At 34.6% G+C, this 144179-nt stretch overlaps 9 protein-coding genes across 11 annotated transcripts; 4 read left to right on the top strand and 5 right to left on the bottom strand.

Moving 5' to 3' along the window:
• Positions 1 to 7211: 7211 nt before the first annotated feature.
• Positions 7212 to 10755, bottom strand: LOC113116787 (free fatty acid receptor 2). Its single transcript, XM_026285110.1, has 2 exons — positions 10444 to 10755; positions 7212 to 8831 (listed from the first exon to the last, which is right to left on the bottom strand). The coding sequence occupies exon 2, from the start codon at positions 8766 to 8768 to the stop codon at positions 7797 to 7799; it is 972 nt and encodes a 323-aa protein (XP_026140895.1). The 5' UTR covers positions 8769 to 8831; positions 10444 to 10755; the 3' UTR covers positions 7212 to 7796.
• Positions 10756 to 13852: 3097 nt separating this feature from the next.
• Positions 13853 to 18617, bottom strand: LOC113115664 (free fatty acid receptor 3). 2 transcript variants are annotated; one of them, XM_026283199.1, is made up of 2 exons: positions 18506 to 18617; positions 13853 to 16080 (listed from the first exon to the last, which is right to left on the bottom strand). In XM_026283199.1, the coding sequence occupies exon 2, from the start codon at positions 16050 to 16052 to the stop codon at positions 15069 to 15071; it is 984 nt and encodes a 327-aa protein (XP_026138984.1). In that variant the 5' UTR covers positions 16053 to 16080; positions 18506 to 18617; the 3' UTR covers positions 13853 to 15068. The 2 variants fall into 2 exon arrangements, with proteins under 2 accessions (XP_026138984.1, XP_026138983.1); XM_026283198.1 differs by lacking the exon at positions 18506 to 18617 and adding an exon at positions 17494 to 17606.
• Positions 18618 to 24184: 5567 nt separating this feature from the next.
• On the bottom strand, positions 24185 to 29326 carry LOC113115663 (free fatty acid receptor 3-like). The gene is made up of 2 exons (XM_026283197.1): positions 27952 to 29326; positions 24185 to 25544 (listed from the first exon to the last, which is right to left on the bottom strand). Exon 2 carries the CDS (start codon positions 25519 to 25521, stop codon positions 24538 to 24540), a length of 984 nt encoding a protein of 327 aa, XP_026138982.1. The 5' UTR covers positions 25522 to 25544; positions 27952 to 29326; the 3' UTR covers positions 24185 to 24537.
• A 9522-nt stretch (positions 29327 to 38848) lies between these two features.
• On the top strand, positions 38849 to 44234 carry LOC113115662 (uncharacterized). The gene is made up of 6 exons (XM_026283196.1): positions 38849 to 38949; positions 39074 to 39127; positions 39845 to 40162; positions 40318 to 40557; positions 42351 to 42432; positions 43770 to 44234. The coding sequence occupies exons 2-6, from the start codon at positions 39079 to 39081 to the stop codon at positions 43810 to 43812; spliced, it is 732 nt and encodes a 243-aa protein (XP_026138981.1). The 5' UTR covers positions 38849 to 38949; positions 39074 to 39078; the 3' UTR covers positions 43813 to 44234.
• A 123-nt stretch (positions 44235 to 44357) lies between these two features.
• LOC113115661 (uncharacterized) lies at positions 44358 to 50007 on the top strand. Its single transcript, XM_026283195.1, has 6 exons — positions 44358 to 44542; positions 44625 to 44684; positions 45913 to 46251; positions 47912 to 48148; positions 48225 to 48324; positions 49648 to 50007. Exons 2-6 carry the CDS (start codon positions 44630 to 44632, stop codon positions 49709 to 49711), a joined length of 795 nt encoding a protein of 264 aa, XP_026138980.1. The 5' UTR covers positions 44358 to 44542; positions 44625 to 44629; the 3' UTR covers positions 49712 to 50007.
• An 8679-nt stretch (positions 50008 to 58686) lies between these two features.
• ago3a (argonaute RISC catalytic component 3a) lies at positions 58687 to 97754 on the bottom strand. Of its 2 annotated transcripts, none has more exons than XM_026283192.1 (19): positions 97037 to 97754; positions 85868 to 86039; positions 85670 to 85790; positions 84511 to 84719; positions 83743 to 83879; positions 80993 to 81127; positions 80808 to 80895; positions 79545 to 79692; positions 78469 to 78588; positions 76660 to 76803; positions 75018 to 75151; positions 71464 to 71648; positions 71230 to 71389; positions 70266 to 70356; positions 69679 to 69873; positions 69457 to 69591; positions 68356 to 68457; positions 67616 to 67815; positions 58687 to 64530 (listed from the first exon to the last, which is right to left on the bottom strand). In XM_026283192.1, the coding sequence occupies exons 1-19, from the start codon at positions 97053 to 97055 to the stop codon at positions 64422 to 64424; spliced, it is 2604 nt and encodes an 867-aa protein (XP_026138977.1). In that variant the 5' UTR covers positions 97056 to 97754; the 3' UTR covers positions 58687 to 64421. The 2 variants fall into 2 exon arrangements, with proteins under 2 accessions (XP_026138977.1, XP_026138978.1); XM_026283193.1 differs by having other exon boundaries at positions 76681 to 76803.
• A 4145-nt stretch (positions 97755 to 101899) lies between these two features.
• Positions 101900 to 127775, bottom strand: LOC113115660 (protein argonaute-1-like). The gene is made up of 19 exons (XM_026283194.1): positions 127371 to 127775; positions 122814 to 123000; positions 120049 to 120169; positions 119275 to 119456; positions 117798 to 117934; positions 117574 to 117708; positions 115826 to 115913; positions 114975 to 115122; positions 114763 to 114882; positions 112083 to 112205; positions 111041 to 111174; positions 109371 to 109555; positions 109132 to 109291; positions 108908 to 108998; positions 106216 to 106410; positions 105714 to 105848; positions 104644 to 104745; positions 104360 to 104559; positions 101900 to 102853 (listed from the first exon to the last, which is right to left on the bottom strand). Exons 1-19 carry the CDS (start codon positions 127393 to 127395, stop codon positions 102745 to 102747), a joined length of 2577 nt encoding a protein of 858 aa, XP_026138979.1. The 5' UTR covers positions 127396 to 127775; the 3' UTR covers positions 101900 to 102744.
• A 3523-nt stretch (positions 127776 to 131298) lies between these two features.
• On the top strand, positions 131299 to 137462 carry LOC113115658 (dehydrodolichyl diphosphate synthase complex subunit DHDDS). Its single transcript, XM_026283191.1, has 9 exons — positions 131299 to 131379; positions 132194 to 132267; positions 132356 to 132472; positions 133429 to 133571; positions 133658 to 133774; positions 134484 to 134585; positions 134673 to 134787; positions 135805 to 135912; positions 136660 to 137462. The coding sequence occupies exons 2-9, from the start codon at positions 132205 to 132207 to the stop codon at positions 136900 to 136902; spliced, it is 1008 nt and encodes a 335-aa protein (XP_026138976.1). The 5' UTR covers positions 131299 to 131379; positions 132194 to 132204; the 3' UTR covers positions 136903 to 137462.
• Positions 137463 to 137773: 311 nt separating this feature from the next.
• Positions 137774 to 140772, top strand: LOC113115656 (non-histone chromosomal protein HMG-17-like). The gene is made up of 6 exons (XM_026283190.1): positions 137774 to 138004; positions 139115 to 139150; positions 139549 to 139578; positions 139660 to 139710; positions 139854 to 139916; positions 140087 to 140772. Exons 1-6 carry the CDS (start codon positions 137990 to 137992, stop codon positions 140120 to 140122), a joined length of 231 nt encoding a protein of 76 aa, XP_026138975.1. The 5' UTR covers positions 137774 to 137989; the 3' UTR covers positions 140123 to 140772.
• The last annotated feature ends 3407 nt before the right edge of the window (positions 140773 to 144179 follow it).

Raw genomic sequence — 144179 nt, 5'->3', positions numbered from 1 at the left:
TTTCCCAAGAGGGTCCACGAGTTGATGAAATAATTGTACAAATTATATAATAATACATGTATTATTTATATTTAGTTAAACAATTATTTACACATAATAAGTATTTGTAATTACAATAATAAATAATCATAATCTAATATAATTTAATAATAAATTATTAAAAACAGTACAAATAAAAAACTACTGAATTTTGAAGTTATTATGCACACACTAATTAGCTAAACATTTTATTATAAATACAAACTAATAATAAAATTATTAATAAATATTTTTTATAAATATATTAAATATTAAAAGCAATCCTAATAAAACACTTGATTTGGTATCTTAATAGACATTAATAATAATAATTATAATAATAATAAAATATAATTCATTTAATATTCATATTTACTTAAATATTTATAATACATATTATTCAAATGAAAAACGAATAATATGAATATTAATAATAAATCATAAAAAACACCCTATTTGGATTTTAATAATCCATATAATAATAATAATAAATGTATTACTTGTATTTAATTTGATAAATATATACATATGGTAATTACAATGAATAATAATTAATAAAAAAATGATCATTTAAAAATAAGAACAATCCACATAAAATACTTAATTTGGATTGTTAATAATCCATATAATAAATAATTAAATATTTATATAATAATAAAAATAATAATAATGAATTTGTTTTGTGGCCCATCATGTGACAAATAACCAATATCAGACAACCATGGGAATGCAAATGTGTTATTAAATTAATAGTCAGAATTAATAGATTGTAAATATGTTGCACAAGCAGGAAGGCTGAACCTCACAGAAACCACCATCATAAATAAAAGCCACTAATATGCTTTTAGTTCTCTATTTTGACAGAAACTGAAGATCAGCCTGGAATAATCCGGACTGACTCAAGAAGGGAAGTGAAGTGACAGCAATAAAATACTGAAAGTGATGCTAATCTGATTTCTACATTCAGCCGAATCAGCAAAACCACAGCTCTTCTGCAAGACTCATTTACCGTCAGGTCAGTGATGCGACTCTGTGTGCTCTTGTGTTTGTGTCATATCAGGACACAACTCTGTATAATGACATGGGTATGACACAGGTATTACAAGGAGAGGGTGACTTATGAGGATATAATCAATGTCCCCATTTTTCAAAACACTTATAAATCATACAGAATGAGTTTTTTTGAGAAAGTAAAAATGCACAAAGTTTCCTGTGAGGGTTAGGGTTAGGTGTAGGGTTGGTGTAGGGCCATAGAATATACAGTTTGCACAGTATAAAAACCATTACGCCTATTGGATGAACACACTTTACACAAAAACAAACGTGTGTGTGTGTAGTCAAAGTAGCCAAAATATGTGAAATATTATTACAATTTAAAATTACTGTTTTCTGTTTGAATATATTGTAAAATGTAATTTATTTTTGTAAAGAGATGCTGAATTTTCAGCGCCATTGCTCCAGTCTTCAGTGTCATATGATCCTTTAGAAATCATTCTGCTGCTCAGGAAACATTCTGATTATTATCAATGTCCAAAGCAGTTTTAAATCATTTTTAAATAGTCAAAAATTTAGAAATATTATTAAAATTGTAAATAGTGTATTAATGTAATGTGCTAATGTGTATTCAGACCGAATGCATGCAAAATGGAAGTGATCCCAAACTTTTGATTCTGATTCTGCATTCATGTCAGAATGAGTTTCATGTGAACTTGTCTCATTAAAACAATGTTGTAGTTATGGGATTTTTCTTAAACTTGCTGCCTGTTAATTAGAAAATTACAGCAAATTGGTACAGACAGTGAAGGTGAATGCATTTTCTTTTGTGCACGGTTTGTATGTTTCCCATCATTCCCTGTGGCTGCGGGAGAATGATAAATACCCAGATGAAGCATTGATTACAATCTTAATATGCATCCTTTGCTCTTCTTTATACCGTGTGCTAAAAGCTTCCCGTGTTTGTCGGGAAGTTAAAGAACTTGTCCATTTTATTCCAAACAAAATCACTTGAATGCACATCACGCCCCGGAGACTTGATTGTGAGGGAAAATCTGCAAAATCAATTTAAATATAGTACAATGGATGCAAAAGCACTGCACTAGCTGAAAGCAACATCAAATTAGCCAATGATATTTAATCAGCAGTTACATAAGCGGCGGAGGATGCTCAACTTCTAGTTTTTCCCGCTGTGAGCGCGTTTGTGTTTATCTTAGGCTTGTTCTAGTTGACCCTTCAGAGCACATTTTTCTCCTACAGGTTCCCACTAATCCAAACACAGCTGAGAGGAGCCTGCAGTGTGTCATCCACCGAAATGTGTTTAAAGGAACAGTACACCCAAAAAAGAAAATCTGCTTGAATGTACTCACCTTGAGGCCATCTGATATGTAGATGAGTTTATTTCTTCATCAGATTTAGAGAAATGTAGCATTGCATCACTTGCTCACCAATGGATCCACTGCAGTGAATGGGTGCCGTCAGAATGAGAGTCCAAACAGCTGATAAAAACATAACAATGATCCACAAGTAATCCACAGCACTCCAGTCTATCAGTTAACATTTTGAAAAGAAAAAAGCCGCATGCTTTGAGGAAACAAATCTCTTATTAAGACATTTTTAAAATAGGAGTCCATAATATCACAAAAGTCCATCTACTCCTCAAAATCAAGCCACATTATTTGATTGGAGCTGTTTTAAACTGTTTTCACTTGTGCAGATTTCTCTCCTGATTCAGACCAGATTACTTTTTCACTGGAGGATTATGCTGTGTAATGGATTATTGGCTCGTGTTTTAGCAAAAAGCAACGTTTTGTAGTTTAATCGTCGTAATCATGGATTTTTTTTATTTCATCTTTTGTCTTCTCCAGATGTTAACTGATGGACGTCAAATGAAAAGAAATAAATAGCAGCAATGATTTCGGAAGGATCATGTGACACTGAACACTGGAGAAATGATGCTGAAAATACAGCTGCGCATCAGAAATGATAAATTATATTTGAGCATATATTCAAACAGAAAACAATTATTTAAACTTGCAAATATTATTTCACATTTTTATACTTATTTCTCTTCTCCAGATGTTAACTGATGGACTGGAGTGCTGTGGATTAATTGTGGATTATTGTGATGTTTTTATCAGCTGTTTGGACTCTCATTTTGACGGCACCCATTCACTGCAGTGGATCCATTGGTGAGCAAGTGATGCAATGCTATATTTCTCCAAATCTGAGGAAGAAACAAACTCATCTACATCTCAGATGACCTCAGGGTAAGTACATTTTCAACAAATTTTCATTTTTGGCTGAACTGTTTCTTTAAGGAGTTTAATTTATGTGCTCTAGGGTGGATGAGCAACAGATTACATCACAATTCACAGTAACAGGTTTTTTTGTTTTGTTTTTTGGCAGTTATTTCTGGTCTAATCTGAGATGATTCATTGAAACTCATTGTTCTGTAGGCATATTGGTATTAAGTCACCTTTTACTAAAATTAAACTCTTCAGCTCATGAAAGTCCTTCACACACTTTTTTAGAAGCAAAACCCACTGAGGTGACTGGATGCTTGGATATGCTCAAAATCTAAAGATATTTCCAGCCTGAGTGTATTTATTACTGCAGGTGGGCAGGTAATGGTGGTAGTTTTGAGAAAATGGAAAACGTTTATTTGATGTATAGCGGTTAGATCCTGAAATAAAGTTGACAGCATTATGAATCTTGTGCGGTGCAGAAACTTTAAAGAATATTAGATGTCTTCAACAGAACTGGTGTAAATGAGATCCCATATACTGTAAGTTCGGTTAAATCAGATGCTCATATACAGATAACATTCTGTGAAATTAGACTTTTTATAACTCCACAGTTTACACACTCATGCATTAATGTTCTGGAGATGGATTCGTTAGAAAAAATGGTGTAAACTTTATTTTGATGGTCCCTTTGACACATTCTGTTAACTATACGTAACGTTGCACCAACATGTCTTCTGACGCTCATTAGACTGTAAGCAGAGCATTAGTAGTCTGGTAGGGATAGAATAAGTTGAAATGAGTTACTTTTAGTCTGAATTATGTCTGTTGGGACACCATCACAATAAAGAGTTAGCAGATAAGACAGATTTCTAACACTCTAATGGGAGTTTGTTGACATGTAGGAGCAAAGTTACTGATTGTCAACAGACTGCATCAAAATAAAGCATTACTGAAAACTTTTAAGAAAGTTATTTTTTGCAGTTCTTGAAACTTATTTTAGGAAAAACTAATTAAAGATGTTGTCAGGCAGATGATGAACACTATTAACAGCAATTGTTATATGATGCAATCACACTTGTAGCTATATTTATTAGTTCTGTTGTTGATTCAGGGTTAGCATCATCTGAGGTCCTCTGAGGGTCAGCATCATCTCTTCTCAGGTGTTCTGGATCCAGACTGGAGCTTGTGTGAATCCTAGTTACACAAAACATAGAAACACACAGAGACATCATTAGCATAGCTGCTGATCCAACAAAGTAAAATGAATTAGTTTAACCCAAGCTGAAGAATAATAATACACATTTGATCAGATGCAACTACACTCAGATACATTATTTGAATGCTTGCCGAAAGAGATGCGTTTTTAATCTAGATTTAAACAGAGAGAGTGTGTCTGAACCCCGAACATTATCAGGAAGGCTATTCCAGAGTTTGGGAGCCAAATGTGAAAAAGCTCTACCTCCTTTAGTGGACTTTGCTATCCTAGGAACGACCAAAAGTCCAGCGTTTCGTGACCTTAGGGAGCGTGATGGGTTGTAGCGTGGTAGAAGGCTAGTTAGGTACGCAGGAGCTAAACCATTTAGGGCCTTATAGGTAAGTAATGATCATTTGTAACTGATACTGAACCTTATTAAGTAGCCAGTGCAGAGACTGTTAAATTGGGGTAATATGATCATATTTTCTTGACCTCGTAAGGACTCTAGCTGCTGTATTTTGGACTACCTGTAGCTTGTTTATTGAAGAAGCAGGACAATAACCTAGAAGTGCATTACAATAGTCCAGTCTAGAGGTCATGAATGCATGAACTAGCTTTTCTGCATCAGAAACAGATAACATGTTTCGTAGCTTGGCAATGTTTCTAAGATGGAAGAATAATGTTTTTGTAATATGGGTTTTCAAAAGACAAGTTGCTTTCTAATAAAAAACCCAGATTTCTAACTGTAGAGGAAGTGACAGTACATCCATCTAGTTGCAAACTGTAATCTAAGAGATTCTTTCTACTGTTTTTGGCCCAATGAGTAATATCTCTGTCTTATCCAAATTTTATAGGAGAAAATTATTTGTCATCCAATCTTTTACATTTTTAACACACTCTGTTATCTTAGATAATTTAGAAGTTTAATCTGGTCTCGTTGAGATATATAGCTGAGCATCATCAGCATAACAGTGCAAACTAATCCCGTATTTTCTAATAATATTACCAAGGGGCAACATGTATGTTGAAAATAGAAGGGGACCTAGGACGGATCCTAGTGGCACTCCATATTTTACTGGTGATAAATGAGATGACTCCCCATTTAAATAAACAAAGTTGTAGTTACCAGACTGGTAAGATCTAAACCATACATACCTGTATAGTTTTGTAACTGTTATCATATGTTTACATTATTTATAATGATGTTTAGGATCCCTTTTTTCAGTTAGAAAATGTAATGTAATGTAATAAATGTAATAAATAAAAGGTGGGATTGGATAAGAACTGTATTAAGAATGTTTTTTTAATTGAATTCATGTTGTATAATAATAATAATAATGATAATACAAATATTAATAAAGACTGAATAAGAATTATATTTAAGAAAGTTCTGAATCCCCTTCCTTGAGTAAAAGGAAACGAAATTAAGTTAAATAAAAAAAATTATAATAATAATGAAAAAACAAACAAATAAGAAATAAATAATACATTTATTAAAAAAAAAAAGTTTTTTTCTTCAGATATGTATATATATATATATATATATAATGTTCTGTTTTTTTGTGGTATTTAGGAGGACATAAACTATGAGTATATTCCACTTTAATCAGAATTTATGTCTGTCAAAGTGTAATAAGTACTTATTATTCCACCCACAGAAGTACACACATATTTCCATTGCTTTGTATGTAAATATGTTCATGGAGACTGACATGTTCTGATTGAGTTTGCTCATATAAGCTCTAATATGGACCAGAATGTATGCTGGCAGTCAAACGTCTGACTATTGTGAAACTAGCTGAAGTAAAATGAGAGGAAAAAAACACCAGATCACTTCTGTATATGTGGTGAGTCAAACGTCCCTCCAACTCGCTCTTTATTACAGAATTCGCCTCCAGACTGGAGCAATAACTGTGTATATCAATGTGTTTCCTGAATGATGCTCTAGAAGGAACTAAGCCAAACATTCAAGTGTTTTCCCGTCTCCACACGTGCTCCTGAATCTGTATGTACACTCCTTCTCGGCTCGGTAGTCAAAAACAATAACCCTTTGCAAATATTTGTCGCGTTTATAACAGAGACACGAGATTAGTGGTTAATGGTTATTATGAACTGATAAGAAATATGCTATAAACATTTTATAACCCAGGATGAAGAAAGACACCAGATGATTTAAACATTTGGCACAGTCTTGCTGTAATATTATAATACAGTTAATGTTTTATTGAATGACACTTTCTTTGGAACAGTTTCTTTGGAACAATATATACAATAATAATACAGTCACATTTTCATTATTTACATATATATAAATAAGGCATTTAAAGGTGGAGTTTGTGCTACTAGTGACAAAATGAGGTTAAAGTTTTCAAACACACATGGACACGAAGTCCTGAAAGTGTCAAAAAGTCAATTGGTTAATTGACTTAATTGCTATTTTTGCAGTTTTGATATTAAGATCATTTGTTTTCAAACAACTTTTACAAAACACTCAGAATGCAATGTTTTCGCCACTCAATATTAATTTTTTCTGGCCAAAATATGCTAAATATATGTGAAGGTAGAGACAAAAAATTCTACATGCACACACACAAACACACACACACACACACACACACACACACACACACACACACACACACACACACACACACATATATATATATATATATATATATATATATATATATATATATATATATATATACATGGATTTTAACACTTCAAGGGAATCAGTCTAAATATTGGCTTACTTATTTTAACATTTTAATTTTCTTCATTTCGTTCACCATTACTGTCTGTGGTGCAAGTTTGGCCATTTCCTGGACATTTCAAGAGAAGTCTCTATCACGCACCCTCCATCAAACACGCACACAAACCATCAGAAAACCACACTGTCAGCTTCTAGATAAGCATCGGCCTTTAGAAAGGAAACATTTCAAATATTTACGTGACATGCTTGAGAGCGGCGCTTCTGTTGACCTTCATACGGCCGACGGCTGTGGTTCATTTATCTCGGTGATCAATGTCCTCAAACTGCTGTCTGTTTATATTCAATAAAGTGAATGATGACCAGTTTGTTATAAAGATGAGCTCACACCACGGATGAATAAACACTCTATACAAAAGGAAGTTAATCCTGTTTTTGCCCACGTCTCTCTGTGCACAGGTTTGGTTACAGTGTTTTCCTTTTCGTACTACACGTGAGTTGTGCTGGTAATGTTTTGGCGTTGCCTGCCGCCTCCGTCTTACAAGGAAGTTGAGTAATGTTTACCATGCTGCATTTGTGTACAAAAAAATAATTGCATGGTCGTTCCCTGTCCTAAATGATAAAACACTGGTCAAAGTGCGTTGGTGATCTCCTGTGGCTTTGGGAGACTGTTTTTCTCAGTTTCAGTAGGTTCCTTCCTGGAGCTCCATAGGACTCGTGGACACCAACATCTACCCCAAATGCCCCTCATCATCGCCCCAAGTGTGTTTCTAACAGCCGCCGAGGTGAAGTAAAAAATAATCGGGTCCAAACAAGCATTGAACGTGCTGAGAAGAAGAGCTTTGTCTCTCCAAGCAGGGCTTGACTTGGTTATGAAGCCAACAACATGGGAAACATTGTAAGGTCCAAAACAGAGCACGAACACCAATAACGTTCCCAAAGCCAATCCAATCGCCCGCAGCTTTCTCCGTCGGCCGATGTTTGGCAGCTTGGAAAGAATCCGGATGAAGTTTATATAGCAGAAGCTGCAGATAAATAAGGGAATGCAGAAGAGGACAATGCATAACTCCAAGCGTACGGGCAAGAGGATCTCGAGTTGAGCATCTGTGAATCCCTCGTAGCAAACGTTTCTAGATGGTGGGACCATCCCGGATGGGTTATAGTAGGGCACGATGTAGACAATGCTGAGATGGAGGATGGAAAGCAACCAAATGAAGATGCTGGCGAACACGGCGTAGATGGGTCTTCTCCACAGGGAGTGCTGGATTGGGAACGCCACGCCGAGGTAGCGCTCCACGCTCACCGCGGTCAAGAAGAAGGTGCTGTTGTAGATGGTCATGTAGAAGACAAAACCAGACAGCGGACACAGAAAGTAGTCAATATTCCACACCATATTATTGGCCACTTCTTGCATCTTAAAGGGGAGGAAGATGAGGAAGAGCAAGTCTGAGATGATCAGGTTGAGGAGGAGGATGTCGATGGGTGCCGGCTTTCTCCAGACCTTGCGGCTGACCGTGTAGAAGGCCAAGACGTTGGCCGGGAAGCCGGTGATGAAGGTGACGATGTAGACGGTGAGGCACAGATAATAATCACAGTGTTGCATGGTTGCTGTCTTCCATAAAGTCCACAGAAGAAGGAGGCCTCAGTAGAGCTGGACGTTTCAGTCCTGGAAATTTAATGCAGTGTTAAAATCATGAAAAATGTCAGTAAAATAGATCAAGGGTGTCCAAACCTGCTCCTATAGCACCGGACGCCCAACACACATGTCTGGACGTTTCTAGTAATCCATAACAATGACATAACAATTAACAGATTTGTGAACAAATCTGACCAATATTTAAATCTCTAAACGTAACGAAACTGACCGATCCTTGGGTTTCTTAACAGAACAAAACGACCAATATTGAATTATCTTGATATAACAAAAACAAATAATATTACATCTAAAAACAGAACAAAACTGACCAATATTTACATTTGTTAATTTAAAAAAAAATTACAATATTTTAACATTTTAATAGAACAAATCTGACCAATATTTAAATCTCTATACAGAACAAAACGACCAATATTTAAATCTCTTAATATAACAAAAAATAATAATATTACACCTAAAAAATGAACAAAACCGACCAATACTTACATTTATTAATTTATAAAAATGTAACAATATTTTAACATATTAATAGAACAAAACTGACCAATGTTTAAATCTCTTAATATCACAAAACTGACCAATATTTAAATGATGAAACCAAACCATAAAATATTTAAATCTTTCAATAGAACAAAAACAACCATTATTTAAAATCTCAGTATGAAAAAAAAAAAAAATCTGTACAATATTTATATCTTTAAAAATAGAACAAAACAACCAATATTTAAATCTCTTAATGGAACAAAATCAACTAATATATAATATTTAAATATCAAAAATTTAAATTACTTATTTGCCTTTGAATGCTCAGAAGTGAAGCTCAGAAGAAGTGAGCACTTTAACATATAGTGAACACTATAAATACAATATAGCTAGATCTAAACTCTGGAGGATCACTTGTATAATCGTTTTATACTGTCATGTCGCCCATGCAGCCCTAAAAACTTACATTATTGCAAAGCGCTGAAGAATTATAGACATCACGCTACTACTTTCTGTAAAGCTGTTTTGACATGATGCATATTGTGAAAAGCATTATACAAATACATTTGACTTGACAAATTGTAAATGTTTAATAAGGACTGCAGAACAGTGGACATATAGGAGCAAAATCTGACACCCTTAATGTAGATTTAAAAGAGCTCACGGTGATGGTATACAAACTATAAAACAATACTAGATTCTATGAAACTATTGTATATGATGACCAGGCCTATAATCTGCGCCCACAAAAAACTCAAACTCAAAAGAGCAACACATCCCCAACTCCTTGAGTAAATATTTGACAAATACGATGAATTAAAAGTGTAGAACTCTTTGCTGCGTTCAACATGTTTTACTTTGTTGCATTGCATTGCATTGCATTGCATTGCACATAATTCATAAAAAAAAAAAATCCTCCAAATTAAGCATATAATGGCCTGATGATGACACATCGTGACCAGAATCAGCAGTTATTACATAGATACGTCTAAGGAAGTTTAAACAATCTACGAAGAAGGAAAAACAGAGTTGTGCAAGCATCAAAAAGTGACAATAACGCAATAAGGGAACTCTATTACAGCTCTCGTAAACGTAAAACCATCCCTTCTCTAATATTGAGACAAAAAGACGAACTCACCGCAAAGCACACTGGACCTCTCAGCTGTGCTTCTCTATTGACCCGCTCTTGTTTTTCAATAGAGACTAAGGTCTATCTGCTGACAGCATCCGCACCAGCTGTTTGCTTTCCATTTTCAATATTGAACACTGATAAGGGAAAATTAATAAATGTGGACTGGATCCAACCTGGCGTGCTCCTCACACACAGTCTCTGGTGCTGTACATGTGTGCTAGTCTATTCCGTCTTATCGGGATTTATACTCCTTCAGGGTGTGTGGGAGATGTGTTTAAAGATGATGGGTGTGCACTTGCATATGTGAGTGTGAGTGTGAATGGGAGGGCAATAAATCAGTCTGGTCTCTCCTTCACTGGGTCTCAAGACCACAACCTCTCAAAACGAATCATGTGACTACATTTACCATCCCAGAATCGAAATTGTATTCAAAAAGAGGATAATCATTGGGAATAATGCTGTGTTTCATTCAGAGTTTGATGTTTTGGATGTCCTGCTGGGAATCTCTAACCTTAAAGTTGAAATGGCAACTCTCTTAAAAATAAAGGTTCCACAAACAACCGTTAGAATCTTTGCATTCCTTATATTGGATAAAAAGAATGTTTACATTCTTAAGAATTAAGGTTCTAAAAGAAGGTTGCCATAGAAGAACCTTTCAGCGAACAGTTCTTCCCTTACGAAAGGAAAATATATTTACCAATATATTTCTTAAAATATATTGTGATATATTGTAATATATTATTTTCCCTTTTTATTTTCTAATATATTATATATTTGAATACATTTAATAATATATTGATGATTCATATATTATATAATATAATGCAGAATATACAAATGATTTCTGCTTTCAAAATATTGCAATATATTGGAAAAAAATAAATCCCATATATAAGAATATATGCCTAATATATTACATGATATTTTCCAATATACTGAAACATGGTTTTGTTCATTAGGGTTAAAAGAATTTTTTTTTTACAATCTATAGTACCCTTTTATCCTGAAAAGATTGCTTTGGGGAACCAAAAATGGATCTTCAACCCCCTTTTGGAGCCTAAGAGTGTACCATAATTTGTATGTATTTTTATACATGTTGCTTCAATTCACCACAACAGGCAGCGTTAACTTTGCAGGTGTCCAATTGTTAACTATCAACTAAATGTTATACAACATTTCCTAGCAACCAAACTGTGGCTTATAAACGATGCTGTCCAATGCAAACATTATTTATTCTACAGGTATACGATTATCACCTGAGGATCATTGACAGTGTTTTACACTCCTGTCTCCGCAAACTTTTGCTAAACCGCTTTTATTATCACAGGCTTTGGTGGATTGGTGCATTTGATTTGATTGAAAGTGCATGGGCTATGTCGGTCTCTGTTTGCAAGATGTCATGCTTTGCCATCTTGGCCAAATCAGCATTTTCTGCAAGTTCAGTTCCACTTTTCCAAGTCAGAGTTTGAAAATTTCAACTTTCCATGTTGAATGTAATACTTTTTTGGGGTTTTCATTCAGTATCTTAAATCACGGAAAATCCCTGACGCTCAGCACAGAACCCCCTGAAAGAAGGAAATTCATCCCTTTCACAATGATGTGCAATACACTTTACTACACATGACAATGCTGTGTTTCATAGCTAAAACTTTGATTGTGAAATGGCTGATCCATCGGAAAAAAAATACCTCCCCAGTTCTGTCATTTATTATTAGATATGCTGGAAAGAAATGAGCAAATCTGAGTCACTAATAGCTCATCCCAGCTGCTCAGATCATAGACAGAAAAGAGATGACCATGAGCATAACATCATCATCATTATCATCCATCCCTAAAAAAGTAACAAAGCAATCAAAAGCATTTGAGCAGACACATAAATGTTGTCTTTCTCATAATGTGAATTCCCCACTACACTAAAATATGAAATCCTTGAAAGCCTGAAACAGATGCATTGCTAAAAATCAATGTCTGTGTAATCTAAAAAACACAGAAAAAGACAAGGATTTGTTCTTTTGTAAACGTACCTTTGTAAACTCCAAGTCGACTCGGCCGTTGCCTCATAAGTGCTCCACATTTTCTCATATGCATGCCAAAAAATAGAGAGAGATGGATGATAATTTCACCATGCAGCACAAATCAAGTTAATCACATATTAAGAAAACTCTCTCTCGTCATCAGAGAGAGACGAGGAATGTTTCATAATGAAGGAAGCCCACTAAAGCCGACTGACTCTTGTGAATTATAGCGACGGCCCTGCACAGGTCTAATATACACATCCGCTGACAATGACATATACAGCGAGCGGCCGAGTGTGACAGTCTCTTTTGTATTTATAGATTAAGATGTGTGATTCTGTAATCCATCATTTATTGAGGGACATAAATATTGCTGAAGGTTTAGCATGATATAAGGTCACGCATATGCGTGTCTAACAATGCCTTGAATCTTTCCGGAATGATTTAAACACAGCATGCATGGATTTTTAAAACTAGTTTTCTTTAAATAATTCCAGAGTTAGTACGTACATCTTCTCAGACTTAAAAAAAAAATGGTTCAGCCATGTGACTTGAAGATTTGGTTGAAGGTGCTATAAGCAGTTTCGGGGGAAAGTGACTTTTAAAAGTAATGCATTATAATATTGCGTTATTCCCTAAAAAAGTAACTAATTACGTTACTTAGGTACTTTTTATGGACAGTAATGTGTTACAGTATGTTACTTTTGTGTTACTTTCTCATTACTTTTTTAAATATGAGCAGGGTTTGATTGTTTTTTTATAAATTAAGTTCTATTTATAGCAAATGTAAACACCCTTTCACACCTAAGAGTGTAATGAATAAACCTCAGGCTGACGGAAAAGTAAATTCACGTCTGTAAACACAAGAGAAGAAGGTTCAACACTCTTCAGCAATAAAAAACAAACAAACAATGAAGCACAATTGTTCATTTATCTAAAGTCATTTTTGCTTATTATGGTTGATCTTGATCATCAAAGGTCAGCAGCAAAGACACTGGTTAATAAAATGGGATTAGATGCATTTGTGTTATTTAACATATTTAATTATTGCAGGTTTGCGTCACATTTTATTTCATTTTGATTAATACTAAATCAGTTTTTTTGCAAGTGGGATGAATTAATGCACTTTCACACTTAGTCTAGAACTATCATGTTCACACACAATACAAAAAGTCATTTATATTGTTGTTTGCGTATTTTTATTTAGTAGAAATGACACATCAAGCCACTTTATAACCGTGAGAAAAAAAATGTCTAGCGTCTCCGAATAAAGATATCTTGTTTGCTCTTGCATAAAATTAGCCACAATTTAATTATTACTTACTTACATCCAAAAAACTGTAATATAAACTTAGATATGAAATATATTTAATAAAAGAAAACACATTTAAATGCAAATAAAGGGTAACATTTAATTTATTCACGGTACAAACATAAAGTGAAAATTAGCAATCAATAAAACGTTACAGGAAAAAAGCAAAATAAAAGTACTTAAAAGTTCATATAATAATTTTATTTATGCTGTGAAGTTAATGCAGCAGCAGAACTGATTTACAAAAAGATGACTATTAAGAGAAATGTAAAAACATTCAGTTGGTTTACAATCTGCTTGTTTGAGGATATAATATTGGATCAACCAATAGTATGAATTTGAGGAAGTCATTATTTTATTTGGTGCTGCTAGAGCTGCACACATTGAATGCCCAGTCCAAAGAAGCTTCCTGAAGGTGCATAATGTTACTGATCCTGCCAGAAAACACCCAATAAACCTGCTTGAGCATTTTCCATTACAATCAATATCAGACAGTGCATTGAAAAACGTGCCCGCCTTAGGCTGCTTCACCAGGAAGACAACCAAAGTCAACTAGCTTTACCAGAAAGTCTAAGTTGACGGCAAGTTGAACCCCAATAGATGCAAAATTAATAGCAGGCAATAGTTGGGTTCAAGTAAAATAATTAGTTTTTTTTGTTCTGCATAGAAAAACTTATTTTGAATGACACCTTATAAACCTTTAAAGACAGAACTACTGTGAGATACAAAGGTTGGTTAATCGATGGTACAGTATATGCATTTTTAAAATAATGTAACAGATGAATTTGTGGCAAAAAAAACAATAGTACCCATAATGCTGTACAGGAAAAATTCCACCAATCAGCGAGTCACAGTGAACAAATCTCATCATGGCAACCCTGTATATGTATATATAACATTAAATTAATAGTTTTATACATCTCCATCATTTTGAATTTCACTATGTAATTCGCAATGCTTCATGGTAGTTCTCCCTCTATAAAGTCGTTAAATCTTGTACCTTTTTGTCCGATTTGTAAGTTTCAAATTAAAGTTCGTAATGCTGTTTGTAATCGCCCTCATAGCTGGTTGGTTTGATTGACAGCTTATAGTGCTTCAACAAAGACAAATGAATGGAAATAAAAAATACTGGAACCTTCCTAGTAATAGTGGCCCATTATACAGGTCCATTAAGCTGCGCATCAGAATTATGTTCATTTGCTTTGGACTCAGTCAGAAGAAAACACAGAAAAATACTGGCCCATGTGGTGCTCTTCTGATACTTCTCAGATCGAGTCACGTTTCACAAGTCCCGGCTTGTGAAGTTACAGAGAGCTGTCGGTCGTGCTCTGAGTTTTCTCCTCTGTACTCGAACAGTTCAACAGAGGACAATAGTACGGCGAGCGGCAGCAAGGCATGACCAGCCTCCTCGACAGCTCCTGGAAGACGTTCTTAAATGTTCCTCTAAGTGCTGAAGAAGAGAAGTAGAATATGAAAGGATCGAGGCATGCATTGAACGTGCTGGTGAGCAGCGCGTACACACGCCAGTCAGGGCTGTATTTGCCTACATATCCAACCACGTGTGAGATGTTATAGGGCATGAAGCAGATAATGAAGACGAGTAGCGTGCCCAACGCCATCCCGATGGCTCTATACCGCTTCTTGGCATTGATGCTGGGCAGATTGGAGAGGATGTGGATGAACTTGATGTAGCAGAAGAAGCAGATGAGGAACGGCGTTACGAAAAGCACCGCGAAAAGCTCCAGGCGAACCGGAAGGAGGATCTTGAGCTGTTCCTCAGAGAATTCCTCATAGCAGGTGTTACGTGTGGAGGGATCGGTAAAGTTGGGGTTGGAATGATCGTGGTATTGCATGATGTAGACGATACTGCAGTGTGCCATGGAGATCACCCAGAATATGACGCTGGCTATCACGGCGTTTCGAGGGTTGCGTTTGAGCTTGTATTTAATGGGGAAAGCCACTCCCAGGTAGCGCTCCACGCTGATGGCCGTCAGGTGGAAGGTGCTGTTGTAGATGGTGGAGTAGAAGATGAATCCCGACAGCGGGCAGAGGAAGTAAGGAAGAGTCCATTGCATGCTTGCTGCCTCCACCATGCGAAACGGCAGGAAAAGGAGGAAGATCAGGTCAGAGATGGTTAAACTGAGTAACAGCACGTCCATCGGGGTGGAGCGCTGGCGGACCTTCTTAAAGAAGGTGTAGAAAGCCAAGATGTTGGAGGGAAGGCCTGTGATCAGTGTGAATCCGTAGACCGCTAACACAAGGTTACTCAGACCCACTGTCCACGCCATCGTCGATGTAGATGTGAATGATGCAAACCTGTAAAAAAATTAAATTTTAATTAAAGATAAACATCCAGAAGATTACAAGAGAACCTGTGCACATTTGAACCGCGCATAGCATACCGTGCACATTTTCTGGAAGATGCTATTAAGAACCTTAATCTTTTTTAAAGATCGAGGTCAAAATATAGCCGTAATAAGCATGCTTAGAAATTATTCTGTTGTGTAAAAGATTATATTTCCTATTAAGTTTAACAAAATTGCATTCTGACATGACTGACATGACATGAGAGATGACTGACAACATATACACCTTCCCATCATTTTGCACCGATTTGCAGAAAATGTTATAAGACAAGTTTTAAATTGCTGTAAAGTACTGTTTTTGAAAAAGCCTGCTTTTTTTTACCTGTCCTGTAAATCTGACCAAGGGAACTTGAAGGTGGTTAAAAAATTAGGTCATTTGATTAATAACAATACAAATGCATCACAAAACATACAGTATGAGTCTTACTAAACCACACACAGTTGAATGTGACACATTCAGGATTGCAGTACGTCTGGGTGATGGTCGAATTCTAACACAGCACAGGAAATGAATCATGGAAACTTTCGAGATAAGATGTTTCTAATAAATCAATCTGAAAAACACTTAAAGCGATGTGAGTAACGAGGTTTGTATGGTTATCCTCTGTCAATAAATTAGCTTTAGAGTACATTTTTGGTGAATATCTCTTTTTAAACCAAAAAAAAATAAATATTAAATAAATATCAAACAGTCATACATATTAAATCTAAAACATTTACAATGCCTTAATAAATCGTGGTTTAACGTCTGAATTGAGATGCAAATATTAACATTGTAATTTTACAGTTATAATAAAAAAAATATATATTTTATTTCAATCAAATATAATTTTGTTGTTGAATACTCAATTTTTTATTATTTTTTATTACAAGTATAATTACAATATATTTTTATATTTTAATCTAATAAAAAAAAATCACAATACATAAAATCTGGAAAAAAAAAATTATAATAATTTCTATCCAAAATGGATGGTTGAAAGATATTTTTCTTTTCTTTCTTTTTTCAATTTTGTTAAAATTCTGTTTAATTTATGGTTCAGTTCAAGTCTTCTCATATAAATCTCCATCTGATCATAAACTGGTTTAATCTTCAGTTCACAGTACTTTTTATGATCCGTCAGCTACTAGGGGCATTTTTAAGGGGTGTTTTCAGCTCCTTGAAGCCCCCCTCTGTGATCTCTTACTCTAGATATGAGTTAACATACCTTTGAACATTAAAAAAAATGCTCGGGTTAGCCTTATAAAATGATCTCTGTTAAATAAACTCCCAAAGCATCATGTACCATTTTAAAGTTAGTGAAAGAATGACACACTACAGTCATGAACAAAACGAAACGAAAGTAGCAGAATGGTTTCATACCTTAATTAAGAAAGTCAGTCCACTACCACAGACTCAGAAGTGACAATATGCTCCGACACATAAACCTTCTTATAATGAGCTCCCAGTGACACACACACACACACACACACACCTATAATGGCACAACAGGAAAGAAGCAATACTTACTTCCCTTTAACAACGACGAAATTAATCATTAAACACACACACACACTCACACACACGTACACAGACAATAAAAATTTAGACAATACTACAATATATACATTTTTATTTACTAATATTTCACAGTTGAAAATTAATTCAGCTTACATGCATTTATTTCATACATTTATATACATAATAATAAGATATTTAATTCAAAACAGCTGAAAATGCATTCAGCTGTATTTATTTCACTAATAACATTTATTTCAATAATAATAATAATAATACATATTAATTTATTTCAGTCTAGACAAGCTGACATTAAAAAAAAAATGCATGCACACAATAAAAACAAGAACTATTTTAATACATAAATATCAAACTGATATATATTTCACTTATTTATTCTAGACTGCTGAAAATCAGTTCATCTTGAATTTATTTATTTCTCAAGACTCTGTTGTTTTGACTGTTGTTATGCAGTTGTGCAAATAAATAAGTATCTATATGATACATCAACGTTTAATATTACAGAGACGGTGTTATTAGTAATCTATGATAATAATATCTATAATTGTATTGTAAGGAGACTGTAAGGAGAAAGTGTTTGAGACGTGATGGGACGCACATTTCCTCTTTTGCTAAACTCAAGATTGTACAACAGAGGGCAATTCAGGATTGTGCAACACTGTAAAATGAAACATTTCACACACATTTCAATCGTACTTTCACTTCTAACTAGATGTTGTTTTAAGATAAATGTGTTTACGTTCAAGTTTAGAACTAAGACATTTTATTTTCAGACCTCGAAGAGATTATGGGTTAAGTGAGTTTAGAGTCAAAAGACAAATTCAGGAAATAGTTTGACAGATCATCATCTACTCACCTTGATGTTATTCCAGACACATATAACTATTGTTCATTGTTCATCCGTGTAAACCCAAAGTCAGGCTGAATGTTTACACTCCTTCATACCAGGACAGTGAATGAGGACTGAAGCTGTGGAGTATCAACACCATAAATGAGCCATAAAACTAGATCATATGACTTGTGAATGAGGAACAGACCTTAATTTAGGTTAATATTCAATTAAAATAATTCCTTCCGTCTGATCTCATTTATGGTTGCACATATTGAAAGGTGTTGTTGTTAATTAAAACAAATCTAATAATATATTAAAATGTTTAATTATCAATTAGTTTAATATTTTAGTGATTATTAATATTTAGAATTAGATTTTAATTTTATATTTTGAGCTTTCATTTTATTTTCAGCAATTGGGTTGCTACTTTAGATTACAGTAAAGATGCTAAAAATATAAAAATAGACATTAAAATAGTACAATTATTAAATAAATGTATTATTATATAAATGTATTACTTGTACTATTTAAGTATTTCTTATACTTTTAATTATTTTTTATTTTTTGTGATCATTTTCATTTTATTTTCAGCTATTGTGTTGCTACTTTATTACAGTAAAGATGCTAAAAATATAAAAATAGACATTAAAATAGTACATTTATTAAATAAATGTATTATTATATAAATGTATTACTTGTACTATTTAAGTATTTCTTATACTTTTAATTATTTTTTTATTTTTTATGATCATTTTCATTTTATTTTCAGCTTTTGTGTTGCTACTTTACAGTAAAGATGCTAAAAATATCAACATTCAAAATATTAATAAACATTAAAATAGTACATTTATTAAATAAATGCATTATTATATAAATGTATTACTTCTCCTATTTAAGTATTTCTTATACTTTTAATTTTATTTTTAATTTTATTTATTTTTTTAGCAATTTTACTAGTACTTTACAATTAATCTAACTATGAAATGCATTTATTAATCATGTTGTTCATTTCATAATTATATCTTGTATCTGTTTATATTATTTAATGAAGCTAACATGAACTAGCATTGAATTGTTGTATTTTATTACAAAGGGTTTACAAAAATGTATAAACTCTGTAAGAAATGTAATGCATACTGGTAGCCGTAATGTTGTTGGTTAAAGGGATAGTTCACCCAAAAATGAAACTTCTGTCATTAATTACTCACTCTCGTGTCGTTCCAAACCTGTAAGACCTTCGCTCATCTTCAGAACACATATTAAGATATTTTGATCCAATCTGAGAGCTCCCATAGACAGCAAGGTAACCACCATGATCAAGGTCCAGAAACAAAGCAAGGACATCTGTAAAATAATCCACATAACATCAGGGGTTCAACAGTAATTTTACAAAGCTACAAGAATAGTTTTATGCTCAAAGAAAACAAAAATAATGACTTTATTCAACAGTTTTCTCCTCTTCATCCCGTCTGCAGCGGTGCACCAATCTGTGGAGAGTATCACGACGAATGCACTTGTTTTCGGTTCATGTAAACAATGCATGCACATAGCGCTGCTGCTTACATTAAGATGCACATGCATTGTTACATGAAGCAGAAGCAAATGCATTCATCATAATACTTTTTCTAAATGCAATTTTAGTAAAATTTTGGTGCATTTCCCCAAACTACAAACAAATAAAAATACTACCTTTTCTTGAAAGCCATTGTCACTAGGTTTTCATTGCACCAGAAAGAAGATGTCTTCAAAATTTCTCCTTTTGTGATCCACAGAAGACAGAAATAAATAAAAAATCACACAGGTTTGAAATGTCAAATATTTTTTTTCATTACAGGATGAAGCAACCCTGCTAAAAAAGCCCACAGAAGTTTTCTAACGGTGTATGGATTTGTGACAGAAGCACTTCGTGTCACGCTGACAAGCAAAAGCCGCTGAGAGCCTCTTCAGAAGCGAAGGTGAAGGTGAGAGGAAGTTAAATGTGACAGACTCATCATGTCACAATGAATCGCTGCCTGCCGTTTAATCAGAGGCTGTGACAATCAGCACCGCCTCCTCTGACATTTCAGCGGATACAGTCTGTCCCGCATGCTAAAAGATGAATCTGTGTGATAATTAGACTGCCCTGTTCTTTATCTCGCCCTGTAATTACCCAGAAATCTGCAGCGTGTGTGAGTCTGTGAATGGGCAGGAAAATGTTTATCAAAACACGGCTGAAAGCCATTTACCTGAACATAGCAAGGACTTCTGATTGATCTGATGATTGTGCATCAGCAAAACCTTCTCATTAAGATCAGGACATCACCAATACTGAGCGACCACCATGTCATTAGGCATGTCGGTATTTTTAGTCATGTTTGCTAAAGTTTAGAATTAGGGGAATTAGCATAATGATATAAATAAGCACATTGCACAACAGAAACAGAAAGAAATCTGCTATTACTTACTGCAAAAAATCGGACTAAAGGTGCGTTCACATCAAGAACGATAACTATAACAATAGCTATGTTGGCTGTTTGCAATCACGTGATTCTGATGATGCACCAAATGCAGCTGGAGAACAGGAAGTGATTTTTCTCCATTCACTAGCCGAAACTCTAAATGCCAGTGTTTTGAGTACTTTATGGTTGCTCAAATCGGTCAACCCGAGAAACCACAACTACAATAATGCTTGTGCATGCAAATTGTTAATAAAAGATGTAATTGCATATTAATAAATAAATATTTAAATAGGTGAGACAGAATTCACTCAATGCTAAACGCCACACATTATATTTCCAGTTTAGAGAACTTCCTTGATCATAACGGAACATTGTGAGATTTCGATAAACTGAAATGAGTGACAGATTTGAGTGATTAAATGGAAGTTACATAATCAAGACAAAATCATTACTATTTCCTTCATCTGGTGATGAGTAGATAACACACTGAGCGTTTAAACAGAGCTGAGCACATTTGCTCATACAGTGGCTTTTTTATCACATTTTATGTTGCTGCCTTATGGTAAACTGCTTTAAATTACTTTTTTTCCACATTAATCTACTCTCCATACACCATAATGGTAAATAATGAAAAAAAACTGTTTTTTAACATCTTTGCAAATTCATAAAAAAAACTAAAAAAAAAACTTAAATGATTCCATTGCATAAGTATTCATACCCTTATCTGGGACAGTTGAAATTGAGCTTAGGAGCATTCATAATTGCTTGTAGATGTTATTACACGTCAAGTGAAGTTAACATGTGACAAATTCAATTGAATGGATTTGAAAAGGCACACAGGTCTTAATATAAGATCTAACAGCTGATGATGCATCTCAGAGCACAAATCAATCCACTGAGGTCAAGAGAACTGCCTGCAGAGCTCAGAAACAGGTTTGCATCTAGCCACATGTTTGGGGAGTTCAGAGAGAAATTCTGCTTCATTGAAGGTTCACAGAAGCATGTCGTCTCTGTTAGCCTTAATGGAAGAAGTTTGAAACAGCCAGAACTGTCTCTGAAAATGTACATCTACCCCATAAAACCTAAAAGAGCTTGAGAGGTGAACAGGTGAGGAGAAGAATCGCTGATAATTGCCATATGCTGATGAGAAAGCTTGTTGCATCAAACAAACAAAAAAATGTTGAGACTGTAAAGGTGCTTCAGCTAAATATGGGTATGAATACTTATGCAATGTACTATTTGTAAGAAATTTAGTTTTTTCTGTAACCATATGGTGTATGGAGTGTAGATTGATGTGGGGAAAAAGTTAGTTAAAGAGGTTTGACTTAAGGCAGCAACATAAAACGTGAAAAAAAATGAAGGGGTATGAATACTTTTGCAAGGCACTGTATATTGCTGCTATGAAACATGTTTGTGGTTTTAACATGAAAAAGATATACATTAACATCTGAAAACCAACTTTAAAAACTTTATCTGATCTGTGTGGTTACTTTAAAGGTTTCTTCCTCAACGATGACTCATATACAGCACCATCTTGTGGTCGCATTTTTATATAAAAGGAGGAAAAAAACTGCAGACAAAAAGATTATAAAAAATGAGATGAAAAAGATAAATGCACATTTTGATTAAAATAAATAATCAAATATATATTATAATAAGTTAACAATTATAGAAACAACTAAAATATATATTTACACAGTTTTTAAATAATATATATTTTTTATATACATGAAAATATATAGCTGTGTCTGATTATAAGGCTTTTTTGTTTTTAATTCTGTACTATGTTGACTCATGTATCAGGTAAAACCATGCAAATTTGCTCTTAAAGGTATAGTTCACCTAAAAATATAGATTGTATCATGATTTACACTCCTGGAATTTTGTGATATGTGTTTGAAGAGGCATTCAAGTTTAATATTGCCTTTTTATCTGTATTGTGCAGTGGATTATATCTTTATCACGATCTTTGTTTTTATGCCTTTGGAACATATAAAAGCCAATTAAAAATGATCAGAAAGTGTCCCACTTTACCTGGATTCCCTCTGCATCATGCAACAGGAAAGTGTGTGTTGTTTCACACGCTTCTGCCACAGAAAAGAGAGATAAGCTTTTTATAGATGCTGTCACAAGGCTAAAGAGAGATGCAGCTTTTGCTTAAGAAGAAGTAGGGCAGAGAAGAAACAAACTCACGTTTAAAGTGGACAGCATTGCTCAGAATAATACAGTAGCAGCAATAAATAGATGTGTCGTTTATGGCTGTTTTCTAGGAAGCCTGCAGGGTACGATGGCAATGCACTGAAGAATGCAAATCTGCATGCAATGCAATGCACAATAAGTATTTAAGCAAAACTGTACAAAACTCACATGCAATGCAATATAATGCACAAAAAGGTATTTAAGCAAAACTCTATAACACTCACATGCAATGCAATATAATGCACAAAAAGGTATTTAATAAAAGCAGTATGATATTTGAACCGGTTTATTTAAAGAATGCACATCTATTCGTTTGCAATTCCATTCATCTTAATAGCAATTGAGCCTTGTAAGTAAGCAATGTGCAACCTACAATCTTTGCTCATGGAAAAACATACCTGTAGGAGCCACTCATTTGAGTTGCTAATACAACTAAACCACATCCAGTTCAACCGTCCTCCCACTTGCACTAAAAAGTATACACAGACAAAGTGTAGTTGCTAGGTGAATAACACAACTGTGTGTGTAATAACAGACAGAGATAGGAAACTAGATATGACTGTTTAAAATCTGCTTCAGTGACAGAGCGTTTTCAAATTAAAAATATAAATTCGATTCATTATTAACCGTTTTAAACCGAACTGACAAAATAAGAGACTCAAAATCCAACCTGTACCTCCAAATGCTGTACCAGGAAGTGGAAGTGACATCACAGGAACAGGTTTGTGTTGGTCTAGCTAAAGAGATGGCAGGTTAAAAACTAGCAGTGCATTTTAAAGGGGTCATATGATGCAATTTCATCAGTGTTACAAGCTCTTGGTGCATAAAGAAGATCTGTAAAGTTGCAAAAACTAAAGTCTCAAGTCTTTTCTCACAGTATGTGGGAAATGATGTGTTTTTTGTAACATTAGACCACATAAACACATTGCATCACACCAAATACACAATAATTTTATTTTTAGAAATGTCGTATGGCACCTTTAAGTGCTGTGTAGAAAATAAATGGCACTCGTGCATAATGGGTGAGTAGTTCAGGATGGAGGAATGAAGAAGGAATGCTTAATTTTGAGTTTCTTTTATTAAAATATAAGTATTGTTTTACAAAGTTGTTTTGATTATATTTATAGCATTGCTGTTAGTCAGTGCTGCATATTAGTTCGGATACAATTGCTTTTTGCACTGCAAATTTGTACACTCATGCTCTTCATTTCATTGTGTGCGAAACAGCTGCTGCAAAGGTGTAGGTTAAATAGTCATGCAATAATGCTGGAAGCATTTCTATGCTGGTCGTCTATCCATAAAGCATAGGGTCATGGTGGTGCATCAGAATTATTATTATCAATCGGCTTTGGGCTGAATCATATGTATTGATGATGCACATGCAGGCAGATTATTCAATGCAAAAACTGACTTGAAATGTTAGCGGATGCTGTCATCAGTGCTCTGCGTTCGCTCGTCTGGTTTGCCACGGTTGAATAATGGGCAGTAGAGAGCTGAGCGGCAGCAAGGAAGGAGAAAACGCGCTGCCAGTCCCTGCAAAACCTTCTTGAAAGTCCCTCTGAGTGCGGAAGAAGAGAAGTAGAAAATGAAAGGGTCGAGACATGCATTCAGCGTGCTGGTGAGTAAAGCAGGTTGTCTCCATTTAGAGCTTTGGCCGCTTATGAATCCCTCCCAATGTGAGATGTTGAAGGGCATGAAACAGATAATGAAGACCAGAAGTGTGCCCAACGCCATCCCGATGGCTCTATACCGCTTCTTGACGTTAACATTGGATAGCCGGGAAAGTATGCGGATGCATTGGATGTAGCAGAAGCAGCAGATGATGAAAGGGATGAGGAAGAAGACAACAGAAAGCTCCAGTCGAAACGGTAGGAGGATCTTCAGTTGTTCATCAGTGAATTCTTCATAGCAGGTGTTACGTTTGGATGGATCACTGATGTTGGGGTTGAAATGGTTGTGGTATTGCATGATGTAGATGATACTGCAGTGTCCCATTGACACCACCGAGAATATGATGCAGGCAATCCCTGCACTTCTGGGGTTGCGTTTGAGCTTGTATTTAATGGGGAAAGCCACACCCAGGAAGCGCTCCACGCTGATGGCCGTCAGGTGAAGGACGCTGTTGGCGATGACCGAGTAAAAGATGAATCCCGACAGCGGGCAGAGGAAGTAAGGAAGAGTCCATTTCATGTTGGCCACCTCCACCATGCGAAACGGCAGAAAAAGGAGGAAGATCAGGTCAGAGATGGTTAAACTGAGTAACAGCACATCCATCGGGGTGGAGCGCTGGCGGACCTTCTTAAAGAAGGTGTAGAAAGCCAAAATGTTGGCAGGAAGGCCTGTGATCAGTGTGAATCCGTAGACCACTAACACAACTTTACTGAGACCCACTGTCAACGTCATGGTCACTAGATGCAATGAACACTCTGTAAGAAAAAAACAGAGAAAATTAGAAAAACTGCAAGCATTTTACTATTGAAGTCCATTTCTTGCATGCAAAAAAATAAAATAAATAAATTTATAAATGCATGTTGAAAATCTATTTATGAAAAATCAGTCATGAGATAAAAGTCCAAATTATGACAAAAAAATAATGAACTAAAATGTCCTAATTATGCAATAAAAAGTCAATTATGAAGGAAAAATCTAAATTATGACATTATGACTTATGTCATAATTATGAGATAAAATCTTGACACAAGAAGTCAGTTGCGAGATACAAAATAATGACAAACCAAGATAAGTCGTGATTACGACAAAAGTTCAAAAGTCAATGTCTCCAGAGATGAAATGGATCTGCTCATGCACAAACAAATGTAGCCTAATTCTGATACATGCAATCACTATCCATTATGACCTGTAGGCTTTTTTATAATCATGTAACCTATGCACAATAATAATATTTTTCATTTTAATCTTTTATTGTTTCATATTTAAAATGTTAGTGTGTTGCTGCCCTGTGTGTAATAAGTGAACGTGTTTTGTGGACCCGCCCAGAGTCGGACTTTCTACTAACACACTCTTTAAATAACAACAATTTTTTACGCCCTTGACTTTAGACTAAGTTTGAATTGGTCTTTGGCACAGTCTATTTTCAAAATAGCAACGCTCATGGGCGTACGAATGGGCGCAAATACATTTGCTATTTAAACAACTCAAACAGTCCAAATAATTACAGACTAAATCATAATTATGCGATAGTCTTATAACATAAATTATGAGATAAAAAGTCTAAATTATCACATTCTAGAGCAAATCATAATCATGAAAAAAAGTCTAAATTGTGAGACAAAATGTCAAAATGACATACGATGACATAGTTTTGCGATAAAAAAACTATGACTATTATGAGTCAATTATGATATAAAAAGTTAAATTATGATACAGTTATACTTATGAAAGTCATAATTGACAACATGTTGATTCATAGCTTACATCCTAATTCACAGGCATTTCTGATCATTTTGCACTGATATCTGGACATTTTAAATGAGGTGGTGGCACACTAATTACTCATTGCAGTCCTTACAAACCAAATGTTTGGTTAAATATATGCTTTTTATCCGAGCTGAATGAGAGTCAATATCTGATGGTCCTCCAGCAAGAGCAATACATGCAATACTCTTATTAAACATGGTTACATTTAAATAGTAATGGATGACAAAGTTCTGTCAACCTTTGTCTCTTAAGAAAAAAAAAAACACCATTATTTATAAACAACAGGAAGCTGCTGATACTCATCTCCTCAATACTAAAAACAGGCATGGTTTTATTGTCTTTAGTTCAGTGTGATATTGCTTGACGAGGAGTTTTTCTCATAAATGTAATTGTCCTCTACAGTAACTAATCCAGTATCTTGATCACACAATGGAGCTTTAGGGTAATAAATAATGTTTTTGGTAAGTAGGTCACTTATTAATGGCATTAAAAAGAGTTCAATACAGATGCGGGACAACTGTGTTAAATATACATCCACTGTATCTTTGGAATAATAATTAAAAGCATGCAGCACTGTATGTTTAGAATAGGCTCAGATAAACTCTAAATATATTGCATCTCAGGAAATGCATGTTGAAACTTGTCACAGGATCAGGTGTTATAACTGTGAAAAAAATTATTCCACAACACACACAGACAGAGAGAGAGATCAGAATGCATGATTATTAGGGTTTTAGTAATATAAATGCAGCAACTGAGTCATCCTTTTGATAGAGAACTTAAAATTACTACACGCTACTAAAAATACTCAAAATGCATTTCCTTGAATACAAATTTAGTTGCACCTATTTAGTCTATACGTGGATATATATATGAATGTGAGATGTGAAACTAGTTGGAAATTCCTGCAATAAAAAAGTAGGTTATACGCGCTAATGTGAAAAAAACAACAACACTGCTTGTAGATCTAGCTACTTCTCAAAAAAATAAATAATAATAATTTATGATAGAATTCAATATATATTATAGATGAGCATCCAATTAACTAGCAACATCCAACCTGCAACATCTATGTTTCAGAAAAATATCATTATTAGATATGAAAATGTACAAATACAAATAAATACATTTTTAAGATCAACATAAAAATAAGCCTTCAAAATAATTTAAGCATTCCATGCATAGTTTTTTCTGTAAATATTAAAATGCATGTTATCTCATATATATATATATATATATATATATATATATATATGTTTTCTCAGTTGCCTATAGATCAGAGAAAATGTTCTGATCAAAACTGAAAAAGGTTACCCATTAAAGCATGAGTCGTCAGAGAAATCATCACAATTTAAAATCTTAAAAACAAAATAGTAGTAGCAAAATATTTGATACCTTAAAGAATCAGTCCACACCACAGATTCAGACGTGATGTGACGCTCCTGGAGCCTTTAAAGCTTTTTCTCATTATGTCACTTTGACACATGCTGCACCTACGATGACAAAACAGGAAAGCGAGACATTTTTCATTTTCTCAAGGAAGTGAATTTATTTCCCCAACATTAAGGTGCACTTTTTTGTAGAATGCACGTATATAAATACATGCACACTATCATTTAATCTGTGTTTGAGGTTAAGTCAACGAGGGAAGTTTCGTCTTCTACAAACATCTTCAGTAGTGCTCTATTACTTCTGTGTCTAACTTTGAGAAACCTTGTATTAAAGATGTGATGAAGAACAAAGCGATGCAAAGTGGGAGGAGAATTGATTTGTAAAAACCTCCAGTTTGCTCACATAAAGCACCTGACCAAACATTTGCTTTTCATCATATTTTTGCAAGGCCTGTCAGCAACCGATTTTACTTAAACTCATTAGCATTTTCCACATCATTAACATAAAAATTAAAGAGCTTAATTAATTACACATCCGTTAGGTGGGCCTCCTTCATACTCAAATGCGCAATCCATCCACAAAAGCACCGTAGCGGATCGCAGTAATTGAGCAGCGCTACAAGAAGCATCTGTGAGCAGAAAGCTGAATAAATAGTTGAGAGGACAAACAGCGGCAGTCCATTATTTATCATTTAGTAGTTCAGCTCTGCCAGCCATCCTAATTCATTTGGATTTTGTTCAAGCCTTCCTGTCTGTGGAAAAACACTGCATTGTGTTTTATTTCCAGACACTTGAGCGCAAGAAAAATCCCAGAGCTGCATTGTTCAGATGGATGAAATTCACACAGTGTCCTGTTCAACAGACACAGCTTTCGCATGTCTACGTGACAGCTGTGCTGGAGAAACAAAAAGATCAGTCTTTTTATCAATAATGCCGTCTCTCTCTGACCAAACACAAAGATTTGTATGGCACAATAAGCCGAGGGCCGGAGGAATGGCTGAGCGTTCGTTTCGAATGGTGTCGAGTCAGACGAGCGCTGCATTTTCTCAACGTCTGGGTCTGCCTCTGTGGACCTTCTGGAGAGAAGGAGGAGAAAAGAAAGAACAAAATGTTTCATTTGATATAAAGCACGTCTTAAGGCCCTTTCACATTACTCGAGTCAGTGTTGCCCAATGAATTTTAACTTTAACCCCATTCACAGACCTTTGTTAATGATTTTGAAAGCCAATGATTAGCAGACGATTTGCATGACGTATAAAAAGTCTGCCTGTATTCAAGTTAATCATTCAGAAAAGTTATTTTAACTGTCAAACTTAAGAGATCTCGAATGCATCACAATGCATTATAAATGTTTCCACTTTCACATCTTGTACTGCTTGTTAAAATCATGAATAGATACTTATTTGGTAACACTTTGCAATAAGGTCTCCTTTGTAAGCATGCAACAATACTTACTTACGTATCTTACTGTTATCTTATTCAACACTTGTTAACACATATAATCAAAAGTTGTATCTGGTAACATTAATGCACTAATACAAACAATGATTCATTTTAATTAACTAACATACAAACAGAAATGCATTAACTAATATAATCAACTGACCTAATTTAAAACATCAACAGCATCTAGAGACAAAACTGTATTTTTTTCTTTCTACAATTCACACACATTACTAGCAACCTCTTAATATTGTTTTTCTTTGATACCGACTGCAGGGCGTTTCACATGGAGCGCTGAAGTCTTGATGCGAGATATGAAAGAGCCTTAACATATTTGTATATTCATTAGTGACTGATTTAGAAACGGTGAAACATAGAGTGTGAGCTAATTTTACATCAGCCTGCTGCTGAGCTGACAATGCGGTATTCTTATAAGAATAAACATATACTCTTAAGCATAAAGGCTAAAGGGAGATTTCGCAGAAATACCACAGAGAAACCATTTCAGGTCCCTGTCACTAAAGCATGGATATAAATACTGCACTAAAATATTCCACTCAATTCAACTACTCCAGTCCATCAGTTAACATTTATCCAATGATAGATCCGTCCTCTATCCATAATATTGCTTTGTCAAGTGAAAAAGTGGTCTGGTCTGAATCAGGAGAGAAATCTGCACAGAAAACAGTTCAAAACAGCTCTAAACAAATATGTTGGTGGATTCAGATGTGAGAGACAACAGGGAATGAACAATCATTACTGATTATGGACTCATTTTTTGGGCTCAAAGCAACAGTTTAAAAGTTTAAACATCGTAATGATGGATTTGTTTCTTACAAACAAACAGCTTTTCACTTTTCAAGACATTAACTGATAGATTAGAGGATTATTGTGGTGTTTTAATCAGCTATTTTGACTCTCATTCTGACGGCACCCATTCACTGCAGAGGATCCACAGGTGAGCAAGTGATTGAATGTCTCCAAATCATAAAAAAAAACAGGCTTAACTTCCTTGGTAGGCCTGAGGATGAGGACATTTTCAGCCAATTTAAATTTTTGGGTGAACTATTCTTTTCCATTTTTAATTCTAATCAAATTGGCTGTACAAAACATTTTAAAATCTTGCCTAGTTGAAACTCGTACAACTTAAAAATTAAGTTGAAATTTCATCAGCCACAAAATGTGAGGATGCATTTCACTCATTTAAAGTAGTGTCAGGAGGTCATGCACCTGTCGCATATGGGTTGGGTGTCCATGCATGGTTAAAAATTGGGATTGGTCTTGGTAGACCAATGGGTATTGGATTCTGATCCTAAGAGGTTTGGGTTTGAGGTATTGGAGTCTGGATTTGAGATTGGACTTACGGTTGTGTGCTTAAGTTCTGTTGTATTTATAGTCTTTGCTCATTTGGGTGTATTTGGGAGTTGTTAAGCATGGTTGGTCTCTGGAGGTCTCTTCTTTGGGGGTCAACCTTCCTGAAGATTCAGTTTCCTGGTGTCTCTGTGTATCTCGTTGTGACCAATCTGAAGATCCACTACTGTCTGAACTATAGACTTCAGGGTTGGGATATAGAGGTGTTCCCTGCAAATGATCCCAATGCATCTGTTGGAGGTGCATTCTGGAGTGACTGTGGGTCTGAACGGGGATTGAACGTCGAGTTCGGTCTTCAGCTGATGATCTTGAGTTGGCAGTGCGGCGGTTTGCATTGGTTTGATTGGTAGGGCGAGAGTATCTATTCTGAATGAGGCCATGGGGTTGGCGAGAAGCATTTGTTGAAGCATTGTTGAGCACTGTTTGTGTCTGATTACTTAATGTCAAAGGGTCAGAGTTCAGCAAGCCATTCTGAGTATGATTTTGATGGTTGCTGTTAATATGTTGACTCTGTAGTGCACTTTATGCATGTTACTGGACCATCTGATTTGTTTTGCTTTGGCACATGCGCACCAGGCTGAAAATCGCCCATTTGTATGAGAATATTGGGACTGTGTTGGACAAACTGTGGGAACGATCTCTGAGGGTCATTGTTTGGATACGAATTGTTTTGATGCCTATTGTCTGGGACTGTACTGAAGTTGCAATGGAATACATCAGTGTTCAAATGGCTATTATGATGGAGTGGGTTGATGTTGATGTTCCCATTGTTGTTATTGGGAATGGCGGTGAAGTTTTGTGGGAGTGAGTTGTGTTATGTGGGATTAGGGTGGTTTCCATCAAAAAATAAATAAAAATAAATCTCACTATCTCTGTGTGAAACTGTTTATGTAAGCAAATGTTGCTGATTATTACTTTGTGTTGATATACTGATTTTTTTTCTTGTAAAGTTTAGTAAAAAACTGAAAAAATACTTTATTTTTTAAATTACATTGCTACTATATTTTACTTGTATGTAATTTTAAATAATATACAAAATTCATTGTATAATATCTAAAATAGTATTTTTATTATCAGTGTAATTAATATACAAAATATGAATATTATATAATGAATATATATATTATATTATATTATATATATATATATATATATATATATATATATATATATATATATATATATACATATATATATATATATATATATATATATATATTTTTTATTTATTTTTTTTAGCCATATTGTCCAGGCTTCAGAGATATTATTTTACATTACACTACATTTATTTATTTGTTTTACTTTTTTTTTTTTTTTACTGTTACTGTGAGGAGTCAAACAATAATAATAATCAAAATAAAAATAAAAAATTAGTTTTATAGATAATTACTATTTTTAATACCAATAATAATACTAAATATTTTTATTTTTACAAAATATATTATTATTATTATTATTATTATTATTATTATTATATTATAATTAATATATTATATTATCATCATTTATCATTATCATTATCTGTACTAATAAAAAATATATTTTTTAAATATTTAGATTTTTTTTAGCTTTATTGTCCATCACTGTCTTATTGTCATTCCTTCATTCTGGTTTGTTTTCTGAAGTCCAAGAGTATCTTTAAGCCTCCAATCAACTGTAAATATGAGCAACTAATCATGTCAGACTTCTTAGCATCATAAAACATAACAACTAACTGAAGCATTTAGAAGGGACGTACTGTTTCTTTGTCGCATGCAGACGCAAAATAATCACAAGGATAATTATGATGAGTGTAACAACACTCCCTGCTGAGCCACGTATCTTTAAACTTGATTTTTATATTTTACATATGAAGAACTAGATTAACAAGCACTGCTAATATCATCAGACAGAAATGGAGTCAGGGCACAAAGGGCAGAGAAAAAACACAACACAGAAACATCAATAATGGAGCCAGCAAATAGAAGAAAGTATCCTGCAAAGGAAAACCATTAAAGGCGAAAGAAAATTATGACTCCTTCTAGAGAGGTGACACGTGAATTTATCAATCCTGTGGTTGATTACTCCCTCTCCGGTCAAGAAAATGAATGTCAGGCCGAAGAATGAACTGACAGATGCATCTATCACCAAAGTGCCACAGAGAGCCATTAACTCTCCCACAAAGGCCAGGTCTATCTACTGCTTCGATGTCCCTCCTGTGACGTCATCCCGTGCGATGCAGGCGTAACGGACACTCTGATTGGTGGAGAAGATCTGCAGCCTCAGCATGCCACTCCCTGATTGGTCGACATCTGGACCATCTGAAGAACCAACAAAATTATAAAATGAAAAATCTTCATTACAATATACACTGTAAGGTTGGTCAGTATGATCAAAACCTTAAATAAATAAAGAAAAATATAAATAGTAAAAAAGGTAAAATATTTATATATATTTTTTAGCCATATTGTCCAGCCATTGTCTAATCTTGTATGATTAATTATATAATTCTTATTATTTTACAGAATATTCAGTGAAATAATGCTAGAATGTGTGTGTGTATATATATATATATATATATATATATATATATATATATATATATATATATATATATATATATATATATATATATATATATAAAACAATGCATACAGTTTCAAAGATGCTTCACAGAAACATTAATTATTATTAACAGTAGTATTAAGAATAAAATGTAATTATAATAATAAATTATTTGTATTGTTTGTAAAAAAATAAAATAAAAAAAAAAGTTATATATTTTGACTTTTTTTTTTTTTTTTTTGGTATTATTCTGTTTCTGTCTTACTATGTATTAAAGTCTATTTTTGATAACCCTGCAATTAAATAATTGTGCTTCATTTCAGTTCATTATTTAGTTTTTTATCTGAAACTTACAACGCATGAGTAATTCTGGCATCAGTGCAAAAATGGCTTCACGTTATGAATCACTTGAGTTCAAAACAAAACACTCAAAACAATAAAACTAAATCACAGAACAGAATTACAAAAACACTCTTTGTTTCCTCATCTGCCAGTTTGAGCCACTGTTGTCATGTCCCTCAAACAGATTGCAATTAGTCACTGGAGCAGAAATTAATCCAAAATATGTATGGTATTGTATGTTATTGTTATGTTTGTCCAGCAAACCAGAACATTACAAGCTCTTTAGTCATGCTGCTGTCATAAAACATGCTCAAGAGATGTTGACGTGCAAATAATATAAACTTGAGGTCTTATTAATGAAATTAAACTTTGTTTGTTTCAAGAGGGGCTTATTAATGACTTAAAATATCCCAAAAACAATAAACAAACAATTCAAAAATATATATATTTTTTATAATGGCTTTTTTATTTTCCACAGTCATGAAAAACCAGTTATTGTAGTATAACTGTAATATTATTATAGTTTTTTATAATTAATGACAGAATTTTCATTTTTGGGTGAACTATCCCTTTAACCTTTCTAATGCATTATGGTCCTATTGCTTGAAACACTGGCTAAACAAATTATTATTTTTGACATTTTGTGAATTATTTACATTGAGAGTCATGAATGTGCATGCAAAGTTTTGACCAATACAGTAGATGTGTTTTGGAAAGGCCAAACAAATCAGGGTTATTATAGCTAAAAAAGACTAAAGCTGAATCCAAAACCTTTTTTTACTTGGAAAAAAAAAAAAACTTTAACTGAAATTAAAAATATAAATGAAATACTTATTAAAAAAAAAAAGTCATTTTATTTGCAGCATAATTTCATATTTTCATTTAGTTTACCTAAAAATATTATCTTACTGAAATATCTAAAATTAAAAATGAAGTGTAAAAAAATTTAACAATATAGACATATTTAATTAAAAGAAATAATGACAACAAAATTACTAAAACAAAAAAATTAAAATAGTAATTAAAAAAAAATCATAAACCTAAAATTGTATTTCAATGATACTAAAATAACCCTTGTATTAATTTTGTTTTCCGACTTTTATCTTTGGTTCAAATTGGTCTTCCAATTGGTTTACATGCAATTTGTCAGGAATCAGCTCTTTGAAAAACAACAAAAACAATTTGAAGTATTGTAGCTTGTCAATCACTAAAACACAAAATATGTGAAAACGTGAAAACAGAAGACTTGTCTTCTGAATCATCCAAGGATGATTTATATCTAGCTGAGTTTCAATCAGAAATTGTTTGACTGACATTACAAATAGGTAGAGGAAGCACAAATAGCAATAAATACATTTTGCACTAAGTACAAATAAGGTTAATAGCCTACTACACAAGTCATAACAAAAATATATGCTTTTCAAATTTTTTTTAAATGTTGGGGAGCAGGGGCGGATCTATCGAGTTGGCAAATGCCACCCTAAAAGAAAGCCTTGCCCCCCCTGCTGCCACCCCAGTTGGCAGAAACGAATTAAAGGTTATGGCCAATTTAAAAATTTACGAGCGCGAATCCCGCTCTGAACTCCCAAACTGACTTAAATGATTCGCGATCCCCATAATTGACTCAAATGCTTCGAGATTCCACTATGAACTCCCGAACTGATTCAAATGATTTGCGATCCCCAAACTGACTCAAATGATTCGCGATCCCGCTCCGAACTCCCAAACTGACTCAAATGATTCGCGATCCCCATAATTGACTCAAATGATTCGCGAATCCGCTCCGAACTCCCGAACTGATTCAAATGATTTGCGATCCCCAAACTGACTCAAATGATTCGCGATCCCGCTCCGAACTCCCAAACTGACTCAAATGATTCGCGATCCCCATAATTGACTCAAATGCTTCGAGATTCCACTACGAACTCCCGAACTGATTCAAATGGTTTGCGATCCCCAAACTCACTCAAATGATTCGCGAACCCACTTTGAACTCCCGAACTGACTCAAATGATTCGCGATCCCCATAACTGACTCAAATGATTCGCGAATCCGCTTTGAACTCCCGAACCGACTCAAATGTAGGCATAATACAAAATAACATCTACATAATGTAGGCAAATACAAAATAAACTATTTAAGTACATGTTATTACAAATGTCATGTGATTGCTGATGTTACACTTACAGGACAATTAATTCCTTGTTTAGGCTTCTGACCAAACATTTCATTCAAATATTCACTTAATCTTTCATTCACCTTTTTGCTATAGATGACACAGGCTTTATAGTTTCTTCAACAAAAAACGTGAATATCACAACCCTTACAAAAATAAACCATGGTTTTGTCATAGTAAAACTGCTTAATTTCCTTTTGCATGATTTCTGAATGCTTGAGACTATAAAATAAATTAGAGTCATAATAAAGTTATAGCCACAGATAAATGTCGAGAGCTACAATTGTGATTTGTAAATAATACAATTTATTCATTTAGTTTTTTATTTGATTAAAGTACTTTTTCACCCCCATAGTAGGGTTTATTTCCATCATCATATTTGAGGAAGGGGGGCACAACAATAAATCCTGCTTATGGGAACCCTTAAGGTGTTGTTATACACGTCTCTGGGAATGTGTGCTCTACCACACACACACACACACACACACACACACACACTGAAGCACACGTGGTGTTTTCAGCTCTTCACTATATTGACACATGATGTAGGCTACACATGTGCACGTCAGCGCGCTATGGGAGGATTTCACCATTTCATTTGATAAAACTATCGTCATTCATTCGTATCATACACAGACAGAAACGGCAATGTCTTTACGGCAACCTGTCAAAATAAAATTTCGGTATAACTTGAAATTCAAACAGAAATCAATATTTTTCTAGATCCGCCCCTGTTGGGGAGTAACTAGTAAATGTAACTAAATTACGTAATTTACTTAAAAAATAACTGTAATCAAACTGTAAAGTGTAATTAAATTACAGTTACTGCTGAAACATAGTAAGGGTCAAAAGTAACAAATTGCTATTGAGGGTCACTTCACTCACTTTATTCAATAATTGTTTTATTTACTATTTGGATTCATGCATATGATTTATTTTTTAAGGATAAAAAAGATAAGAAAAACAATAGCTACTAAACTATTTCTTGTTTTCTGGTTTTAAATCTGTATTTAACCTCATAATGATCTCAAAGCTAGTCTTATTTTGTGGTAGCTGTGCTTTAAAATTAAATTATTATAATCTTAATTCAAGTGATGGAGGATTTTGAAAATGACTGTAATCAGTGTTGAGTACTGCAAGGTTAACCCTGCCTGGTTTATGAGTTTTGAAAATGATTAAAACATTTGAAAACATTAGAAATTGATACAAGTAATCAAATGTAATCAGTTTAGTTATTCATCAGTCATCTGATGAGGGAAACATCAGACTCCGGTGTCTTCTCGAACTGAACTGGAGATGGATCCAGACACACAATGACTAAACGCAAACCTATGGAGAGCTGCATGTAAAGAAAGCCAAAGCTGCTTCTGCTGTTTGTTTAGTTACATTGATATTTCTAAATGTATTTGCATTCAATAAGAGCAACAAAAATATCAAAGCAAGGGTTATTCGATGCTATTCAAATGCTTCATCTTTTCTTTATTACATATTTGCTCAGTGATTTACGCAGTACATTGAAACCCCATTTAAAACCACACAATACAAACACAAAGAAATAAAGATTAAATGTGAATGCATCTTCTGAATGGGAGAAATGAATGTTGTATTCACATGTAGCATGAAGAGGCACACAAATGATGCACATAAAAGAGCTTGAAATAAAACAGGAATGCTGGGTCTACTGTACACACTTACAACAAAAAGTTTTTTTTTTTTTTTTTTTTTTTTTTGCCATGTGTTTTGAACTCAAGTTCAATAAAGTGTTTTGTTTTTTTTTTATATGAAAATGGAATTTGTACTAACGCCTCTATTTTCACAAAAGGGTAAAAATTACTATGCATTGCATTAGTTATGTGTCGCATGTTGCATTTATTTAGCCTTAAGTTTTAGATTTAGGAAGAAAGTATCCTGATAAAACATGCATCATGTAAACGTCTATCTGATTGATCCTTTTCATCTTAAAGATGTATTTTCCTCACATTTCTTTTCATGTAATAATAAAATATGTTTATCATTTTGAATACACATAAAACTAGTTTGTCAGGTGCAGCATGCTTATTTACATTAACATGTTACATTCAAATGTATGTTAAATGACAAATGTGCTCTACAAATGAAGCACTGTTGCTTTAATCTCATTTAGACCTGTGACTGTAAAATCCACCTGTATTTCCTCTTCATAACATTAACAGGTTGAGGAGTAAAATCTCTCTTGAAACTGAGAAAACCACAACAGGATGCATCAGTGTGTTCATGTCAGTCTGGAGGGCCTGAGCAACACATTTAATTAGTTTCCAGATGTTTAATTCTATCACATATTAAAGCATATTAATCATTATAAGAGACATTCTGTCAAAAATAAAAGCAATACTAACATCAATCACTGTCTAATAGGAGCGCATATTAACAAGAGGCTACAATTAACACAGACAACTATAGAGCCTACAAAAGATTGATTAATTAATTAATTAGACCGTATTAAAATGAGAAATAAAAGCTATTATATACAGTATACACACTTACTAAGCAGTCTTCTTCTGTGTCCTACTTTGGTTTGCATTCACTTTCAGATTGACCTGTCTCTCCTCACCTCAACACCACAGCAAAGAAGGAACAAAATAATGTATTTCGCTAAAGTAGAAATCGAAGTATTGTAGAAAAAAAACAAACAAACAATCACGTGTAAGGTAACCACGCCCACTTCGAGCATCACTAGAAGAAAATGAAGTCATTAGAAATGTGTTAATAACACGAAATAAAAATATTATTTTATAGTCTGATTATATTTTGAATTTGTATGTATTTTAACATATTCTAAAATTAACGTTTATTTATTCCAAAATTAACTTTTGAATGACTTGTTTGCCACTTACTAGTTAACAAAAACAAAACTTTATTGCTTCATTATTAATACAGTGTTTTTTTACAAGTATAATAACCATTAAAATTAAACTACTTTTATACAGGAAATCATAAATTTAAATATTTGTCATTTGTCACGTCACTCACGTACGTCACGCAAGCGCGTAAGCTCAGGTGAGAAGAGGCTGGACTGTTATTATTTACCTGAAATTAATGCGATACTACAGAGAGAGAGAACACGGGTTTTAAGCTTTGAAAGGCGAGGTAAGATCCTTTATTTCGACCTGAAGGGCATTTATTAACGTATGTCACGAAAGTGCATCCAGTCGGTTTTTCAAGTGAACGAATTAATCAGAAATAGTTTCTCTAATGATGATTAATTTGTCAGGTGTCATGGGGTCATGGATGCTGATTTGGATTCTGTGTGCCACCGTCACTCTGAGTGAGTCTGCTGTTATGAACGATGTCATGTAATATTATTTTAAAGACGAAGGTAAGCTCTTTTGTTGTTGATGTTGTTTTCGTTTTTCTGGGTAGTCGAAGAAAACCTTTGTTCAAGCAAACATGGAAATTATTTCTACACAAAAAATACTCTCTCAGAAGATACAAAAGTTGTCATTGGGGCGCTACCTTTTCAAAGGGTTTAATATGTAGACTTTACTTACTAATATGTGCACTTAATGGTACCAAAATAAACCCTTTAGAAAAGGTAGCCTACTGTTCCAGTGACAGCTTTTGTACCTTTATTTCTGAAAGTGAATGTATAAACAATGCAGTACAGAAAACAATGAAAATCCAAATGCTATTGAAATATTTAAATATTTAACGATTATATTATTTAATATTATTTAATAATTATTTAATAATTATTTATATAATATTTAATTTAATATATAAAATATATTTTACATAAAAAAATGGATATTTTTCACCAATATTCAGTTCTTGGATTGACAAACTCCTATAAATCTGAGAAAATTAGAAATATCAGCCCAACAAAAAAATAAATAAACAAGGGGTTTTCATGTACTTTAAGTTTTACCTCCTAAAACTACTCTAATTTTTAATTAAAATGGAAACGTGACATAATAAGTAACTGGATTCGCACTCAAGCCTTAGTCACTAAAATCATAATATTTTTTTCAATAACTTTCATCAGTGCCTGTGTGTCTTCATGGAGCAATATCGGTCCGTTTTAAAACCGGACGGCCTCTGTATGTTGCGCTCGGCCAAACACTTGTTCTGGAAGCCATATTAAAGACGGATCCAGGCGACAAGATAGACATGGTGACGTGGGACCGCGAGAGAGGAACAGACAATGTCCGACTGTCACAAGGAAACAGAATATCTTTGGAGAATGGAGATGCACTTCTGCGGCTCACTGATGTTGCAGAAGAGGACTTTGCGATCTATAAGGTCACCGTTACGGACAGTAATGGATACCAGCAGCACGACTCCATAGAAGTGCGAAAGATTGGTAAATAAGTTATATTTTAACTATGCCAGTGTTGTTTTACGTCTGACGTGTGCACCGGCTGTTTTGAATATTTTCTTCACATGCAAAGCTATTTAAATATGTAAAACCAGTTGGACTGGTCTTCTTTTCTTACATACTTTTTCTTTTCTTTTCAGTGGAACCTCTAAAGACGTCAATTATGCACGTGCTGGAGTGTGTTGTAGATAATCATGGCATGACGCAGTGGGACAGTCCTATGTTTTCTTGGCTGGTTGATGGTGTTACAGTAACCAATCAAACCGCTCTGTTAGCAGATGGAAGTAGACTAGTCATCTCTGAAGTGAAGGGCGTTAACTACACCTGCATCATCAAGAGCAGCCTGGGGGTAGTGACTTCACATTATCAAATACCAGAAGGTATTGTTTAATGACAAGAATTTACGGTCATGTTTTTAATTTTTAGAGGTAATTGTCCCATGTTGATGTGATTTTTCTCCCTAAAATGTTCACCACACCATGCAAAAAACATCAAGAGAAAAAAAAAAAATAGGAAAGACTTGTCCCATTAATACATTAACCAAAATTAAATACCAATTAGCAATTCATTTGTTACAGAGTTTATTAATTAAGTAACAGTGTTGGGGAAATTTATTTTTAAAAGTAATGCATTACAATATTGCAAAAGTTACTAATTATGTAACATTTGTGGAAATTAAATACCTTTTCATGGAAGGTACTGTAATGCATTATATTACATTTTTGTTACTTTGTCTTATTTGTATTTAATTTAAAATTATGTAAAACCACTTTCATACCAGAAAAGAAATGCATAAGCCTCACGCTGAATGAAATGTAAATTAGTGCACACAGATCAAACAAACCTCTGATTTTAAAAAGTAATGCATTGCTTTACTTGTTACTTGAAAAAAATCTGATTGCGTATTTGAAATGCGTGACTAATGATACAACGGTTCATTTTTCGTATATTTGTTTTTGTTCAGGTCCATTACTGTAAATAATATGAACAAATAACTTTTTGTTTTTAACGCTGATGTTATGTTCTGGTCATTTTGACCTGAGAGGATCATGCAATGTTATTGATTAGGACTAAAATCTTTTTTTTTTTTCCTGATTTTCTTTTTCTCATTTAAATGGATATTGCCAAAATGATCAAAAACATTTTTTTTACACTGATACAGTAGTAAATTATGTTAATAAAGAGTTGACAATTTAAAAGTGACAATTTTCAAAGGCTTTTCATCAAAACTTTTGCACATATTTGTGCACAACCCATTTCATATTCATGAGAAAAGCCTTTGTTGTTGATTAATCATAACTAGCTCATCTATGCAACTATGCACTTTTTAATAGCGTAGAACAGTTTTACTTTGTAAACTTTCCTCAAATCTTCCTCAGATTGTTTGGTGTTGACGAGCAAAAGTTATTAAACATTTTCAATATGCCAAACTATTCACATGTACCAATTTGGAAACCATACTGGTAAAAAATAAAAATAAAAAAGGGGTTAAATCTTCTTATAACCTCAGACCTGCTTGGCATTAAATCACAGTTCTGCTGTTCAATCATTTTTAAAGGGGTCATGAGGATTTTTTGTTAATATATCATTTTTTATATGTTCCTTGAGGTTTATTTATAATGTTAATAATGTTTTTGCACGATAAATAAGCAAATCTGTTGAATAAATGACTATTTTCAACCCTCAATCTGAACCTCTCTCAGAAACTGGCTTTTTTAAAGGGGCGGGTCCTTTAAGGCTTCTTAGTATTTGCCACCGTTATGATTGGCTAACGTCATAGCATAGGAAACCGTATCAGTGCCGCCTCACCATTGCATGTTTTGATTGCTTTGACAAAATAATCAATATAAAACCAATGCATTACGTACAGTTTGTGATTGAGCTGTTTAATGACGAAGACATTTTAGGTTCTGAAACTTGTGGGATGTAATAGCTACAAAGACCTCTTCTATATCAAAAGATCACAGGTAATTTGGTTTCCCGTGTCATGGCTCCTTTAAATAATGCTAAACGCAGTGCACATGAAATCACTGCTGTGTTTGAGGCTATAATTGTTGCTTGGGCTATGTCTCGAGATGTAAATGGTTTCTTTAAGTGTCTGTAAGTGGATTTCTAAAGTAATGTAAGCCAGCATGTTTACAGCTGCTTTTAATGTGTTTTGTGTTTGACTCAGATTCGTCAGAGTCTCCGTGCTTTTGTGCAGGAAAGATTGCAGCTTCAGTCATAACAGCAATACTAATAACACTTGTGGCTGGGTAAGACCTCTCTTCTACAGTATATCTCTCATTTAGGACTATAATATATAAGCTGAATTAATAAGCTTTCCACTGATGTATGGTTTGTTATGATAGGACAATATTTGACTGAGATGCAACTATTTGAAAAATCTGGAATCTGATAGTACAGAAAAAAAAAAAATTAAATATTGAGAAAACATCTTTTAAGTTGTCCAAATGAATTCTTAGCAATGCATATTACTATTTAAAAATAATGTTTTTATATATTTACGGTATGAAATTTACTAAATATCTTCTCGGAACATGATCTTTACTCAATATCCTAATGATTTTTGGCATAAAAGAAAAATCTATAATTTTGACCCATACAAATGTATTTTTGGCATATACCTTTTATCATATATTTAAATGCAGCTTTTATTTTTCCACTCAAGTTTCTTAAATCTATTAGATTACTTTCATGATAGCTTTGTTTGATTTAATATCATCTCTGATGCAGACTTCAGTAGCAAACTGTGTTAAAGTTGGCAACTTTGATCTTTGATTGAACTTGTTTAATATGTTAAAAAGTAGCAGAACATTTGCGTATAAATCAGAATATTTATGTATGAGGGTCAAAGACGTTAAGATGTCCACATCAAAAGAAATGTACAAAAGTGATTTTGTGTCCACAGAAAGCACATTAAATGTAAGTAAAATGTCTACTTTTAAGGTTTCAAATAGGTTTTTGGAGAATAAAATTTCAAATTTTGGTTGAAATAATGTTACATTGTCATTCAGTGTAACACAATATTTATGCACAAATTCAAACAACATGCTTATTCTGACGTGTACATATTAAAATATGTAAAGAATAATGGAGCATAATAAATTTGATTGTGTTTTAAATTAGTTAAAATTCTTACTGACAAATGGGCAAAACCTAGGATAGTGGTAAATGTTAAAAATGTAAAGTTACAACTCATTAGTTTTTGGGGTAAAAGTAATTAGTCTGTTAAGATGTCATAAATTGATTTTTGTTGTAAATATGACAAACTTGTTACACTGAATGACATTTTACTGGGTGTCTTCTGTAAATCAGGGCAAAATGTATGATATTTATTTTTTGCTCAGAAAAACAAAAACAAAATTGCGATTAAATAAAACAGAAAACTTTTTGCATTTTTTTTTTTGGGGGGGGGGGACTACAACAGTTTAAAGCAGTATTACACTTTTTTTTTTATATGCTTAAACACTTTTTCGTCTTTGACCCATGAATGTTGAGATGCATCAATATTTGTTTAGATACAATATTTCGGCTGTATCCCCCAATCTTAGTCTATTGACAAACTTTTTTTTTTTTTTTTTTTTTACAGGTTCATTGTGATGAAGAAATGCAAGAACAGTCCCCTCCTTTAGCCAACACTGTACACTCACAACTTTTTCACAAATTTAGTTTTTTTATTTATTTTACTTAAGTACTGTTTGACATCACATTATAAGCTTTTCCCTCTTTTTTATGACGTTTATTAGAATAGCAGAAATATTGTTTCCGGCACAAATACTGTACGTGTCTCACGAACAGATTTCAGCTTCCAGGTTTAAATGTTTTCTCTCTTTTTTTTTAGCTGTTTCTCTGCAGTTTGTTCTTGTTCTATGTCAAAAGAATGTTCTTGTGTTCATCGTAAAAAATTTGGTTAAACGTTAAAAATGTGAGTGGTTAAAATGTTTACTATGGTTTGTAAAGATACAAGCTGTTTTGTTTACAAAAAAATTATGTAAGTGCAATTAAGTAGCTTTCTACCTCAATTGTTCTAAAAATAAATCTACTTTTGGAGCACACAAGCAGTGATGTTTAAGTTTGTTCAGAGAATAAAAGAGTCCAGACGGATCTGGAGGGTGGAGTGTGACGTGAGGGTTTTACTGGATGGAAGATCTGTTTGTCTGGACAGAGAATAGTGGCCTTTACGCCACAGGAAAGGGAAAAGGGAAACGCCTAAAGACCTTTAACTCTGTGAACGGAGCACACGAGTTCAGACTACAGCAGTCCTGCAGAGACACAAACATGTTTGCTGTGGGAGCGTCGCTCTAGTGTTTTATGGGACAGGAATTTCTGGATACAACAGTCTCTTTCAGGAAGTTACGAGAGGTGAGTTTCGAAAAGCGTGTAGTAATCTCTCTCAAAAAGTGAAAGTATCTGAACTTTGGTCATGTTTTTTTTTTCTTTCTAGGTGACATGGACCTAGGACTACAGCGATTCATCAGGACTGTCCTGCTTCTGCACGTCTGCTGTGAGTTATTCTGCATGTCTTCGTATGTTTATGAGTTATTTTGTGTTTCATGGCTCTCTGGAATACTTGATGCTGATTGGCCGCTTGCAGTATTCTGCAGCCGAAGTGTACTTTTAGTTTTATTTCTCAGTTTCTCAGTTCTCAGTTATTTCTCAGTAAATGCTGTTCTTTTGAACATTGTGTTCATCAGTGTTTCCACGAAAATATTAAGCTGGACCGCTTTATTCAAAACTTATCATAATAGAAATGATTCTTGCTCAGCAAATTTAGATAAAGCTGCCAATATTTAGATTACGTTCCTATTATTGTTATTCACTTTTTTTACATTTACATTTCTTGGCGAGTATAAACAGTCTACGGTTGAATGAACTATATTGTTTAACTTAAAGATGTAACTTTCATTGAACATTGGTGTTTTTTTTTCTACTTCAGATAAATGCATTTAATCATGGTTTCCACAAAAAAAAAATATATATATATATATTATTACTATTAATTATTAAATCTTATTTATTGATAAATAACTATATTTCTTTCTTCTTTAACATTTAGATATTAGAGCCTGATACATTAATTAATTAACTTTATTATTTAAATACAGTATTTGTTTTTTTTTACTTTCTATTCATTAAAGAAACCAGAAAAAACAATAATAATAATAATAAATACACAGTACAGCTTTATATATAATTTAAAAATAATACTTTTAAATTTTTTTAAACATTTCTCAGCAACCATAAACAGTCTACGATTAGATTGAGCGTTATTGTTTAAATAATTATTATATTAAAAAGTAACATTTATTGAATGTTGGTGTCTTTATCTTTCCTTTCTTTTTATAAATCTACAAAATGTTGTTCTTTTGTGCTTTCTATTGTTTAAAGATCCCTCAGACTATATTGCAGTTTCCATAAAATACAAAACTATTTCCAACATTTAAAATAATAAGAATTGTCTCATTTGTTGTTGTTGTTTTAAATAATTATGTAAGTAATTAAATAAAGATGACTTTTTTTTTCAACACTTTAATTTCTTTGCAATCATCATGAACTGTATGAAATTAGATAAATTAACTATATATTATATAAAAAAAACTTTTAATGAATGTGCTTCATATTGCAGGTGACAGGTTTATAAAAGCAACTCAAAGCCATGTGATTGTGATTCTACAGTTAAATGTAATTATAATTGGAGATATGACTATATGTGATGTATTTTGTGTCGGCAGGGCTCTGGAGCGGCCAGTGTTTGTCCGTCTACTTCACAAACCAGCAGTCTCTGTATGTGATCGAAGGCCAGAATCTGATCCTACAGGCACAAATCCAGCTGCTGGATGGGGAACACGTTGCTAAAGTGACATGGGACCACGTCGCAAAGACTTCTGGGATGAGTTCAACATTGGCCGAGTTTCCTCGTAAAGTCAAAGATGGGAGAGTGACTCTGGAACAACAGGGAGCCACGCTGAAGATCAGAGATTATCAAGCGGCAGACGCCGGCGTCTACACGGTCACAGTTACAGAGCAGTCAGGACAGAGACGATCCGCACAGAAAACCGTTCAAGAATATCGTAAGATCCACTCGAGCGCTATACTGTTAGCCCCTTGAACGTTATGCTATTGTTCTTCAATAGCAGAATGTTATATTAACTCACCCTCAGCGCAGCCAAGATGTAGAAGAGTTTCTTTCTTCATCAGGTTTGGAGAAATGTAGCATTGCATTACTTGTTCATCAAAGGATGCTCTGCAGTGAATGGGTGCCGTCAGAATGAGAGTCCAAACAGTTTATAAAAACAACAGCATAATCCACAGCACTCCAGTCCATCAATAAATGAAGTATAAAGTTACGTGTTTATAGGAAACAAATCCATCATTAAGATGTTTTAACCTAAAACCATCGCTTCCAGATAAAATCCATAAAAAGTGCATAAATAAAATAGATCAAAGTTCATAATCCATAATACTGTGTCCTCCAGTGAACATGTAATCTTGTCTGAATCAGGAGAGAAATCTGCACAGAATTTAAGTACTGTTTAAACAGCTCTAAACAAATATGTGGGTGTGTTTTGATGTGAGAGAAAACAGATGATGTTTTTTTGTTTTTTTTTGACTGGAGGAAGATTTATTATGGATTTATATCTTGACCAGAAGACACAGATTGAAATTAAAAACATCTTGATGGATTGGTTTCAGATTTTGTCTTCTCCAGATGTTAACTGCTGGACTGGAGCGGTGTGGATTATTGTGTTGTTTTTATCAGCTGTTTGGACTCTCATTCTGACGGCACCCATTCACTGCAGAGCATCCATTGGTGAGCAAGTGATGCAGTGCTACATTTCTCCAAACCTGTTGAAGAAACAAACTCATCTACATCTACTCTTTGTAGTGTTTTGTAAATCATACAGTCTCCGAGTGCTATTTTGGTTTTTTAACCCTAGAATGCACACCTGAAAAACTCCACTTTTCATACAAACTTTGTTTTAATGTGAAATAATGCAAACAAAATGTGTAAAAAAAAAAAAAATTCTCACCTGAAAAGATTATTTCATGCAAAACATACAAAAAGAACAAATAATGTCACCCATGCAGTGATGTAGTGTTAAAACAAAAAAATTTTTTTTAGAAAAAAATACACTTTTATAGCAACACCTAAACAGCATCACAAACATTTTCAGTTAGATTACATGTGGATGCCATCTATAAGTTCATAATTTTGAACCATTTCTTGAACCGATTTGTGTGATTTAATCAAACAGAATAATGTTTTACAGAAACACAAACCAAATAACATCACTGATAATTGATATCACTGATAATACATACTATTACATACTTGATGTTGGTTTCCCTCCAAAATGATGTCACTTCCTAGACGATGATGTCATGTTGGGCATATAAGAACTGAAATTATTTAAAATTTACTTATGTTGTTAGGACACAGAAAGCTATTTTAGCTTTTACACACTTAAAAGGTAAAAATGCATGCATAAAGAATATTAAGTTTAAGTTTATTAAGTCAATAATAATGTAGATTATTTCGAACAAAATGTGAGAAAAATAAAATGCACTCCGTAATAGCAGTGACCCATTTTTTACTTTATTATGCCCTTGTGCATTTCTCCAGTAATTGTGCTCTCTCTGTGTGTGTGTGTGTGTGTGTGTGTGTGTGTGTGTGTGTGTGTGTGTGTGTGTGTGTGTGTGTGTGTGTGTGCGTGTGTGTGTGTGTTTCAGTGGCGGTGCATCACGTGTCTGTGATGGTGAATGTGTCTCACTGGGTTCTTCACTGTATGGAGGCCTGGGGAACTGAGCCCACCTTCACTTGGCTGCATGAGAAAGTGGTTGTAACGGAGAAGGTGGGTCGTGTTTCGGCAGATGGGACGTCTCTGTATGTCTCCGGCATCTTCTGTGGACACTTCACCTGCGTTGTGAGCAACAAACTGGGACACAGTTCAGCCACATACACCGCAGGTGCAGCTCTCACGAAGCACAGGAACATGAGGTGCAGTGACCGTATGTTGACCGTGTGTGTGTGTGTGTGTTTCAGAGGCGTGTGAAAGCTCAAACGGGAGCATGACTGCGGTCGTTGTGTTTCTGCTGCTGATACTGACGCTCGCAGCCGCATCTCTGGCCTTTATACTGTGGAGGTGCGTTTAAACACAAGTCCCTATTTTAATTCATATTTTTATTGAAAATTTGAAATTTTTGATGTTTTTTCTTCCCAACAGAAATGTTGCAACTAGATAAAGTAGAATAAAAAATAATATATATTATTACATTTTATTTTATTATAAGCAATGCATGTTTTTAGTTTTAGTGAACTATAATAACCCTGGATTTGAGGTATTTTAGTGCATTGCATTAAACTAAATAAGTAGTCTTGGTATCTACCTAAAACAAGGATAACTTTTTAATAATTGATGTAAATTTATGTTCTGTTTCCACTGTAAATGCTTTATTGCAAATGTAAAAAAAAAAAAGCATACAGGCACAGTTCAGTTCAGTGATCAAGTTGACCCTCTTTAATTTTAGAGCCCACTCTCATGAAAGTGCATATAAATAGTATGCCAAATTAAAACAACAACTTTTGGTATTGATACGCAAAAATTAACTTTAAGGGCATATTATACTAATTTGTTGGCATGCATATGTAAAGCAATTTTCGTGTGCGTATGATACGCATCTACCCCACAACCCTAATCCCACCCCTTGCACAATTTTTGCGTATCAATGAGTTTTTGTTCTTATTTGGCGTACTATTTGATTTGCTAATCATTTCAATAATTTGTGATACACGCTTCAAAGTCCCAAACTGAAATGATGGTTCACAATCGTGCATCATTTGATTCAGATTGGAAATGCAATATATTTCAAAAATATTTTTTCTGATTTATTAAACCGTGCAAAACATCAAACTATTAAGGCAGTACAGTAAAACAAAGAACGAATATACATAGGCCTATACAAATCCCATGAGAGCATTAACCATTGTGTTATTACAGTAAAAGTCTAATTATTATTATTGTTTTTTTTTTGTGGCTACCACGATTTAGTAACCTTGTTTTTTTACACCCTTGCTAATCAGTGTTATGCGAAGTATAGACTATAAATAGTTTTGAACCTGAAGGATTCCCGTCACACCTGATGGGTGGAGATCTTGTGTGAAATACTGACGTCTAAACAGGTTTAGTGCGTCACCTTCAGTGTACCGTGATTAACCCCATCTTCTTTTATCACGCAACATGACTGTAGTGAAATCACTAATGCATGACCTCCAGTAACTTCAAATGATGCATGCAATAAATAGTTAATTAATTAAAAAAAAAAAAAAAAAATCTTCCTTCAGTTCATTCTACTTGGTTCCATGAACTAATCACAAACTACACATTTAACGCAATAAATTTTTTTCACTTGATTGCACAAGAAAATGCATGCACTTCTTGATTTATTCCCTGTTTGGTCCACTGCAGGAGACACAGGCTTGGATATAACAGAAGGGAGAGACTGAGAGAGCCGTGTGAAGAGTCTCTGTGATCCTGTGACACTGACGAGAGATGATGGACTGCCAGCCGCTTGACGCTCTCAGCACACCTTTTTATACGTGACTGATCAATGCATTATTGACTTTTGGTATGATATTAGACTCCCTGGAAAGATATTTATGCATATTTATTTAACCAAGTTAGACTAGCATCATCAGGAGGTTTAGTTAATGCAATCCTTTCTGAAATACTTGATTCTGATTGGTCAGTTATGACATTAACATGATGGGCACTTAACTATTAATTGACCATTGTCCCGTATCAATAAATTACTATTTGACTAAGTAATTTTTTGTGGTTTATTTTTTTTTATTATCTTATCAAATTGATATGTCTTCATAATTTTTGGGGCAAAAAGCCATTTAAAAATGGAAAAACTCATGATCAAGGAGTATACACATAATTAATAAATTTCAATTAAATTAATTTTTTGCCCCCAATTTATTTTTTATTATGTTTATTAACATATAACAGTGACTGGTCACTTTTTGTCAATTAGACTATCTACTCCGCTCTTAAGTTTTCAGTTTTGACCACGATAATAAAATTACTTTTATTCAAGAATAAATGAAAACTAAATAATATAAAATTACTAAAACTTAAATATAAAATATAAATAAAAACTAAATTCAAAATCGCAATAGATACAAAAACACATTTCTGATAAATCCACCCTTAAACAGCGCAACAGTGCCTGATTACTTTAATAATACAGAAATTCAAACACTTAATATAAAAAAAATAAAAAATGGCTAAATAAAAATATTTCAGAAAAGCATAACTTTTCTAATGCATCATATAGAAAGACTTTGAGAGAAGTGTTAGAAATGTTTCTCTGGCATCGAACTCCATTACAAGGAGTTCAAAAACTGAATGTATTTATATAGATTTTCATCTCTGATATCACTTTGTCAATTAGAGCACAAGTTTTGACCACAATAACCTGTGGTCTAGACTTCATGCCAACTCTTTTAACCGTGATATTTCATTACAGATGACAAGTGTGTGAGCTCTTCTGGACAGTAATCAGTCTAAACTCCATCAGCATGACATTAGCATAATGAGCTCTTTTGTATTCCATTATTACGGAGTCAAAATACGGCATGTTCACAAATGGAGAAGACGTGCAAAGAATGGGGTCTTCTCTAGCATTCCTTCGTTCCCGCTCTTAATAATCCGCTTTATCTCATCTCTTGTTCTTGTCCTGTATCACTATAGTTTATGTTCTTCATATGGAAAGCTGTAGAACATTCCCGCTCTTTTCTCAGCGCACAGTAGCTTATTGCCAACATGAAGAGCGTGAAATGTCAGAGTCCCGGAGGAGCATTAATCTAGCTTTGATATTCTTCCAGAAAGACAAGAGAGCTTCCTAAGTTTGCATTCAGCTAATTAGAAATCACCTAAATTCAGCCCGATGTGGCTTTCATGAGGTGAGATGAGAAAGAGAGTGTCACGGTTCATCACAGCACATATTACAGGCAAAATATGAATAACCCACTTCTTCAGAAGACTCTGGGTCACTTTATCCATCACTACGACAGGGTTTTAATATCTGCTGCTGTCTTGTGTGATATGGGCTTCATTTTCATCAATCTTTAAAAAATTATTAAAAATATTCTGTTAAAATGTGAAAATAAACAACAATTTTAAATTGTGGCTTGGCAACTGACTCCAGTACAATAAGATGAAGTGCTAAAATGACTAAAACTGAAAATATAAGCATTTCTATACTACATGTAGCTGCAGTAAAATTAAAAGAACAATTTAGATTTTTTTTTTTTCTAATTAGAAACCAAACTCAGAAATGCTGCATAGGCAACAAGCTCAAAACAAGTTAAAAAAAATGCTACAATATTACTATTTAAAAAAAAAAAAGCTATTATATACACGTCACATAAAAAAAAAACAACAAAGACAAATGAAATTACTAAAAGTTTAAGTAACAAAAAAAAATGTAGATTTATATTATGGCTGTCAAAAATAGCGCGTTAACGGTGTTAATTAGTTGGTTGTCGTTAATTACGTCAAATTTTTTTAACGCATTTCACGCATGCGCAGTGTGACAAATTATTCAGGTTAGGAAAAGTCTCGTCGATCTCTGAACATAGACAGTAAAAGAATAATAATGATCCTAAAGACACTGATTAGCAAACTCATGCGTGTTTGATTAGGGTTAGAGCTAAACTTCGCAGGAAAGTGGATCTCGCGAGCCAGATTTGAGGATCACTGTGTTATAGCGTCCTGTTTCACACTGCGCATGCGCAGAACGCCTACATGCAATGCAGCAAAAATTACAGCTGTTTGGAAAAGCATGTGCATTTTTACTTGGTTTTACTGGCACTTGAAGCCTTCAGAACGTGAAAATATCGATCCTAAAGTATTGTGGCAGAGCAAATGAACACCTCCCAAAAACAAGAGTGCCCAGAGTGCTGCTTATGTGAGAAGGGTATTCCTGCACAAGCGGAGGCTACAGTTACAGGACCGCAATTCTGTGACCGCAGCTTTAGGACCCTAGTATTTTTGTGACAGCGCCACCTACTGTACTGAATCAACACTAATTAAAGATGGACGACGTGGACAGCAACCAGACGGTGAGTATCGATATTTAATTAAGTTTTATTTTATAACGTTTAAACGGTGCAAAGTTTACATAGTGAGAACGTTACCTATGAATTAATAATTAATTCCCACCAAATTAAGAATTTGTGAGCTAGTTTTATTAATTACTACGACGTTGATTCGTGGCTATGATTTCATAAATTATAATTGTGTTTTAATGACGAAGTATTATAAGTGAATCTAGCCTGCACATTAATTAAACTTATCAGATGACAAGAGCATGGTTGTTGTAAGGTTTGTTAGATTTACCTGCAGCTTAATGTATTAGTGTGGATACTGGCTTAATAGTCGTTGTTTTACCATATTTAGGTATAAAATATATTTCATAATTAAACTGCACTGACTGCCTAGTTGCAGTATGTGTTAGCCTGTTGTTTTGGCATTGTTTTGCAATGATAAATTAGGCATTTGGCAATTTTAATAGTTTGTTACAATTTGGCCTAATCTGCAGGTCTACTCCACATACAGTTATACATTGCTATCATGTGTTAGTTTCTGTCATGTTTTGCATGGCCAATATGAAGTGATTTTATGGATTCGATTAGGCTCATTGTAGGACAGATGATTAAAAAAGGCACTAGGGATATTTTCATGATCTCAAAATATTCTAACAAGTACACTCTCACTTTTTCAAGATACATATAACAATCAAAAAGGGAGATCCCTGCCCGAATTGAAGAGATGCACCACATGCTGCAAGGACTTTCACTTTTCATATATATATTCCAGTTGAATATGTTAAAGAAATGTTTCTTATTTATTTCTCTCTGTCTCTCGCTCTCTCTTTCTCTAGAGTTGAAGCCTACAGCCATTCTATCGATGCAGCACCTGATGGAAAAGGGGTTCACTTTGGTGCTGTTCTGATGTTGTCACAAAAATGACATGTATATACTGTACAGACCAAGAGTTTGGACACACCTTCTCATTCAAAGAGTTTTCTTTATTTTCACGACTATGAAAATTGTAGATTCACACTGAAGGCTTCAAAACAATGAATGAACATATGTGGAATAATATATGGAATTATATACATAACAAAAAAGTGTGAAACAACTGAAAATATGTCATATTGTAGGTTCTTCAAAGTAGCCACCTTTAGCTTTGATTACTGCTTTGCACACTCTTGGCATTCTCTTGATGAGCTTCAAGAGGTAGTCACCTGAAATGGTCTTCCAACAATTTTCATAGTAATGAAAATAAAGAAAACTCTTTGAATGAGAAGGTGTGTCCAAACTTTTGGTCTGAACTATAATATATATATATATATTATATGTATATATGTATATAAATAAACATTCTTGAATCATTCTTGTGTCTTGTCTTGCCTCTCACCAACTTTTAAAATATTGGCAGTAATTTAGTGACTCCATACACTGATTCCAACTTTAACTTACCTGATAATGAGCTAATTCACCTTAAGGAAGTGAATCAATATACTGTATAATTCAAGAGACAATTCAAGACTTTTAAGGTTCTTCATTTTTTACAATTGTTTTAACATTGATATACATCAATTTTACAAAATTGATATTACATTTATATTTTGTGTAAATTCATGTTTAAATTTAAAATTGTGACTCAAAGCACACTTAGTAATTTAACTCTGCTGCATTTTGAATCAAAAATCACATTTAAAAACATGCTACTGAGATTAATATATTGATGCTATATACAAAGTAACGTGACTGCAAACCAGGGCCGTCGCCAGAACAAACCAAATGGGGGGGCATTTAATTTTCATAGGGGGGCACACTTTTTTTTAATGATCTGAGACAGACCATAACATAAACCCATATTAGGCTATAACTAAAATAGACCACAATAGTCTTGTTTTGTTCAATTATTCAAATAAAATACTTCACCGTTTGATCTCAACGTCTCTGTTTATTGTCTCTTAACATTTCCAAAACCGCCAAAAATTTATTCTGAGATCCATGCAACGCGCAGCTCAGCTGCGCAAAGGAATTGCGTATAAACAATACAATACTGTATGCTTAACTAAATTAATTGCATGATTTATATATACATATACTTACACACAAACTGCATATTGTAATTTGAATTAATAAAACTACTAACACAAAAATAACATATTGAAAGGTCTGCTGCTGGAGACTTGCCATTGGCTGTTGTATTTGAATAATTAATGAGGTAGGTCTTTGCAAGGTTTGGGTGCTGTTTTGGGATGTTTTAACAGTCATTTGTGAATATAATTATATTTAAAATTATGTTCTGTGTACTAATGCGTTGAATAATGAATCGTCTGAATCATTTCTGAAGGTAATGTGTTATGCATTTCTAGTGTTACCGTTGTAGTGATTACTGTTCATGTGAGTCAAGTTCTGCTGAAACAACATTATTCGTGCAATGATCTAAAATCAATAACATTCATTATAATACGTCTAACTGCGCGTTCACACCGGCGGCGTCGGGAGCGTCATAAATCGCCCTTGCTGTTCTGTTCACAAACTTATTTTGTATTAAAAGTGGCCGCAAAGCAAACAGACTTGTTGATCTTATGCAGACTAACCACAAGGAGGTTAACGTTGTAAGTTGATCTCATTAAATGTTGTTGTGGACGAAATAAGATCCTTTACTTAAAATGAACGATCTCAGACACCTTGGTCCACGTATCACTTTTAATTATTTTTTATATGTCCCTGTACGCAAACAGGGACACATCATAGACTACTGCAAACGCGAAACAGCAATAATCAACCTGTCCTCTATTTTGCTTGGGGAACTAATGTGATCGGAGCTGCGTCCTCTGGAATCCTCTCAAGCGGTTGACTTCTACGTTCCGATTGGTTCCTGCCCAACCGCGTCATAGCTCATTACCATAAAGTTGCCTTGATTTAAACTCTGCTCGACGCTCTCAGGCCAAGTCGCGCCGCGCCGTTCCTCGCCGCTGGTTTACATTGAAAATTAATGACTTCCGGCCACTTTGATGCTCTCGACGCCGGCGGTGTGAATGCACAGTAATGCAAGTTTGGTTAATTGTTCTGTGCGTTACGTTTAGGGGGGCACAAAAAGTCATTTGGGGGGGCAATGCCCCCCCTTGACGACGGGCCTGCTGCAAACTAAACCAACAGGATACTAGAACTGCGTTCCTGAAACTGCAGCCATCGCTATATCGTCCAGTACGGTAGGTGGCGCTGTCAGGAAAAACTAGGGTCCTAGAACTGCGGCCCAGATCTGCGGCATAGACAGTAAAAGAAATGGACACAGCGACCCCATTGCAACTCAATTGAGACAAATGAAGCCCAGTTTTAGCGTTTTTTAGCACTTCCGTTTCTGACGCGCAGACTCAAACGAAGCTTGACGACGTCAGCAACCTGTCTGCCCAGATGTAAATCTTCTAGTAGCTGTGCGTGCAAACTGCCATCGTTAATCTTGCAGAGACGGTGAGCTTGAGCGGGGAGTTCTTTGTCGTGAGTGAGCAGGAGTAAGTATTCTGATTAATTATTTTGTATAGTTTTTAAAATGTAACGCCAGTACGCCATATTAAGTTAATTGCCTGCGAGCTTCTCCACCTGTCTGTACGGTAATGCGACAGAGAGCCGAGTGGTTATGACGCAATCGTTAGCCTATTTTTTACAAAAACTGTTTATACGGGGCCATAATGTAACATAGAAGGTAATGGAGCCCTTTATACATTGTTGTGTATCTTTAGAAATAAATAATGGACAAACAGAGTCTTTAAACGCCTCAGATGTAAAGTTATTCGCTGTCAAAGTGACACCAAAATGAATGGGAGTCAATGGGAATGCTAACGCAAGTGAAGTTCTGCTAAAAGATGGCAGCCCACACCCGACTTCAACTTCCGGTCGAGTTCCTTGCCCCTTGATCTGCGGTCCTGAATCTGCAGCCTCCGGTTGTGCAGGAACATACTATTGGCTTATGTGATTGTGGCGCATGTTTGTGTTTCTGAGTTCATTGAGTTTCTCTATGCATAATTTCATAGATATGTGGCTATATTTAACCACTGGTTCACCTAAAACTCTTACAGTATCTGTAGTTAAATGGCATGGTTTTATATAGTGCTCAGGTAAATTTGATCTAAGTAAATGTTAAACTTTTGAAATTCAGAAAAAAAGAACTACATATTGATGAATCAATACATGAAAATTATGTTTCTGTGTCCTGTTATTTATCTTTTGGTATGCATTTCAGAAAAAAAATGGTTAGGATTCAGGTGTAGTTGCAAATAGTGATTAATCCACTGAAAATTCTGATTAATTTGATTAAAAATTTTAATCATTGGACAGCCCTAATATATATATATATATATATATATATATATATATATATATATATATATATATATATATAAAATGAATAAAACTAAATTGAATTCTGGTTATAACCACTGGCGGCGCCAGGGGGGGTCTTGGGGGGTCTCAAGACCCTGCCAAAAAATGCCTTGACCCCCCATTTGACCCCCCAGCCTCTTCCTGATTAAAAAAAATATATATTCGGGATAAAGATCCAAAAATGTTTCTCTTCAAACTACGCAGAACAATAATAAATAATTATTTCTATATTTATTCATACACTGAACCGAGAACCGTTTCTGTCGGACGCGTCCGATTCGAGAACCGATGAGCTGATGATAACTGCGCATGCGTGATTCAGCGCGAAGCAGACTGACACAGAGCGCATCTGAACCGACCTGATTCTTTTGGTGATTGATTCTGAACTGATTCTGTGCTAATGTTATAAGCGTGGGTAAACCAAAGGCTTGAATGAAGGGCAATCATCGCCAATGACGGCATTACATCGAGCGCAAAAGAACCGGTGAACCATTTTTTTTCAACTGGTTTATTTGATCAAATTGTCCGAAAGAACCGGTTCACTTGAGCACCTGCTCCTTTGCCCCTTAAGTGCCCTTTTGTCAAAGCAAAATTTCAATTTTTTTTTGTAATAACATAAACATTTGTGAATGCCTGCCCACGCCCAATCATAATATTAGTACAATTTATTAATAATAATTTAGCCGTAAATAAAATGACCAACATGATGACCGTTCACCTGACTACGACCTCATCCAACCGGGAAGATTCCTTATGCTGCACGCGCATTTTTTAATTGCTAGAGGATATTTTCAACATCGTGGCAGCTGGTAAGTGGTGTTTCATTCTCAGCGAAGTGATTTTGATGTTTATTTACTTATTATTATTTTACAAGAACGATGTGATGTGAGAACATGCAGATACGTTGTTTATATTGCTGTGTGTAGCCTGTACTGTAGAAGTAACACTAGCGTGCTGTTTGAGGGAGAAAAGTTTCACAGGCATCGAGGGGTCTGGTCTTTTTTATGTTATTTGAATAAACTTTTATTATATTACAGTACTTATTTATTTTTAACACGTAAAAATAATTATCACAGCACTGGTAAGGCTTATTCAGATTTTCTCATTCTCTGAATTATCATTATAGAAATAAAAACAATTCAGAAATGAATTAAAATATAATTATATTTTAAATGTGATGCAAATATTTTTTCTACAATAGCAACAGTGTTTACAACAGCAAGACCACTTTAGCCTGTAAACTCAATAATATCTATCTGGAAATAAATGTAAAAATATCAATGTCAATAAAAATGCATAATATACCTGACATGAAAGTGCAGTGTGCAGGATATGAATAACAAATGTAGCCTGTCATTTGTTTACATTGCAAAGGTGTTTTTGTTGTTTAGTAGCAGTAATATGCAGTTATTAGCCATGTCCACTGTATTTTTTGTTGGTTTTCATGAGACCCCCCTTGAAAAGACCAGGACCCCCCATTGCCCCCCCAATCAAAATTGTCTGGAGCCGCCACTGGTTATAACAGTGAATGCACTGATTATTTACTCAAATAAATTCTCCATGCAATGCACTCGAGCTGACCTTGCTTTTATTTTAATGTATTATTGGATTCATTATTTGATGCAGCCGAAAAAGATAAAAATGACAGAACACAAAATTGGATAAAATATGAAGAAAAAAAATAACTGAATGACAAACTGAATTTGACATGCACAAAGTGAGGTAAATGTTTTTTTTTTTTGTTGCTTTAAAAAAAAATTAAAATAAAATAAAAAGTAGAATGTATGTGTACTTGTGCTCTATTCTGGCCACAGCCATTCTTTGATCAAGCAGCCAAAAGTGAAGACATTTACACTCAATAACATTAAGAAACAAACAAAAAACTGACATTAAAGAAATGCCTGTTAAGAGTTTGATTCAGCCCATTCTGTAGATGTAGAAGAGGTTGTACATCCAAACCATGACACAAAATCAATGCAGTGATTCAATCGGCAATGTGCCGGACGAAACAGAAAGAGCCAATAAACGCCAGGTCTGAGTTTCAAAAGCAAAGCTTTTTATTGCAAGTATTAGTGAAAGATACACTCCAGACTGAAGCAAAGCAACACTAAAAGGCCATTGATCTACAAAGAGAGGATTATTAAACAAAGAAAGACATTTCAAAGGAAAAGAAACATCCCTTGGTACATTAGAGAGACTCGTTGCGAACACGGAGAGAGAGAGAGATGAGAGGACAGAGCCACGGAGATCGCAATGGCTCAACTTTGGCTCTTTCGTTAAGCAAGGACGAGCGCACGATAAGACGCGAGCGACAGAAACCGAGGATGGACAGACTCGCCGTACGCTTGCATCGGATGCTTCACAGTCCGTTTGTGGAATGCTGGAGCTTTGCGTTGCAGTAAACCGTTTTGTAAACATTTTTAGGAATCGACTCGGTCGCCGATTTGGGTGCAACTTCGTCCGGCGCTCGATGCCTCTGTCCTCCTGGAAAACGACGACATGACCGTTTGAGATACAGACAGCGGCCTCGTCTCCGAATCTCCGAGCGGCTCGTGAAAGTTAGTGGTTTAAAAGAGAAGCGAGATGCCACACGGGGAGTTAGCGAGTATGCTTCTCTACGCACGACGAAGGCCTTTTGACAGACGTCTCAAGTCCAATCGGAAAAACAAGAGTACAGTTAAGGCTGAGGCTCATTTATGTATATATATATATATTATATCTGAGTGGAATGGGACCCTCTCTGGCACCAAGACAATTGAACTCAAGCAAATGATGAAGGACAAATACTATGATCTGCTTCTCGACTCCATTTGTAAAATCCTTCCTGAAAAAAAAAAAAAAAACGTGTATGGCTAAGCGTTTAGCAGCTCTGGATGAAAACAATCAGCTTTTTATCTCTTCTTTTTGGAATAACAAAGTCAGTGTTGGTTCTCTGTCCCGTAACGAGATGAGCCTCTTCGCTGCAGAGGTGGACCATCTCGACAGACAACTAGTCAAAGGTCAAAGGTCAAGGAGGAAGTGACGTCATCGAACACTTCAGCCCACTCTGTGGTTGTGCTTGTGTGTGTGTGTGTGTGTGTGAGGATGTCGAGGGCTTCCGTTCGACCCCCAAACTTGCCCCCCGTAACTCTGCGGAGACTCCAGCCGCGTAAGCACTCCCTCAATAAATACACCGTTAAATATATCCCATATATATTTCCAATATATTAAAAAAAAAAAAAAGGAAAAAGAAAAAACTAAAAACATTTAAATAGGACAACAAAATACAAGTTGGCTCAATAAAAGAAGAAAAAGATACGTGTTATGATTTAAAAACAACTTTTTTTTCTCTCTCTCTTACAATTAGACTTCTTAATCTAACATTGTTAAGGATATTGTTGTCAGGCATTAGTCAAGCATTATACTGTAATCAAATTAATATCCGGGCGAACCTCAAGAAAACATATCCACCTCCAAAATCAAAAGAACAAATAAGAAATGATATTTTGCATGAGGAAAATGAAGCCTTTTTTAACAACCAATCTGTTTTGGCATTATTTGAATGATAGTTAAGCATGTTTTCCCTACAGTTTTGAGCGATGAATGTTATTTTATTGTTGCATTACAACAATGAGAATTTAGAGAGTGTGATTAGTTGTCATTAAAATATGGTCACAATGCCTAAAAATAAAATAAAGAACATAATGCGTCATAATGGTCAGAAAACAAGCATTGTTTTCTTGATGCAAAATATAATTTCTTATTTCTGTCTTGTGTTGTTGGTGTGTAGGACACTAAAAAAAAATTATTTTGCATGACGAAAATTAAGCCAATTTTTTTTTTACAACCAATACAATTATTCCATTATTTGCATTACTTTCATAATTAAGCACAGCCTTTTTTTGATGTGTTGAATGTGTTAAATTGTCATAAAAAGTCAGAAAAAAAGGCTTCATTTTCTACATGCAAAATATAATAGCTTATTTCTGTCGTCTTGTTGAAGAGTAGTACAACTAGAAATTATATTTTGCATGAGAAAAATTAAGCCTATTATTTTTTTAATTTTCACCAAAATTTTAGTTTTGAGCTATCTTGTAATTCCCAAAAGTGACAGAATTAAATTTACTTTATTATAAAAATGATCAATTGAGCATAAATGAAAGCAATGCAACTAATATTAATACATTATATTTTGCATTACAATAATGAGAATTTGGGGCAGGGAACGAATTTCATTATCACAATGCAAAAAAAAAAAAAAAACGTCATTATTTGCTTCATTTTCATTATGCAAAATCGAACGCGTCTTGTGATGTTGGTGTTAAATGTGAACACGTTCTTCTGCGAGATTCACCCATTTGCAGTTTCTTTCACTAGAACATATGCAGCATACCAAGGTAAGTGAGGTGCAGTGTTTTGAGATCTCTCGTCGAGGTATATCCTCCTGGACAAACGGGCACCCATGTGACAAAACACAGGCCACGGGGGTCAAATCACATACTGTATGCGTCTCGGTTTCTACGGGCCATTGCACATTGACTGGGATCAAACAGCCACTGCAACACAAACAATACCATAGTGAAGTCTTTAAAAACGACGTCACCGGGGCCCCGTGTAAACCTTCAAAATGCAAATAACCTTCCCTCAGCAAAGATTTCAAGCACTAGAGACCGTCTTTTGTTGGAGTGCATGAAAAAAGGGGCGAAAAAAAGGAGATCAAAGCACTGTGACTTTGTTTCCTTGTTTGGGTGGCAGTCTTTAAAGTGCTAGGCGTTCCTGTCCAGGGTCAGGCCGTGTCATATGAGTGTCCGCTCTGTCCCTATCTAAAGATAGCACATTCACCTATTGCATTGGTCCGGACTCCTAATACAGTATCTCAACCGTTTGCTCGTATACTTGGCATATATTGTCGTCATTATAGTATCTGAATATACAAAGATTGAGATAAAAACGTGTGTGTGTGTGTGTTTGCATGTGTGCAACACCTTCTTCAAGGTAAGAGTAAGACTAATATGCTCTTTGATTTCTCACTTTAGTCTCGGATTATTCAGCACCATCATGAGGAAAGGCACTTTCTATGAACTTTGAACTCGTGTTACGTTTTAGACCCTAAAAGAAGACCCACCCAAAAGCTCTAAAATAAAAAGACGAGACGAGAGGGGAAGAGAAAATGCATCGACTCTTTTGCATCTAGCTTTCTGAATAACGGAAGCCACGTCAGGCGACTAACGAAGTGTGCTACGAACCCACAACATCTGCTACCACAGTTACTTGCGAATACAAGACAAACACTCTTTACAATCTGCGGTTAAAACGTACGGAGGATAAACCAGTTGCAGCTTTAAAGGAATCGTTGGGAGTGAAAAATTAAAATTGTGTAATGTTTTCTCACCCTCGTGTTGTGCAACAAAAATGGACTGATTTTTACTACCAAGCTCCAAAATGAATCTATATCCCAAGCTTTCAAGCCATTTCTTAACTTTAATATCGGTTCATTAAATATCGGTCATTAGATATCGGTTTTTAAAACTGACTAAAATCTCTTGTGCAGCAAAAAAAGTCATGCAAGTTTGGGTAAAGTGAGTAAAAATGACATTTATAACCAAACTATTCCTTTAAAGAGGCATTTCCTGCCACAATAAGAGGCAAGGGTTAGTAAAATATATATATGTATATTAGAAGTTAAAACTACACAAAAAATATAATTGCATGACACCTCATCAAGATCGCTTCTGAAACCGACAGCTGTTTGGCATCCACACACAGGCTCTGAAGCACCGAGAAGCCGTTTCATTTGGGGAAGGTGAAATAAAGTCGCAATTTTAGTAGCTGCTGTATCGATGCTCACTTAAACCAACTTTGATGGGCATAAAACACGGTGTACCTTCTTTAACAAGTCCGACCTCTAATGCACGCTTTATAAAAAAACTAAAAACACAGAAAACCCATCACAACAGCCTACTGCACTCCTTTCATTCTATTAGACTTTAGAATTTATTTGATTGCATTAACTGCATTCTGGATTTTAAAAGGGACTAAACTTGTAATTTGAATAAAAATTGAAATCTTCCACTTTATAGCGCTTCGTGCAGTAATCGTATTCTGACTGGCCACAGTTCTGTACCTTTCTACGCAATATAATCAAATGCAAATCTAACAAACATACAAAACGACCAAAAAACTTCTCCTCAGAGTGAGAGAAATGCATGCAACCAGCACCATTTATGCATCCCATGTTCCATCTTACACATTAAGTCTTTGCCAGTTGCTGATGCCGCCACGGGCCGCACCTAATAGCACCATGCGTTACGCATTATTTAGTGCAGATTATCACTTTTAAACAGCGGGACATGCTTCAGATGGCGCACGGAGAGACGGTAAGGCACCTGACACTCACAGCACCCTTCAAGTAAAACGCTATACTGACCCCTAGTGGCCCTCCAGTGAACGAGCACGAATCAGGTGCTTCTCTTTGAACTCATGGCCCAGTCGGTCCCTCGTGTCTAGGCGAACTGAAGCATGAACCCGCCAGTCAGACTCGAACAAGTACAACAGCAGCAGAATCCTTTGAAACAGGCAGGGCAGTGAAAATCGAGACATTGAAACCGCGTGATTTTTTTTGATAAGGCCGTACAGTCGGACGTGGTCACAACTGTGCCATTGGTTGGACTAAATGAGGTGCGACTGCTGCGCTTCCGACCTCCCAACATCAAGCATTTCACGCAGGCACTTGTTAACACACTACAGTCAATCGTCAGGAAACGCTGCTGTACTTTCACCAAAAATAAACTATGAAAGTGCCATCCATGTTAAAAACCAACCGAAATGCCCATCGCGTGCTTTCGGGTGCCTGTTTTGAACCCCCCAATCGCGCACGGAGTCTTTGCACAGGAGGTATTCTCATCCCACTAATGGATTATTGCACTAAACTATGTATGATCTGTCACATAACATGGACTATACATTTTAAACCGAGGCAAAGTGCAGGAGGGAAGCGAACGAGACAATCTGCTATGAGCTGCGTTTGATCGAAACACAATATATTGGAGGGAATTTGGGTATTAAAAACAAGAAAAAGCATCAAAACATGATCACTTTGCACTGTAGGACATGAAAGCTAGAGCGTCAATTTGCTTCAAAAACATCATAAAGGATTTGTACGCTCTGCAATGGCACTTCTCTAACAATAAAAGCTTGTTTTCGGTTTTAAAACGCTAACGATTTTTCACAATTGGTTCTTCACGACTGACACTTTAACACGTAGTTAAGTCACCATTGGCTACAAAAATAATTGAGAACGGGAGGAAAACACATTGCTAGTGTGAGCAACTCTATCCGCAGGCGTTCCCCAAAACTTCCTTTCTTGTCTTTCCATCCAATCTATTTCAATCTCATTTTGGGGGAAGGACAATGAGGGGCAAAAGTGCTTTTAGAAAACGTTGAGGTACAAGGCGTGACAGGCAGGGAAAGTTATTAAACGTTAGGAACTACAGACAGGAAGAGGAGCGGGGACATAGACGCGCTTCCCTTTTGGTTTGGGTTTTGGAGGGGATATGACAGAACGGCCTCAGTTGGCTGGTTTAATATTGCATAATAGTGCTGAGGTCCATGTGTGGAATTAAAGCAGGCCTTTCTTATCCTGCTGCACAGTGTCGGGGCGGGCCGCGCTTCCATCGCCACAGAGATCGACCCACAGGGACGCACAGGCTTTTGAGAGGTGTGATGGAGTGTGTATGCGGTTGTCGGGATCGTGTGCGTGACTAGTCGAACATGGGATGGACAAGAGCTGGCTTAGGCAAAGTACATGGTCCTCAGGGTGTCGTGGTGAATCTGCACAGCTTTGGCCAGCGCCTGGGGATCCCGGCCGTTACTCTGTCCCGAGACGTGGCTGCCCTCGGCACTGAGAGAGAAGAGAGCGAGCAGGGTTATAAATACATTTCACTTGCTTACAAAAAAAAGGGAATTTTTTTTTAAATATATTCAAAAAAAAAAAAAAGAAAGCTTAAACTATCTATATAAAAACAACAACTACTAAAAATGACTAAGCACACAAAGTTACTAAAACAAAGTAAATTTAAAATGGCTATGAGAAATATAAAAAAAAAAATTTTTTTTTTTTTTTGTGAAAACTATAATGGTATCCCAGTGATACCAAAATAACAGGACATAACTCAAAAACAGCAATATATATATATTTTTTTGTTCTTGCATTATTTGCAATTTAGGACAAAAACAATTGCAAAATTTGTTATAAATTTAAATAAATTTATGCATTTAGCAGACGCTTTTATCCAAAGTGACTTACATCGCATTGAGGCTAACAATTTTCTCCTAACATGTGTTCCCTGGCAGTGTTAATTTTGACACGAAATTTTAATTTAGTTTTAGTCTTAGTCTTTTGACTATAATTCTTTTTAGTTTTAGTCAAGTTTTAGTCATCTGATTTGTTTTAATTTTAGTCTTATTTTAGTCGACTAAAATTGCTTGGTATTTTAGTCGACTAAAATTGCTTGGTATTTTAGTCGACTAAAATTGCTTGGTATTTTAGTCGACTAAAATAAGACTAAAATCAATAACAGATTTACTAGACAATTTTTTACAGCTGGTATAGGAAACAAACTTAACCAAAATATATAAAACACAAATTCAACTTTATTTCAACACAACTGTGTCTTTATTTTGATTCAAAAGCTTTTATGCAGCAACAAACACTGTCATGATAATGTAAACAATAACTAGCTGCCAATTGACCATCAATAAAAGAAAAATAAAGTTAGGTCCAGGACCTTAAAGCTTACAGCTGAGCTGAACAATAAGTGCATACATTTAAAGTAAATATTTAATAAGTTGGGTGGATAAAAAAAGTAACAAGATTTTATAAGGTATTCATTTGTCTAGCAATATTGTATGTTTTAAATACTACAATATTGCTAGATTTGTATGTATAATGATAGGATGTGAACATTCATGTTTCACATGACTAATATAGAAATATTTGTGATATTGTCAACAAGTAGAACATTATAAAATATACTAAACATTAGTATTAATCAAATGTATTTATCATGATATTACGTATTAGTATTGTGCTCGCATCTAATTTGAAGAAGGGGCTATTTTACAGTACTTTTCAGTTCGTAATATTTAATGCTACAACATCTACGTACTGCACTATTCCAATTTTGCTTAGCTCAATAAACAAAAGAACATCGTTGTGAAATTACATTTGAGAAAATGTCCGGGTGGCTCGTCTGTAAATGTCTTTTCAAATTGGTTGTGTTCTTGCCACGAATGAGCGCTCTGCGTGCTTTACACTTTGTTTTGTTTTGTTCGTCGTCAAACGTGAAGTGAGCTGTGGACATTTTGTCGCTCTTTTAGACAGTAGGGACTTTAAGCAACAGCTGCGAATGGAACGGCTACAGCGACCGGAAGTTTGCCGTCACACCGCTGTAGCCAAGAACGTAAAAGTCACTAAGCAACGGTCAAACAGAACAGCGCAACGCAGCATTAATTCATTTATTGAGATCCCAAAAAATATATAATTTAAAAAAGCAAGAGAAGGATTGCTTTTGGCGTTAAATGACAATCTTTTGTCAGAAGAGGAGTTTTTAATATTGTATGATGTAAATAAGTCTAAAAACATAACATTTATTTACCTAACCTCTCACGTTGTAGCGACTCCGGCAAATCAGCTGTTCTCCCGTAGTAGACCGTTAAATTAGAACGTCACAAAGTAGCAGTTAAATTCGCGCAGGCGCAATACAACGCCAGAATGGCGTTGCCGTTCCACCAGAGGCTGTTGCTTAAAGTCCCTATCACCTCTTCGAATGCCGACTTCCCGGGAGCTCATAAAAACAGAAAACCTTCGCTTCACGTCTCAATAAGTCAGGCTCTGATTGGTTCTCTTCTCTCATGCAGTCTGTTCTGTTTTGCCGGTTCTTTTGCTCATTCCTCGCATCTCTCCCGTCTGCTGATTTGATTTTCGTCACAGTCTATTTTCGTCTCGTCCTTTATTCGTTGACGATAATGTCAATCAATTTAGTCATAGTTTTAGTCTCCATCAGTGCCTTCTATTTTAGTTTTCGTTTCGTTTTCGTCGGCAAAAATATATTCGTGACGAAAATAATGACGAAAATATTTAGTCAACGAAATTAACACTGTTCCCTGGGATATATATATATATATATATATATATATATGTTATATTAAAACACTAAAAATTACTAAATGTTTTTAGGCAAGTGGCTACAAAAAATTAAAGTTATCTTTATTTTAAAATAGGGTTTTTAGAGTTAACTAAAACTGTAGTTAAAATGAAAACCATAAAAATCTATTTCATTACTTAATTGATAAACTCAAAAATAAATATTAACTGAAAAACAAAAAAACAAAAACATTTCAGCTAGATGACAAGGCAAAATTTCCCATTTTAATTTAGTTTAGCTCAACATACTAAAATAACTATTGATTCATTTATTTATTTATTCCCATGTTAACGCAATGCCAGCAACAAGGCTATTTTCGTGGCGATCTAAAACAACTAATACTGAAATAAAAATAATAATACAAAAACTACATAGACATAAAAACATATAAACCTTTTTTTTAAATTGGATGCAAACAGAAAATACGAAACAATTAAAAAATATATTTTTTAAGTACTTAAAGTTCTAATTTATTTTTTTAGTTATTTGATTCTAGTTACACTGAGTGGATTCAAATATATTAAATTCAATTACCAATGATAACCAAAAAAACTTCAACATAACTCATTAAACATTGACGGGTCTTTTTCATAACCCAAGACTTTAAATAACACTTAAATTCAGCATTTCCTCTCCCGATCCAGCAGTATGCAAATCATACTGGGATTTAGCAACCTGTGGTCTAATTCACCGAACAATACATCCCTTTTGAGCTGTATCATCAGTAACAGTGCTAATTCTAGGACCATGCCACAGATTTGGGTCTTGGCACACACACACCTGTCGTGCTCTTTGTCCACCAGGTGGTATCGCGCACGGAAGGCCACCAGGTGGGCGTAGTAGGCAGGCGCAGGGATGGAGACGGAGCGGGTGCAGCGCACATACGTGTGGCACAACTGGTAAGTGAGCAGCTGGAACTCATCCGCAGTGAAGCAGTTGTCGTCCCACAGGACGTGATAGTGGGAGGGTCGGCTAGTGCCCTGAGAAGAGAGGAAGAGGAGGAGTCAAACTCAAGGTACGCTCTCAAAAACAACGTATGAAACTGTAGCTTGATCGGACTGACAGGGCTGTCGCATTAGGATGCTTTTCAGGGAATATCACAAACACAAGACATATTAAATGTTATTTAATTAAAATATATATTTAAAAAAACATGCATTGTTTTCAGAATTGTGACTAACTCAGAATTATGAACTAAGTCTGAAAAGTGAAATACGAACTCAGCATTATGAGATAAAAAGTTGCAATTAGCTTCCATACATGTAGACACATTTTTCTTCTCAAATTCATATTATAATGTGTACATCCTTTTTTTTGGGGGGGGGGTTTATTTTTTTTGTGCCATTCACTAAAATATACTCAAGATTGGATGCCTGTGCAAGATTACATAACTGTTCTTCACGCTGCTAAATCTAAATCTGCGTGCAAAATCATTTGTCGAGTGAACAAGGAGGTGTTTAACACACATAAAAGTCAGGAGGAAGTGACATTTGGGGCCATGGAAATGTGTTTGTCTGTACCTGTATTCCAGCATGACTGCAGAGGTAAAAGTCAAACTCGTAGGGGTGTGTGATATCGGTGTCGACGGTCGTACCAGCAGGAATGTTTCCGCTGCGACCCACCTGTGCAGGAAACAAACAGAGTCATTTAAAGATGCAATCAATGCCGAAATTATGTTTTCAAAAAAGATGCAGCCTCACAGTCTGGAAACAATTCACCTGATGACATTCCATAGTTCTTAATAAACGTGCCTTAATCTGACCGAGCAGTGTTATGATTAGTTAATAATAATTTTTGTTGACTGAAATAGAGCTTTAATATAAAAACACATATATTAGACTGAAAACTTAAACATAAAATGTTGCACTGGCACCCTAACTGAAATAAAATACATTTCTAAATTTACTAAAATAAAATGACTAAAATAAAAATATAATTAAGATATATACACATATATACATAAAATAAAACCTTTAAAAAAAAAGTTAACCAAAATAACAACATTAACAAAAAAAAAAAATATATATATATATATATATAATATACATATGTATATATGTATAAAACTTGAAATTGTTTTTTTTTTTTTTTTTCAGCTAATTGCCAAGGTAACATTTCTCTTTTTCATTCAGTTTAAAATAAGCTAAAAATGAAATAAATACATATTTAAAACAAAAACACTTTAACCAAAATAAAAATGAAAAAAAAAAACAGATCAAAATCAAAAACGGATTCAAAATATTAATAAATACTATAAAAGTCTCTCAATGATACAAAAAAGTAAATAAAAAAAACAGGAAAAAAAAAACAACCATAGTAAAAATGACAAACGCACACAAAATTACCATGACTAAAGTTCATGAAAACTGAGCAAATAAAAACAAATGCTAATTCAAAATATTAATAAATGCCACACAAACAATACTAAAATAACACTGTTAAGTAGAAATCCCCTTTATGGCACACTTTTTAGGGTGTTCACGCATCCTTCATTGTTTTGACAACTGATGCTTCCCGTCACTTCTGTGAACTCCAGTGCACCATGCATCTGAAGCCTTCTCTCATCATTACTGTAGAGTAGTATGACTCTCCAGAGGTGCTTAAACAGCTGGCACGCTCACCCTCTCGTTGCGATCGGCACAGAAGAGACGCGTGTGGTGGCGTTTCTGCACCACGATGTAGGTGATGCCGGGCTGGTACTCCTTCTCCAGACTGATACAGGCCTCTCGAATGGCCAGCAGCTCATAATACAACACCTGCGCGCAGAAACAGGATCAGGATTTATATTCTAATGAACAGAAAATGATTCTGCTAGTGATGGGAGAAGACAGACGAGTCCACACCTGTCTAAACTGGCCCTCAGACACGCCGTCCCTGTAAAAGATGATTCTGGTGGGTTTGTAGCGAGTGGACTTGTAGAACTGGATGAGTAACTCTCGAACCATCGAGGCCAGGTCCTGAATCACTTCCTGTCTGGGTCTCTGGACACGCACCGTGGCACAGTACCTGCTGGGATGAGCGTCCATGCTGCCCACCACCTGCACACACACACACACACACACACGTCATGATGTTACTTAATGTTATAATATATACAGTCAAACCAAAAAATTATTCAGACACTTGACCAAGTGTTTTTTCTTTAATTGCTAATGCAAACAAAATTAAGCATTGCTGGGTAACTGGTGTGGTTTTATCGAATTTTGCACTTAAATTTAACAGCTATTCAATCGAATTCATTACATACCTTTCTATCAAAGTTATCTGATATTTTCAGGAACAATTTGTTCTGGCAGTTTAACTCCGTGTTTTTGTCATCATTTCCTAAACTACAGTGATAATGTGAGCAATCTTGAAGGTGTCTGAAAACGTATAGGTTTGACTGTACATAATGTCTCTGTTATATAATTGGGCTCAAAGTGACACCGACCGCTGCAATGGAGGGTTTCTTCCCGTCTCCTGCAGGAGGATGCGTCACATCCGCCCCCAGAAAGATGACTGGCTGCTGAAACACTGACGGCCTGAGAAACAACACACACACACTACATTAGTTAAGAGTGCATGAGCCATATTTAACACCATCACAAACCAGCAATGTTGTACAATACTGCGTTGGATAGTCTCTACAAACCAGCTTTGTCTATATATAACAATAAATAAATCAGGGTTTCCCAAAAGTAGGGTTTGAGTGAACTGCAGGGGTCTCAGGATTTGATCAAGCAAATTATTAATCAAACAGAATGTAAAATGAAACCAGTGCTGCACCAAAATAAAAGCTAGAGGATTTTGAATTGTTAAAAGATTAAATGTTTGACAGTTTAAACTTGTAGTCTAAAATAAAATTAAAATGATCAAATATTTATTTTTCAACAGTAATAGGCTACATTATTGTAAAGTAAATGTTACTACTAATTTAGTATGAAGCAAAAATGTTCACTGACAAGCTTTTCCCCCCCATGACTAAGACGAGACGACAATAAGGAAAATAAACGATAACTAAGACTGTTAACATGCAACTTAGTTGACGAAATAAGACGAGTCTAAAATGCATTCAAAAAGACAAAAACTACAGTAACCAGTATTTCACCAAAATAACAGTTAGAGGATTTAAAATGTGTAGTCTAAAACAAATTATTATAATTATCAAACAATCTTTATTTATGTATTTTCTTCATCAAAAACTTGCAACAATTATATCCACTAATCATTAACTGACCCTGAACATGCAAACGTGATCAATTATTGAAATATTAACTTCAATCTAATATTTACTTGATGTTTGAGGTTTCATGTTAATAATGTTTGAGAATCCATGCAATAAATGATAAAGATTACTGTTATCAGCTGAGCAGATCTGTGTGTGTTGTGTCAGTCAAAGCAAAGCAGCTACAAACCGTTGATGCGGCACCAGGATGTTGTTGATGCCGCCGAGTTTGACGTTGATCTTGAGGCAGAGGTTGGAGAGCGTCTGAGGAGAGGTTTTCACCACGTTCTTCACCTGAACACACTGAGTGGCCATTCCTAGAAGAGTGTCTCCCACACGCTTGACCTCGGCTGCACAGATCACACGTGTGTGTGTTATTAGTCTGAGGACGGGACGGGACGCTCCGTGTGTGTGACCCTCTTACCGTAGACGGGGGTTTTTCCGGGCAGGATGACGATGATGAGCTGCAGGCCGGAGTAAGTGTTCTTCAGGTGTCTGAACATGGGCTCCACGCTGTCGGCTCCCTGTGCGTACTTACAGAAACACGGCTGACCCTGGATCGGCATCCCAGCGTCCTTCGAGATCTTACGCAGCTGGTCCGTGAAGCCCCTGTGGTAGAAGAAGTAGTGTATTTTTATTTAATGCCATGTAAGCATCTAAAAAAAATGTATGGGAAAATGATACTAAATAACCCTTTTTTGTGAATTCTCTTCATAAAGGAGTTTTCTACATGAATTAAAAGCTGGACAATTTTATAAAATAAGTTTGACAGAAACGGGAATCTTGCCAAACATGCACTGAGTAGGGTATTCACCTTTAAACAAAAATGGCTTGTTTGATTACGTATTATGCAACTATAGACCTATGCAACATCTGGTCCATCAAATATATTTAAAAAAACGGATGCATTTCATGTCATTTGTGAGTGTTGAATGAACTGAACTGGTGATAAAATCTAAACCACAATATTGCTTAATGCAATTATCAAATCACAAAATTTGCAACTTAATAACCATACTGGTTTTAGAATTAAAAAGGCATGTGTTCATACCTCCTTATGGTTTTGCATAAAAAAAATAAAACAATTTAATTAAAATAAAATTACACTTTTTCTGAATGCTCCTTTTTTATTTTACAGTTAAGTATTGTTACTTGTTATTTATTTAGTATTTTTACTTTTTATTTAGTGTATCCTTGAAATACTATTTTATTATTGTTTAATAAATTGTCCCATATCTACAAACTGTTACATTTATATTATCATTATATTATTCTTACTCAATTTGTTTGTAGTACAGTAAAATATTACAGCAGTAATATTTTTTTTAATTTAGTAATTTAATATACATTTAGTATTTTTACTGATTTTGTATAATATTAAATACATTTTCATATTGTCTTATTTACATTATTATAAGTGCTGTCAAACAAGTAATCACAATCACATCCAAAATAAAAGTTTTTGTTTACATAATGTGTACTGTATGTATGTGTGTGTATATATATTTATATATATATATATATATATATATATATATATATATATATATATATATAAATAAATATAAATATAAATACACACACATGAATGTATATTTTCAGATAAAAAAAATATTTTTAGATATTATATTTGTTTGTGTGTGTGTATATACATAAATATACACAGAACACACGCATAATATTATGCAAAAAAATATATATATTTTGGATAATTCCTACTATTTATTGAGAATAATTCAGAATATTAATTTTACTATTATTATTAGAATCATTATTATATTTTCTTAAATAGTGTATTTTTATTTTACAGTGAACTATACCTATAGTAACATTTCCTATTGAGTAATTAACTACAAAAGTAAAGTTTTTATGTAGTATTTTTCATATATATATATATATATATATTTTTTTTTTTTTTTTTTTTGCTATTAATTCTACTATTAATATTACTTCTACTACTATTAATACTACTAACAACAATTATTTTATAGTCATGCTGGTATTTGTTTGTTTCTGGAAATTTTGGCCAAATTATGCAGTCCTACATACCAGTGTTAATTTTGACACAAAATTTTAATTTAGTTTTAGTCTTAGTCTTTTGACTATAATTCTTTTTAGTTTTAGTCAAGTTTTAGTCATCTGATTTGTTTTAATTTTAGTCTTATTTTAGTCGACTAAAATTGCTTGGTATTTTAGTCGACTAAAATTGCTTGGTATTTTAGTCGACTAAAATAAGACTAAAATCAATAACAGATTTACTAGACAATTTTTTACAGCTGGTATAGGAAACAAACTTAACCAAAATATATAAAACACAAATTCAACTTTATTTCAACACAACTGTGTCTTTATTTCGATTCAAAAGCTTTTATGCAGCAACAAACACTGTCATGATAATGTAAACAATAACTAGCTGCCAATTGACCATCAATAAAAGAAAAATAAAGTTAGGTCCAGGACCTTAAAGCTTACAGCTGAGCTGAACAATAAGTGCATACATTTAAAGTAAATATTTAATAAGTTGGCAGCTAGGTGGATAAAAAAAGTAACAAGATTTTATAAGGTATTCATTTGTCTAGCAATATTGTATGTTTTAAATACTACAATATTGCTAGATTAGTATGTATAATGATAGGATGTGAACATTCATGTTTCACATGACTAATATAGAAATATTTGTGATATTGTCAACAAGTAGAACATTATAAAATATACTAAACATTAGTATTAATCAAATGTATTTATCATGGTATTACGTATTAGTATTGTGCTCGCATCTAATTTGAAGAAGGGGCTATTTTACAGTACTTTTCAGTTCGTAATATTTAATGCTACAACATCTACGCACTGCACTATTCCAATTTTGCTTAGCTCAATAAACAAAAGAACATCGTTGTAAAATTACATTTGAGAAAATGTCCGGGTGGCTCGTCTGTAAATGTCTTTTCAAATTGGTGGTGTTCTTGCCACGAATGAGCGCTCTGCGTGCTTTACACTTTGTTTTGTTTTGTTCGTCGTCAAACGTGAAGTGAGCTGTGGACATTTTGTCGCTCTTTTAGACAGTAGGGACTTTAAGCAACAGCTGCGAATGGAACGGCTACAGCGACCGGAAGTTTGCCGTCACACCGCTGTAGCCAAGAACGTAAAAGTCACTAAGCAACGGTCAAACAGAACAGCGCAACGCAGCATTAATTCATTTATTGAGATCCAAAAAAATATATAATTTAAAAAAGCAAGAGAAGGATTGCTTTTGGCGTTAAATGACAATCTTTTGTCAGAAGAGGAGTTTTTAATATTGTATGATGTAAATAAGTCTAAAAACATAACATTTATTTACCTAACCTCTCACGTTGTAGCGACTCTGGCAAATCAGCTGTTCTCCCGTAGTAGACCGTTAAATTAGAACGTCACAAAGTAGCAGTTAAATTCGCGCAGGCGCAATACAACGCCAGAATGGCGTTGCCGTTCCACCAGAGGCTGTTGCTTAAAGTCCCCATCACCTCTTCGAATGCCGACTTCCCGGGAGCTCATAAAAACTGAAAACCTTCGCTTCACGTCTCAATAAGTCAGGCTCTGATTGGTTCTCTTCTCTCATGCAGTCTGTTCTGTTTTGCCGGTTCTTTTGCTCATTCCTCTCATCTCTCCCGTCTGCTGATTTGATTTTCGTCACAGTCTATTTTCGTCTCGTCCTTTATTCGTTGACGATAATGTCAATCAATTTAGTCATAGTTTTAGTCTCCATCAGTGCCTTCTATTTTAGTTTTCGTTTCGTTTTCGTCAGCAAAAATATATTCGTGACGAAAATAATGACGAAAATATTTAGTCAACGAAATTAACACTGCTACATACAGTAGCAAACCTGGATTTTTTTTCAAAATCACAATTGCTAATTTTATTTGAAAAAATGCAATGCAAATCCTGACAGCTTTATTCAGGAAGTAAGGCAGTGTTGACGGTCCGTATGTTGTGGAGTCTTACTTGAGGATCTCTTCTCTGCACTGTCTCTGCGTGGCAAAGCAGGCGATGGCCCACATCTTGATCTCCACGCCGGTGTGGAACTGTTTCCCTCTCATGTCCCAGACTCCGTGGCTGGGGGTGGCTACAGTGCGGTTCTGTAACGACAGCTCACGGTTGATCTGCTGCACAGGACGTGTGAGAGCACAAACACAACGGCACACATCTGACACTGAACACGAGAGAAACTCATGAAGCGGCCAGTGACTGAACTCAAACAACTACATCTGACAAAACAAGCCTTTATATAGAGAAGACCGGAGACCATTATATCACACATCAGAATCAGAAGCTGGCATGATTACTAGATTGTTTAAATCTATTACTTGAGCTCACAATTATGTAAACACCAACATTTTTATATATTATGTGCACCACATATTTATCATCATTTTATATCATTATACATGAACAATTTTGTGAAAATCACTCCAAGTCTTAAACTGAACCTAAAGATTTTAAAGATTGTTACTTAAACATAATAAAATAGAAGATTTTAATAAATTACTTTTTGTATCTCAGAAAAGGGTCACCAAAACGGTAAAAACTGCAATCAATCAATCAGTTATATATATATCTGTGTGTGTGTGTGTGTGTGTGTGTGTACCTCCTCTGCAGTAATAAATTATAATATATAAAAGGGTTATTATTCTCCCATTTTAATTGAGTTTAACTTAATGTACTAAAATAGCTACAACTAAAATTAAAATGAACAAAAACTATACAGGCAAAAACTAAAATTGATAAGAAAACAAAAAAATCATCAAAATAAAATATAACTATATAAAATATAACTATGGATAACTATTTTATATAATATAAATAATATATGTTCAAAAATAACACTGATGTCTATAATATAAAATAAATACATTAAACATTTTCATAAAAAAATAGATATAAAACAATAAATGACGTTGTATTGATATGGGCCTTTATCTGACAGAGTAGTTAGTGCTTGCAACACCAAGATCAAGGGTTTGATTCCCATGATCTCGGTTATTATGTGGAAGCACAAACATATAAAATGCATACCTTTGATGCAATACTTTGGATAAGTGTCTGCTAAATACATAAAAGTGTAAATATTCATGAACCGCCTCCACCCACTGAGTTAACATAGCCTCTGATTTACTGCCAATTAAAAGCATGGAAATAAAAACAAAAACGAAATCACACGAAACCAAAATTCAATCTTACACTATACAGAAAGACTACCTCTAGGAAAATATACATGCTTTTATTTTTAAATGGTGCACACAAGTAACTAGAGAAAAATCACTGCAACTGGTTTATTAAGGGAGTTATTCACACTCTCACACACACACACACACAGCAGTTAACTGTTAGTTCCTCCTGGAGAGGGCCGTTCACTCATTATGGCCTTTTGCACCGCTTTAGTTCCAGAACTAAATGTATAGTACTAAAGTACTGGTTCAATTTTGCGCGAAATATTTCCTAGTAGCATTTAAAGGGTTGTATTCGCACTAGGACGTGACGTAGCTCCACAGTTAGTTCTGGTTCTATGAACAGGTTCCTGCGGTGCGAAAGGCCCTATTCAGACAGACAGACACAGAGAGATGTGGGTGATTGAAAGGAAGGGTACCATAAAGTGCTCTGTGCTCACCCTGCCCCCGTACTGCAGCATGGGCGCAGGCAACACACGCCCCGTCACGTGGGCCATCTCGTCTCGCACCTTAAACTGGAACTCCTGCACGAACGGGTCTGCTTCATAGTTAGCACTGCGCACCTGCACACACACACACACACACACACCTGCTGACACTTCTGCAGGAACAGGAGACTCACAAGCAATGCAAATGAGTTTTCTGTAGCTAACATGATTTCATTTGCTCAAAATATTTGATCTAAATAAAATAAAAAAGCATGCAATTTCTTTTGAAAATCATCATTCACTTTTAACAGATATTCGTTCAAATACCTAAACCAATTTCTAAAGTAGTAAGAGAAACACATACTTACCTTTACCAATAATTAGGTTTATAATTAGCTAAACAGTTGACAAAAATGTATAAATATCACATTTAAATTATAAATATCAGATTCATTTTTTTTTTTTTTTATAAAATGTTATCTTGGCAACTAACAAATATAAAATAAGTACTAAAATGACTAAATCTGATATAAAAATAAAGCTTAACGATATAGCTAAAAAGCTTTAACATTAAAACATAATAAAAAATAAACAGACAAGCACAAACTAAAATTAAATCTAAAAATATACAAGCGGATTAAAAATACTGATAAATACCATAAGCTGAAGTACTAAAATAACTAAACTGAAATAACTACAAACTTAAAATATTAAATTATAATAAAATGACAAAAGGACAGTACTAAAACTAAAATGAAAACAAAAGCTAATTAAAAATTTATAAAAATAAAAAAGTTGAAGTACTAAAATTACAAAATAAAATGTAATTTCAACAAAACAAATATTTAAATTAAATTTAAATTTAAATATATATATATATATATATATATATATATATATATATATATATATATATATATATATATATATATATATATTTTTAGCTGGAATTTATTTATACAATTTCTATATTTATTCCGTTTTGATTGTAGTTTTAGCAAGTTTGTGCTTTTGACATACATACATATATATATATATATATATATATATATATATATATATAAATATAAAAAACAAACTTACTATAAATAAAATGAAAACAGAAAATATAAAAAAGCCTAATAATACTATAAGCTCTAATATTACACTACTAATATTGAATATGGAAATAATTCTGTCTGAACCAGTTTTAACATGCAGATATTTTAAATCAATAAAACTACTCAAATGTTAACACTTTAACTCCTGCAGTCCTGATAACAGGTGAAACCGTGGCTTTTATTAGCCAGAATTCAGATGAAATGAGTCTGAAATAAAGAAACTCTCCTGCTCCGATCCTGCTCTACTTCAGTGTAAAAATACTCTCAACCGTGGTATTTTTAGCTCCGTCTCAAAGCGAGACTTTTTCTTTTTGGTTGATTTCATTGGCCTGGTCAGATGCTTTCCACCCACGCTTCCTCTCCACTCCTGTTTGGAGATTCTCCATCGAAATGAACCCAGCCACAGTTTCACAGATTCAGGGCCTGATTGGCTCTCATTTTAATAAGGTATAAAGAGCAGCAGGGCTTCAGTCATGAGTTATCAGCTCAGAACTGACGGCTGGAAGACTGTAACTCTGCAGGGAACGGGGTAAAGAGTTCATGAAGTGCCCTCGTGGAGAGTCTGCAGCTAATCAGCTCACAATAAAGTCATGACTGACCTCCATTAACACAGAGAGCAACCTCGAGCAGGAACATGAGAGGACAGGTTTAAACAAAGATGAATTATTATGCATCTTATTGATGTGTGAAAGCCACTCACCAGTCTGCTGATCTCCTCCTGTCGGTCTGGAGCTGATCGAGCTGTGGCTTTGATCATGGTGGACGTCTGATTATCTGTCAGTTTCTTGATGCACCGCTGCCCTGCTACAATATTACACACCTGGAGAACAGCAGCAAGTAAAAGAGGCTTATTATAGTTAACTTGTTATATATTTTTTAAAATAATAATAACTTATTTTATTTCAGGTAGTGCCAAGGCAGCATTTATAAAACCGCAATTTATACTAATATAACTCGAACTAAATCTAAAGCCAATAGAAATGACTAATAGAAACACATACACAAACAATTGCTAAAACTTCTACTAAAATTAAAAACTGGAAATAGAAAATGTAATTTAAAACATTAACAAAATCCATTTATATAAAGTAAAAGGTAGGCCATAAATTTATTACTTAATTACTTAAAAATATGGCAACATACTTACTTTCATTTAGTTTAACTCTAAGCATTCAATTAACTAAAACTAATAAAACAAATACATATAAAAAAAAAAAAAAATTAATAAAACATTTTAATTAAAAATAAAGTAAAAACTGAAAATATTAAAATAAAATCTAATTCATGATATTAAAAAAAAATTACCAAAGTTGTTCACTAAAACCATAAAACAGTGCCAAGGCAACACTTCTAGCTAGCATGATTATTAAAAGTTATTATTAAGAGATTAATTAAAGTTATTCCATTTACCATAACTTAAAATATTAAAAATAACTAAAAGTAAATAAACTACAAAAGAAAAATAGAAGAAAAAAAAAAATCTATAAAACGACAAACAGAAATACAAACAAATAATGACTAAAACGCTACTGAAATACTGGAATAAAAATTAAAACGGTCTATATATAAAAAACTAAATATTCAATAACAATCACTTGAAATAAACCAAACATATAACCGAAATAAAGACAAAATTAAATAAACATTTTATTATAAACATTCTCATTTTGATTAATCTAAATATTAACAGAAACTATAAATACACTAAAATGAGGCTGGTCTCAAGAAGAGTGCGTGTGTCTGTGTGTGTGTGTGTGTGTGTGCGACAGCACTGACCTCCAGGGGCAGGTAGGTGTGTTTCTGCTCCTGGCCCACCTGGAGACAGGGCAGGTGAGGATACTTGAGCTGCAGGCTGTACTTCTCTCGGAAATACTGAGCTACGGTTCGTTCTACAGTTTGGCCGTTCTCCAACTGCAAAGGGAACCTGGAAGGAATCAAGAAACATGACTGAACTACAAACCACCACTAGAGGGCATCAACGAGCAGAGCTAAACTGCTTCCTCAAGTGTGCAATGCATAGGAGCACACTACTCTTACTATTTCTGCAGCATGAACTGTGCATACTGACTGAAGTGTGCAATATACCGCATGCAACACAACGCAACATACTACAGCTACGGTACATGAAGCATTGTTGTTTCACATACTACTTTTTTTTATGATAAAATAGCAAAAAGCAGCTATATTTTAAATAAGGACAGTAAAAATTGTATTTAATAAAATAGATTTCGCTTTAATTTATTCAAATAAATAAATAGTATTCTGACCATACCATTCAGAAAGTTGTTAGTCTACTATTCAGAACCTATTCTTACTTCTTACTAATTAAAAATGAAAACTGTAATTAAAAAATAAGCCAATTAAAATACAAACAAATACTATATTTAAGATTATAGATTTTAAATTATAATAGTATATTAATAACACACAAAAAAAAAAAAAAAAAAGTTAGTCCCAAAATGAATTAATTTTAAAACACACAAACATTTTAAATCAATAAAACTTCTCATACGTTAAGGCTTTAACTTTTGCAGTTTTATTAACTAGTAAAAACTGGCCAGAAAAATTATTATAAAGATTATGAGACTTTTAAAAACGTACAGGATGTTAGAATGAACGAACTGATATAAAATATGAAACGAATACATACATAAACAGTATTCTGAATATACCAGTCATAAAGTTTATAGTACACCATTCAGAACATTGTTTTATAGGTGCACTTTAATAATTAACCCAAACACAAAAGTTTCAGGTTAAAGCCATTGCAGAAACTTACTCATAAAACATTTTTTATGATACTAGGGTGATCATATGAGGAGCAAAATGCTCCATGTAAAATAAAACCGCTTCTATTAGACCAATGATATGACTTATGTTGTCTCACAAGAGCACAATATCAAAAACATTTCATTTTAGGTATAAAACTTTTCCCTCTGCTGAGTGCACCTTTAAAATCAAGCAATGTGACTTCACCCTCCGCAATTAATACCATGTATGGTCATACCACGCTTCACTTCCTCTGACGGTTTAACTCACGTTTGGTGGCTGGCGGGCCGGCGGGTCACATTACAGACCCTGTACTTCCTCCGCATGGTCCCGCAGTGTGTCACCTCCACCTTCAGACCTGCACACACACACACACACACACACACACACACACAAGCCGATGAGAGCAGGACGAGCACAGATGAACACAGGCAAGCACACAAACACACACGCACCTTTGATTTCTTTGGTGAATTTGACTCGGTGGGAGTCTGTGAGGGGCCGAGGCTGCTCGTCGATGTTGTGGATGTCCAGTACCTCACACATGAACTGAATAACTGGCTGTGCTTTGTAGAAAGCCGTGGCTGACACTGCAAGACAGAAGAGATGAGAACCCATTAAACCAGTCACAATTATCAGCAAAAATATACCTTGACTTTTAAAACCTCCTCTGCAGTTAAAAAAGAAAGAAAGAAAAAAACATTTATTAGTAGTGTACCTTCATGATCTGCAGTGTGGCCTAAAGATATATTTAATTTTATTCAAATAAATATATCGCATTCTGAATATACCATTCAGAAAGGAGTTAGTATTCTATTTAAACACATCCTTACTACTTACAAACAGTTCTTAAAGTCACATTTAAAAGACATTTTAATTGGTTTACGAACTAATGTTATCTATATACAAATTAGATGTTGACCGATATTGGATATTGCTGATATTATGATAATATGTTTAAAGAAAGGCAATGAAGACAAAAGATTGTGCTGACATTAATAAACATGTCTTTTTAATAAAATGATAAAAGTTTTTAGTCTTTCTTTCCTTTGATGGGCAGTAAAATGTTTTGTTTAATTCAATGCCTGATGGATTATATTGTGTAAGCGAAATACCAAATATATATATATATATATATATATAAAAAAAAATTATGCATAATGCAGGACTTCTGTTATAAACAAGCCTAAAATAACTGGGACTCTTATTTTGAAAGGTCCACACATCAATAATGCCAGAGCCTCATAAAGAAAAAAAATGTAAAGAGGAAAATAAAATAACAGCAACATATTGACAATATAAAAACCATAAAAGTAAATATTGTCATAATCAGGACTTGTATTTTTTGTTTTTGTTTTCCCCAAGGAGCGCATATGCCCATACATTTAAAAATTAGCTTATGAACAATTTAGAGGCGCAATGAAAATTCATAAAATTATTTTATTAGACTGCAAAAAGTATACTAGGTTTTTAAATATTTAGTAAAAAAATGGATCAAATAATGTAATTATTTATAAGATTAATTATATAAGATTAAGGATATTTTATAACCTTACATTTGATTGAAAACGATATTTCAAAACTTTTAAGTCACTGTAATGCAGGGGTTTTCAAAGTCTAAGACAGAGGGCCTCCCTTTTGACACAGCTTACCCAGTGGCGCCCCCCCCCCCCCCCCCAAAACACACACACACACACACACACACAAAGATAAACACACAATGACAGACTGTTTACTCGCTTTTATTATTATTTGTGTTAACATTGCACATGTGCAGTTATTTTTAGAGTAATAACAAGTAGGTTAATATAACGTTTTTAAAACTAGGAAATGAATCAAAAACCACGATGGATATTTTTTTAGCAATTTAAAATTGCAATAACTGTCCACCCCAGTCAAAACAGTCAGATTACCTGTAACAGAGTGTGGAAAGAACTTTAAACAACGCCAAAATGTAAACATCTCTACTACTGATGAATATTCTTACATAATTATATCCCTACCTTAGTGAGCGGTATGTATTAGTTTCCTTGCTGCCCAGAGAAGACTAATTCGTGGTTGCAGTGACGTCAGAAACAGACCGAAGGTCATCCTCCACTTGAAGACGTGAACGATATTTGTTCTTGATGAATGTCAGAACAGAAAATCCTGATTCGCACAAATACGTTGAAACGAATGGTAAAATTTTCCTCAGTGCCCTTTGTGTAAGTTCAGGATATTCATTTTGAATAGAGAGCCAGAAATGTCCAATCATTTGCTCCAGTAATGATTACTAGTCAGATCAATCAAAGCCTCTTCATCTTGTATAGACAGTGCGTCACTTTCTGCTGGCTTGAATTTGAATGTATCACTCGTGCTGGATTCCTGGATTGTCTCGTTGGAAAAATAGTGTATGAATTGCAAATTCAAAGCTACGGCCTTCTGGGTGAAAAATGTTTCTCATATTTTTTATTTTTTTAGTATCATTTAAGTAAAAACATTCAAATATAATAAATAATACTTATAATAATTAAACTCAATTATATTTTTAATTTATTATAATTTTTCCCGCGCCTCCCCTGACATGCTCTGGCGCCCCCCAGGGGAGGCGCGCCCCACACTTTGAAAACCCCTGCTGTAATGTAAAACATAAAAATCAACTTAAAACAAAGATGAAAAGTGGCTTGCTTTTAACAGGCGAGCAGATTGTCCACTTTTACAAGTTAATGTGCTTACTGTGTGTTCAGATGTACGTCATCTTTATCTTTTATTCCCCGTTTCTTATTGGACTTTACAAAACTTTTATCATGCTGAAATATCTAGAAGTCGCTCTTTATTAGTCCTGTGAGAAAACATCTACACAAATGTTGACGTGAACTCAAAGCCAATGCGTTCGCGCTCTTTCTGAGCCCATTCACTCCATTATAAGTGTTACAATGAGCCAGTGAAAGGAGAGACGATCTCAGACGTTTGGGGAGGGGACGGAGCAGCCGACGCAACCAATTGAAATTTGGGAGTCTGAGAGAGCGGGAAAACACAGACAGAGGAACACAGAACTTGCTCAGAGAGAAAGAGAGACTGATTTAACACCCAGCCCTTCAATCAAACAAACCCCCATCCGCTATCTTTCAGCCCTTCATCTCCCCAGCAACAGTGTGAGCGGTTCCCACACTCTCTGCTAACACACACACACACACACACACACACACACTCAAACAGTGCACACCATCAATGTTGAGCATCATCTTCCACATGGCCGGCCGAACAGACTGATGGAAGCCGAACCAGACCTCTCTTCCTCCACCCAGAGGATGGTCGTAGCCCTCCGGGGCAGAGAAGAAAGAGCGGCCCACGGGTGTGTACCTGGGAGAAACAACACACACAGCAGAATTAGGTTTAAAATCCTGTATATTATTAGGGATTCAGTGATACTTGAGGGGAACTGACAAAAAAGGCATCCACTTAAACCACCAGATGGAAAGCTATGTCTAAGAAAACTCAACAGTTGGCATTAAATCACAGCTGAATATTAAAAAACTAAATCTAAAAGAAAAGAAAAACACTTCTTTTCTTAATTGTATGAATGGATCACTGAAGCATTTATTTATCCAAACGTTTTTGTTGTAGTGAAGCTGGTCTACTCAGAAATACTCACTACTTCAAAAGAAAGCTATTATGCTGCCCAAGGCTGCATTTATTTCATTAAAAATACAGTAAAAACTGAAAAACTGTAAGATAATATTACAGTTTAAATGAACTGTTTTCTATTTGAATATACAGTAAATTTAAATTTATTTCTGTGATGCAAAGCTGAATTTTCAGCATCATTACTCCAGTTTTCAGAAATCAATCTAATATGCTGATTTGCTGCTAAAAAGACATCTCTGTTCACTACTGCTTCATATTTTTGTGGAAACTGTGATGCATTTCTGAATTCTCTAATGAATAGAAAGCTTAGCAAGCGGTCACAGGCTGAGGTTTATCTGCGACTCACTTCATGGAGGGTAGATGGCGTAGCACCACGTCCACAGCGTGAACTGGGTTGGTGCTGATTGGCTTGTCCAGCTCCAGCGGCTCTGGCATACTGCGACCGGTTAGTACCTCATGCAACAGGTGCCAGCTCACCAGGGACACAAACTTAATACTGACTTTAAAGGGTCGGTCTTTACCCCCCTCCCCTGGCAGCGTAACGTCCAGATCCACCTGTGGACACACAACAAGGAGTAGTGCAAAAATACACCATGTTCATTTGAAAAACTTGATGATGCGGAGTCCAATTATAAGTTATATACATGTGTCAGTTTTAATATACTTTTTAAAATAACAACGCAGTCAAATCTAAAGTTTCAGCAGGTGAAAATCAAGATTTGACGAAGAATAACAACTTTAGAATCATTCACAAATAGTCATTGAAAGCAAAAATACGATAAAACACCATATTTTGGGAGAAAGTGTGACATGCTCAAGCAAAACAGACACTATTTTAACTAAATACAAGTATTGGACTTCATTCAGAAAATATTCATCAAGGTGTTGTTATAATTAACTAAAAATATATTTTAAAAAGTTTGAATTGAAATTAAAATTAACTAACAAAAAAATAATAATAATTAAAGCAAGAAACTTCTCGTTTTTATTTGGTTTAACTTTAGTTCAATATCTATCATAACTAAAAATAAACTAAAACCTAAATCAAAACTACAGACATAAAGCAACAAAACATTAAAAAAAGGAAATAAATAAAAAAATATATATACACACACACACACACACACACACACACCTAAAGAAATAGAATAACTCTATAAGTTAAATATACTGAACCTTAATAAAAACAATACAGGCATATAAAAAAATGGCAAAGAATAATTTAAAATTAAGATGAAAACAGAAAACAAAAATAAGATCTAATTAAAAATATATATCAAAAATATATAACTATACATCAATGATACTGAAGCAAAACCATAAAGTTTGTCAACTAAAAAAAAAATTTTAATAAAAAAAAAAACATCTTAATATTTTGATGATAAGATGCAATTGAGGAACTTTGTGAATATCACGATGCTTTATTGTGCAATCTTTCTACAGAATGTGTAACTGGGTAACAATTTTTGCAACTAAACTGTATCCTGTGTGTTTAGTTGGCTTACCCCCGCAGCCGCCACAGGCAGAGGGTTGGCGGTGTAGAGGCTTTTCTTCCCATCATAAACTGGCCTTCGGTCCCCAAAGATGGTGACTTTAAAGTGCTGCACCATGGAGTCCACAACCTCCCTGCAGACACAACACTCATCAGGAGGAGACTTACTGAGTCGGTCGTCAGCTTTGAGTGATTCTCCCACACAGCCTACCTGTTCACACGGCGTGGACACTTCTCAGGCTTGATGTCCACCTCATACAGGTAGACGTCCATCTTTGGGATCTCCACCTGGAAGCAGTTGGCCAGCAGCTTGATGGGTTTCCCCACAGTGCCATAGCCAGGCCTCCGAGGCACGGAGAACAGGGCCTGGGCCCCAACGGCTCCTGAGAGCGAAAGAATAACAAAATGTTACATACTCTTTCATTTGCACCAAACAGTTAGATCACTGGCGAAGCGAGGTTCAAAACAACAACAGCACAAAATAAAACTAGATGGTTCAATCACTCCCACTACACAATGAATGAATGTGTCAACACTTCCAGCAGCTGACGCAACACACATTCAGCTAACGGACATCCCGTTTCTATTCTTGTATCATTGCTACTAAAACTTTATATATATATATATATATATATATATATATATATATATATGTCAATGTGTGTGGATTGACTAATGCTATTTTTAAATTAGTTATTTAAATATTAAAATAATTTAACATATCAATATGATACAATAATAATAATAATAATAATAATAATAATAATAAATACATTATTATTATTATTATTAAAGTTATTATTATTACTAACATCACTACTACTAAACAAAATATAAATCTTAAAAAACAAAGACAAAAGAAGAAACATCACTATTGTAATATTTCATTGTAAATTTAAAAAGAAAATGACTCGTGAATAGCTTTTATTGTTAATAACAAAAATTTTATTTTTTATAATAAATGTAATGATTTTTTATATTTTAAAAATTATATAAATACAATATATATATATATATATATATATATATATATATATATATATATATATATATATATATATATATATATATATATATATATATATATATATATATATATATATTTTTTTTTTTTTTTACGGGCATTAAAAAAAAAAAAAAAAAAAAAAAAAAGTGATTCTCAAATTACATTCATACAGTTTTAAAGTAAAGTGATGAAGACCTGTAAAAAAAAGTCTGTGTCAGTTCTGAAGTCAGTGCCAGCTGGCCAGTTCTGAGATTCAGCAGAAAACATTAAAGAGACGATGTCTGAAGAGGCTGTGTGCATGGGGCAAAGATGAAGCAATGCTCTGAACAGATGGTGCCTACAGAGAGATGCTGAAAATTTAATACCAACTTCATGAGTGAGTTTGACAGTGATTGCAGTTAATGATTCCCTGACTGCGAGACACCCAGGGCACACTAGCAGATTCATCGCAGACAACTTCCACTCATAGTTCTCGTGAAAAGAAAAACATCAGCAACTTAGTGGAGGAGGACCGGGAAAGAAAACAACAAACAGAAGTGATGGTGATGTTCATTGAATCGAATGTTGCCACCCTCAGAAATAGGATTTCTTACCCATGAGTCACTTCAGTCCATGCACAAGAATTGTATAAAGGTGCACCTCATGGCCCACAATATTACATCTGGCCTACATGTTTCTGTTTCAGTGGACATGTCTCATCTCACACATTCAGTAATGGGCAGAGGCTACATTGGCCTGGGATTTCATCATTCATTTAGAGTCATTAAAAAGGATGCATGCAACTGGTACCTCAATACTAAATCAATACCTTGATACAAACAGACTCATCTGTCATGTCATTAAATGTAGCATTCAATTACTCGCCCAGCAATGAATGCTATGCAGTGAATGGGTGCCGTCAGAATGAGAGTCCAAACAGCTGAGAAAAACATTGCAATAATTCACAGCACTCAAGACCATCAGTTAAAGTTGTTTGAAGCCAAACGCTGCATGTTCGTAAGAAACAAATCCATCAAGATGTAATTTTAAACCATCACTTCTGACCAAAATATAGCCCATAACTCATAATATTGCTTTATGATGTAATGCTAAATTTCTCCAAATCTGTTCAGATGAAGAAAGAGACTCATCTAGATCTTGGATGGCCTAAGAGGGAGTCAATTTTCATCAAATTTTCATTTCCGGGTGAACTAATCCTTTAGTTACAGTGCATTTCCAACTATATTCTCAAAATTCCTGAATACAAACAAACATAACACAAGAAAATAATGAGGATTCGTATTCAAATAGATATATAGATGGATAGAAAATATTTTCATTAACTGATAAATGTAAATGTTTTTTACAATTGAAAAAATACAAATAAAACTTCAAAATAATTTTTTATGTATTTATGAATTAAAAAGTAATAATAAAGAGAGTAATAAAGGGAACAAAATAAAAACGACAATAAAAAAAGCAATAAAAACTTAGAGTAAGAGGTAATGAAAAAAGCAATAAAAAACCCTCAAAATGGTAATTATAATAAGCATCTATTACACTGTGTGTTTGCTTAAACTGTCCAACATGTTCTGGTTCAACCAGAACCAACTTTTAATCCAAAAAATTGCAGTTTTTGGTAAACATAATCATTAATTTTGCAATTGCATTTGATACTAGCAGAAATGACACGCTTCGCCTTTAAGATGACAACCTAATGTGTCAAAGCACAAGCTGTCGGTCTTCTGCATCACCGTCTAACAAGATTCTCGTAACAAGACGGCAAAAGTTTACAGAAGGTTCAGTCCAGTGTTCCCCAGCAAACGGCCAGAGATCTGTCTGAGCTAAACGAATGTCAGGCTGAGAGTGATTCATCCCGTTTGACTCATAACCGCTGCCGAAGAGGCCAGTCTTCAAAGCCGAAGAGAGCAGAGTCACGGCTAAAAAAAGCTAGAAAAACAGGAATCATTCAGAGAACCTGGCGAGGGTCAGACTGAATCATTAGCTGCTGCGTTTAATAAAGCACAACCACCGGCTTCCAGGAGTTCAAACCCAATAGAGAAATTGATTTTAGCGATAACGTATAAACCCTTCAAGACAAACCTAACGTGAAGAGGCTGCGCTACAAAATAATCATTATTCATCTTCCTTTATGTAAAAAACGAAATCTTTATTATTATACAGAACTGTGTATTTTTCTTCCTTTTTTTTTTTTAAAGAAATGAATGGTTTTTTTTCAGCAAGGACACATTATATTGATCAAAAGTGACAGCAAAGACATTTATGATGTTACATTTCAATAACTGCTGTTCTTTTTAACTTTTTATTCATTAGAATCCTGAAAAATTACTTTCCACAAAAATATGAAGCAGTAATTCTATTTACTTTAGTCACTAAAAAAAAAAGTTACTTAATATATAAAAAAGAATAAAGAATAAGAATAAAGACGGATTTAAAACATTACAAGGAATACGAGATTGAGCCCAAATTAAATATTTTATAAAACAATAAAAATCTAGAACAACAGCTTCAACATTGATAATATGAAATATTTCTTGAGCAGCAAATCATCATATTAAAATGATTTCTGAAGGAACATAAATGAAATAAATTGCAACCAGAAACAAAATATTAAAAGAAAATAGTAAAATACAAAATTTAAAATTTTAATATTTCACAATATAGAATGACACTCTATATGTAATACTTCAATACTGCAATCAATAAAATCATATAGTGAAGGTTTATATTGCACCTTTGCTTATGATTCAATTCTATAATTGTCTAATAAACCTGGAATCGTGTATTACAACTATTGCTGGTTCTTTGATAAGTGCTTTAGATATAGTGAAATACTGAAATCTAAATAACTGAAAATGCTTTGAAGTACATGAACATGTGCCTTTTTAGCTTTGAATTAAAAGTGATTTGTCTCAGCCCTGGTTGGTTGAAGTGCCCTTAAAAAAAACGAATAGGAAAAATACTTCCGGAAGCAAGTCAGCTGCAAATGTGAGCGCTCTCTGTTGCCTGGCTGCACTGTCAGGAAGCTGAATCCCTTTTTACCTGGTGGGCCTCATACAGCAGACACAGACATAGTCTGAGACCCCAGCCTTTCACACGCAGACAGACGAACAGGGGGGTCTGAAACCCCAGACGACTGCATCTTTGTCATGGAAATCTCCCCGCCTCACGCAGACCGATAACACTTGGATTTTATGCCCAACGCAGACCCGCGGATGTCTGCCGAACACATTTGGATTCACACCCAGGCTTAAGGGAGTGACGGGGATCTTGGGAAATTTGTGAGCCGTGCTCAGAGGGGGTGGAAGAGGAGGCAGCGAGGACAGAGGACGCCGCTTTTCATCCTCCGCACATGCAACCACACTCTGTACTCTACGAATGAGTCAGTATGCCACACTTCCTTGACTCTGTCTCGGGGCAGAGCTTACTCTCTCCCACTGCCGCCCACTCGTGAGCATACGTGCAACCCGCGCTCGCTCACTACAGCGTCATCTCTGTTGAGAGGGAAACGTAGCCGAGCGCCAAGGCCATGCAGATAAAGGAGGGAGAGGAAACAAGAATGAAATGTGCAGAGATCAGGCCTGTCGTAAGAAATCTTTTGTGCACACTGGACGTCAAACACACCAGTATTCTGATACGAAAAAACACAAGACTAGTAGGAGTAGAACCAACTCAATAAATCAACGTTTCTTTTGAACTACCAACTTGATAAGAAACTTAAACATCTTACACTTCTCATAATAACAAAATATCAATATTTAATACAATATTTATATTAGAAAATATTTATGACATAATTATGCAATTTTTAATTTTACAGTGCAAGGATATTACAGTAGCAATATAATATAATACAAAAAAACTTGAATAATTGTTATACTTGTATTTATTTACAAAGATTAGTTATTAATATAATATTTATACTAGAAAATAATGTATATAATTATGATGGAATATATATATATATATATATATATATATATATATATATATATATATATTTTTTTTTTTTTTAACCGTGCAGGGCTATTATTGTAGTAACATTTTTATTTCCTCAAGTTTTAACAATAACCTTAATAATAATAGTCAATAATAATAATAATAATAAAATACACTTGCACTGAAAAAAATAAATGAATATTTCATAACACAAATTAATTATAATATTAATATTACATTAATAATTTAATATGATTAGTTCGCATTACATTGACTTTTAAAATTAACAATAATAAAAATAAAAAATAAAAGTCACCATCATCAATCTGTTAATAATTAGACCAAAATGTTTAATATTCTTTCTTTTTTGTATTCCAATTGTTTGGCTTGGTCTCTGAAAAGGGGCTGATGCGCTTACTTTTTTTTTTTTCTAAAAGTGCTACAGATTTATGCATTTAACTTTTTTAAATGCACAAAATGTTAAAAAAATTTTAATGTTACATTTATATTTATTTAGAATTTTGAATGTTAACCTGAACAGTTGCCATATTCAAATCTCCAATAACACAATATCAGCCTTATCTTCGTATTTGCCTACATATCACTAGGTCACAGCTAGAGGTCACTTTGTTCTGAAAACATCAGTTCGTCGGAAATTGCTCAGTAATTTCAACATCCCGTCATCAAAATGCTTGTAAAATTTGGGCAGAGATAGTCTGCTTCTGGCATGCTGTGAACCCAATTGTATGCCTACAAATAAGACAAAAAACGCTTCTACAAAAATAAAAAACCCACAACATCATAAGAGCGGAGAGAGTTGCCTGGGAGAGGTGGGCCATGGAGCGATTAGATTACTCCAATCTCTGCTCCTTACTGCTGCCAAAAGCATCGCTGTCCTCAGGTGACCCATAAACAGGGATTAAAGCGGGCAAGAAATGAGCACGTGGTGACCAGTCATTACAGCATCAAGATGCAGCCTGTAATTTTAGAAGGACAACGATAAACCAAGAAATAAATGAAAAAAATATTAATATCCCTAAAAGGTGAGTGTGATTAAGAGCAATTCATCATTCAGCTGAGCTGCTCTGAATCATTAATGCAAGAGCTCATTCACACGCTGCTGAAAGCTGCAAGCTCCTACAGCAACAGCAGCGGCTGGATGTTTGCACAGAAACTAAACGACCGGCAGCGCTGGAAGCACGTCATCTCTACAACAAATAACCAGATGAATCAGCTGAGAGCTCAGGGATAAGATTCAACATCAGTAAAATGCAAAAAATAAATTGACTGCGTTTTCTGCACAAGTACTCTACAAATGATGCTACTGCTAAACCTCTAACTTTTATTAATGGTTCATTTAAAAATAATATTAACAAGAAAGAAAGAAAGAAAGAAACTATTAAAATAAAACTAAAACAACACTAACCCTTAGCATGAGAAATTTGAACTGTTTTGCTTATGATATAAAAACACACATACACTGTGCAAAGATTGCCAGGAGAAATTCACAACTTACTACACTGACCGCTGAGCAGCCGATCTGGTCAGTCTCCAGACATCCAGCGATAAATGCAGTACTGTATTCTGAGCTCTCTACCAAACTACAGCAAACACACACACACACACACACACACACACACACACACACAATACAGCTGTTGTGAGTCTAATCCACTGAGGCTTGAGCTGTGGGAACGGGCAGAGAGCTCGGGGGACTACACAATGGCGTCAGTCACAGCACCGGGTTCAGACGAACTGACTGACAGAACAGCATGGGAAGCTGAAGCGTGTGTGTGTGTGTGTGTGTGTGTGTGTGTGTGTGTCCATGCGTGTGTACAGTTGGCAAACCGGCCAACACCGTAACTCCGGTTCCAGCCAGTAAACAGCTCCTGCTAAGGTAAAGATGTAATCTTTGAAAGATACAGTAATCCGGAGATTAGGATATGAAGATAAGAAGGAAAGAAGAGGAGAGTTTCCAGACCTGCACAGCTGTAGGGCTGGGCACTATAATATTATTCTCATTATCTGCAGAAAGGCTTAAAATGTTGATTTAAGTGATTGCTTTCAAGCAACATTTTGTCCAATTCTAGTTCTAGAAACAATTATAGTTCATTTCTCTTTTTAAGATGGAAGATTATTTTAGGACAGTTGGGAAAAATGCTATGCTTAATGCATTGCCAAATAATGAGATCATGTAAGATTGCAACAAACAGACACAACAAATAAGAAATAAATGTAATACAATCCCTCCGATTCAAAAAGACTTTCAGTGTCTTTTATTGGTTGCATAAAAACACAAGGTTAAATGTGTTGGATATTTCAACCAGTCGTATAAAATACCTCAGATTACTCAAAATGTGCATCTTTAACTACACATTGTTATGAACCTATGGCTTCTGTGAGTCCTGACATTTAAAAAAAAAAAATGGATTTTACAATGAAACGTTACAAAATTTGGCAAAATTTGGAATAATAAACAAAAAGTATATGTTTTGTTGGGAAGGAATTGGTATATTCATTTCATTATAACAATATATTGATTCAACTGGTAAAGTTGACTAGCACCATTTTTGAGAATGGATTTTAATTAAATCATAAAATATTTTTATAATAAAATTGTTTATAAATTCTACCGACTAGAATGATGGAAGTTAAAAAAAAAAAGGTTTAAAAAAAAACATTTTTAAAGGGTAATTGCAACTTTGTTTATTTATAAATTTTTCTTCTCAAATAAAAAGATATTAACCTTTTTTAAGGAGAAAGATATAAAACTCACAATTGCAAGAAAGTCAATCTGACCTAACCCAGTTCATAAAACGAATTGCGCCATATAAACCTAGAACTAGAATTGTGAGATAGTGACAATTTTTACCCCTTCAAACAAGTTTTTTAAAAAAAGTGTTTTTTTTATTATTAAAATGTCTGCAGTTTAGTAAATAGGCAGTGAAGTTAATTGAGTAACCACTCCAACTACTTTAAAATTGCTCTTGATTCAGTTAAATTAACAGACTCAATAGAATCCACAGATATGAAAAGGACACTGTGGACGTTGGTAAAGCAGGGGTGTTGGGGTTCTGCAATATTTGCCAAGGTACATGCAGAGGAAAACAGCCTGAACCCTGACCACACCAAGAGTGCTTCTGATGAATAAGATCCATTCTGGGTTGAGATTCCACCACAGCGAGGTGAAAGGCGCCCTGTGTAGTTAACAGGCTTAATCTGCTACGAGCAAAGCAAGAGCCCAACAAACTATCACCCAGAAAAGAAGCCATTAAAAGCAAAGGCATCTGAACCAGATATGAGACTCTGAGGCCTAGCCTAGGTCAAGCTTCGTCCCCTTCTCTCCTCTTACGGTATAAACTCCCTCCTCAGAGCCTCTCTGCCTTCCCCCAGCTAACCATCAAAGAAAAAAAGGCCCTAAAGGCCAAAGAGGGCCCCATGCACACAGAGAGATTGCTAAGCCTCCATACATAACTGCCATGAAAACAGACTCCAGGCTGACAACCCACTCCAGAGGGCCCTAAAACCTCTTCTTCATCCATCTTTTTCTACTTAATTTACGGCCTGCACACTTTCAAGCTGGATATCCACCCGTGATGCTGAACACAATGCATTGCAGTGTCTCAGCACTGAAAATGAAAGGGATCACATTCTTTGGCTATGATGGGTCATAGTGACTGTGCAGTGCACGTGGTGAACAGGGCTGGCCGATATAAAACCATGCAATATGACATGAGAGCATTCAATGATTGCTTTTTAATTGGCTTTAGGGCTCTAACATTAGAAATGCACTGATTATTTTAAGGGAACAATAATATGCAGAAATAATTAAAATGGTTATTCATTGCTCTATTTCTGCATTCACACACACAATAACAACAAAATCAATCATAAATTCTGAAAACAGCTTGCTTTACAAGACTAAAACTGCACCGAATAATGACAAAGGTGAAATTATTAATACAAGAAAAATTATTTGAATAAGTTACTTAAAAAAAAAAAAGGATTACCAGCTTTATTTTAAGGAAAAATTATTATTTTTAACTGTTAATTTAAAATTAGACTTTTCACTGTATTTTAGATAACTGCATAAATATTATCAAACTAATTGGATACAATATCCAGAAAGTTTGGTTAGAATTATGCATCAATAAAAATCACTTTTAAACTGAACAATAAATACATTTTGGGTTTTCATTGTTCCATTTATGGTTAATTTCACACAATAACAACAAGATTGACTGCTTTACAAGAGTAATACTGCATTAAATAAAAGTTAAAAAGTTAAAAATTATGCAAGAAACAACTCTGAAATAACTAATGTTCATTCAGGGTGGTAAAACTTTTCAAACATGCTTCATTTTTAACTAGACTTTTCACTAGGTTTTATATAACTGCATTAAATATTTCTAATCTTGACTGCAATGAAAGTTCAGTTGAAATTGTGGTTCAAATCACCTTAATAAATACATTTGATAATTAAAAAAAAGGAAAAAGTGAATTTCTGAATATAAAAGCTTAACTGATAACTAATGTTTAAGTTATTTATTTATTTTACTAGACTTTATACTGTTTTTAGGTAAATTCAATAAGCATTTGCAATTCAGTTGAAATGATGATTTTAAAAAAAAGAAAAAAAAAAAAAAAAATCACCCTTTTAAGCCATTTAAGAGCAAATGTAAACTAACATTGACAGACAGCGCTAGCCCCCCATCTATTTCACCATCACACTGGGCACCCGAAAAAACCTTCACTATACTGGATGTCCACAATGCCAGTTTAAGGCAAACTGCACTCACCATAGAAACCACACACAGCATGTCATCAGCTTATGGGCGATGGGAGGAGATCGAGCGGCTTTTGTTGAAACAAAGGATGTAACTCTTCCTCTACTTTGGCACTGTTATCAAATGGCAATCAAAAGTCAATGCAGAACGCTGTGGCACAACAGCACATCTACTGGGAAGAGCTGGCCACTTTGATCATTAAGTGAGTTCGAAAATCTGTTTATGTAACCTGCACAAGAAAACAGCATCATTTTGGCCTGCACCCAACCAACAGGGGCTTCCCCTTAACCAGGGCCCTTCTAAGATTGGTGACAGGAAACATCTGGTGTTATTAAACACCTTGAGCCATGCCATATTTAGCATCAAACCTAATAAAACCACACAGGTTAGGACTCTTCACGGTCACTTAGTTCCCACAGCAAAGAAGCACAGACTCCGAGACAGAAATCGCAGAATCCAGTCATAAAAAATGGAATTTAAAATGTAACGCAGAATGTCACGTAATTTGGCATATTTTGGAATTTGGGAAATAATTTGGGAAGAATAAATCAGATTTCATAGGGCCCTTTATTACATTTGAAACTACTCTTTTAAAATCTTGAAAAAGCTTTTTTTCGCAGTAATATTAAAGAACCACTGAACATGTTTTAAGGGAAAATCCAATGCGCAAGATAGCCTTTTTTCACAAAGCCCCTTCAGATTGGGGTATTCCACAGGTGACACACAATACAGACCCCTGAAATATCACCTTATTAGTCAACACAGAACAAGTATCATTCAAGAAAACAGCCACAAGCAAAAAGGGATACACGACTTTAGGGAAGTGCACTTAAAAATGGGAAATTTGCTAGTGATGAACTTCTGACCTAGATGTCAGTGAGGTCATGAGAGGTCACTCGTCTGACCTGATACTAACCCACTTACTGCTGGTTACATGAGGAAAAACACCCTCATCATGTCTGACCAGTGCTTCATCACATCACTAAATGACTCATAGTCAGCCTTTAAAATGCCCACGATGAGGCACAATGAGATAATCGCTCTGATCTAAACCACAATACATGTACAAAAAAAAAAAAACAAACAGCACGAACATGAACTCAGCGCTTCACAGAAATGCTTGACTATGGTACAGTCAAGAGTCCTAAAGAGAATTCTAGTGGAAAAGTTTGAGACACTTAAAAGCAGAATTCCTGGCATCCTGTATTTTCAGGACCAACAGGACTCATTATGTTAGTGTCTGATAATGACCTTAAAACCAATTACTTCAGTTTTTGAAACAATAATAGCTAAATATATAACCATTGGTAAATAATTCAAGCTTTTAATCACCATTAAAACACTAAATATGAATTCTTATTTCATAAAAGGTAAATGGGTTTCCACAAATTTTAAACTAATGAGTTACTAATGAATCATTCAGACCAGATTGTGACTCGTTTTGACAAAACAGGAGACACAGAACAAACCATACATCAAATGAAAGCTTCTTTATTCATCTTTCAGATGATGTAATGTTACAAATCTAAATTTTAAAAAATCGACCGTTATGACTGGTATTGTGGTTCAGGATCACAGTTCAATCCCTAGTCATGACGTTGCAAACATCAGATGCGCGCAAAAGACCCAAAATCATACACACACACACCTGTAGTTCCGATTTCCATTCATGAGGTCTCTGTCCGGTTCCGTCCCCGGCTCGCAGTAGACGAACTTCAGAAACTCTACGGTTCCGTTAACCCAATGCGAGCTTTTCCTCCCGGTTTAACGGATCCTAACCCAGTGTCCCAGAAGCTCGTATATCAGGTCTGGATTTCAGGTTCGGTTGACAGATCGACGTGACGGCCAGCTAGCCAGCCAGCTAAGACGAGAAGTTCCCCCGAATACAGTCCCGAGTCGCTGTTTCTGTGATGGCGACGCCTTCGGAAATGTTTCTTTGGAAAGACCGAGGCGGTTTGTTGAGGTGTTATGACGTTACAGCGAGTAAAAGTCAATTTATGTCGCCTCCGCTGTTCGACACAGCTAGCCTGCTACTGCTAGGGGCCAGGCTAACCAGCTAAGCTACATACCCAATCTCTGAGGGGAAAAAGTCCGCGAAAGTGCCCGATCCTCCATGAATTCCGTCCTCGACGCTCAGAGGCTTTTCGATGGCTCGTACTCCCTTCGTTTTACTCCGGCGGTGACACGAAATAAGTTGGGAGTTGAACTCTCTCCCTTTCTCTCGCAGGGTTTCTCTGACACTCAGAGCCTCCGCGAGACTCGCTTCAGCTAAATATGGAGCGTCTGATCCTCCGCGAGCGCGACGCACGGACCTGGCGCGAGAGCCGCACGCTGATTGGCTGCGAGGGCAAGCGCGAGCACGCGAGGGAAGGGACGGGGTTTAAAGCCGCCTCATCACCATCATCATCATCACCAATGTATATTTTTACTTAATAAAACTACATTATAAAACTACTTTGTTTTCAAATACAGATTTTATTTAAATATGCAAATATACATTTTTAACAAGTATATATTGAAAGGTTTTAGTAAGTAGATTTAATTCATACTGTAAATGTTTACAAAATAAATGTTCAAGAATGTGTAAAAATATTAAATATCAAAAAACACAAATGTGCACATATAACTAAGAAATTTTCAAGATGTACAGTGAATTCAAACCAATCAATACACAAATGTGCTGTTTGGTATGTTTTGTGTAGTCTAATTTCACAAAGCTAGTCAAACCATTCTGTTTTTGCTTTAGTTTTTGAAAGTGAACAGTCTAACTTAGATCAAAATATAATGAAGCAACTAACCATATTCTTTCTACTCATATTTTCATTCTTTCTTGTCTTTTGCTTAAATAAAATGCATTAAAAAAATCAGTAATGGATTCTGCAATGAAAAGTTAAGATCAGTGTATCACTAAATGTATGAATGTCTGAAATAAAGAAATTAAGAGTTAAACTTTAGTGTTGTAGCTGCCTTTGGACGATAAAGTTCTCTAATTTAAAAAGCAAGTTGAGTTAATGTAAAGTTTATTTCTTTATTTTTTTGTGCGACAGTCTAATATATAATTTGTTTTATGTCATAAAGCTACTGTATGCAGTTTCTGTGTGAATGATCGGTGCTGGAATTGGATGCGATGCAAGGGGCGCCAGCTGAAATCTTGCCTAGGGCACCAAATTGGTCTGGGTTAAAAGTTTGAAATGTTGCATAAATTACATTTGACTGAAATGCTTGTATTGAAGCTTTTTGCATTCTGCCTTTGATATAACTGTGCTAGAGGTTAAGTTTTGTGAAGACAGGCCACTGGTAAGAAGCTTTTGAGCTGTGTTTATAATCAATATGCATAACAGTGACATATGTTAAATATGTATATTAGGAATGAAAATGACATATTTTGAGTTTTGATATTTGAGATTGCGCTACTTTGGGCTTTTCGTATTATTTTAACCACCGACCACACCACAGCCCCCACCCCGGCTCGGCTTGCACCCACTGTCCTCTTTTTGGAAAACTAACATTTTTCAACCTACAGCATAAAAAGAGCCATTCTGGCCCCTTTCCCACCGAGTAAAATTAACGTGCAGCCACAAAGCCTGTTTGATCCCTAAAATGAAGATAACACAGCAAATAGCTAAAGTTTTATATTAAAGTTATACAGGGCAGGGGCGTAACAATCAGTGAGGGAGGCAGAGATGTAAAATGTAGTAATAATAATAAATTATTATTATGTATGTTTGTCTAATTGATAAAAAAATAACTTTGTCTAAATTTTAACTGGCTATTAAAACCACCACATGTCACACCACATGTCATCTGCTGATGTTGGTCCACTGTGTTTTCTGAGGTCCAAGTCAACCAGGAAGTTTTAGAGCACTTCATGAATCCTGTTGCTGACCAACTTTATGGAGATGCAGATTTCATTTTCCAACAGGACTTGGCACCTGCACACAGTGCCAAAGCTACAGTACCTGGTTTAAGGACCATGGTATCCCTGTTCTTAATTGGCCAGCAAACTCACCTGACTTTAACCCCATAGAAAATCTAAAAATCCTTTCTTTGTGTTGGTCTTAAGTAATATTCTAATTTTCTGAGATACTGAATTTTAAGGATTTTCCTTAGTTGTCAGTTATCATCAAAATGAAAAGAAATAAACATTTGAAATATATCAGTCTGTGTGTAAGGAATGAATATAATACATAAATGGAATGAATATAATACATACAAGTTTCACTTTTTGAATGGAATTAGTGAAATAAATAAACTTTTTGATGATATTCTAATTATATGACCAGCACATGTTTATAAGCTTAGAAATTGATTTGCATTTCAGTGAGAGAAATAAGAATTTGATCCCCAAGTAAAACATGACTTAGTACTTGGTGCAGAAACCATCTCAGGAGGGATTTTGATCCCCTCCTCTTTACAGATCCTCTATAAATTTATGTCTGTCTGTCGATCCATCTGTCTGCTAACAAAAATAATTCTGAGAACATTTTGCTAATGTTCCCATTAAGTCTTAAACCATTTCTAAATGTTCTCTGAACATTCTGCTGTTTTTTGTTAAATGATGTTTTAAATGTTACAATGCTTTTTGTTTTGTTTGTTTGTTTGTTTGTTTGTTTTTATTTTTTGGGGGGGGGGGGGGTTATACAATGAAGGATCTCTCAATCATTTATTTTCTATCTGTTCGTAAAACCAATGAATTATAATCTTAACCCATTCAATAAATCAGAAAAAATTTAAAGAGTGATTTTACTTATTAGGCCTCATTCATCTTCATAAAAACATTCTTAAATTAAACCGTAGCATTCAATCCAGTACAATACATTGCACAAGAAAACTGATATTGATTGTGAATTATGGTATCTATTTAATAAAACTAGATTTATAAGAGTGAAGGACGCATGAAATCGCCATTGACTGAAGTAAACATTAAAATCAAATTAGACCACAATCACTTTCCTGGTCTAATGAAGCATGCATTAACCGGTGCGTGCTATTCCAAAGAAAAACATTGTCATCAATCATCAAAATTTTAAAACTTGCTTTTTAAATCTGGTTTCTGTTCGAAATGTTGTATTTTGGAAGTAAATGGGTTGTAAATGCATGGTACAGCAACAGAATTAAATGAATGACAAATGATGACCAGGATTCATCCAGTGATGGACAAAAGACTGTCACGCCAAAAATGAAATACAGCTGTGCATTTCAACCCCACACCCCCTCACATCTGAAAACAGGACTCAACACAGCATTTAATAAAAAACAACTTTTATTGTCTTTAAAAAATAATCGTCCCGAACAAAGTCCTCTCACTATTACATACAGAGCCAAAATGACTTGCTTATGTGTTCATTCATTGAATCGACTGGGAAGTGCTATGATGCGGACTGTTCTTTATCAGTGGCTTAATATTGCTTAAACATTGAGGTCTCCATCTTCGTCATCAGCCATGAGGTGCTGAGACTTCTGAGAGTCAAGTACTGCATCAGAATATTTCGTCTAGGAAAGACCGGATCAATATTGTACATCGGGCATCAATACAAATCACCGTTGGCTTGGCAAAACCTAATATAAAGGCATGTCTTTGTATACATTTCATAAACGCGAGTTAAAAATAAAACATGGTCAACCGTTACATTTAAAATCCCTTTGAATTTCACCAAAGCGTTTTAGGTGCTGAGTCTTTCACCCTCGTGGAGACTCGTAAGCCACTTTTTATAGCAGTAAAAGGTTTCCTTAAAGGGAAAGTTCACCCAAAAATGAAACTCTGTCATTATTTGTTCACCCTATGAAGTGTTATTTGTATGCAGCTGTGGGGAAAAAAATTAATGAAACTCCAGATTCGTAATGACAGCTCTTTCATTTTAAGGCAAACGGGTGAGAAAGTATGGCATCGAATGTTAGTACGGGCTCAGACTTAATGTGATTACTAAGAGGCTCCAGTTACAACACCGACTCGGTTTAAACATGCATTTCTTACATCCACTCTATGACATGATTACATGGCATAATGATCCCTTAACCTGCGGAAAAGGCGTTTTCGGGCATGCCCACATTCTCTCTGCACCGACGGGCGTCAGGCGAGGGTAAAAAGGTGCAATGATAATGGCAAGTGTTAAATGTGCTTGTTGGGAAGGGAATGTGGCAGTGTTACCAACAGCCTTCGTGAGCCGGTGGGGGAAAGAGGACAGGCTCACTATTTCCAAACAACTATTCTCTTCTATCACCTTAAACATTCTTTATGACTGCTCTCAGTGACCTTGTATTGCTTCGTGTACAGAGGCCAGTGGAAGAAACCGTTTAAAGGGAAAGTTCACCCAATAATGCAAAAAAGAAAAAAGGCCATTATATATATATATATATATATATATATATATATATATATATATATATATATATATATATATATATATATATATATATATATATATATATATATATATGTCTTATTTAAAACATAAAAATCAGTTTAAAAAATAGTGAATAATAACTCAAATCCGTGTTTTTCTTTTAAACAAATCTAAAAGGATTGGATTATAATATGCAAGTCATGCAGACTAGTTTTATGACACGTAGATGAACTTCACATTATAAATCACCATCTATTTAGTGCTGCATTGAAAACAGCTCGTCCTGTTTCATGGGAGAAAAAAAAAACACAATCCAGAATGAATAACTGATTTTCTTGGGTGAACTATTCCTGTAAGTTCAGGAAGATTTATGTGCACTGGAAGTAAAAAAAAAAGTTTTTCGAATGCAAGTGAAGTGCACGTTTTCCACGACGAGGGCCTTTTGTCACCGGTTGGCTGGTGCATAATGCTGGTTTCGGTGTTATGCTGATGTGAGAGTGCAAATGCAGTGGTCCATCTATCGTTACACTAATTCGGCCACTCTCTTAACTAACGGCGAGTCTAAACTGGATCCGAGACACCTGCATCCGCGGCTTCTGCTACGGCCTGCGCTTGTCTCCTTCTGGGCTCGCGGTGCCTTTCCACTACAACTAAGCGCTAATGTACCATGCCATTCACAACAATAAAAAATGTAAAAAGAAACGTTCACAACAATAAAAAATAATGCCAAAGGAAGTAAGAAGGATTCGTCCACGTGGGGCGTTTGAACTCTGGCGGCAGGTTAAGAGGCAGCTTTGTGGTGGCATACAAAACGACAGCTTCCTCTGCGTTGCTTCCCTCCGTATTGCATACATGCGCACATGTGGGAGTGTGAAAGTAGTTTACAACAATACACAATTAAATAAAAAAAAGAGCATCCAGACAGATTGAACGAAACTCAAAGTGTGAGACTCCGTGTTGGGACTGGTAGCACCCGGGGAACTGGCTCGAGGGGTGTGTGGCAAAGGTTTGCTTAGGCAAAGTACATGGTCCTCAGGGTGTCGTGGTGAATCTGCACGGCTTTGGCCAGCGCCTGGGGATCCCGACCGTTGCTCTGTCCCGAGACATGACTGCCTTCCCCGCTATAAACACAGAGACCAGACAACATCAAAACTGATATTACACGCATTAGAGTATCAAAGGTGGCAGTTCAGTCACTTATGATGTTAAATATTCAAATAAATGCTGTTCTTTTGAACCTTCTATTAAAATGTATCACGGTTTCCCCCCCAAAATAATAAGCAACACAACTGTTTTCAACATTGATAGTAATAAGAAATGTTTCTTTAGCAGATAATCAGTATATTAGAATGATTTCTGAAGACACTGAAGACTGGAGGAATTATGCGGAAAATTTAGCTGTGAATCACAAAAATAAATGAAATTGTACAACATATTCAAATAGAAAACAGTGATTTTAAATTGCAATAATATTTCATAATTTTACTGTATTTTTTGATCAAATAAATACAAAGCAAAAAAGCCTAAAAAGCATTTTTTGGGCATCCTACTGATTGCGTTGTTTTATGTTAATTATGCATTCTTGTCTTTTCTTCTTTTTAGCACATTTTGTTTACATTCTTGTGAATCTTTTACTGTTATTTTTTTTAACTCCATTTCATGTAAAGCACTTTGAATTACCACTGTTTATTAAATGTACTATATTAATACATTTGTAAGCGTACAGTATCCTCTTGCCTTGCTTGTAAGGGATATATTTTTAATCTCATTGAAAACTAGAAAAATTGCATGTAAACATGTATAATGAAAGAAATGTTGATTATAAACAATTAATATTTATTCAATACTGAAAGTTTCCACAACAAAACGTCCCAATATATCTCAATCAGTATTATAATTTAGTATTTCAAACTGCAGTGTAAAATAAAATAAAAATATTTATTAGGCCTATAATTATTAAATATTCATTATTTCAATATTTTATATTTATTAAAATATAATATTCCATATTTTAATAATTAATTATATTATAACAATAATAAGTCCTAGATATATATATATATATATATATATATGTGCATGCCTATTTATAAAAAATTAAGAAAAAATTTATATAATAATAATAATAAAATAAAACGCTTTCTAAAAATGAACTTGAATAATTTATTATTCTTATGGTCCCACTTTATATTAGGTGGGCTTAACTACTATGTACTTACATAAAAAATAAGTACAATGTACTTATTGTGTTCATATTGTATTGTAAAACACTTTTGCTGCTATTGAGGTGGGATGGGGTAAGGTTAGGGAGAGGGTTGGAGGTATGGGTAAGTTAAGGGTTAAGGTGTAAAGCATGGGTCAACAGTGTAATTATAAATGTAATTACAGAAATTAAATACAGATGTAATTACATGTAGTTTTTTTTTAAATATAAGTACAATGTAAAAACATGTATGTACACAATAAGTACATTGTACTAAATTATTAATTAAAATTTAAGTACATAGTAGTTAAGGCCACTTAAAGTGGGTCCATTCTTATTTATTTGCATGTCATGCAACAGTTAAATAGCAGCTAATGCATTTGAGTAACATTTCAACTACAGATGCTCTTGATCTTGTCCTTACCTGTCGTGCTCTTTATCCACCAGATGGTATCGCGCACGGAAAGCCACGAGTCGGGCATAGTACGCAGGCGCAGGGATGGAGACGGAGCGGGTGCAGCGCACATATGTGTGGCACAGCTGGTAGGTGAGGATCTGCAGCTCGTCCGCTGTGAAGCGATTGTCGTCCCACAGGACGTAGTAGTGTGAGGGTCGACTGGTGCCCTGAGACGAGGAGCACAGAACGTCACACCACAGTCACAGACACACGGTCATGAATGATTGTTTGCGCCGAGTCTGTGAGCTCACCTGAATACCGGCATGACTGCACAGGTAGAAGTCAAACTCGAACGGATGCGTGATGCTGGTGTCCACCGTAGTTCCAGCTGGGATGTTCCCGCTCTTCCCGATCTGATTAGAATCAAGATTGCGAAATTAACCTAAACTATATTTACTTAAAAAAATAAAATAAATCCTTGTTACTTGAAATAAAAATAAAAAACCTTAACTGAAAATAAATTAATTAAAAAATATACATTTTATTTCAATATTATAGACAATATTTCTAATTTTCATTTAAAGATGAAGTACTAAAATAACTGAAACTAAATGAAGAATAACTAAAACATGACTTCAAAATAAAATAAATTAACTAAAATAAAATAAAATATAAGAATCCAGCAATGGTTGAATTACAAATACATTTTTAATGTATACATTTTCATTTAACTTAAATTTTTTATTTAGAGTATTCATTTAAAAAATGTACACTTTAAATTTTAAATTTAGCATTTATTTAAGCTATTTTAAATTATTATTTTTTTACAATAGACTGAACTACTAAAATACCTCTAAAACCATAAAAAATAAAAAAAATAATAAAAAGAAATAATAATTTGAATAAATAAAATAAAGTAGTTTTAAAAATCTGTTCTGTTTTAGCTAGTTGTGGAGGCAACAATCCTCATCTTTGTTTGTAAGTTGAAGTTAAAATGTAATAAATACTATGAAGACAAAATAGACAAAAATAAAATTGCAGAACACAACATAAATACTAAAAATAAAATTAAAATAAAAACTAAAATCACATTCAATAAATGAACATAATATAGTGCTGTCAAATGATTAATCGCATCCAAAATAAAAGTTTTTGTTTATATACTGTACGCATGGGTACTCTTTATTTATTATCTACATATAAACACACAAACACACTTAAACACAGTATATATTTAGAAAATATTTACATGTATGTAAATAAATATATTTAATATATAGACAGCCTATTTTTCTTAAATATATACACATGCATATGTTTGTATTTATATATACTTAATAAATAAACTTATTTTGCATGCGATTAATCATGATTAACTCACTCTTTCAGATTTATCGGCGCAGAAGAGGCGAGTGTGGTGGCGTTTCTGCACTACTACGTAGGTGATGCCCGGCTGGTAGTCCTTCTCCAGCTTGATGCAGGCGTCTCTGATGGCCAACAGCTCGTAGTGCAGGATCTACACAAGCACGCCACATTTATGATGCTACAGAGATTTCCATTTCAAATAAAAGCTGTTCTTTTCAACTTTCTATTCATCAAAGAATCAGGGTTTCCACAAAGATAGGAAGCAGCAGTAACCCTGATAATAATCAGAAATGTTTCTAGAGCAGTAAATCATCATATTTTCACGATTTCTGAAGATCATGTGACTCTGAAGACTGGAGGAATGATGCTGAAAATTCAGCTGCACATCTCAGAAATAAATTACATTTGAACAGATATTCAAAAAGAAAACGGTTATTTTAAACTGCAATAATATTTCACAATTTTACAGTATTTTTGATTTTTGACAGAGAGTTGTATAGAACCATAATAGTGCTTACTTGTGGTAGCTGTCCTTCTGGCACGCCGTCCCTGTAGAAGATGATTCTGGTGGGTTTGAAGCGGGTGGACTTGTAGAACTGAATCAGTAACTCTCGCACCATGTAGGACAGGTCTTCAATGATCTCCTGTCTGGGTCGCTGAACTCGAACTGTAGCGCAGTATCTGCTGGGATGAGCGTCCATGCTGCCCACCACCTGCACACAGGAGTCACGTCACAACAGAAGAGCTTGCTGCATTAAAAATCATGAAAAATCCAAGTTAATCTGAAAAACAGTTACAAGTATTTAAATGCTGATCCGATATGCTACTATTCAAAGGTTTGGCGTCAGTAAGTGTTTTTCTCATTTTTGCATTATTTGATCAAAAATAAAGTAAAATTGTTTAATATTATTGCAATTCAATGTAAGTGTTTCCTATTGCAATATATCGTAAAATGTAATTTATTTCTGTGATGCTCCGCTGTATTTTCAGCATCATTCCTCCAGTCTTCAGTGTCACGTGATCTTCAGAAATCATGAAAATATGATGATTTACTGATCTAGAAACGTGTCTGATTATCATCAATGTTAAAAACACTTGTGCTGCTCAATATTTTTGTGGAAAGTGTGATGCATTTTATTTTTCAGGATTCTTAGACGACCAGAAAGTTTAAAAGAACAGCATTTATGTGAAATAATATAATTATAAATGTCAACGTAATGCGTTTTAGCTGAATAAAAAAAAAAGTCATTCATAAAAATCTTACTGACCCCAAACTTTTGAATGCCAAGTGTATGTATCAGACTAAATAACAATAAATAAATCAATACATTTAAGTGGCACAAATCAGAGACCACACACAAGCAACACGAGAGAAAAAAAATCCACTTTTGGGATGAATTTTTACCTAGCAACCAACCCGAATATTTAAAAGGACTAAGAAATAAGCTATGAAACAATAAGAAAGAAAGAACGTGACACAGCTGTTTTAAACATATCAGTGAAACATCCACACAGTGCTGAACAAATGTGAGAGTGCAGAGACGCTCCAGAAATCAGCTGCCCCCTGGCTGCAGTTCTTCAGCCTCTGGAAAGGGTCTGGAGTCCGTCTGCGTGACTCAGGCCTTTGTCACCATCGCTTGGCAACCGGTGAAAGACACGCTTACAAGTGGTTGCATGCACAGGGCGGGAGTGACATCATTTCCTTTGCGCCCGTGAGTCACCGGTGAGCCATTTTCCCTTTTTTAAAGCTCTCGTCCTGTCCTGCCCACCACCGCCTCGGCCACAAAGAGCAGCGGGCTGATAATCACAGCCTTCGGATTAAGACTCAAATGAAGTGGCTTTCGCCTCAGGTTGGGTTTCCAGAAAGCTGTGTTACATTTCTATAACTTCATTATGTCCTGGATCAATAATAGCTGCTCTTGTTATAAAACACATCTGATGACTGGTCCATTCAAGAAAGCTGCTCGAGGAAAATATCATGCAGTTTTGTATATCTAGTTTTAAAAAGGATGCAAATTGAATTAGGCAGTGTATGATTGTAAATATGGCATGCATTAAAATGAAGTAAGCAATATAAAAATATAGAGCCATTGCTGGTAAAGGAACAATTTGAGCTCAGTAGATGGGGACACACCTTCAGAATAATGAATCTCTGTTATGTTTTAATCGCTTGCAGTTTATGATTATTATTTATAAAAACTGTTTCATAGAGTTTGCACCTACAAAAAGTGATTTCTAGCATATAAAATAATAATAATAATAAAAAAAACATTTACATTTGTAATCACAATTTAAAAAAATCCCTGATATCTCTCGAAATCATTCGTCCAAGTTTGAAAAACACAAATTCTTATCATAATGTCTACATAAACTGCTTTTCAAAAAAATATACTCTTCTGCTCATAAAGGCTGCATTTATCTGATCAAAAATACAGTAAATATTGTGAAATATTATTACAATTTCAATTAACTGTTCTATATTTGGATATATCTAAAAATGCCATTTATTCCTGTGATGCGCAGCTGAATTTTCGGCAATCACAACATACACTTTTGATCAATATAAAGCATCCTTGCTGAATAAAAGTATGAATTTGTTTTAAAGAAAATCTTACTGACCTCAAACGTTTGAACAGTGGTGGTGTTTTTAAAAAAAAACCATTTATTTGCTATTATCTGCATTCTTTCCTTTTGATGCCAGACTATTATTTTAGTATAAAAATGATACTTTTATCAATTTTCCCTATATAGAAATAAGATACTATACTATGGTATAAATATGAAAGTATATAAATAATACTAAACTAAAAAAATTTGAAAATTTTGAATTTGAAGTGCACGTGTTTTCATGAGAACAGCTGAAAGTGATCAAATGCAGTGTGTGTGTGTGTGTGTGTTCTTGTTTTTGTGACATATCAGGACACAGCTCTGTATAATGACATGGGTATGACACAGGTATTACAAGGAGAGGGTGACTTATGAGGACATAACCCATGTCCCCATTTTTCAAAACACTTATAAATCATACAGAATGAGTTTTTTTAGAGAAAGTAAAAATGCACAAAGTTTCCTGTGAGGGTTAGGGTTAGGTGTAGGGTTGGTGAAGGGCCATAGAATATACAGTTTGTACAGTATAAAAACCATTACACCTATGGGATGAACACACTTTACACAAAAACAAACACGTGTGTGTGTGTGTGTGGTGCTCACTGCAGTAATAGACGGCTTCTTCCCATCACCAGCCGGTGGGTGAGTGACATCTGCTCCGAGGAAGATCACCGGCTGCTGGAACACTGCCGATCTGTGAAGAGGTATAAATAAAATCTCAAACGCTCAAGCTACACTACTTTGGATCAAATAAATAGAGGTTTGGTGAGCAGAAATGACCTCTTTAAAAAACTGGCTGGTAGTGGAAATCTAAACCACGCTCTCACCGTTGATGCGGCACCAGGATGTTGTTGATGCCGCCGAGTTTGACGTTGATCTTGAGGCAGAGGTTGGAGAGCGTCTGAGGAGAGGTTTTCACCACGTTCTTCACCTGAACACACTGAGTGGCCATTCCTAGAAGAGTGTCTCCCACACGCTTGACCTCGGCTGCACAGATCACACGTGTGTGTGTTATTAGTCTGAGGACGGGACGGGACGGGACGCTCCGTGTGTGTGACCCTCTTACCGTAGACGGGGGTTTTTCCGGGCAGGATGACGATGATGAGCTGCAGGCCGGAGTAAGTGTTCTTCAGGTGTCTGAACATGGGCTCCACGCTGTCGGCTCCCTGTGCGTACTTACAGAAACACGGCTGACCCTGGATCGGCATCCCAGCGTCCTTCGAGATCTTACGCAGCTGGTCCGTGAAGTTCCTGAGGAAGACATCTTCACATTAACAACAGAGTATTCGTAGCGGATTTATTAGCATGCAATATATATATATTTTTTATAATTATCAAGGTTGAAAACAGTTGTGATGCTTAATAATAATAATAATAATAATATATAATAATATATAATAATATTATATATATATATATATATATATATATATATATATATATATATATATATATATATATATATATATATATATATAAAATTACATTTTAAACCTGTAAAAAAAAAAAAAAAAAAAAAAAAAATTATATATATATATATAAAAAATTACATTTTAAACCTGTAAAAAAAAAAAAAAAAAAAAAAAATTATATATATATATATATATATATATATATATATATATATATATATATATATATATATATATATATATATATATATATTTTTTTTTTTTTTTTTTTTTTTTTACATGTTTAAAATGTTATTTTGATATTTATTTTAGGAAAAGAACAGTTAATTAGAAGGTTCATTTTCATTTTTTTTCATTCCATTTTCATTAGTCTCATTCCCAGGGTTTTGACCAATTCAATATTACAATAAAATAATAATTGAGATAATTTTATTGTGATTATTGATTTTTGTATTGAGATTAAGGTCATATCGTGATTTGTTAAATACGAACATCAAACAGAAACAGGGTTAAAACAGTTAACTAAAACTAAAACTGAAATCATAAAAAGCATTTTTGTTGCTTGAAATAATTTTTTTTAACTGAAATAAAGTAAAACAAACAATCAGATTTAACAACTGAAATAAAATAAAAATGTAAAACTACATAGACATACAGTATGTAAAAAAAAGAAAAAAAAATTAGTAAAACTTAAAATTAAAACTATCTATAATCTATAACAGTATCTCAGTGATACTAAAATAACACTGATAAGAAATTGATTGCAATTATACTGTAAAATAAATCAAGTAATACAAATAATTATAATCTGTAACAAATATTTATGTCTTAATTTCATCATTTGTATACAGTAATCCACTGATCTTTTATTTTTATATCAAAATATGTTCTGCGAGTTTCAGAGCGAATATATATATATATATATATATATTTATTTTGTCAAATATAATTAAATTATCAAAAATCTTACTGACCACAAACTTTCAAATGATAGTGTATGTATTAGATTAAAAGCTAGTGGCATAAATCAAATGCCAAATACGTTTTTTTCCCATTTATACACATGCAACAAGCTTCAATATATTGGGGGAAAAAATTTATGGGAATTTTTAGAATGGGTTTTTTCATCCATCACCTAACAACCAACCAGAATGCTAAAAACGACTAAATAAAATCTATAAAATAATAACAAGAAACATAAACCGTAGCTTTGAGTGAAAACACCAGAGGAATTCAAGTTAGTAAAAAATGCAAATTCTGCAGAACGGACGAGTGCGTCTGTAGGAAACCTGCAGGGGACGTACAGAAAGACGAGTTTCCTTACTTGAGCACCTCTTCCCGACACTGTTTCTGTGGAGCGAAGCAAGCGATGGCCCACACTTTGATCTCGATGCCGTTGAAGAACTGCTTTCCCCTCATGTCCCACACACCCTGGTTAGGAGTCGCAATGGCACGGTTCTGTGAGAAAGAGAGAGAGTTTAGAAATCTCACACTGGAGGTGATGATGTGTCAGACACGTTTCTCTCAGGTGACTTATTCTGCCAGACAAAGGTTGGGAGTAAGAAAGATGTCTGATGTTTTTGCAAGAAGTCTCTTCTGCTCGCCGAGATGGCGTTTATTTGATTAAAACAGTAATATTGTGAAATATTTTTACAATTTCAAATGACTATTTTCTATTGTAATATATTGTAAACTGTAATTTATTTCAGCTGTATTTTCAGCATCATTCCTCCAGTCTTCAGTGTCACATGATCTTCAGAAATCATTCTGATTTGCTGTTAAAGAAACCTTTCTGACTATTATAATCAATGTTTAATATTTATGAGGAAATTATTTTTTTATTTGTTATTTTTTAGAATTCTTCTCTTTTCAAAAGAACAGCATTTACTTTGAAATGCAATCTTAACACTAACATTATAAATGTCTTTACCGTCACTTTGATCAATTTAACATGTCACTGTTAACTAAAAGTATTCATTTTCTTTTTTTCTCTTATTTATTTATTTTATTCTCTAACTAAGCATAAACTAAATATAATAATAAATGTTTCTAGATCAGTAAATCAGTATATTATTCTGATTTCTGAAGATCATGTTGCACTGAAGACTGGAGGAATGATGCTGAAAATACAGCTGTGCATCACAGAAATTTAAAATTGCAATATTTCACAAAACTACTGTATTTTGGATCAAATAAATGAAGCAGAAGAGACTTCCTTTGAAACATTTTTTAATATATATACAGTATATTCCAAACTTTTGACCGGTAGTGCATGAACCCACTACCTTGGCATTGCAAGCATTATGTTTGAGTAGCGAGAACAGGAAGAAGAACAAGAGCTTCAGATTGAGTAAAACAGATCTTACTCGACCGCCGTACTGCAGGATGGGAGCGGGAAGCACTCTCCCCGTCACCTCGGCCATGTCGTCCTTCACCTTGATCCCAAACTCTTGAATGTAGGGATCCAGATTAAAGTTAGCGTTCTTCATCTGAACAGAAAAGAAAAAAAAATATATGCAAGATTATGAAGATGCCCCTCAAACATGAAACTGCATTCACAACCCATTTTACTTCCACAAATGTGCGATAGTTGAGAATAAGGAAAAATTATGTACATTTGATAGGAACTGATCAGAAAATTGGGCATTACATATCAGAATGCTTGAGAAGTAAGACAGCTTGATTATGTTTGATAAGAGGCGGAGCAATTTATTGCATTTTCACAAAAGCTTTTTTATTTGGAATAACTTACACTGATGAACTATACAAAGCAAGACCAAAAATTGACATTAAATAAAAAGTTATCGATTTCTTAATTTACTTGCTATATTTTGCAATGTATCATAAAATTCAAAGGAAATCTGCTCATCAAAGCTGTTGTTATGCAAATATACAATACAGTTAAAAAATTTAACCATATTTTAACATAAAAAAAATAAAAAAAGCGGCGACAGATCTGTCTGATAAATTTGGAAATCTCAAAAGTCAAACTTTCTGTGCAGGTTTAGTCGAACAGTTAATAATCTCAAAATGATAAAGTGTAAACCTGGTGAGCTTCTGGGAAATTGTTCAAAAACATGGTGATCTCAGATCACATCACGTGGACATTAATTATGATGTCACTTCCTGCTCATGTCAACAAAATCCAAGGAAGCCGTGATGATGTCATCTGCAGTCATTCTCTCCAAAAAAGGAAAGGCAAAGGGCTAAAATGAGCTGATTCTATGACCACAAACCTTTAAATTAGGACGATTCTGGATTTAATGCAAGTCATCACAGAAAATGTGATCATCTTTGTAAAAACAAACCAAAAATGTGGAAAACACCATTCTTTTTGTCAACATACGAAGAGCAAGCACTGGCTTTCATCAAAAGTGCATTTCTGTCAGAAGAGGTTTTATTTTATATTTACTAGAGATGACAAACAGAAGGAATTTAGTGCATTTGGTTCTGATTTGATTCTTCTAACACTTCATTTCTGAATCCAGGAGAATACAAATGTTTTAAGAAGTGAAATCATTCTGAATAAGAACCTGTTTTCAAATCCCAGGTCTAGTGTTTACCCAGGTACAGATCAAATGAATATCAGTGATAGGAATTCGACAGAGTGCCACAGATGCTGAGCTGCACTTAATATTAAACTGAAGTCATTTGCTATATATTAACACCATTTCAGTCAATTAAATGACACATATTTTTACTTTACATTTAAGTTCAATCTGTAAAACTTAAAATGCTGCAACCATGTTTTTATGGCAAAGTTCTGACATCCACAGCTTTAGTTTTTTTTTTCTTTCTTTTAACTCTTCCCACACCTGTTTTTTTTTTTAAAAAGTTGCCAGCCACCGCCAGCATGATTTTCACTAAAATTTCAAGGCCCCCAAAATATTTTGTTGTAAGAATATCTGAACATGCAACACATCAAAATAAATATCAGACCCTCTACATTAAAATTACAATTCTATCTTATTTATTCTAGCTTCAAGGAATGTTTTTTTAAAATCAACATTTACGTCAAATACTATATGATCTGTATCGTATTCAGTAATATTTCTTGATTGACATTTCACTCCGTAACATTAGGCAGTTTTCATTTATACACGGTTAGTGTTGATGATCGCCTTATTTTTCATATATATATATATATATATATATATATATATATATATATATATACACACACACACACACACACTTATATATGTATGGAAGCCCGGTTCTGCCCCTGAAAAAAAAAAAAAAAAAAAAAAAAAAAGGTTATTGTGACCTTTTATCTCACAATTTTGTGAAATCAATTGCAAAAGCAATTGCGAGTTAATATCTCACAGTTACACCTTTTTAACTCACACTTTTGAGTTTATATCAGGCAATTCTGAGAAAAAAGGCAGAATTCTGAGATAAAAAGTCACTTTTTTATTTTTTATTTGGTGGCGGAAATGGGTTTCCATTAGGGTGACTAGACGTCCCAAAAAATTCAGGACAGTCCCAAAATCTAAACTGTTGTCCCGAATCCCAAATCTGGCCCTAATTGTTCCGAAAATTATACTAAAGTAAAATCTTGAGTAGTTATTGTCTGATAAACATTAAAAACTGTCTGCGGAGGTTGAGTCGTCCTGCAACCAGCATCTTTTTTCTAAGTTCCAAAAAAATACGGTAGGCGGCTAGGCATGCATTTAGATATATTTATTTATCTAATTAATCTATATGCACAAAGACAATACCACAATTTGTCCCCTTTTTGTTTTAAAGCTTGATGAAGAGAGCACAAGTTGCTGCAGCTGCGAGGAGGACAGTGATGCACGCGTACAGGAGTGACTGACAGCTTGTTGTTGACCTATTAGGCAACAATGCTTAAAATGAGCTTTTCTTTGATTGCTTAACTGTTAAGATGCACACCACGTATCATCAAAAGACTGAAAAACATGCATTTCTTTCTTTCTGCTGTATTTTTTGAGCTCTATATTATCCTATGGGTTAAATAATCATGACAACAATGCACTAGCCAGTGCTCACTGTATGTAAAGCACACTAGAGGTCCACACTCACCAGTCTGCTGATCTCCTCCTGTCGGTCTGGAGCTGATCGAGCTGTGGCTTTGATCATGGTGGACGTCTGATTATCTGTCAGTTTCTTGATGCACCGCTGCCCTGCTACAATATTACACACCTGGAGAACAGCAGCACACCGTATGAGTGAAGTTCGTCTCTGTCTGTTCTGAGAGTGTGTGTGTGTGTGTGTGTGTGTGAGACAGCACTGACCTCCAGGGGCAGGTAGGTGTGTTTCTGCTCCTGGCCCACCTGGAGACAGGGCAGGTGAGGATACTTGAGCTGCAGGTTGTACTTCTGCTTGAAGTATTGAGCCACGGTACATTCCACCGTCTGTCCGCTCTCAAGCTGCAGAGGAAACCTGGACACACGAGCGACGGGACATTATCAGACTTATTTGACGGCAGAGTAAAAAAATGCATTTCATACAAATATAGAAGTAACTGTTAAATAAAAGGGTTAACTAAAATTTAAAGCATAAAAAAAACTTTTTTGACACCTTAAATGTTAACTGAAAAAAAAAATAATAATAATAATTATATTATATATATATAAACAATTTTATTTTAGCTAGTTTCCATATTTTCTTTTCATTTGTTTTACTAAAATATCTAAACCGAAAACTGCCAGAAAAACTTTATTAACATGTATAAAGGCATATTTAAAACAACAAAAATTAATTTTATGTATTATATAAATATATAATTATTCTACTATTTGAATTTGTTGTTCAAATATGAACATTTCAATGGTGTCTGTGATAAAAAGCTGTTTTCCTGCGAGATTTACTCAAAGAAACATTAAATAATAAAGACAACACAATAAGTAAAAATATAATGAATATGTCAAATGGACACTTTTAGCAAATCCTTTATTTACAGAGACACTGACAAGCCAAAATGCTAATTAAATGTCATAGTTTCGGTCAATCTTCTGAAACTGAAAATGCATTGAACATTTTCAGGTCTAAGGACTAATTACTAACTCAAAGTGTGAAATCCCACATGAAAACGATACTATGGATGCGTAAGGCTTCAGAGAAGGTGTCACAGCACAATACTCACGTTTGGTGACTAGCAGGGCGACGTGTGACGTTACAGACGCGATACTTTCTTTTCATTTGCCCACAATGTGTAACCTCCACCTTCAGACCTGACACCAACAAAACACCAGTTAAACAGTGCTATGAAAGCTGTTTATTGTCATTTTTAATCATAATAAATTAACTGTATATATTTCCGGTGTCTGATTCAATTGACTGACAATACATCTGTCTTATGTGGTTTCATGCATGCACTTTATTTAGCAGTTTTCTGCAACAGATCCAGCACCATTACAGCAGAGTAAAGTAAATAAACTGGATGCCACTTCCAGCTAATTACAGTATTCAGTGTGAGACTAAAATGAAAGGCTGGATTCGCAACAGTTCCTCTTGGAATGCATGAAGATGGTCAGAATTCAGGATTGCATCATTTGATTTTTAAATCGATGGTGTGTGTAAAAGCATGATATCAAAATGACTCATCCAAGACAAAGCCATGGCAGGACGCTGAGATCATCCAGTGACTTCACCGGATCTCTAACTATTAGGGTGCAATGGAACAGATATTCATAATGAAATTTTCAATCCTGGTCTTTCTCAGCTCTCATGCATGTGTAGTGAATGAATGCAGTGTTGTTTTAACCACTGCATGTGCAGAACTTCTGTGTGTGGAAAGTAATATGAAATACACACATCTAAATAGGGCTGGGTGATATCAGAAAAATATGCTCATGATATTCCATATCATACTATATCGATATTTTCATGCATTGATTGTGACGTGAATTCCACATGCCTTGTAGAATGATTGTAAACATTACTTATTTTTTTACAATTAAAAAGTAGCTATAAATCCCCGCAAAACTTGTTTTATTTTTCCACTAAATTCTGAGTCGTTTTATCTTTTTATCAACAACATTGGATTATGTATTCTAAAAAAATCTTAAAATGTATTAAAAAATAAACAATGACAATACATCTACAACAAAACTTTGCATTTGTATTTTTTTGACAAAAAAAAAAAGATAAATATTATAAAAATAGACTCTGACTAAAATAAGGTGGCAGATTTTCAAATCTATTCCCCTATTTACAACAGAACCATAAATTGCAGTAAAATAAGTGTGATGCAGCAGGTTGAAACAATATTGACAGACTTTCTGATTTCAAGTCAGAATCATAGTATGTCCAGTAAACCTTTAATAATAATAAAAAAAAGAAATTACCGTATTTTTCGGACTATAAGTCGCACCTGAGTATAAGTCGCATCAGTCCAAAAATACATCATGATGAGGAAAAAAACATATGTAAGTCGCACTGGACTACAAGTCGCATTTATTACCGTCTCCAGCCACGAGAGGGCGCTCTATGTCTTCAGTGTAGACTACAGGAGAACTGAGCAGCATAGAGCGCCCTCTGGCGGCTGGACACGGTAATGATTGCTCTTGGTTCATTTCTCTTGGTTCATGTCAAATTAATTTTGATAAATAAGTCGCACCTGACTATAAGTCGCAGGACCAGCCAAACTATGAAAAAAAGTGCGACTTATAGTCCGGAAAATACGGTATATGTTTTGTTTTTCTCTGCTGTGCTGAAATCATACCAAAGCAAAGTTATTGCGAAACATTTTATGTAATGGTTAACTCCTATAAAACACTTTCTAATGGTTGTCAGGCTGTTACTGTACAGTTCCTAAAGGTGTTCTGAGTAGGGGTTGCCAGGGTATTTGTTTTGATTCTTAGAATGTTGCTAAGGCATTCAGAAAGCCACCTTTGATCTCCTTGGTGAAACGGACCCTCTGCGAGTCGGTGAGCGTCTTCGGCTGCTCGTCGATGTTGCGGATGTCCAGAACTTCACACATGAACTCGATGACAGGCTGAGCTTTATAAAAGGCTGTTGCAGATACTGAGAAGAGCGGAGATGGAGAGTTTGAATGTACATGGCATGCTTTTAAGCACAATGAGCAATGAAGAGATAATGGACCTCTGTCATACCGTCAATGTTGAGCATCATCTTCCACATGGCCGGCCGGACGGACTGATGAAAGCCGAACCAGACCTCTCTTCCTCCACCCAGAGGATGATAGTAGCCTTCAGGAGGGGAGAAGAAGGAGCGTCCCACTGGGGTGTACCTGCAGACGCAACAGTTAAGACAGTAAAGCCTAAAAGTTCCAGTAAACCAATGCATGTTTAAAAGGAGTACAATTTGTTCAGCTTCAAGAAAGATTTTTGAAAACTGAGCCTGATTTGATTTAATCTGATTCAATTTCAAATTGTGCATTTGTATGATTATGTTAATGGTTCTTCTAATGTGTCTTAGATTTTATATATATATATATATATATATATATATATATATATATATATATATATATATATATATATATATATATATATAAAAAGGACAAACTTCCTATGATTGCTTATTGCACCAAAAAAAAAAGGTTACCATAGTAAATGTTTTAAAGTTAAGCTTTAAATTAATGCGGTCAAACGATTAAATCGCAATTAAACGCATCCATAATATATATATATATTTTTTTACATAACATGTGTATATTTATTATGGATATATAAATCGAAACACATGCATGTATACATTTAAGAACAATATGTTATGTTCATATATTAAATACATTTATATATAATATAAAATGAAAGAATATGAATATATAAACGTAAATACGTAAATACACTGTGTGTGTATATTTATAAATACATGGTAAATATACACAGTACACATACATATATAATGTAAACAAAAACTTTGATTTTGAATGCAATTAATCACGATTAATCGTTTGAAAGCCTTGGAACATAACAAAGAGTGCGATATCCCAATAATAATAAAAACAGCATTTTAAAAATATTTCATTTATTTCAATATGTTTTCTTGGTCTGGAAATAACAATTATAAAATTCCCCATAATTCCCAGGTTCTCCATGACTCTTAATTTAATGCATTTATAGTAATTGAATGTATAAAAAAAATTATAATAAAATTGAATAATACTTTCCCAAATGATGATCCATTCCATTTCTAACATGTAAAATCTTTTCTTGACAAAACAAATGATTTACATTTCAAAATTATTATGGTCGACTAAAAACTAAAACCTTAAAAGACAATAATTTTATTATTTGAAAAAAAACAAACAAATCTTACTTCAGTTAGCCTGGCAACATTAGTTATTTTCATTTAGTTAAACTTATACTGAGATAACCTAAAAAATAAAAATATTTTGCAAATCCAACAAAGTTACCGAAACTTTAAAATTAAAATATACAAATTGCAAAATATAAAAATTATTAATTTATCTCAACTATACTAAAATGACACAAAGATTGAATACTTCACATTACATGCTATAAATCAAGATTGACACGCACTGTATGCATCGGCAGAATTGATGGCAGTGAGAAAATGAGTGAATCGATAAGTCTGTGACCGGTCAGTGTGTGAGCAGTGTACCTCATGGAGGCCAGGTGTCTCATGGCCACGTCGAGCGCTTGGACAGAGTCCAGCGGGACCTGTAGACGTCCGCTGACCAGTGTCTCCTGCAGCAGCCGCCATGACACCTTGGCCAACCAGTGAATGGACACTTTAAAGATGCGATCCTTCCCCTCGCCGGGGATGGTCACCTCGAAATCAACCTACAACATCAGACGAGAGGCCCAGGAGGACAACAGCATCAAACTGATTCCATTACATAATTATCAATCAAGGCTAGGGATAAAAACTATAGAACAAAAATTAAGTTGAGTTTTAGAACTGAATCACTGAATCAGATAGTTTGAACTGATTCACAAAAAAGAATCAAAGCTTAGAATGGAACCTTAATGAAAGGAGCACAATGCTTAACCCTGTAAAACCTGACATCTAAATTCTAAAAGACAAAATCTAAAATAAAGTTTTCATGCGTGCTTGTTGTTGAGCATCATATTTCATGCACAAATCATGGGATTTTATGGCTCATATAATCTGATATAGTGTGATCGTGGAGGAAAAAATTTGTCAATTTTATTCAGAGGCCCAAACGGAGTTAATATGCAACTCACTGATTTTTCTAAAAAAAAAAAAAAAAAAAAAAAAAAATGGTGTGGATAATCAAGTAAACTTAAGATGTTTCAGTCCAGCTTTATATGTTTCAAACGGTCTCCCCAGTAATCACTATCAATACATGGTGATTGTTATTTGCTGTGAATATGGCAAACCAGTATCTTATCAAGCAGCTCTTTCACATACCTTTTCGCTGCCTATAGGTAACGCTAAAACAGTGTAGATATTCTTCTTCCCATCATACACTGGCTTCCGGTCACCAAAGAGCTGCGGCTTGAAATGTTGGACCATGTACTCCACAACCTCCCTGCGAAGAGTCACATTTAAGAGACGGACATATTCAGCAAAACTGATCTGAACATTATTTTGTGTTGATTAGAGACTGTTTGTGACACTGTATGTTTGTGATGATAATTACACACCAAGGTTGCAATTATTTAATGAAGAATATTGCGAAATATTATTGCAATTTAAAATAACTCTTTCCCATTTTAATATATTTTAAAATGTAATTTATTTCTGTGTTTAAAGCTGTATTTTTCAGCATCATTACTTCAGTCTTCACTGTCACGTAGACCTTCAGAAATCATGGAAATATGCTGATTTTACTGCTCGAGAAACATTTCTGATTATTAACAATGTTGAAAATGGTTGTGCTGCTTCATATTTCTGTGGAAAGCTCAAAAGAACAGCGTTTATTTGAAAGTGACATCTTTTGTAAATTATTATAAATGTATTTACTGTCACTTTTGAACAATTTAATGTGTCACTGCTGAACAAAAGTATTTATTTAAAAAAAAATTAAAAAAAATTGTTTTACTTTTATTTTTTAATTTGTTAAACTTAGAATTTTAAAAAAAGAAAAAAAGGAAAATATGTGAACAAAAGGCAATGAAAAATGTTTATGTACTTCCATACACTGAATATATATATATATATATATATATGTGTGTGTGTGTGTGTGTGTGTGTGTTTGTGTGTGTAAGAACAACCAATGAGCTGTAACAGATAACTTCACTTTGTAGTAAAAAAACACTGTGGTTTTTACATTACTAGCATCCTTTTCTGCCTCAGGATGTGTTTGATATTTAAGGGTCTGATGGGATTGTATCGCACAGAATTGGGCTCAGATGCGCTCATGCACTGGTGACACAATGATGTCACTTTCACACTCACATGTTGAGAATAAACCAGACTTAAGTTGCATTTAACTCAGAAGGCAGACAGCTCGTTTGAACTGAAAACACAGTTACAGGATGAACAGAATTCAAGCATAGCCTGTGCATGTCTACAGTAACATTTCATTTGTAAAAACCTTTTCAGGGGAGAACAGCATGAGGAGGTTCCTTTCTAGGTCACACTTTATATAACTGAGGTAGCTGAAATATTTTGGCCATGCAAATCTGCAAGCTTTGATTCTACTGACCCCAATGATTTTAGAAAAACAGCTAATGATAGTGGAAACTTATACTGAGGAATGACTAAACCGGTCAAGATTATTACATAATCAAAAATTAAACCTGACGCTTCGTCATCTTGAAATACTTTGATAGCTAGAAAAAAAAATAACTAGCCAAATTTAGTCTGAATTTCAAGTTATTCAACACTAACATCTGGTTTTGGCGACAATGTGAATGCAAAGTGTACTAAGACTAAAGTGGAACAAATATAATATTTTTCATGTCAATCTACCTCAGATTCCAAAATCAGCGTGAAAAAATGAATACCTTTTTAGTTTTATAATTTACATTTTCATTTTAATTCGACATTTTAAAAAGTCCTTTGGCTTTAATTTATATTATTTTCAGTTTTAGTCATTTTAGTACTTCAAATTATTATTATTTTATTTCAGTTAATTGGGGATTATTTCTAATTTGTGTGTTTTTTTATATATATATATATATTTTTTTTTTTTTCCACCCAATATTTTTTTTTTTCACCTTTCGTTTTGATAAACAAAAACAAGACAGTCGATAATAAAACAATTATAACAGAATATAAAATAAATATTAATTTATGTAATTCTACCTCTGATTCTAAATGCAGTGTGGGGAAAAATTTTATTTTCTTTTATTTTTATATTTTCATATTTTAAGATGTTCACATTTTAGTAGTTTTGTGACATGCTTTTGTCATTTTTTAAATATTTCTATTTAGCTTATTTGTTTGTATATCTTAGTTCTATATTTATTTTTATTTCAGTTAGTAGTTTAAGTTTAGTACTTAAACACGTTTATTTCACTTAACATTTCTAATTTTAATTCGAGTTTTTAATCCATTATTTATATTTTAAGTTAAAAAAAATTGTCTAAAGACTAAAATAAAAAAATTAAAAAACATTAATCAATCAAATACATGTGATTCTAACTCTGATTCCAAATACAGTGTGGTGGAAAATTACTTTAAGTGAAAATTTATTTGTTTGCAAATTAATATTAAGCATGACCCCGGACCACAAAACCAGTCTCAAGTTTTCTCCATTTCTCCAAATTAAGATTTATAAATCATCTGAAAGCTGAATAAATACGCTTTTCAAAATCCAATACATTGCATGGGTCAAAATGATCGATTTTTCTTTTTTCCAAAAATCTGTAGGATATTAAGTAAAGATCATGTTCCATGAAGATATTTAGTAAATTTCCTACCGTAAATATATCAAAACTTAACATACATTGCTCAGAACTTCATTTGGATAACTTTAATATTCAACATTTAAATTTTTTTGCTCCCTCAGATTCCAGATTTTCAAATAATTTTATCTCGACCAAATGTTGTCCGATCATAACAAACCATACATTAATGAAAAAGCTTATTTAATTAAGCTTTCAGATGATGTATACAACTCACTTTCGAAAAATTGACCCTTATGACTGCTTTTGTGCTCCAAGGTAACATATACAGTGTGGTTGTCTAGGAATGATTGTGGACGTTTGAGACGAAGGGGCATTTACCTGTTGACCCGTCGAGGACACTTATCAGGTTTGATGTCCACTTCATAGTGGAACACATCCATTTTTGGGATTTCCACCTCAAAGTAGTTAGCAAGCAGCTTGATGGGTTTGCCGACGGTGCCCATGCCCGGCCTGCGGGGCGCCTGAAACACCTGCTGCAGGGGAGGGGGGTACGGCCCGGTGGGCACTGCGGACGAGAGACAGACAGACAGACAGACAGAGAGAGAGAGAGAGAGAGAGAGAAGTCATTAAGCAGATAGGAGGTTATAAGAGCGGGACACACTGAAAGGAGGAGTTCAGGGGGAGTTTGTGGGATTATGGGACTAGAGATATGGTGACAGGAGTGTGTATGGAAACAGGACAAAAGCAGGGAAAGGAACAAAGAGGATGGCGACTAAAACGGGAAGGGGGTGGGAAGGCAAAAAACTGAAAAAGAATGGAGGATCCGGATTAAAGTATACTTAAGAGTGAACTCAAAACTAGCGTGCAATCGACAGCCATTCTGACCAGCGTTCAATAATCAGTTTATTTCCAACACTTTTCTACTGTTTGGCCACATTAAACAAGACAGAAATATTAATAAATAAACAAACAAATACAAAAAATAATTAAACATTGTATAGAAATAATGTAATGTGCATCGATATCATATCAAAATTTGGTCTGTTTTTAAGAAATTACATTGATTCTTTAGGTTTCATCACGTTTCAAATTAAAGGCTATAAAGAAAATATTAACATATGCATATATATATATATATATATATATATATATATATATATATATATATATATGCAAATATAATAGATGCAATGACTACAATCTGTGATTTTATATCATAATATAATTATGGTTTGAGATGAATAAAAATACTTGAATGATTCAAACCAAAAGATTGAATAATTAAAAAACTAATAAATGGGTGTGAATCCTCCAAACAGTCAACTTGATCTCTAAACTCTTGACTGGGTGACATTAATGAACTTCAGATTAATACTATATTAATTTAGTAAGTTGTTACTGGCAAGAAACCATAAACTCTTAATAAAACTCCCAAAGTTCTGCATTGGCACGCATTGCTTGGGACAGGTCCTGCTCTGTATTTTCACATCACTGCATGTGTCCTTGACATAATAAATAATAAACAATAACATATAATCATGTACAGTTAGGATAACAAAATAAACATTATAAAAATTGTTGTTGATGTTAAAGCTCATGTGTCCAATCAAACACTACTTTGTTTTGCCGGAAATGTATTTGTCACTTTGCTAATCAAATTAGACAGAATCAGTGTGACAGGCCCTCGCCCTCTAAACCATCCACAAATACAGACAGTGAATCACAGACTGCAAGAAATCATCAACATTATAAAGCTTTTCATGTTAGCCATTTTTAATATTCTTGTGTCCTAGTGTCAGAATATGAAATTGAAATCATACTAAAATATGACACTATTTATTACTATTTAAAATAAAACTATATTTGTTTTTTTTTGTGCTTTTATAGTTTTTTTCTCATTTATTTTTATTTCTATTTTAATTATAGTTGCACTAAACTAATAAAAACAATAGACATTTAAAAAACAAAAACTAATAACAAAACAATTTTTTTTTTTTTGTACTCAATTTTACTTATTACTGTATTTCAGTTATTTGCCAACATAACTTTTTCCCATATATTTATATTTTATTTTAGCTTTATTTAAATAAACAAAAAATATTTTTGTTAACAATAACACTTGTTGAGTCTGTGGCAGATCATGATAATTTTAATGCATTTCAGTGTTTAGATTTTTGCAAGTTAAAATATTTAATTTTATTTCAAATTGATGTGTAGTGCGAGACAGACATTTATTACTAAGACTATAGACTTTTATTACATGCTTTTTCATTTTTATTTTCTTTTTACTTAATATTTCTATTCAAGCATAATTTATATTTATTTCAGTTTTATTTTTACTAATTTTATTATTTAAACAAACATTTTTTTTCCAGCTTTACTCTTATAAACAAAACTATATTAATAGCTTTTGTTTACAATAACAACAATGGTTTGGTCTGTGTAGATAATGATAACACTTCTCAGTGTTGTTGTTTTTTTATTATGGATATAAGTTTTTTTTTTTTTTTCAATGTTATTTATTCCCATAGAGACAGATACTTATTAGTAAATCACTCTTAGGTTGATGTTGTTTCAACACAGATATGTTTGAGCATATAAACCAGCCTATAACACAACAACATTCCAGCAAAGGCTATATTTGGGAAACACGTTTGAAAACAGTCATTTTGCGACTCATGTCTGTGACGTTAGTGGTAGAGAAATTACACACACCAACATTTTGATAACCAGTTTTGTTTTCCAAAGTAATCTGCATCCTGAACCAAAACTATTTGCGAAGCCCTAATTTGAAGCATGGACGCCTTTAACCTCTCTGAAGAACACTCCCTCCATCATAACAAAGACCCCAGCTGCCCTCCGTCCCGAACAGGGGGAGCCGGAGCAGAGGAGCCCCCCTCACCTCCACATCAGCACACACAAACACAGGGGCCCCCAAACATTCCCAGCCTCTCTATAGCAACCGCACAGCAACACACATTGTCATGGAGATCAGGAGACTAGGGATATGTGGGGGTTTCGGGAGAGCCGGACCTTGGCCTTATTCATGGTATAGTGTCAGCGAGCACCTCGATATTACGCCGAGACAAGGTCATCAATCTTATCCTACACGGCCTGCTTTATAGCTCGCCTGTGATTTAAGAGGCACTTCGGAGAACTCTCGTACGCTTTTTTTCTGCAGGACATATACTCTGCTAAGTCTTGATCAATGACTAACTCGATGTTCCTACAGCAGAGCGAATCAATGCAGGCAGCGGCAGATGGCTAGAAATGAAGCCAGATCTCAAGGAACCAGTAAACAATGGCGGCTCTCTGTTAGGGCTGGCTGATAGATACACATACATATAGATAGATGGCTATATATAGATGTGTACATAACATGTTTGCTGCTGAGAGAGGACTTAGCATCATTGGGAATATTGTGTGATTTGCACGCTAGATTTACTAAAGGCTTTAGTCCAGCTCTGTATCTGCTTCTTATGCCAAAGAAATTCAACATTTACAATAACATCAAAAGCATTAACTAATCTTAATTCATGTTAATTTTAACATGTACCAATACATTTTCACCGATACATAAGTGAACTATATTAGATTAGTTGACATTGCACTAAAAATAAAAAAATAAATATATTTTATCAGCCCTGCTGTCCAAACTAAGGATGGAAAGCAGAAGTGGGCAGAACTGTGACAGAGGAGCAGAACCAATATTTTGGTTTGGAGTCCCAGATGTCCTGCTATTGAGGGCTCAAGAGCATAACGCACTGAAGTGTGCAAGATCCACAGAGACGCCACCTGGCCAGTGCACAGCCCCCGTGACCCTTCCCCTGCTGCTCATTAATAAAGGCCACCCTCAGAGTCACACAAACATCTACATCAACACGTTTTGCTCTAGCAATGTGGCCTTTTCATGAGTAGGGTGTCTGATATACAAAACTATTGAGAGCTATCACAATGACAAATGACATTTTCAAAAAGTTAAAGCCTACAAAAATAATAATAATCATTTCAAACAGGTTTCTCAAACAATCCTGCCCAACTGCTATTGGTCAGAGCAACAGATAGTCCCGCCCCAAACTCACAGCACTGGCTGAGTCAATGTTTTGGTGTAGTGATACTCAAACAAACAATTCAATTGTAAAAAAACAAAAACAAAACAAAAAATTTAATGAATAAAAAAAGTTATTTTGTAAATGTTGTCGAGATCAGATTTAAATCTGAAAGTCTGATTTCCAAGTAAACACTTTAACACCAAAAACTGTGAAATGGAACAAATACAATGAGAATGATTTAGTATTTTACATGGTTTCTTATTTTCCAGGATCAGAAATCGTTTTAACCATTTCACACATCTTTACACTTCCAATGCAACTTTAGGTCAAACAGACAATTTTTCTTCTCTTGACATCTTTTGAAAATTTTTATAATTTGTCAAATTAAATTAAATCATATCCCCGAAACCCACAGCAGCAGCAAGGCAGCTTTTACCCCTACTAATATAAATCATTCATCTGGTCGTATGCATTTATACTGTTAATGGAAGTGAAATTGGTAACATTGGACTGAGCCACATTTTAACAGGATCAATAAAGACCCCTGGGGGTCACTTTCCCCTGCTGCATCTGCTGAAGGCGGGCTTCAAGCTCATGTCTTCCCACGACCCCTGACCTGGGACAATCTCCCGTATTATTTTCTCCTTAAGCACATATAGACAATCCTACACCTTTACAAATATCTTCCAGATATCACCTAGTAGTGAACATTCTAATAAACGGTAGAACAGTTTCTTCTGGAATGATACAATGTATCCTTAGAGAATGTCACAGTGTGTCATCACGGAATGTTACAATTTATCCTTATGGAATGATACAATGTGTAGCAATAATAAGATTAGGAAACGTAAGATTCGAAACAACTTAAAAGATCCGAACCCACCAGCGCCAGATGGTCCCGGCTCCATCGCATCCACTGAGCCCCAAAGGGTTCACCAAATCCCGGATGCCCAATCTCCACGGCGCCCGGCCCTGCAGGCTGGAAGCGTCCCCGACTTCCAGCCTCCTTCCCTGGGCGAGCAGGATCGTCTCCGCCGCCGCTGGAGTCCACAGACCCGCAGGAGTTGAAACAAAAGCGCCTTAGTTCCGATCCGTGACGACCCGCTCCTCCAGACTCTGTCCGGGTCGGGCTGCAGTGTTTTTGGGTTGTTGTGCCTCCTGCTCACCGTTTAAACAGGATCCACCAGCCGAACAAAAACGCTCGACCCCTCCGTCACCCCCCACAGACCGTGAGCCCTTCTTCTCCGTCTCCTTCTTCTTCTCCTTCCACTGCTGAGATTCTTAACTGTAACTGGTCTGTTTTGTGCTCGCCCTCTAGTGTGCGCTACTGTGTACTACGCACTATATTTTAGGCCAGGGGTTTTCACAACCTTTTAGGACATGCCCCTCCCCATATTCATACCTAATTACTTTATTAACAGTACCATAAATGCAAATATCAATTAAAGCTATTAAAGCAGCTAACACTTTTTGTTTTTCTATTTTTCATTAACCTAACATTAGTTACATAATAAATGCAAGGATCCGTTAAACGTAAATTTTATATTTTCTTTACCGTGTACGTTCACCCAAAACAACTGACTGTGCTTACAAGGACACTTGTCAAGACAAGAGCGCATTATTGTAGTGCGAATATGCACCTTAATACAATGCACGAGCGCGAATCTCTCCGCTCGTGCGCGGATTTTCTTTCCTCTCTCACAAACCGGGGGCGCGCGCTCAGATATAGCCTACGCAACTCACGCTTAAACCGTGTCCTGTGCACGCTCAAATCTCTCTGTGGTCATACCCCATAGATATTAATTATTTTCGCACCTGAATTAAACGTTGTCGAAAGTTATCATTATGCACGTTTAAAAGTAGCCTCAAAACAGATTTCCTTGATTTTTTATATTGTTGTATTTTTGTTTTAACAAGAACTGTTTATTGTAGCTACTTTGTTTTACTACATCTTTTTTTGTATTTAGGTTTGTTTGCAGTTTTTGCCATTTCCATGCCTCACCCTTACAGAAGGGTTTACGGACAAGAGCTTTGCTGTGAAAAAAAAAATCACAGATCCAACTTTATAAAATTAAGAGTCGCTACGAAAAAAAACTGATATCGGCGGCGCAAAGGACAGCGCCACCTGAATTGAATGAAAAAAAAATTCCTTGTAAAATGTCTAGTCCAATGAAAGCCACTGAATAAGAAATATCAGAATTAGAGTTGGCTTGAATATGATTTACACTTTTAATATTTGCAAGCATTTTTATACTTAAAAAACTATTCTGTCATTTAGACTTCAATATAGATAAAATATTTAGACCTATAACTTTTATTTTTTTGTTATTTATTTGTTGTAAGATTGAGTTCAAAATCAACATTTTGAAAAAAATAAAAAAAATAATAATAATAATATTTACCAGCCACTATTTATAATAAATAAATAATAATAATAATAATAATAATAATAATAATAAAGTCAAGTTAATTTCCAATCATTTTTGTAACCTTGGTCTTGCAACAAATTACACGATTAAACTGTATGCTTAATAGAATACAAGCACTATAATAACAGGGGTGGTTCTAGGGTGAGTGGAGATCTGGGGCTTAGCCCAGAAAAATCCATGTATGTGACTTTTTTTATTTCTAATAAATCAGAAAGATTTACCTTGTTTAAAATTTACAAAAACAATAAAAACAAAAACAAATTTAAAACATTTTATTTAAAGTATAGAGGAAAATGCATTTGCTTTATGCAAACAAAAATTAAGAATTGCAAAACAAATGAAACAGCGCGAAAGCAATGATTTTGCAATACATATTTTCCATGGTCATATCTATTAAATTATTTGCAACGCTGATTTTATTTTGTGTATCAGTCTAGTTTGAGCTTGCGATACCATTTTTCCTTTGCGCGTCACTTTTCTGCACATCTCTGTGGCACTATTTTGACGCGGGGGCGGAGTCAATGCAACGGGGGCGTGTACAACATGCCTCCATGGAAGTGACGTCATCGGCCCGAGACGCAGCTTACTGATCCAGGTCCTGTCGTGATGAGCAGAGACTTTCGAGTGGATCGTTTATTTTTATTCAGTAGCATTAAAACATTCATGTTTTCGTTTTATTTACTTTATTAACAAATGTATATGTATTAGCAGCATTTGCTCAAGTTAAAGAAGTTGTTAACGTGAACATCTGCTGTTTATTTCTCTCAATGTGCACACTTTTATAGCATTATATGTATTATTGGGATCGCAAATCATTTGAGTAAGTTCGGGAGTTCGTAGAGGGATCGCGAATCATTTGAGTCAGTTCGGGAGTTCGTAGCGGGATCGCGAATCATTTCAGTCAGTTCGGGAGTTCGTAGCGGGATCGCGAATCATTTGAGTCAGTTCGGGAGTTCGGAGCCGGATCGCAAATAATTTGAGTCAATTTTGGGATCGCGAATCATTTGAATCAGTTCGGGAGTTCGTAGCGGGATCGTGAATCTTTTGAGTCAAGTTGGGGATCGCGAATCATTTGAGTCAGTTCGGGAGTTCATAGCGGGATCGCGAATCATTTGAGTCAGTTCGGGAGTTCGTAGCGGGATCGCGAATCACTTGAGTCAGTTTGGGGATCGCAAATCATTTGAAGCTGTTCGGGAATTCGTAGCGGGATCGCGAATCATTTGAGTCATCTGACTCCAGTTTGGGAGTTGGAGCGGGATCGCGAATCATTTGAGTCAGTTTGGGAATCGCAAATCATTTGAATCAGCTCGGGAGTTCGTAGCGGGATCGCGAATCATTTGAGTCAGTTTGAGGACCTTGAATCATTTGAAGCAGTTCGGGAGTTCGGAGAGGTGTGTGTGTGTGTCCTAAAAACATTCATGCGCAACCGTTAACTGTTAGATGTTCAAAATGTAACGTTAAATCAGACACAATTTAAAACAGAAAAAGAAATATAATACTAAGATTAAAAGTTACAGATACCTGAAGCTCTTGTATCTTGGTGTTCAAGTGTTTTGGCTGGGGGGGGGGGGGGGGTTAATTCCTTTTTTTTGAAGAAGAAGAAGATGAATTTTGCAATTTACATCTACATTTTCAAATAAATTGATCTAGTAAAATACTACACGCCAACAAACCGCCTGCCTCAAAAAGATCTCATTTCATTGGCTGGATCGTACAGACGCTCATCGATGGTTGGCCAGTTTACCTGTCAGTCAGAAGCACTAGACTCAGTGGGCGGTTTTCGTCGGGTGTGAATGACAACGCGTAACTTACTTGGGTAAATTTACAGACACTGTGGACGTGAGAGTCGAGAGATATTTATTTATTTATTTATTTAAATTCTAATATATATTACTTTATCGGGCATGAAAACTCATTGATGGCATGGTGGTAATAAAAACATTCGGGGCTCCAGCCCCCTTAGCCCACCCCTAACGCCGCCCCATTGAAGTGTTATGTTAACACTCTATGGTCATATCATAATTACACTGATTTTCTGTAGGCAAAAACAAAAAACAAAAAAAAACACCTAGTTTAATTGTCCCTACTAAAAATTAAGGATTAATGAATTTAAACAATCAAACGATTAAATAAATAAATAAATACACGTGTTTTCCTATACAAATGTACATTTCATAACGTTTACTTAGCCCTTTTTTAATTTAATGACATTTATATTTTAATGAGTGTGCTTTCTTTCTACACCCTACACAGTTCTTTTTTTTTTTTTTTTTTTTTTTTTGCATTTAAAAAAATAACACAGAAATGCCGAACGTATTTTCTTCTTAATATTATTAGTTAAACATGGTTTTAATTTCAGGGAAGCTTTGCATTGGTCGAAAACCTACTTTATTTTGGCGTTTGCTGTCGCGTTTCTGTGTCATCATTTCCTGTCAGAAGAAGAAGACGTTATACAGACAGGCAGTGAGTTGGAGCTTCATGATTTCTTAAATGACAGCGTATTAACGCTTTAAATTAAACTGATTTCGATTTCTTTGAATTAAAGCCTACTTTTAATGAATGTGATTACAGTGACATTCTATTTTAACATCGTGATGACGTCATATTTAAGATAGTATGCGCGCTGTCGTTCACTTCAAACACTTTATATCTTTATTAAAAATAATCGGATGTATTTCATTTAGATGAATTTAATATGTTTATTTACTGATGTGGTTACAGATCAATTTGTTTCTAAGTTGGTGAGGTTTAATAAAAAAAAATTGTTTGGTTGTGAGTTATTTTATCATATGTTGTCAAAGGAGATATTTAAATACAGAATTAATTTCACGAGGACAGTTAGGTAAACTGTCATTATAAATTTGGTTTTTAGTCAGTTATTAACAACTTATATTGAAATAGACTTCAATTCTACTTGGGTAATTACAATTTTAGGAAATATATATATTTGTGTAAGTGTTCATTTAGATCCAGCAATTTTGGGTTTATTTAATTTTATTATATTCATATTTTAGTAGCCATTTACCATCCTGCTCTGTAGACATCAACATTGTTTAATCAATTAATTTAATTATATTTAATGACATTTAATTCTATTTGATGATGATATAAATAGTTGAAGATGTACTACAAAGGATGGAAATGGATTAAAATAAGTGCCTCTTTATGGCTCAAATGCTTCTGTTCAAGATGTGTTTTAACCATTTCTCAAAAATCCTTGCCATTGCTATGTATTTTATTTAAGTAACTCTTTTTTTTTTCTTTACTTTTTTCACAGAAAGTACTGTAATGTCGTGGATTCGAGAGAAAGAACTCTCCTTTTTAGAAAAGCTCACTGCCAACATCCTAAAGGTGCTTTTCAGAGGATCTGTGCTGTAAACTGAACTCAAACGATGATCTAACACCTTAATGACTTTCTTAAACTCTTTGTATATCTCAGGCAGGGCCTATGCCCAAACATGTGGCCTTTATCATGGACGGTAACAGGCGTTTCGCCCAAAAGGCACATGTGCAGAGACAGGAGGGCCACTCGCAGGGTTTTGAGAAACTAGCAGAGGTGAGTATGCAGATAATATATATATAGATGAATTAATTGATCAATATTTTGCCAATTCGACTGCTTCACCGATAAACAGAAGTGTTAAGTGTTCCTGTTTTCTGTCAAATATTTGGTATAATGGTCCATTAGTTAATGTTAGTTAACTACTGTACTTGAGTTAACATGATCTAAGCAAGAACAGTCCTTCCACAGCATTTATTAAACTTAGTTGATGTTAATTTCAACATTTACTAATGCATTAATCAAATCAAAAGGTAACATTAGTTAATGCACTGTGAATTAGCATGAACTAACAATGAATAATTGTATTTTATATTAAGTAACATTAACAAAGATGAATAAATACAGTAATAAATGTATTGTTCATTGTTTGTTCATGTTAATTAATGAATTAACTAACATTAAATAATAGACCATTATTCTAAAGTGTTTTTTTTCCAGTAATTTGTGTTTTCTCAATTGCATTGCATTACTATTCTGTAAAATGATTTTTAATGTAGTCTCTTATGCTTACCAACGCTGTATTTATTTAATCCAAAATACAGTAAAAACAGTAGTGTTTCAATAAATTGTAAAGGTAAAAATGTAATTTATTTCTGTGATGCACAGCTGTATTTTCAGCATCATTAAAGTCTTCAGTGTCACATGATCTTCAGAAATCAGAATAATATGCTGATTCACTGCTCAAGAAACATTTCTGATTACTATATAAAACAGTTGTGCTTTTTCATGTTTTTATGGGAACCATGATACATTTTCGGGATTCTTTGATGAAAAGAGAGTTCAAAAGAACAGCATTTATTTAAAATGGAAGTCTTTTGTAAAAATACAAATGTCTGTACTGACACTTTTGATCAAATTAATGCACGAAATAAAATATTACTGACCCCAATCTTATGAACAGTGTATATGCATGCTCAATTGCTTAATATAGATTGTTTAAACTCACATAGGCGCTCCGCTGGTGCCTACACCTGGGCATTCACGAGGTGACTGTGTATGCGTTCAGCATTGAGAACTTCAAGCGCTCCAAGGACGAGGTGGATGGTCTGATGGAGCTGGCCAGACAGAAGTTCAGCCGCCTGCTGACAGAGCAGTAAGTGGCTCCTGCACAAGATCTGTTCACCTGGTGGATGGCTGAATATCTATACAGTCTACATGTGAATTTGTCCTTATTTGTAGGGAGAATCTGGAGAAGCATGGTGTGTGTATCCGTGTGCTGGGAGATCTGACTCTTCTGCCTGCAGATCTGCAGCAGCTCATTGCCAAAGCTGTGGTGGCAACTAAAGCACACAACAAGTAAGCACTGCATCATGCTGTTTTATTAGTTTGAACTTCTAATGAATAGTAATGTACAATTAATATAATTTTTCACAATATTGCCTAGCACTACTCGATAAACAAGTACACTTTAGACTCTATTCTTTACAATACTGGTTACAATCTTTTTTTTTTTTATGCTTTGAGTCTCTTCTTCTCACCAAGGCTGCAATTTTTTTTAATCAAAAATACAGTAAAAACTGTAATAATGGGATATATTACAATTTAAAATATATTTCTTTCATATTTGAATATATTGTAAGATTTTATTTATTTCTGTGATGCAAAGCTGAGTTTTCAGCATCATTCCTCCAGTCTTCAGTGTCACATGATCTTCAGAAATCATTCTGATTTGCTGCTCAAGAAACATTTCTGATTATCATCAATGATTGAAAACGGATGTATGGTTGAACAAAAGAGCAGCATTTGTTTGAAATAGAAATAGAAAACTTTAATAAATGTCTTCACTATTACTTTTGATCAATGTAATGCATCCTTCCAGAATAAAACTGTCTGATGTCTTTCAGAAAAAAAAGAAAAAAAAACTGACCCACATGTTTAAAAAAGCATTTTCTGACTTTAAAAAAAAAACATTCATTCCGCTTTAGAGCATGATGTATATCTGATGCATTTGCGTAAATATATCCTTCTCTCTTATTTTTGACTGTTTTTCTGTTTGATTATGTAGGTGTTTTCTGAACGTGTGCTTTGCATATACCTCAAGACATGAAATCACAAATGCAGTGAAGGAAATGGCTTGGGGCGTAGAGCAGGGCCTGCTAAAATCCAGGTAAACTATGTGCTCTTCACACAGTGTGAGGAACTACAGCTGTGGTATTATCTGTAATGCATTATTAATTGTTCTTGTCTGTGTCAGTGATGTGTCTGAGGTGCTCCTCAGTGAGTGTCTCTATAGCAGTAATTCTCCAAACCCCGATCTGCTCATCCGAACGTCTGGAGAAGTGCGTCTTAGTGATTTCCTTCTGTGGCAGGTATATTAGTCAATATATTGCCATACAAAAACAGCACTTACAGAAACATACAGGACTTCAGTTTAGATGGCATTCATAGTTTGATTCACTTCGGAACAATCTGTAATTTATATATAATTCTTTCTCGATGAATATAAAGAATGGTTCACCCAAAAATGAAAATTGCTGAAAATGTACTCACTCTCAGGCCATTCGAGATGTAGATGAGTTTGTTTCCTTATCAGATTTGGAGAGATGTAGCACTGCATCCCTGAATGAGAGTCCAGACAGCTGATCAAAACATCACACCACAGCACTCCAGTCCATCAGTGAACATCTGGAGAAGACTAAAGCTGCATGTTGTTAACTTTAAACTTCCAGTATCCAGCTATAATATGATTCCTCTATCCATAATAATGCTTCCTCCAGAGATAAAGTCATTTAGTCTGAATCAGGAGAGAAATCTGCTCATATAAAGCACCGTTTACGAGCCAAAACAGCCCTAAACAAATATGTGAGTGGATTTTGATGTTGAAAGACAACAGGAGATTTTATATTTTTGATAGAAACAATGGATTAAACACGTTAATGAGCTATTCGTTTCTTATAAACACGTAGCTTTTCTCTTCACAAGATGTTAACTGATTGACTGGAGTGCTGTGGATTATTGTGATGTTTTTATCAGACTCTCATTCTGACGGCACCCATTCACTTTCAGAGCATCCATTCGTGAGCAAGTGATGCAGTGCTACATTTCTCCAAATCTTACTCCTCTACATCTTTGGATGTCATGAGGGTGAGTAAATTTTTCAGCGAATTTTCATTTTGGATAGAACTATTGCTTTAAGAGCTGTAATAATTCCCATCACTGTCTTTTCCAATGAGATCTCCCATCAAATGGACACTAATGGTTTCATGGATATCTCTGTGACTTGTCCATTGTGCATTAAGCTCATACTGCTCTTAATATTCACATTCCCCTGCAGCCTTGAAATGATGAATGTTTTTCATATTCCTGCATCATCTTCCACTCCACAGACCTCTTATTCCTGTCTAGTGTTTCAGTCGGTCCTGTGGCCGGAATATTCATTCTGGAATCTGTGTGAAGCTGTTTTACAGTATCAGCTGAGCTACCGATCTCTCCAGGTAAGCCAGAACTCATCCGGTTTTTATGGTGATTTACAGTTTATTTAGGTAACTGCTGCATATTTTATTACTTGGAAACATTGGTTCTCACTCTCAGCTTAATCTTACTAACATTTTTGCTTATTTGGGGGCTGCATTTATTTAATAAAAAAACTGTAAAATCAGTTATATTGTAATTTATTATTATAACAATTTTATATGTGAATACATTTTAAAATGTAATATATTCCTGTGATGCATAGCTCACTTTACAGCATCATTACTTGATTCTTCAATGTCACATGATCTTCAGAAATCATTCTGATATGCTGATTTATTATTATTAGCAGTTTTAAAAACGTGTTTAGATTATGCTAAATTACACATTAAAACAAGGTTAATAACAATATGCGGACATTTTCCATGAGACGTTCTTCTGTATATATATATATATATATATATAGTACATATTGAATGTAATTATAAGTGAATGAGACCCATTGATTATCTATTTTATTTTTGACCAAACCTATAAAAGAAAGGCAACATGCTAATAGAGAACATTTCAGCTTGAACACACAGGATATTGTATTACAGAATTTACCATTGTTGCTTAATGCACATGTTTGTGTTAACGTTCCTACGATTGTTTCCTTAAATGATTTCCTGAAAGCAACTAAAGTGTAGTGAAGAAGCAAAAGCATAAACATGAACTTTATTCCATTCACAAGTGCCATTATGCTCCTATTTCCATGTTGTGTGTTGCAGAAAGCTCGAGATCTGCACAGAGAAGGCCAAGAGCTCCAGCAGATGGAAGCGGATCGCTCCTGTGTGGCTGAGCTCCTGCAGCATCATGGGAACAGAGAAAGCATGGATGCTCAGCATCGACAGAAAGATCTGCTGAAGTACACCGCTGGCCGAGAGGAGAGGGTTCGCTGCTTTCTCAACGCCCTTCAGCTCAAGAGAGACACTTTCTTCAGTGATTTAAGCAGCCAGGCTGTCGTGGCTTAGCATTGAACTTTTTATATTTACTGATCTGTAAATACTTAAAATCTGGAAGGATCTTTTACCCCGTTTTATGGGGCAGTGGATATGTATGCTTGATATTGATCTAGAAATGATCTTAAATCTTCAAATAAATTTTTTGATTGATTGACCCCATAGGCATTTTTTTTTTAGGTGGGGTTGTAAATATGCTAGGAAATACAATGGGTTAAATATGATTGATATCACTTGAATTTTCATGATATAAATTTTTTATAAATAATTCAATCTCAGATTTGTGGACTGATTTGACCTATTCATTGAAGCCTCACAAACAGTTAATTCACAAATCAAATATTACTTGCCTGAGAGACAGTTTTACTCCATGCAAGAGCATAATAAAATATTCAAATATGCATATTCAGACTAGACTTTGTAATGTTGTAAAGGTAAATTACAGTAACAGTCAAAAGTTTGGACACACAATTGACTGAATTTATCTTTTCATTATCGTAAAACCTTTTTAGCTAAAGGCCTCTGCTTGAAATTAGTTTTGACAAATCTAAAAAAAAAGTTTAAAGTTTCATAATTTTTTTTTGAAGCGTTGCTAATAAAATATATTTACATAAACGCTATTGTGTTCTATTCAGGTTTGTTCTGTTAATGTACTTGTTCTTAAAAAGGTGTATACACACACGCATGTAAAATTATGTAAATAATGCGCACGTTTAGTCTGTATTATTATTTTTTTGCCGGTGTAATTCCATTGTTGGCCAGCAGAGGCGCCGTTCTCACCAAGACAAGCAGCAAGCAGCTTCCGTCTGAGCTCTGAAACCCGAGCGGGGAATTCTGTCATTGTTGCTTTAAGAGATAAGCGACGCCCAGCGATGCGTGATCGCTCTCGCAGCCAATCGCTGCACGGGATGTGCAAAATCTGGTTTAAACCGGTTTCTATCTTAAATTTCAATATAAAAACTTAATAAAACATATACAGCCGTTATTGTATTTTACTCGAGACGCTGTGAGGCGTGCAGGGTGTCGTTACTCAGGAGCACAATATTTACACAAGTATTCCGATTTTTTGACATTTTTTCGGGGTTTTTCTGCAGTCAAGATGCCCAAAAGAAAGGTAAGGATGCACAGCGATTTTTTTTATATTTCTGAAAAAAATCTCGAATTTTGTTTATTGTACATAAGTGTGTGTATTTTGTTCATTTTTCGCTGCTGTGTGATCGTGTGGTTGTTTTTTAATGGCGGATTGTCGGTTTTTACCATCACCGTCAGGCGGGATGTCAATCTGACGAAAACACGAGCAAAAAAAACGACTTTTAACTTCAGATAAAATCACACGCGCATTTTAAACTCGACAAATACTGTAACCTGTTAATGTGCGTTAATATTTCGATGATTATTCGAGCAAAGCCTCTTGAAAGACCCGCCTGATCACTAGATAATGTAAATGGAGGGAACTTGAGTGTTGCTGGTTCAGTTCCCGCAGTTAACTATTACTAATAATATAAACATTAGCTTTCACAGTTAATAAGATATTGTCATTTTAACACAGCAGATGAGTGATTTTTCTTTTTCAGTTTTTTATTTTATTTTTAAGTTCACTTGAAAAAGAGCTCGCAGTTAATAATATGGCTTGGTGTGAGATTGCATGCGTGTTTAAAGTCAATTTTATTGACCACAATTCGTGCTGAAATGTTTTATCGTGCTCGTGTCGTTGTTGATGTGCGTTACGCCTGCTCTACGTCAAGCAGCCATCTTTACAGCACCTGTGTCTTCTAAAGACGTTGCTTTGTTAGTTATCTACATTTGGACTGTGTACTTTTTTTTTTTTTTTACTTCTTTCATCGTTTGAACGTGCTTTTGTGCGATTTACAGTGGTTTCGTGAGGAAAACCAAAGGAACTGTACGCTGAGAATCGTCCTTTAGTCGTTTAAAAGGCGCGTAGTGATGCAGGCAAACAAAAGGAAGCCGTCTTTGCCCGCGCGCACTGACAGCCGGGATTTGAATTTGAATATGCGCGGGAAGACGCTGCAAAAGAAACAAAGTCATCCGTTACGAAAAACTGCGGGATTGTCGTCTGTGACGTAAACGGGCGCGCAATTGTTACAGAGAACGTTCCATTCTATTTATTTATGTTCGAGGAATGTTATTTTTGTTTTATATAGAAATATATAGGTATATATATTTTTCGATTTCTAAAACGTTTTCGTGTTTTTTGTTTTTACAGATTGATGGTGAGAAGGCCGCCAAAGGCAAGGAGGAGGTTTGTCCATTTATGTATTATTTATATATTTATATTGTATTTAAATATTTTTATATTTTATTGTCTCATATAGTTTTTTTTGTGTGCTTATATCAGACTGCAAGCGTTATGAAGCTAGCGTTAAAGTACAACATATTTCAACATGTATAAAAAAATAAATACGTTAAATTGACATAATATTTTTTATGGATTTCTTATTTTATTCTAAATATACCCTGCTTGTGCTTGATGATTAATAACCTGATCAATTTTAATGCTTGTATATCAGCCACTGTAGACATATCCACTATAGCCAATTAACTTTTATTTTTAGTGAAATATATTAATAAATATTTTATTAGTCTTGATTATTTTATTACATCATTGATTGGTATTAATTAATTACTATGTTTCTGCAGCCAACAAGACGCTCCGCAAGGTTGTCTGCTGTAAGTATAATCCTCAGGATCTTTTTGATAAATAAATAATTATTAACGCTAAATCTAATTCATCTCTGAATTGATTCACAGAAACCAGCTCCTCCTAAACCAGAGCCAAAGCCCAAAAAAGCCGCCCCCAAGGTAAGGATGCATAGCTTTGCGATAGTATCACATAACCATTTAGTCTCTGAATTTTGTTCAACCGATGACAGAAGGCCTTGTTAACCATCAAACAGTTAAAGTTATTATTTCTGCAATCATAAGTATTGTCATTGGTTACACAGAAGGCAGCCAAAGGGAAGAAAGGCAGCAACCCTGCTGAAAACGGAGACGCCATGGCAGACCAGGTCGGTCTGAAAAGCGCTTAAAAGAGTTCTAAGTAAACAAATAACTAAATACATACTTCTGCTTTCATTCACTATATCTGCTCTAGCAAAGCAGCTAATTAGTAAAGCATCGAAAGTTTGCAAATTGCTCAACCAAATCACTGTGAAACTGAATTTTTTTTTTCTTCTAGGCACAGAAGGTTGACGCTGCTGGCGATGCCAAATGAGAAGCTAACGAGTGTCTGATCCTTCTATGTACTTGGTGACTGTACAGTTTGAAATGACTATTTTTTACCAAGTTTTATATTAAGAATAACATTTATAGTTGACTTGCTTTTTATGTACTGATTGATTTGACAGGAGTTACTATATTTCATTCATATCCATTTGTATCCCATTTTTTTAATCAAGCCATCTATGTCTTGGCGAAACAGTTTGTCCTTGCTAAATCTGTCGGCAAAAAAAGCAAGAATATTGTCCTAAACTTTGTTTTTTTGCTCTATCTATCTTTCTTGGTCTATCTTTGGATTTTAAACACCAAACATTCTCAAAAGGCAGCTTAAGAGTGTTTGTAAATTGTTTTCGGAAGGGTTTTCACCATGTTGTTAGCATTTAAACTTACAAATACTGTGTTTTCATGTTTTTTTTTTAATTAAGTTACAATGAAATTGTCACTAGAAAAAAAAAAAAAGTAAATAAGGCAACATTGTCGAATAAATTTACAATGTGAACCTTCAATTTCTTTAGAGATGTGTTCTGAGCTTGTCTTGTTTATTAAGTTATGTTCTGCAGCCGTAGAAGGATTTTCAGTGACTCTTAAAATGCTTTGTTTTAAATGGTTTTGAATAAAAAAATAAACTGTCCAGAAAAAATTAAACATCTTTGTTTTTTGTGTGTGGATGAGTGTAGGTACATGAATATATTTATAGGTATATATTGTATATATGTATAGTATTGATTTTTGTAATATAGTCACAGTATTTTAAGATATTTAAACATATCCAATGGTCATCTCAACAATTTACAGATGCTGTGTAATATAAATATATTGCTCTTCAATAACAATTACCATAATATTAAAAGTAAATAAATGCATTTTTTTTTTAATGTTTGAAATGTACGTTGTAGTTACATCTGTTTATCGCTAGATGTCGCTAATGTGTAAAGGTTGAGCGAAATCGATTCAAGCTGTAATTCGCTCACTGTCCAGCAGGTGGCTCTATTTCACCAAAATCGGTCGCGTGGTTTTTCAGCAACTACAGTATCGGATCAAAAAACATTTAAATCTCATTAACACCTGAATTCGTCAAACCCAGTTGTTATAAACCTTGTTCAGTAATATTTTTGATGACAATTTCTATGAGTGTGAACGTGTTCCCTGGAAAATGCCTCCTCATCAGTGCGTTACTAGAAAGGCCTACAGATTCCTTGAGCTGATGACGCTCACCGCAAAGAAATGTTTACAAAGTGTTATAAATAATCTAGCGATAACGTGCCATTTCAGATAGCCTACGTGTGTGGTGGAACACAAAACTAACCTGAAAGTAGCATTAAAACGCGGTAAGAACTGCTCAGACTTTTCCTATAAATAGAGATGACCTTTTTAAAATCATCCTTTAAAGGTTGCAGGACCAGTATTTCTCGTTAAGACCGGAAAGCACAAATACCCGATAGTGAATACACGGAGAATAACACTACATCTTTGTATTACTTTAAGAGGTAAACGCGTGTTTGCAAACACAGTTGTGATCCTCCATGAATGGATTTATCAACAGAACACACATTTCTCATCTTGAACTGTTTTGAAACATAAAAGTAGCTGGTTTCTAGATGGACACTGAGTTGACTGACTCACTAATTTGCTACAAATAAAAAGCTTTGACCACCACAGCCGGCCATGATGGATTTATCTTATTGGTTGTATATGCATGGATAAAAAATTGGAAATTCAATTGTTTATAATCTAAAAATTTAGATTAGATGTAAAGGGTTACGTTTACACTATAAACACGTCTTGGTCGAGGAACCTTCTACCTAGTGACCTGATTTAAAAAAGGACAAAAACAAACAATCTGGAAACTAAAGCCAAATTTGCATGTAAATGCCAAGTGAGATGATAACGCGTGGAGTAAATCGTGGTTTATTGACAAAAACAGTTCTTTTCCAACATAGCTGTTAATTATTGAAAGGAAATCAAACAGAACCGGTCAAAAATGTTCCAAACGCGTCAGAAATGTACAATCACTACTCCTGAGACGAGGGAAACGTGCAGGATTTGTTCTAATAAACACACAATCATCAAGTCAACAGTGAGGGTCTTCACGTCCACATGGTCTTCCACGTGCCAAGCCTGAGCCACGCCCCCTATTCAATCTATAGGAGGACCTTCATATATATATATAACGTGGAGGATCAGTGCGTGCTTTCAGGTTTCTGACACTTTCCTCGAATCTTCAGGTAAGTAACACAGAAACAAACTCAAGATGAGAGATCCATGAATGTCATGTTTCTGCAATAACAGCATCAACGCAAGTTGGGATTTATATAAAAACTACTTTTATAAAGACTACCGCTTTTAAAGATACTTTTGAATCAATCACAAACTCTTGGAGATCAGCTGATGACATTAATATGTGGTGGTGCTACTGGGAGTAAATATAACCAAATGCAACCATAAAGTAGGTGAGTGAAATCATTAATGCAGTTCAGATCAAATTTCAGATCATATTTTACCCTTTGATTTAACATTTTTGATAACATACTTTCTGATTCTTTTTATTATACATAGCATTGTTTATTTACTTTTAAATAGTTTCATGAGAAAGGTTAATGAAAAGGTTAATCTAATTGCTATTGTTGATCATTATGGATCTTATTTTTTCAGTGCTGTTAGTCCCAGTTCAAATAGGTTTTGTGTAAATAAGAAACATTGACTACAGTTTGCAACTGAGTAATTCCAATTGTCAATTAAAAAAGAATGGGAATATTGGATTGATTCGAAGACCTTGTATTGAATGTCACTATTGTAAAGCAGCATAATTGCATTGCTGAAAATTGGGTTTTGATGGTACAAAATAAGTAGAAATGCCTTGTTTTGAAAGAGGTTTCGGATCAGTGTTGTCATTTTGCTTTCTGCATTTGTAAGAAAGCAGGTTTTTGCAACATGTTTCATTAGTCATTTGCTTATGCAGAAAATTTAGCATGACTCGTCTGATTAATTAAACTATTGCTTTTTGAATGCAGGTCAGTGGCACATAAGGGTGGGATCGTTGTGTTCTCAAGTGAGGGCCAATTGTCTGCTCCTAGATCAAACGTCGCCTGCATATTTAATTTTATCTTCATTCCTCTCTTGTCATCAATATAGAAGTGTGAACCATGGACTATATTCATGTCTGTAGAGCTGTGGGAGGCTGAATATTCATGTGTTTGGAACGATACGTTCACAAATGGTCAGAAAACCATCTTTACACCTCATATTTAAATGTCTCTTTTGACAACTTGTGATGTCTGGTGGAGTTTCTGATTTTTTTAATAATTGAAACGTAATTTTTTTTTATAATTTTGCTGCTAGGTGAAAAAGAACTAGCCTACATTTTCTGTGCATTTTCTGTGCAAAATGTAATGTTTCAAGCTGAATGCTCAGTTTTTTTTAGTAGGGTGTGTATATTAACTAAAATGAGGATGTGCTACACATGATCTTATGTGTTTATATGCATATTGAAGATGTTCACGTGTATGTTGCTTTCATACAATTATATTTGCATTTAACTCTTGCCTTTGCACAGTGGATGATTGATAGGTAAACTCTTGAATCGGTTTGTGTTACAAGAACATGAGCATGTTAGGTGATGCGAAATGTTTAAATGGCGCTGCTGAGAACTTCTGCAGGCATATGCATTGTTAAAGCAACCATAGAAACTATGCACATGCCACAAACATGTGGGCGGAGCTTAAGCTTTAGGAGGAGTGGGAATAACGCTTATGGCCAGGATTCAATCCGATTGGGGCATGATGTAATGATGTGCAGCATCTCTCTGATACTGCAGTTTGCTTTGGTGCCATTGTCTGATAATGGAGGGAAGCCCCCCAGACTCATTTTAGATGTGAGGGCGGAGTTAAAGATGTGGGCGGAGAATGTGGGGATGGTGGGGGAGGGGGGTTTCCAATGAGGGTCTTTGTTGAAGACCGAAAGAGGGGGAAGTGCTTCGATTGCTCTCCAAAATCGGTCAATCCTGGAATCCAATGGGTTTAACTAAGAGATTCACATAGTTCTGGATATGTTGT

This window comes from Carassius auratus, chromosome 16 (assembly GCF_003368295.1).
Source record: "Carassius auratus strain Wakin chromosome 16, ASM336829v1, whole genome shotgun sequence".
In the NCBI taxonomy this organism is placed as follows: Eukaryota; Metazoa; Chordata; class Actinopteri; order Cypriniformes; family Cyprinidae; genus Carassius; species Carassius auratus.
Note: the sequence above shows the minus strand (reverse complement) of the source record. Positions and strands in the feature narration are given on the sequence as shown.

What these genes read in the sequence shown, in the direction of transcription:
- LOC113116787 (XM_026285110.1), bottom strand. Translation starts at nt 8,768, where the DNA reads ATGCAACACTGTGATTATTATCTGTGCCTCACCGTCTACATCGTCACC.
- LOC113115664 (XM_026283199.1), bottom strand. Translation starts at nt 16,052, where the DNA reads ATGGCGTGGACAGTGGGTCTGAGTAACCTTGTGTTAGCGGTCTACGGA.
- LOC113115663 (XM_026283197.1), bottom strand. Translation starts at nt 25,521, where the DNA reads ATGACGTTGACAGTGGGTCTCAGTAAAGTTGTGTTAGTGGTCTACGGA.
- LOC113115662 (XM_026283196.1), top strand. Translation starts at nt 39,079, where the DNA reads ATGGGGTCATGGATGCTGATTTGGATTCTGTGTGCCACCGTCACTCTG. An exon ending in GTGTGCCACCGTCACTCTGA is followed by an intron (nt 39,128 to 39,844) that starts GTGAGTCTGCTG and finishes AACTTTCATCAG; the next exon opens with TGCCTGTGTGTCTTCATGGA. An exon ending in CTAATAACACTTGTGGCTGG is followed by an intron (nt 42,433 to 43,769) that starts GTAAGACCTCTC and finishes TTTTTTTTACAG; the next exon opens with GTTCATTGTGATGAAGAAAT.
- LOC113115661 (XM_026283195.1), top strand. Translation starts at nt 44,630, where the DNA reads ATGGACCTAGGACTACAGCGATTCATCAGGACTGTCCTGCTTCTGCAC. An exon ending in GAAAACCGTTCAAGAATATC is followed by an intron (nt 46,252 to 47,911) that starts GTAAGATCCACT and finishes TGTGTGTTTCAG; the next exon opens with TGGCGGTGCATCACGTGTCT. An exon ending in TTCAGCCACATACACCGCAG is followed by an intron (nt 48,149 to 48,224) that starts GTGCAGCTCTCA and finishes TGTGTGTTTCAG; the next exon opens with AGGCGTGTGAAAGCTCAAAC.
- ago3a (XM_026283192.1), bottom strand. An exon ending in AGGAGGAGATCAGCAGACTG is followed by an intron (nt 76,804 to 78,468) that starts GTGAGTGGCTTT and finishes GTGTGTGTGCAG; the next exon opens with GTGCGCAGTGCTAACTATGA. An exon ending in TGCAGAGAAGAGATCCTCAA is followed by an intron (nt 71,649 to 75,017) that starts GTAAGACTCCAC and finishes CTTCTACCACAG; the next exon opens with GGGCTTCACGGACCAGCTGC.
- LOC113115660 (XM_026283194.1), bottom strand. Translation starts at nt 127,395, where the DNA reads ATGGAGCCGGGACCATCTGGCGCTG. An exon ending in AGAAGCCGTCTATTACTGCA is followed by an intron (nt 106,411 to 108,907) that starts GTGAGCACCACA and finishes TCCTGTGTGCAG; the next exon opens with GTGGTGGGCAGCATGGACGC. An exon ending in GCGCCGATAAATCTGAAAGA is followed by an intron (nt 104,746 to 105,713) that starts GTGAGTTAATCA and finishes GATTCTAATCAG; the next exon opens with ATCGGGAAGAGCGGGAACAT.
- LOC113115658 (XM_026283191.1), top strand. Translation starts at nt 132,205, where the DNA reads ATGTCGTGGATTCGAGAGAAAGAACTCTCCTTTTTAGAAAAGCTCACT. An exon ending in TCACTGCCAACATCCTAAAG is followed by an intron (nt 132,268 to 132,355) that starts GTGCTTTTCAGA and finishes TGTATATCTCAG; the next exon opens with GCAGGGCCTATGCCCAAACA. An exon ending in CAGGGCCTGCTAAAATCCAG is followed by an intron (nt 134,586 to 134,672) that starts GTAAACTATGTG and finishes TGTCTGTGTCAG; the next exon opens with TGATGTGTCTGAGGTGCTCC.
- LOC113115656 (XM_026283190.1), top strand. An exon ending in CCAAAAAAGCCGCCCCCAAG is followed by an intron (nt 139,711 to 139,853) that starts GTAAGGATGCAT and finishes TTGGTTACACAG; the next exon opens with AAGGCAGCCAAAGGGAAGAA. An exon ending in GAGACGCCATGGCAGACCAG is followed by an intron (nt 139,917 to 140,086) that starts GTCGGTCTGAAA and finishes TTTTTCTTCTAG; the next exon opens with GCACAGAAGGTTGACGCTGC.